The sequence below is a fragment of the Plectropomus leopardus genome, chromosome 17, assembly GCF_026936395.1.
Source record: "Plectropomus leopardus strain MGB_pleo_1.0 chromosome 17, ASM2693639v1, whole genome shotgun sequence".
Lineage (NCBI taxonomy): Eukaryota > Metazoa > Chordata > Actinopteri > Perciformes > Serranidae > Plectropomus > Plectropomus leopardus.
In genome coordinates this window covers 33,439,913-33,584,091 of record NC_142192.1, presented here as the reverse complement: position 1 = coordinate 33,584,091, position 144,179 = coordinate 33,439,913, and the positions used below count along the sequence as shown (strand labels likewise).

The 144,179-nt window shown below is 40.3% G+C and overlaps 3 protein-coding genes and 1 long non-coding RNA gene across 6 annotated transcripts; 3 read left to right on the top strand and 1 right to left on the bottom strand.

Moving 5' to 3' along the window:
- Positions 1 to 52,051: 52,051 nt before the first annotated feature.
- On the bottom strand, positions 52,052 to 66,073 carry LOC121964536 (uncharacterized). Of its 2 annotated transcripts, XM_088090812.1 has the most exons (4): positions 66,059 to 66,073; positions 54,964 to 57,439; positions 53,093 to 53,210; positions 52,052 to 53,014 (listed from the first exon to the last, which is right to left on the bottom strand). In XM_088090812.1, the coding sequence occupies exons 1-4, from the start codon at positions 66,071 to 66,073 to the stop codon at positions 52,774 to 52,776; spliced, it is 2,850 nt and encodes a 949-aa protein (XP_087946938.1). In that variant the 3' UTR covers positions 52,052 to 52,773. The 2 variants fall into 2 exon arrangements, with proteins under 2 accessions (XP_087946938.1, XP_087946937.1); XM_088090811.1 differs by lacking the exon at positions 66,059 to 66,073 and having other exon boundaries at positions 54,964 to 57,469.
- A 5,061-nt stretch (positions 66,074 to 71,134) lies between these two features.
- LOC121938051 (uncharacterized) lies at positions 71,135 to 123,288 on the top strand. 2 transcript variants are annotated; one of them, XR_015779568.1, is made up of 3 exons: positions 71,135 to 71,273; positions 75,794 to 76,201; positions 102,689 to 123,288. It is a non-coding gene; the product is annotated as an uncharacterized LOC121938051 (long non-coding RNA). The 2 variants fall into 2 exon arrangements; XR_015779569.1 differs by lacking the exon at positions 71,135 to 71,273 and adding an exon at positions 71,551 to 71,606.
- A 4,670-nt stretch (positions 123,289 to 127,958) lies between these two features.
- LOC121957576 (uncharacterized) lies at positions 127,959 to 139,168 on the top strand. Its single transcript, XM_042506211.2, has 4 exons — positions 127,959 to 131,937; positions 132,885 to 135,404; positions 137,716 to 137,833; positions 137,912 to 139,168. The coding sequence occupies exons 2-4, from the start codon at positions 132,935 to 132,937 to the stop codon at positions 138,162 to 138,164; spliced, it is 2,841 nt and encodes a 946-aa protein (XP_042362145.2). The 5' UTR covers positions 127,959 to 131,937; positions 132,885 to 132,934; the 3' UTR covers positions 138,165 to 139,168.
- Positions 139,169 to 140,573: 1,405 nt separating this feature from the next.
- Positions 140,574 to 144,032, top strand: LOC121957579 (uncharacterized). Its single transcript, XM_042506217.2, has 6 exons — positions 140,574 to 140,782; positions 141,487 to 141,629; positions 142,633 to 142,697; positions 143,489 to 143,653; positions 143,727 to 143,831; positions 143,930 to 144,032. Exons 1-6 carry the CDS (start codon positions 140,579 to 140,581, stop codon positions 143,968 to 143,970), a joined length of 723 nt encoding a protein of 240 aa, XP_042362151.2. The 5' UTR covers positions 140,574 to 140,578; the 3' UTR covers positions 143,971 to 144,032.
- Positions 144,033 to 144,179: the final 147 nt, after the last annotated feature.

Here is a 144,179-nt window from a genome sequence, read left to right as displayed (position 1 = left end):
GACCCAAACCTCCTCCTTCACGTTACTGCTCCTGATTCAGCTGTGTGATCATCCATGTGTGTTTCTATTATTGTGTCCACGCCGCCGATATCACTGAGGAGGAGGAGGAGGAGGAGGAGGATGTTGTGAGACAGTTGATCTCCTCGTTAATGCAGCAGAAATCTTTTGACTGTGTCTGGTATCAGCGTGTCGATCAGCGGTGATAATGAATGACCCTCCTCTCCGCCACGGCTGCATCGCCGCTAATTAACTGATTCTGATCAGACGCCATCTTGGATTTCTCCCTCTGTTCACTCATCAAGACAGTAACACGCAGGAGGAGGAGGAGGAGGAGGAGGAGGAGGAAGATAAGGAGGGAACAGAGGAGGAGAAGCAAGAGAATTAAGAGGAAACCAAAGAAGAGAGAATGGAAGAATGGAGGAAACAAGAAGAAGGCCCGGTCTGTCCTGGCTGATCTGGTCCTCGCTGATCCGGTCCTGGCCGATCCGGTCCGTCCTGGCTGATCTGGTCCGTCCTGAACCCTGGAAACAAAATACACCAAAACTGCACACTAAATTCAAAATGTAGAAGTTTTTTGTACATCTTGGGATGTTTCCAGTTTTCTTACGTCAGTGAAACGCTGAACACGTCCACATTCTCCTCCTCAGACTTTTTCCAACACATAAATGACGCGATAGCGAAGGATCCATTCTGTTTCTCGGAGCACCGCAGAGAACTACAGCGGTGCCTGCACCTCCTCCTTTTTGATATATTTTCATATATTTTTTGGACTCCACGGCTCCTTCTGCTGTTGCACTGGATGGTCGGACCTCGTTCAGAGCCGACAGGACACAAGACTCTGATGCAAATTTTAAAAATGCACTGCAGGAACTGAAAAATGCCAACGGCATCAACATGCCCAAAAAACTGGGAATTATTTTTAATGGCAGCTGCTGATTTTAATCAACTCATCATTCAGCTCCAAAGACGCAGCAGGATCAAGGACAAATTTTAATAAAAAAAAGACTAACAAACCTAACCTGTAATTAGAGACTCCCATCACATCATTTATTGAAGTGTAATGTTAACAAATGTTTTTTTTTTTTTAAAACCAACGATGTCAGGAATGATTTAAGGTTAATTTTACCAAACATTACAATGACTGAACTCCGCCTGCATCATCTGCTGTTTGGATTTTATCTGCTCCTTTTTTTCTCCATTTTTCAGATGTGCGTGTTTAACTGCGTTATTCAGCTTCTTTATCTAAATGCTGTTTGTCTTTCGTGTTCTTTTTTTGATTTTAGGATGCAGACTAACATCAGGCTACTGATGAACACCAGCTCCCAAACTAACTCGGATGATTTATTTGTTGGAATGTAGATTCATGTACATTGTAGCTCTGATAAATAAACTTTATTAATCACTTGCATGATTCAGGCGTGTTTATGTTTATTGTGTATTTATTTATTGTTTATGGCTTTAAGCATTAACTAAACGTTTGTAACATAACAAGGGGAGCAACAAAGAAAGAGGCAGCGAAGAGGAGGAAGCACAAACAAAAGAGTGTGTGTGAGCGAGAACGCGATGGGTGAGGAAGGAAAGGATGAAGAGGTGAAGAGGAGAAGATGAAAGGGGAGTGGAGATAAAGAGAGGAGGAAGAGGATTTAGAGAGGGGGGTGTAATCATGTGGTTACCTGAGAGACGGTAACCACGGCAGCCGAGCATCTGACCTCCAATCATCCTTCCTGGATATTTAATGTTTCATCTGTCTGTCAGTGTGTGTGTGTGTGCGCGCGTGTGTGCAAGCGTGTATGTGAGTGTGTGCATGTTGCATGTGTGTGTGTGTGTGTGTGTGTGTGTGTGTGTGTGTGTGTGTGTGTGTGTGTGTGTGTGTGCATGTGTGTGCGTGTGTGTGAGTGTGTGTGCGAGTGTGTGCATGTTGCATGTGTGTGCGTGCGTGTGTGTGTGTGTGTGTGTGTGTGTGCGTGTGAAGAAGTCTGGGAGGATTCAGCTGAATATTTCAACCAACAGCTTCTGTCAGTTAAACTCAGCAGGAAGAGACGTTACATTCATTCAGCAGACACTTTTTATTCACAGCGACGCACATCACACACACACACACACACACACACACACACACACAGACAGAATAGTTTAGGTTCAGTTGCTCAAGGACACTTTAACACTTCAGTATCGCTGCTGTAAGCAACATGTGACTGAATTTCACTACAAGTTTTTTTTTCTGTATTTTCATCTCATTTGCACATTTCATGCAAAAAACATGCTTTTATTTCATGCATGCTCAAACATATTTCCACTGAGGGACTGCTGTACAGGAGAAATGTGCACACGAGTGTGTGTGTGTGTGTGTGTGTGTGTGTGTGTGTGTGTGTGTGTGTGCGTGCACGCTCACAGCAGCTCCAGGAAATCTGACATACGTCACTGCCTCCATCAGCTGATAGTCCAAAGACCGTAGAGCTCAGAAACAGTTCCTCTCCGGACTGCAAGTGTCAGAATTTAGACCATTTCATTTTGAATAGTGTTGGACGTCCAGCTGTCTCTTTGCTGAAGACACTCATGTCCCCTGGACAAATCATGTGTCCGCTTGGCGTCCAATATTAACGTTAGCATCTGTAAAACTCCATTCTGATGCTGCACCAACACGTTCTCCTACCTAGAAGTCATAACTCCATTCATTCCTGTAAGTGGCGATATGGCGCTCCACGCCGCGTCCTTTCTATGTTGTCCTTAAAAAAGGGTAAATTTGTGGTTTTCCATCATTAGCTTCTCTGATGACCTCTGACCTGTTGACTCCAGGTCTGGATCTGCTCATTGAGGCGTTTCGTTGATGTAATTAAGTGAAATAGGATCAGATTTTATTCTGAAAATGTAGCGGATATTTGAATGTATCATTGTCTGACTTCCTGTCTTCTGCTCTGTGCTTAATTCGGCTCAACTGATGCGAACAGAAGCCTTAAACCTGATTTTAAATCATTTTAAATGAATTTAGTTTTTTTTATTTTTGTTTTTGCGCCTTGTCTGCACTTTGGTTGTTTTAATGGTGATTTTTATTTTACAGTTTTTAAAAATTGCTGAGTAATTTATTTTACCTTTATATCTTATCTCTTTTATTGTAAATCTGTATCTTTTATTGTGTTTTTATATGTTTTGCTCTGTAAAGCACTTTGAATGTCCTTGTATGAAATCTGAGAACGCAGCAATTTACTAAAAAATGTCAGTTAAATGTTAAACTGCAGCACACCAGCAGCAATGTTTTTTAATTTTCAGCCTGTGTCTGATACTGTGACATTTCCTGAAGATTTAATGAAACAGCTTTTACTCAGAAGAATCAATGAAACACGTGAAGGTGAAACATCATCAGGATCAGCATTCACACAGACAGTGTGAATGCTGCCTGTGTGTGTGTGTGTGTGTGTGTGTGTGTGTGTGTGTGTCCTCGCTGCAGATTAAAGACTCGAGGCTCATCTCTGCACACCTGAGCCTCATTCTGCAGATTTGGAGAGCAGCAGCTAATCAGACGTCTTTTATGAGAGCCGCGGTGGAAGAGTGTGAGGTGTGCTCACAAATGTGAATGCTGCTGATGAGTTTCCCCCCGAAGGAAACGACGGAAAAGAGTCTTCGTCTGCACCCTCATCAGCATCACGTGTCGCAGGATGAGGTCCGACTTTTGGGAAGAAATTCACAAAGAAAAGAAACTTCATTTTGTCCTCTGAGCGCACGTACACACTCTCAGACACACACACAGACACACAGACACACACACACACACACACACACACACAGAGACAATCGGAGAGGATAAAAAAGTCTGACCAGTTTTTAAAAATCTCTTAAAAAGGCGCAGTTGCAGGAATCAACAACCAAGGGACGAAATTGATTTCGGGAATTTTATTGATAAAGCAGATTTTTACCAATAAATCACCATAACTTTTAAAGAGGGTTCTCTGTAACGACCGTGGATACTCGTTTTTTTTCCTTTTTTTTTCAATGCTTTTAGGGGTTTTTTTTTCATCTGAAAAAAGTTGGTGTTACTTGATGAAATTTTTTTTGTGTTTTAAAGTTTTTGGTAATTTCATTTTAAAACATTGGTGATGTTTAAAGAAGACAAATTGATTTTTATTTTTGTTTTTTCAAACTTTTATCTTTCAACATTTTTGGTAACTTTTGAAGAAAACATTTCTAAAATGAGAAAAATGACACCATCAGAGCCAGAAACAGTAAAAACAGAAGTCATTGTTGAGTTTTCAAATTTCTGAAGGTCCGTGGACACGTCATGTTGTTATACAGGTTTTTTAAACAGGTTCGTGACTTTTCCGAAACTCTCAGCGTGCACTTAGTTTTCAAAAACCTGCTCTCGCTCATATTTCTCATCGCTGGATGCTTCCTGTGTTTAGTGTCGTGTCAGCGTTTGTGAAACGCTGCGACGATGGCGGACCCAGCGATGCAGCTGCTAAATAATCCAAATCCCAAACTGCATCTAACACGCTGAACACGGAGCAGGAGGGAAAGAAAATGAGCTTTTATTGATCGTCTGCAACAGGAAGTCAGTGAGGTGTGATGACGGAGACTTCCAGGTTTCTTTGTGTAAATAATAATAAAAGGAAACACAGAAAATAAGAAAAAATTAAATGCATTTAAAAGCAGAAGAAGGAAAGATAAATTCCTGTTATTGATGAGAAGGGAAACATTTATCATTAATCACGATGTGTGATTTATTTATTTATTTATTCTAAGAAAAACAACTTTTGGGGTCGTGAAAAAAGGACAGAAGGAAGAAAATGGTTATCAGATATTTCTCCGGACTAGTCTGTCTGATTCAGACCACATTCAGCTCCACGTGAACATTATGTTCTATAATTTCGTATTTTCAGTTTTTGCTTTTATTTTCATGTTTATTCTTCCGGCTGTTTGTTTATTTCTCTGCATCCAAACACCAAAACAAACTCTGGAAATAAACCTGATGCTGAATATAATTAAATCTCATCAGTCCTGATTCTGTCACTCTTCGTTTAAATCTGCTTCACAGGTAGAAACTACAAAGCTGAAGTTTTGAGGAAAAGCTGTCTTGACTGTGAACGCTGGTGCACACCTTCATTTTCTTTTGTAGACTGATGCAAAAAATTTCATTATCAAAGTAAAAGACAAAAAAGTTAATTGCATGTAAAAACTCGGTGTGCAGGAGTTCTCTCTTCTTTTGCGAAAGGGTAATAAGTGTCTAAAATGTTGCACGAGACACGAAGAAAAAAGAAGAGAAAATTCTTTCTTTCTTTGGATCCTCATTAAACTGCATCACAGCCACACATTCTCACATCGTGTCGCTCTGTCAGTGACCTTCTGCTGTTTACGCTCCGGGATGTGATAACACGGGACGCCATCCTGCTGCCTTTCAGTTGGACGCAGGGGTCGTTTTTGGCGTAACGCTCGTACGCTGAAAGCACTGACAGAGCAGACGTGAGAACGAGCTGCTGCATTCAAAGCACGCTCATACAAAAAAACACTAATAAACACAGCAAAACAGCTGATCTCGTCGGTTTAATTTGAATATGGAAAAGAAACATAAAAAAAGGCAGACACGAAAATTATAGTTCAATCACAGTTCCAGAAAGTTCACAGCAGACTTAATTTTTTAATCTTCATAAAAAAATTAAATATAAGAATAATCATCTGTAACATAACTCATTGTCTGACTGACCCTGGATTCTATATTATCCGTCCTGTTCTTTCACATATTTAATTCAAAGAAAACAGAGTGCTAAAAAACCTCGTTATCGACCGAGGATGGTTTCTACTTTCACCTGATTAATTCTTGCACCATTTCCAAAATATAAAAAAGCATTTAAAAACAAAATCTGTGTACTTTGAGTTCATGAGGAGCAAAGAATCATGTGATGTGAAACGTCTGTAGAAACCTGAGCTGCAGTTTCTCTCTAACACTGACAATGTTGCACAGAGACAAACTCAAGGTGAGACAGCTGATGCTGATGCTCTCAGAGGGAGAGCTGATTGACTGTTGATGACAAACACCTGAGAAAGAGTTTGTGTCTGCATGCTGCTGCTGCACGCTACACGCTGCAGCGGCTGCTGCGGTGGCGGCTGCTGCTGCTGCACACTGCTGTGGCTGCTGCACTCTGCTGCACACTGCTGTGGCTGCGGCTGCGGCTCTGGCTGCTGCACGCTGTTGCGCGCGACTGCTGCATGCTGCTGCGGCTGCTGCAGCTGCTGCACATTAAAAAGGGAGATACAACATCGTGCAATCCAAAAACTTGTTAAGTCGCGGTGCTGAACTGGTCTGACTCCTGATTGTTGAGCATGTGACGTGAAGGACGCTCTAATAACCAGATCTGAATGAGCAGAGCGTTCGGACTGAAGACGCATCTGTAGAAATAAAACCTGAATCAGATTTCAAACCAAATCCATGTGAGGTTTGGACCGGGCTTGTGGAAATCAGAATTGAATGTGATTATTTGCTGTTCAAATCAATCCAGATAAGACAAAACTCAGATTTGGGCTGTGAGTCTGAACAAAGCCTCTCCGCTTTGCTCGCAGCTGATTCGAATGACTCGTTACGAACCCCTGAAGCTGCTCGTTAGATTCAGCTGCTGCAGCAGCGAGAGATCTGAAACCTGCAGGACAGGGGGCATCCAGGAGGAGTTTGGGAAACTCTGTGAAGCAAAATAACGTATGAATTATGTTTCTGTGGTTTGTACAGAGCTCCAACATTCATCTCCTCTGCATTACGGTACACAGTAAAACAGTCCGTGGACGTTCTCACGGTGTTTTTGTGATTTGAGCCCCGAGCTCCTCTTCTTCTTCTTCTCCATGTCTGAAAATAATCTCCTTCTTCTGTGATCTCTCTGATGGCGTCTCTCCTCCCACCTTTACAAAACATACAGCAACACTTTTCTGCAGGAAACACTGAAAATATATCTGCTTTTCACTGGAGCCAGCTGAGGTGGTGAGGAGGAGGAGGAAGAGGAGGAGGAAGAGGAGCATCAGAGGAGTTCAGGAGGTTAAATACAGTTTTCTCACAAAACAAGAAGCAGCAGCAGCGTTCAAATCCTCCTCGAGAAAACACACACGTTATTTTATCAACATTTTCCTCTCTGTTTTCCTCCTCCTCCTCCTCCTCCTCCTCCTCCTCTCTCTGGGAGGTGCAAACCCTCCAGTAGCTCTTGTGCTAATCTCCGGCCGCCCCGTCGCCTCCTGACCTTGACTTTGAACATGAAATGGCTGAGAGGAGCGGATGGAGGTGAGCAGGAGGAAGGGAAACAGAGGGAGGGAAATAATTGACGGAGAAAAGCATCAATAATGAAAAAAGAGGAGAAAGTGATGAAGGAGAAAAGTCCAGGACTTTACATGAATAAAAGGGAGGGCTGAATAAAGGGAAGGAAGGGATGGACAGCAGGAGGAGAAGATCTGATGGAAGAAACACGCTCGCCACGCGAGAGGAAATGAAAAATTTAAAAAAGTGTGACGACATAAAACAGCCTGCAAAAAAAAGTAGAAATGATGGAATATTTCACAAAAAAACACCCAAAAGACACGTAAAAATAAACCGTAAGAGAGAGGGAAAGGTCATGATGTCAGTGACAGCATTCAAATGTTGCTTTGAAGCATTTCTGCATTCTCAGATTTTACGACATTTCAAGGATTTCAGCACATTTTTAGGATTTTAGGACATGTCTTGGATTTTAGGGTATTTGTTAGATTATAGGATATTTCTGGAATTTTAAGATATTTCTCGGATTTTGTGTTGTTTTTAGGATGAAACAACACAGATGTGATGGGTTATTCTGTGATTTGCTCGGTCTATTAATATTTTTTTAAGTTTCTTTGATTTAAACTCAGAAGTGCAGGAGTGATAAATATAAATATATGTTCATGAAAAGTGTATGAGAATAAAGACGATGAAAGATTATCACCTATAACATTTGAATAAAATGTGTGAAAAGAAAGAAAGTTAGATTCGACAGGATTTAATAGGATTCATATTCAATAAGACTTTTTACAAATCGACATAGAGAATAAATGTAGATACAGAAAGAAAGAAAGAAATATTAAAACCTGAAAAAGGGATGAAGGACACATGAAAGCGTGTCGGCATTAGAAAATAAAGAAACCAGAGAAAACTGACGTGCAGTAGAGAAATAAAAGCTGATGCAGAATTAATAAAATATAAAGATCACAAAGTGACAAAAGATTAAAAGGACTAAAGTAGCGTCGGGCGGATGGAGACGTTTGACCCGACGACATTCAGACAACAACAGATGAAAGACAAGAAGAGACTGAGAGGAGCTCTTCAAAGCGTCGAGGACTCCGCGTGGCTCCGCCAAGAACTCCGTTAATTAAAGACCTGCAGAGCTGCAGCCAATTATCTCTGACGGAGGCCGAGCGCTCGCAGGGAGGTCGACCCGCGGAGACTAACGGCTGATCTCAGCTCGGCTCCTCCAACACCTGAGATTCTCTAAAGGACGCTAATTTATCTGCTCTTTGTTTCTCAAAGACACGGTGACCGCCGGCAGGGAATCAGTCAGTCAGTATGTTACCTTTACCAGCGTTTCTTTCACTTAAACCTGAAGAAAAGAGAGACGAAGCTCTCCGCGGAGACGGATTCAAACATCAGAAGAGTGTTTGGTGAATTTAGACAAATTGTTATTTTGTCAGGAAGCTTTTTAAGGGAGAGTTCGGTCCAAAATCAAACCTGTGGAGCTCAAAGCACCAAAAAAAATACATTATTAAAACTCATCATCAATGTCTCTTTGCAGAAATCAAACCTCGTTACTCCAGATAATTCACACATCCTGTGAGCAGCCGCACAGGAACTATTTTCTTCTACCAAACCACACCCATTAACTGCATCACTGTGCAGGAGACACGTGCATCTGTTTGTTCTTGTTCTTCTGGCTTTTATTTATGTGTTCATTCAATAGTTTTACTGTTACGATGATAAATGTAGCAGCTGTGCAACATACGACACGTTACTGTTACTCTTCATTCACTGGGGATGCAGGACACAGAAAAGCATGTTGCACATGCACATTTGGTCCCGTATTAAGAACAAAAATTTGAAAATGAAAAATTGATTGACCACAATGGGGAAATTTTGCTTTGGTGTAACCACAGAACATACCATAAAGAAATACAGAAACATGTGCATTCATTATCGTACATCCAGTAAAAAACATGCATATGACAACATGTAGACTATGTAAACGCAGACGTGAATGAAACATTACGCATGTTGGACTTTAGGTTGGCATACAAGAAAACAAGGAGAGGAAGTGACTCTGCGGGCAGAAGAAGTAGTATTTCTTAAAGTATTTTTATACAAAACGTGCACGGGCAGTGGATGAATGAGTCTCGAACTACGGCAACTCTCAATGTACACGTGTAATTTGGACAACCCATCAAAGAGAAAAATGGATGCAGACAGACAGACAGACGGACGGACGGACAGACTGAGTTTTCTTCATTTGACAGAAGGATCTTGCTCTACATAAAAGCTGCATTGAAGTCCTGCAGGTTGCATGGCTGAGGTCAAAAAATCCCATCTGTGTCTGACTTAGAACCATATGAACGTGGATCAAATGTGATTTGAAAAGATCAGATTAGTCACACAGGAGCAAAAAAATAAGATTCAGGCCTCTCGGGCCCGTTTCAAACTGCTGCTATGAATTCTGTATTTGCACATTCATAATCGCAAATTTCACTCATTTATGAAGTCATGCAGCTCCCGCATTGCCGACAACATGGTCTTGCAAATATTCCAAAATAAAATGCCTTGTGTCAACAACTGATGGGATTCTGTCCACAGAGACGTTGTCAGAGGGCTTTTATTTTGAAAGGGAGGCAGGGAAGTTTGAGTAAAACATTCGTCTTTGTATTTCCTCATCTCTGTGACAGAGACTTTTACGCCGCAGTAAAAAAGGTGCTGAAGAGTCAAAATAATCATCAAAACACCATTTTCACTGTATTTCTGCTGACAAACGCTTAACACGGGTGCCGAAAACCCCCCAACATGTTTGGCCCCGATCACGCGCTGCTGACGCTGTGTGAAACGGGGTCGACATTTCTGATGTGTTGTCCAGACGAGCTTTAAAAATAATCAGTAAAACTTAAACTCAAGACGGGAATCTGCTTAATTTCAGCTGATTATACACCAAAGAAAACACACCAATTAGATTAAATTCACTTTCTGACAAAATATTCATTTAAATCCTCCGCGCTGGAGCTTCGAACAAAGTAAAGAAAATAAAAAAAGTCACTGAATATTTCTGAGACAGTTTGGAGGAAAACACTTTCACATCCTGCGACAAAACCTCTTTAACGAGCAATTAACAACATTAACATGTTTTAACCAGCCTGTTCTCCATCCACAACCAGCTGATTATAGTCTTCAACATGTCAGTCTCTCTCACACACACACACACACACACACACACACACAGACGCACACACACTTACAGCTGTTGATACTTAGACACACACACTTTGACATTTCCCACCTGTTTTTGTTTGGCAGCACAAAAAAGAGGAAATTAGTGATGATGACTGTGTGTGTGAGTGTGTGTGTGTGTGTGTGTGTGTGTGTATGTGCGCGTGTGTGTGTGTGTTGGAGAGGTTTCAGGTTTCTCTGCACTAACGAGCCGGCTGCAATTACACTTTTTTCCTGCCGTAATTAGCACTTTTCATCTTCCCCCTCTCCTTCCTTGTGTCCTTTTACGTCTCCTCTGCCATCAGATGTCCGTCCTTTGCTCCGTCCCTTCTGCTCTACAGCGTCCTCTGTGGACAGCCGAGGTACTGTGTAATCAAAGCGGACACTTTTGTTCATCACATCTTCTCTTTTCACTCCCTTTTGGTGCTGATGTGATTTTATAAGCGAGCAGTGTTTGAATGCTCTGTCAGTGGGTGTTTGGTGCGACTGTGTCCTCTGCTTTTAGTAAATGTTCTCAGTAAATAACCGGTTGTGAAAAGTAACCCACACTGACTGCTGTGCTCTCGTTATCGAAGCTTCTGTGTCTCTATTCGGCTTTTAATTCCAGGCAGAGTTCCCCGACTGCTGAACACCTCCCTTTCAGAGAGAGCCGGCGCAATGGAAGATAATTTATACGGCAAAGTGCTTTAAATAAAACATCAGAAGCATCGAGACCAAGTGCAAAAGACACACATTATAAAAGGACATTTATATACAGTCAAAAACATCATTAACCCTTTAATATCACACACACTCACGTCGCTCTGCGCTTTTCAAAACCAAGCCTTTAAAAAACAGTTTGCATTAGTTTCTTACTGTGTTAACACTTTAAACAACATCAGTCCTAATCATAAAGATCAAATATTCATGATCTTTCAGAATTTTAACCCTTTAAACGCCAGGTTTTTCTCATGATGCCACCATGTTTTTAGATGAAAAAAAGGTTATTTTCAATATAAAACACACTCAGTGTGTGAGTGTAGCTGCTGATAGTCTGGGATATGTCAGTGTGTGAGTGTAGCTGCTGACAGTCTGGGATATGTCAGTGTGTGAGTGTAGCTGCTGACAGTCTGGGATATGTCAGTGATCAGCAGCTACATTGACTGTGACAGGTCACCTAGTGGAAATAGCATGTATTTCCTCCATATGCCAAATATGGTCAAAATGACCTCATCAGGTGGAAAATAGTCAAAATGACAAATTCAGAGTCAAAAGCCCAGAATGACACCCAGAAATAATACAAGTCCTGTTTTTCTGCTCTGATGGCTGTGGGATCAAAAATGTCAGTTTGAATGGGTTTCAATGGAGCATTTTTGGACCTGAACAGTCTGAATGTAACTATTTAGTTTCCACAGTGTATTTTAGACTTATTGTAGGAGCTGAGCTGCAAATTCACTGATTACACTCAAATACACAATCTGGACTACATTTAGGACACATGCATCAACACACACACAGTTATCACAACAGGAAGAAGAAAAGTGCAAAATGCACCAAACAGTCCCTAAAGGGTTAAACAGCAGAAATGAAAACAAGACTGAAACGAGTATGAAATATGAGAATAGAAGTTACAGTTCAGAGCGAGAAATTGATAATGAGTTATATTAAAACATATCTTTTGTATCTCTGCACAGATTCTTCACACTTCATACTGTGATTTTTTGCACATTTCTGCACAAACTGTACAGCTCGCTCATAAAAAAAGCTGTTAGATTGTACATTTTTGTCAGAATATATATATTTACATATGTTTTTAAGTTTTTATTGGTAATTTTGTATTTATGCTTCTTCACTTTTGCAGTAATTTCTATGTTCATCTTTATGATTCTCTGTGCAAACCTGATTCTGATTCCTTTGATATCTGACGTGACATAAATAAGGCAAATTTTACATGACAGGACTTCATGCTTAATCTGAATATCTCCCCAAATCTGATCTCTGACGAGACTGTTCACGTTTGTTAAGGCGACTCATAACGAACACAGGTAAGACCCAACAATGCAAGCAGAAATCAATTTTTAATCAGGCAGAGGTTGGTACATGTTAAATCACTCCACTCTGGCAAAAAGTACAAAAATCCACCAGGTCAAGGCAAGCAGAAAAACATGAAGGTTGACTAAGAAAAAACAGGAGGAATAACAGGAATGCTGACACAAAGGAGCAGGAGAGGAGGAGAACACGCACACTAAATACTTTTGGGAAGTGGAGACAACGAGACGCAGGTGCAGCTCGTTGGGGCGGGGCAGGTAAACCCAGCGAGGAAAGGCAGCTTTATTTGTACAGCACATTTCATACAACTGAAAGGGCAACATGCAGGACCACAGTTTGTTTCTGTGGTTGTTTTCCAGACTGCAGCTGAGAGCGGGCTGTCGTCTGCATACAGGGATTTCTGACAGTCACTTTTTCATTTTCTGGTAATTGGTAACTTTTCGTTAACTTCTTGCTAAATTTTGGGTTGTTTCTTGTTAAGCTGCGTATTACCTTTCCATATTTACAGAAGAAAGCAAACCAATTGATTTTTTGATTGATTTCAAAAGGTTAAGGCATGTGGGCAACCTGTCCCCGTCACCGAAATATTACAGCAGCTTTCTGTCGTTTTAACAAGGCGGATTTCCGTCAAGATCAAAACTTGAGCAATATTTTGGAAATGTGGATAAAACCTAAAGTGGAGCTGACTGTGTTTCCATTTTGTGATGTTCTGCGACTTTTCCTCTGATAACATCCCAGTTACCATGGTGATGGATGTTCAAAACATCAGCTTCATTTCTATTGCAGCCACCTTTCTCAGAGTTATGTGATGCAATAACAGCTCTCGTAGCTGCTGCTGCATCATCACGTTTTTGCAATAAATGGGAGTTTTTGTTAAAATAAACTGACGTGTTTCCATTCAATTTTATGTTTGCAATTTCAGTTTGCACGATGCACAGTGAAGTATGAGGTGGAATAACTGTGACTATGTGGGATGGATTAGGGCCACATTTGGTCATGAACGTGTAGTGATCCGAGTGATTCTCTGCCTGCAGCATCTCTGTGAGAAAACACGGCGATGAGTCGGCCGGCTTTCACTCGTGTCTGTTTTTGAGAAAACACACAAATGAAGCTCCAGAGTTATGAAACATGAAATCAGGATGTTTACTTTGATGAGATTGTTCATGTGTATTTACAACAGATCCCCTTCTGTATCTTGTCTGAGCACGCAGGGTCATCGTGCAAATATCCCAAATATCCCAAATATAACGGAGGTCACACGGACAGTAGAGAGAAGGATGTGGGAACAGACAGAGGACAAGAAGAGAGTGATATTTAAGAAACAAAGATGGAGGAGGAGAGGAGAGAGATGATGGAATATTTTATTCAAAAAAAAGTCCAAAATTCTATTATAAAATATATAAGAAACCTTTACTGAAATTGAAATTTAAAAAAATGTTGTTAGCATATTTTAAAAATTAAATCAAACCCTTAAAGACAGAGAATGGCCAAAAGTCTGATTAACAAACATCCATCCTGTTTCCAGACTGAACTTTTTAAATATTGCTGCTTGATCAGCGATTTTGACGTCAGACGCCGACGTCAAAAGCCACCCTCTGTGGCAGTATGATACTCCAGCGGGGGGTGTCAGCTTGAAATGTTGCCGATAACGTCCAAATGTTGGTCTAAAAAAACAAATTTTACGCAGGAGCCCGCTGTCTGCCTCGTGTATGAATGTTGATCCAAACCAAGATGTTTTTTTCTCAACACGTTCTCATCCCAAGTCATAACATGTTGCCGCTTTGTGATGGACTTCTGCGTCTACATATTACGATCTGAGTATCCTTCTGTGTCTGCTGCTGACGTTAACGGATGAGCATAAATTTCCTGTGAACACAGAAGAAACTGACACAACGTCCCTGAACGTCAACAACAGGCGGGAGGACAGCTGGAGCACCGTACGCAGACGTAAACGTTTGATGAACTGGGATGAAAAAGTGCTGCTTTAGGGTTTTTTAATGATAACAAATCTGGGTTCAGGCTCGTCCATAGCACGCTGTAAAATCTGAAGTTGATCCTACAAAAAATAATCTTGGAAACCGATTGCCTTGAAAAAGTAAAGTAAATATAACTATTAATATTAATCCATGTTTACTTTATATTTGATTGTTAAATTTCCTTAAAATTTCGGCGTATTTACTTAATTTTGTGAAGCTTTTGCAACTTAAAAATGACAAAAGAAATGAGCTTGTTTTTTTCCAAGTGTTAGCCAACAAAGTTAATCTGAGTTAACTTTTGCCGATGATGATGACGGCTCTGTGAACTCTCTAAAACGTAGAAACATTGATTTAATTGAACAACTTCTTAGAATGAAGTACATATCACAACATTTTAAGTAAATGTTACAACTAGATATAAAGTAAACATAAATTATGACATATAATTAGTTTTTCAAGGAAATCATTTTGTTTTGTGTTTTTTTAAAGTAAAATCAACTTTTTCAGTTTTTACAGTTTATGTGCCGTTGCATTAAGATTTAATGTTTGAAAATGATCTGTAACAAACAAACATTTAACTGTTGATTCAATAACGTCATAACTTATTCTGCAATAGACCTGATGTGATGACTGAAAGCTTTGAAATCTGTGAATGCATCAACAGTAAATTTTGATATAAAAAACCAAACTGAGTGAAAACTGAACACGAGCAGGAACATAAAAACCAGCCGCAGAAACACAAAGAGAATCTGAAGAAACTCAGGCTTTAAAAACTTTATCAAACTGTCTGAGGACCCAAAACAAGCAACTGAAACCAACTTTTGCCAGGCTTTGTTGTTGTGTGTTGTTGAGACCAATGCGCACATACACACAAGCACACACACACACACACACACACACACACACACTACAGCACAACACAAAACCCAGCCAATATTCTGCTGTTCAGTGAATTCACAGAGACATGACAGCGTGTAGCTGGAGGTGTCAACATAATTACACAAGACCAGACACTTCACACACACACACAGACACACACACACACACACACACACACACACACACACACAGCTCAGTTTAATTACATCTCAACAGTTGGCACTGTTTGTCTCCTCCACAGCGTGCTGCTGGTTACACAAAACACACACACACACTTTCATTTCAGACAAAACAAAACGTCCTCACAAAATACACACACACACACACACACACACACACACACACACACACACACTGCCTCTCCTCTGATGTCCAGATATTAAACACTGTGCCCTGATTGGGCAGTTGAGCTGGTGACATCATCAGATCCTGTTTGAAGCTTCTTAAAAAAATGTTTCTTTAAAGTTTCCAAAAAAAAACCCCCAAATAATTAGTTCAAATATAAACCTCGTCCTCAGAGGACAAATGTTGAAATATTCTGCTGAAATCTCTTCAGTCACTGACGGTCTGTGGACTTGAGAGGATTGTTTGTTGAGATGCTGAAGTGTCAGTGAGCCTCTCAGTTCAGCCTGAAACTACAGAGCGCTCTGAAACATCTCTGTGAAAGTGGCCCCTGCTAACCTGTCTGGCAGGAAACGTCGGGATGTGCAGTGCACGCTGGGACGTCCAGCCACCAGGCCCCCTGACCCCGAAACTCTGAGGCCGGATGGGAAAACAGGCCCGATGTTTGCATCCAGCTGTTCGTCCTCTGCAGCTGCCGGAGGTCACCGATTGTTTCTGGAATAAGATCTAATAGAATCAAACATGATGCATTTGTTGTCTGTGGCCACGTTTGTTATTGTCTCTTTCTAATGACCGGTGTCACGTCGACACACCTGCAGACGCTAACAGCAGCTGCTCTACTGAACGATGTGCAGGTGATTTGAGTTCGTGGGAGGCAGGAGCGTGGTCTGAATCCTGAATGGTTCTGTCAAATTCACGTCCTCGTCCCAACGCGTCACATGGTGTCGCTCTGTCGTCCTTTTGCGTCAGCTGTTTATGCTCCAGGATTTCGTTACAGTGACGTCAACAAATGCACATGTCGGGATGACGCAGCACATGGCGACCAACACAGGCCGTCATGGTGATTCGGATTCAGCGACGAAGTCAAGTCAGTTTTATTTATAGAGCCCTTTTCACAAAACATGGTTTGCCTCAGACGGCTTTACGGTGTACGACATCCCTCTGCCCTTAGACCCTCACATCACCCAAGGACAAACTCCCGAAAAAGAACCCCTGTAACGGGGGGAAAAGTCGCAGATGGTTAGGTTTTAGGCGAATGGTAAGGAGTAGAAAGAGCCACACACGCCCACACAGGAAGTGAACCTGGGACGTCCACAGGACAGCTGTTTGTTTGTCTCGTTATCACGTGACGCTGTACTTCACCTCTCAAGTGACGCGTGCATTGCAGTGGACGTGCCCGTCGCCGTCCAGCAGTCCCACGACGCCTAATGACAACACCTCCGGTTCTGTTTGAGAGCGTTCTCGTGACGCCGTCGAGCCCGCTCTGGTTGGTCGCGGAGGGTGGCTTATGGCGTTACACTCGTACGCTGAAAGCACTGACAGAGCAGACGTATGTGGTGGGTTCAGAGTGACAGCTGGACAGTAAAGCTCCTCTTATTCCAACATTACCGGCGGTGTATCACGTTGCCACAGATGGAAGCTTTTGGTATCGGGATCTTGAGCCGAAAGGGCTGCAAATGTGGCGGTATTTTAGGAGTTTGGGACGAGAACACGCTGTACTGTCAGCAGTTTTGATCTCAGCTCAGGTGGATTTTCCTGCATGTCAGAGCTGATCACATAAACGAGAAGATTTCTGAAAGATTTCTGAGATTAAAGTTCTGAAAGTCAACAAACAGAACCTTTGATTTCTGATAACAAGAAGCTGTTTGTTTTCTCTTATTTCATTTAATCTAATAACCATTTGTTTGCCTCGATTTCTAAATCTGAACTAAAAATGACATAATCTCTGTTTCCTTCTGTTTCCGTGTGTGTTTCTCTCTCTCTGTTTACTCGCTCGCTCCTGACCCTGCGACCTTCGACCCTGCCGAATCCCCCCGATCCGGCTGCTGGAGGGTTTATATCTGCGGTTCTCAGGGAAGTGGATGTGAGTGTTGGCAGACGGCCACGACCTTCTTTCTCTTTAAGTTGTTGTTTGTTTGTTCTCAGAGGAGGAATTTATCTGTCGACACACTGAACTGACCTCAAAACACTGAGAAAAGTTTCCAAACCGACGGAAACCGGCTGGATTCTTTTATCAGCGACTGATACAAACACAACGTTTACTGTCATCTGTGCTTCAGCTGAATGAATGAATCTGAGTACAAATGAACTTTATGGAGGCTTTCTAAAATGTACAGACTTAAAAAAATAGTCCCCACCTTCCAAAATATTTTTCCAAAATTTTCCTCACTTAAAAAAATGGTCCAAAAAGTTCTATAAACAACCCCACTTTTCAAAATGTCCTTATCTTATAAAACGACGTCCAACACTTTCTCCAGATGTCTCCACTGTCTAAGAATGTCCTCACATCCCAAAAAAGTGTCAGAACTTTCTAACAGTGTCCAGACATGTTATTATCATTCCTTCCAGCCTCTGTCAAGCTGCTGAATTCATCCAATAATTCATAATTCATCTAACAATAGGGCAAAGTGCGACAAACACACTTCAGCACACGCACTTTAAATTCCAGACGAAGCTGCTGTCAGTGACTGTCATGTTAAGTGATTATGTTTTTGGTTTTGGTTTTTGCGCCCTGTCTTTTGTTGTTGCAATGCAGCAGTTAAGGTGAGGTGTGATGGGTTTGTATGTTACTGTGAAGAAAGCAGCACTGTATCCACGGCAAATTTCTCTTCTGTGACAAATAAACTGTAATATATATTCAATCAAGGTCAGAACAGAGTTGATGATAAGGGACAGCCCTGGCGGAGGTTAATACGAACTGTGTTTGATTTTACGCCGAGAATGTGGACACGGCTCTCACTTTGGTCATACAGGTACCAGATAGCTTAGCATAGTAGCATCAAACCATCTACCTATTAAACAACATACTCACTTCCAAATAATGTCCCGACATGCTCACCGAAAGTATCCCTACTTTCTAAAAATGTCTTTACTTTTCTATAATGTCCACATTTCCCGCCCGTTCTCTTTCAGGATTCATCATACTGCCATTTTTGCAGTGTTTTGGTGTAATATCCAACACCAAAAGCAACCTTTTGCGTCTGCATGAGACGCCGCTGGACGACATAAACTGAGAATATGGCTGGACAGAACCATTTTCTGCCATTAAACACTGCAGGATGGCCGGGCCGCACCAGATGGAACCTGTTGCGTCTATATGATACGCCGCAGCACGGCGTCAAGCTGAAACATCATATAAGGAGCACAACTGTTTCTGTTGGGCGGGAGGGACAGTAGACAGATCCAACAAATCTCAGACTTTCATGCTTCCGGTGTTTGCTCCTCGTCTGAATGTGATGTTTTTTCCTACACTTTACCGTGCGCCTCCTTCCCCTAACCCTGACCATTCATGCCAGCGTCTGTTTTCATCCTGTTACTGGCTGCCATGTGCTTTTGTTGCCTAAATATAACCACGTGCAGCGTTATCCCACCATGCATCTGTTGACATCACAGTCGCAGCATCCTGGATCGTCACCAGACACAGAAGGATACTTACAGCATAATATGTAGACGCAGAAGTCCACTGCAAAGCGGCAACATGTGATGACTTCGGAGGAGAACGTGTTGCACTTTCCTAAACAACCCTCGCTTACCAAATATATCGTTTTCTAAAACCTGTTCCCACATCACAAAATGTTTGAAAAATGATCTTTTCTAAAAGTGTCTTCACTTTTAAAACATTGTCTCTTTCAAGGTGCAAAACTAGGTCCTCACAAAGACAGAAGTACAAGAACAAACTCTGTGTGTGTGTGTGTGTGTGTGTGTGTGTGTGTGTGCGTGTGCGTGTCAGTGCGGGTTCTGGGAACCAGCCGATCTGGAGCTCCAGGGTCAGTCAGGGGCCTGTCAGCTGAGCTGTGCCCAGGGGAAGGAGCAGCTTGGTGGGATCAGAGAGGAGCGAGACCCCCTGACACCATCTGGAGCTGCGGTGTGTCTCCGTCTGTTTCTCAGTTATCATGAATAAAACACAGAACGGTCAGATAGTTTGCACTTTCAGCTCTAAATCAAAGCTGCCTTGCTTCAGGGCACTTCAGCTGCTGCTCACAGAAAAGTGAATTTATCAACATTTTCATAACCCCACACTGTCTGACCTCAGCGCTCCGCTGCGTCATGACCTTTGACTTCCTCTCTGCTGTGGGAAACAGGAAACAGAATTTCCTCAAAGGCACAAGAAGCGGAGAGAAACCTCGTCTTTCATACGGTTCAGATCAGTTTATTTCTTCCTGCGTTTTCTCTCTAATTTCTGTTCCTGCAGATCAGCTCGTGGCGTTCTCCGCGGGGAAACAACGCTGTGAAAAGAGAATTAAACAGGAGCGTTTCCCTGCAGGGATCAGCAGAGGTACACATGGTATTATTAGAATTTATTCAGTACAATATGTGAATTCACCCTCACACACACACACACACACACACACACAGTTTGTACAGTAGCTGTAATCCGCCTGCAGGCAGCGGGAGGAAAAGCCCGGGGAGAGCGGCGACCAGAGGCTCCAAACTAACAAAGTTTGATTCACATAGTCTGAGCTGCATTTACAGCTTAAATGTGACCTAAAAAAAGAAAAATGGAAGAAGTGCTTAAACAAAAGATGGAATTTTCTTCGTCTGTGCTGCTGAGCTGCTGCTGGTTTGTAGTTTTAGAGAATCTGCAGGTTGGAAGCGTCTCTCTGGTTTCTGACTGTGAATTTTGAAAAAAAAATGGTGTGAGACGCAGCAAAGACGGATCAAATCATGAAGTCATCAGACAAGAACGAGGGCTCACAGTATTGATCATATACCGACACAGGGCTGAAATCTGAGTTGTAGTTCCTTTATGTTACTCCCAGTTTGACAATAAATTTCTGCTAAATTTAGGCTTTTATGTATATTTTTTAAGTCTTGGTGGTGCTTTTGGTGGTTGGTGTCAGACGCTGCAAATCAGCTCACCAGTTTTTAAACTCTCAACCCGTTCTCATCCTAAATTGCGCTGCCTTTGCAGTGATTTTGGCGTAAGATGTTGACACCGAAAGCCACCTTTTCTGTCCATGTGGTGCACCACCGGACAGCCTCAGCTGATAACTCAGAAGTGTTCATGGTTTTATTAAACGCCGCCAGACGGCTAGATAGCACCTGCAGCAGCATGATACGCAGACTTTAAGAGTCAGTTGAGAACACAGACAGGCAGAACCAGTCATGTCTGCATGATACGCCGATGGACAGCATCAGAGTGAAATGCAGCTGGTGGACGGATCCAACAAACCCCGGACTTTCATGCAGGAGTCCAGTGTTCACTTCTGAATGTGAAGGGTTTTTTTTCTAAACTTTACCTAGCAGCATCCTGGAACGCCAGCAGCAGACGCAGAAGGACACCTAGAGCATAATATGCAGACGCGGAAGTCCACAGCAAAGCGGCAACATGTGACAACTTGGATGACAATGTGTTGAATGTGAGCTGCTGTCCTGGTCCTGCTGTGGATCGCTGCGATACACCGTTTAGAGGCAGCTGCTGGGTTTCAGGAGGAGACCGTGCAGCCGTCCGCTTGAGGTCTGAATGAGACTTTAAAGAGAGAGAGAAAAAAAAACTGTCCTAATTTTCTGACCATGTCTTCATTTTAACCCCTTAAAGATCTTTTTAATTAAATCCTGAGATTATATCCTCTCTTTAACCCTATAATTGCCCCCACTGCTGCCCAAACATGTCCTCACTTTAAACACGAAAATGTCATCTCTTTTACACTAAAATGTTGTCTTTCTACCCCAAAAGACGTCTCCACTTTCCGCCCTTAAATGTTCTCTCCTTAACCAAAAAATGTCCTCTTTCCAACTCAGAAAAGTCTCATTTTGTTCCAATGTCCTCATTTTATCCAGAGAAATGTCTTTCAGCCAAAAATGTCCACTTTTACATAAAAAATAGTCCTCACTTTTCTCCTAAAGTGACCCCCTTGTAGCCAAAAAATGTTCTCACTTTCCACCAAAAAAAGTCTCTTTCCACCCAAAAGCTGTCTTCATTTACTGCCAAACATTTGCTGTCTTTAACCTAAGAGAGTTAACCTAAGAGTCTTTCTAACCCACAGAAGTCCAGTATATTTTCTCTGTAACCCCCAAATTTTCAAAGATATCTCCTGCAAAATGTCCCCGCATTAACCCAAAATGTCCTCACTAAATATGAAGCTTGTGGAGACGGAGAGACAAATGCAGACGCGGAGAGGGTCTGAAGCAGATTAATGTTGATTATCTGGGCGTAATTTCGGGCGGATGATGTTTGGAGCTTGTTAAATGAAAAGTGGGTCACAGGCCGGAGCAGTTCGACACCTCCTGAACACATCCGAAAAATCTTCCTAGCAACTCAAAGTGTGCGACATTAGCATGTTTCCCTGCAGCACAGAGAGCCTGGAGGAGCTGATCTGAGAGCAGCCTCTAATGAAGCAGCCGTGCTCGGCATTAACATGCCGTTAACGTGTTTACGAGCTCCGCGTGAAGAACGGAGAACTTTTCCCGCTGATGTATTCCCGGCTGTGAAATCTGCCCGACGACAGTTGGTGCTGCACAAACAGAGCGCGGCGTACAGTAACGTCCCCCGCCCGGATCCAAATTCCTGTTTAGCATACAGCGCTGTTTGTCTTTGATCCTCGGTGCCCTGACCTGCTTTAGATCCTGGTGAAACCCCTCATTACAATATCAAAGTTAATCTGTTTTACCCCCAAACGCGTCTGCAGAGTTTGAGCTCCGCTGCAGCGACGCCTCCCAGAGGAGGAGCCAAACTACACAAAACAACAAGAGCAGAAGAGGAAGACGGGATCGGGCTCTGGAGTTTAACAGGAGAGATCTGAGGAGGGAGGTTCGATGAGTTCTCACCGTCTGACCGAGGAGGAGCAGGGCGACCTGCAGGGGTCAAAGGTCAAGAACTCGACGGTGACGTTTCAAAACTGAGATATGAACTCAAAAACAGAAATATAAGACGCTGAGCTGTAGAATATTTAAGAATTAGAGGGACAGTGCAAAACGGTGATGAGCAACTTCACAAGAAATGGGCCAAAAAAAGCGAGACATTTGTAAAAAAAATTAATAATTTAAAAAATTAAATAATTAAAAAATAATTGAATAATAATTGAAAAAACCCACAAAACCTCAAAGACCTCAAGACAAAAAAAATAAGACATGCTGATTTTACAGTTTTTTTGTAACATAATTTAAAATGTTTAATTGAGAGCGTTAAAAACATCTAGACTTTTTTTTAAAAATCTAATATTACCTTGCTAATTTTAAACAATTTGTGTGAAATCATACTATTTTCAGTTTGACAGACATTTAATTTAATCTTTTTTCCCACGCTTTTGAAAAACAAAATCTAACCAATTTTCTTTGATTCAGAGGTTTAAACATTTACTCAATACATATATATATATATATATATATATATATATATATATATATATATATATATATATATATATATATATATATATATATATATATATATATATATATATATATATATATATATATATATTCACAGACGGCCATGAGCAACTTAATAAGAAATGGCCCAAAAAATCTATAAATTAGTAAAAAGTTGAATTAGTAGAAAACTGCCTGATGATGGTGATGGAAAGCCAGGTATCGTCATTTTTTCTCTTTTCTTTTTCAAACTGCAGAATTTAAAGCAACTTCTTTGAATTCTCAGAAACATGCAGCTTCACAAAGGTGTTTTCTCTGAATTTGATGTTTTTTGTGCATTTTTTTGCACTGATCCTGCAAACTCCCCGCTGACTGATTTCATCCATTTCCGCGTGTGAAAGTAAAAGACTCTGATGGTCACGTTCGATCACTGTGAAAATAAATAAAAACCCAGAGGAGACGGGTCGACGCAGACGGAGAGAAGTGAAAGAGTTTCCTGAAACGAGCGAGCGGTTTTATTTAAACAGCAGTAATCTGAGGCTGAGCTCAGCTGAGCGAGCTGAGGGGGATTTTCACTCTCCGTTAGTTTGACTTCTGTCCTCAGCAGAACAAAGCAAACATCTGCATATCAAAGACGCTCCTGCCGACCTCGCTCTCTCATGGTCCAACTGTCCGTCCAACAGAACTCTGCAAACAACCAGCGTTCCCGACAGACTGTCCTCCGTCAGACTGTCCCCCGACAAACTGTCCCCGACAAACTGTCCCCGACAAACTGTCCCCCGACAAACTGTCCCTGACAAACTGTCCCTGACAGACTGTCCCCGACAAACTGTCCCCCGACAAACTGTCCCTGACAAAATGTCCACCAACAGACTGTCCACCGACAAACTGTCCCCCGACAAACTGTCCCCGACAAACTGTCCCCCGACAAACTGTCCCCGACAAAATGTCCACCAACAGACTGTCCACCGACAAACTGTCCCCCGACAAACTGTCCCCCGACAGACTGTCCCCCGACAAACTGTCCACCGACAAACTGTCCCCGACAAACTGTCCCCCGACAAACTGTCCCCGACAAACTGTCACCCGACAAACTGTCCCCGACAAAATGTCCACCGACAGACTGTCCACCGACAAACTGTCCCCGACAAACTGTCCCCCGACAAACTGTCCCCCGACAAACTGTCCCCCGACAAACCGTCCCCCACAAACTGTCACCCGACAAACTGTCCCCCGACAAAATGTCCCCCGTCAGTCTGTCCCCCGTCAGACTGTCCCCCGACAGACTGTCCCCCGTCAGTCTGTCCCCCGTCAGACTGTCCCCCGTCAGACTGTCCGCTCTGCGCTCTGTGTACTCTGGATCTTTAGATCAGGAAGAAAATCTAGACAAAAACTGACACAAACTTTTGTGCTTTTCAGAAAACAGACAGTTTATCTCTGTTTTTGTCTCTTTAATAGATGATGATTGAACTTCCTGTGGTGTGTTTTATTTCTGTGTGTGTGTGTGTGTGTGTGTGTGTGTGTGTTTTATGAGGTTAACTAACAGATTCGTCTCTGTGATGATTCATGTCAGGTGCAAAGAGGACAGCTGGCAGCTGATTGGCTGGCTTTACCTTTATCACACACACACACACACACACACACACACACACACACACACACAAACGAGGCAGCAGGTGAAGCTAAATGTGGTTTTAATGAAGAGAGCAGCTCTCCTGCAGCGTCCTCCTCCTCCTCCTCCTCCTCCTCCTCCTCCTCCGTCACATTAACGCTGTCAGACGTTAATGTTGGCGTTCGGCCTCGTTTCTTCAGCGCTGCTGCTTCCTCCTGCAGAGCGGCTGCAGCAGAGTTTCAAGAGTCGCAGCTCGGCCCCGAAAAACTTCCTGCTGCTCAACAAGGAAACAACATGAACATTTACGTGCACAAAATACTTAAAGTCCTCAATCTGAAAAAACATTCACACAAAACTGTTTACATGTCTGATGAAAAGAGAATATTTCACCAATATTCCTCCTTTAATTTTAACTGTTTATCGAAACGTGTACATCAGTGTATGAATGTAAACGTGTGTGAGAATTACAAAAAACCTGCAGCCGCTGCAGCTCGTCGTTTAAACTCTGAGCTGTAAATCACTCTGTACTCACTCTCACCTCTGCGGAAAACATCACGAGGAAACGCGTGAAGGAGAACCGATCAGCATTTAGGAAAAGACTGAATCTGCTATCAGGCCGCTGAACTACCAACACCGCTGAAATATGTGCTTTATTATTCTGTGGTGAAATAAATTCCTGCGTCATGTCCACGAATGTTTTATTTATTTCTTTGTTCAGTTTTTAGACATATTTACTCATATATATTTATTCATATTATTCGTTGTATTTTCATCTTGCTCGTGATTTCGTTCTGTTCTGCATCTCTGAGGTCTTTGCTGAATGATCATAAAATGAATCTTGACTCTTGAATCTTGCATCTTCTCCTCGGCTCTGTAGCGACGGCGGATGTCATTGATCTGTGATCAAACTACAATGTTCAAATGATGGAAAACAAATCTTTATTCTTTTGTCTTTTTATGCACCAAACTGTTTTTCCTCTTAATTGTATTTATCTGTTTTCTTTTAAAAACGTGATATTTAAAGCACGTTTTGACGCGGATCTTAAAAAATGAGCTTTAAATTAAGTTTACTGTAATTATTGTTGCTGATATTATCTTCGTTATTTCATCGTTTTTACTTTGTTTCATGCACGTTATATCGGCTGAATGAGGACAAACTCTTCAAAAATATCGCAGATTAGTCAATTAAAATCAAATTTCGGCTCACGCTGTTGATGTGTTGATGTTCTGGTGTCTCCTCTGCTACAGGAGATTATAAAGGAAGCACTGACGCTCATTTCCTAAATTTTAGGAGAATTCAAACAGCTCTTATCACGCTCAGAAACTTCCGGGTCTTTCAGAGCCTGCGGCCGGTTGATTTAGGACCTTCAGGCTCCTCGATGAGCATCGAGAAGCCAAAGTGAGCATATTAGTCATTATTATATCCTTCAAAATAAAGCCAAACCAAAAATTCTCCGAGCAGAATCTGAGAAGTGAACGCAGAGTCCAGAAAGTGTGTCACGAGGTTGTTTGAGATCCTTTTCGGAGGTTTTCGGGGCGTGAAAATACAGTTACATAAGACGCTTTGAAGACGTTCTCCACTCGGGGTTAATGATCGCTGATGGCTGCTTTCAGATCAGATTAAGATCCTTCAAAGGAATAATTTATGGTTTTATTTTCCTGGCAGGCAGACCGGAGGTCTTTATCGGCTGCTCCTGGATCTGAGGAGACGACTTCTTTGGCTTTTTGAAGGTTTTTTTAGGAGAAGAAGATGTTACAGTGCGAGGGCGTCATCTCATTTCAGCGATTCTATTGTTTCTGTTTCATCTCGAACACGCCGCTCATCCAACACGCTCTGAACAAAGACGCTGTCTTCTGTCTCCTGCTGACACAGTTTTAGGACATTTTCTTTAGAAAGAAAGTTTTTGTCCGACAATGAGGACAACCTTTATAAGAAATAGTTGGATATTTGCAGAAAGTGGGGACATTTCGTGGAAAGGTGCAGCAAAAAGAGGAATTGTCATGAAAATCTGGTAAAAATTTGATTTTTCAAATAAGCAGAGACATGTCCTCACATATAGGGAACAATTTCTGGACCGTGGGGACATTATTTGAGTGTGGGAACATTTTTGGACAGTGCGGACATCTTTGAAGAGTGGTGACATTTCCGGAGTGTTTGAACATTTTTTGAAAGTGTGGACATTTTCGGAAGGTAGGGACATTGTTTTGGAGGGTAAAGACATTTTTCAGATAGTGAGGACATGTTTGAAAGTCACATTTTTTGGAAAGTAATTGTTTCGGAAAGTAGCGGTATGTATCATTGGTGAAGACTTTTGTGAGAGACAGAACATTTTTGGAAAGTGAGAATATTTTAAGAGAATGTGGAATTTCGGAAAGATGGATTTTTTCTCAGAAAGACAGTAGAGACATTTTCTTAAAGTGAGGCAGTTTTTGGAAAGCAGGGAAATCCTTTTATGTAGCGTTTGAACATTTTGGAAATAGTGGACATTTTCAGTGCGCAGGAAAGTGAGTCATTATTGGAAAGCAGAGACTTTTTTCGTGTGGACGTTTTCATCGTGAGGACAATTTTGTAACGTGAGGGTATTTTACATCAAACACAAGATACTATTCGGAAAGCAACATTTTTAATCTTAATAATAATCTTTATTTTATTTAAGCATAAACTAGTTTCCAGATTAAAAGATTTGCAGAATAAAAAAAAGAATGATGAGAAGCTTCCTGGCAAACTGAACACCTGCAGGGGTTTATTTTTATCTCCCGTTTACCCAAAATCATCATATCTGGACGGATTTAAGTCAGAGAAGCAGAGCGCCGTTACAACACGCGGAGCATTTTCAGACGGCGCTCAGATACCAGCGCTGAATTTAAGGAGCGGATTTGTGGATGTTAGCAGGCCGGACTCCTCTGCGTCTGCACCGGTTCATAAATGTGATTGACCTTCAGCAGCGTCGATCTGAAATCCAATTCGAGCTCTGAAGACTTCATAAAGAATTGACGGATTCTGTTGAGCGAGACGGGAAACTGTTTCTGTTTCTCATTTCACACCATGAATAAAATATCGAGATCACAGAGGTTCAATATGAAAACGTTTTTACCCAATCTGCTGCTCCGCCCCATCTCTGTGTTTCTTTATGATATATGAGAGTGTGTGTGTGCGTGTGTGTGTGTGTGTGTGCATGTGTGTGTGTGTGTGTGTGTGTGTGTGTGCGTGTGTGTGTGTGTGTGTGTGTGTGTGTGTGTGTGTGTGTGTGTGTGTGTGTGTGTGTGTGTGTGTGTGTGTGTGTGTGTGTGTGTGTGCATGTGTGTGTGTGTGTGTGTGTGTGTGTGTGTGTGTGTGTGTGTGTGTGTGTGTGCATGTGTGTGTGTGTGTGTGTGTGTGTGCGTGTGTGTGTGTGTGTGTGTGTGTGTGTGTGTGTGTGTGTGTGTGTGTGTGTGTGTGTGTGTGTGTGTGTGTGTGTGCGTGCGTGCGTGCGTGTGTGTGCGCGCGCGTGTGCGTGTGTGAAGGGGGAGAAATGAAAACCGACAGAAGAGAATAAAGTTAAAGAGAAAAAGAGATTATTGAATTTAAGACGAGGATAAATAACACCTCAGAGTTTCACACACGAGTCGAAGTATTACTGCAGTACTGGAGAGGACAGTAGAGTCCCAATGTCCTCAAACACATGATAATAAAGTCTCGGTGTCCTCAAATGAGACAACGTTAAAGTCCTGATTACCGTGAAACGAGATAATAATAACGTTGCAACATTCTCAAACTAGAAGATAATGAAGTCCCATCGTCCTCAAATGAGACAATGAAGTTTCAGTGTCCTTAAACAAGACGATAGTAGAGTCTCAGTGTCCTCAAACATGATGCTAAAAATGTCTTAGTGTCCTCAAATTAGATAATAATTAAATCCCTATGTCCTCAAACAATAAAGTTTCAGTGTCCATAAATGAGGCAAAAAGAGTCTCAATGTCCTCAAACATGGTGCTAAAAAAGTCTGTGTTCTCAAATGAGACAACAATGAAGTCTCAATGTCCTCAACCGAGACAACAAAGTCCCAAGGTCCTCAAATGAGATAATAATAAAGTCCTAGTGTCCTTGAATGAGGTGCTAACAAAGTCCCAACGTCCTCCATGAGACAATGAAGTTTCAGTGTCCTTAAACGAGACGATAATAGAGTCCCAATGTCCACAAACACGATGATAAAAAAGTCTCTGTGTCCTCAAATGAGACAACAATAAAGTCCCAATGTCCTCAAATGAGATAATAATCATGTGCTAGTGTCTTTGAATGAGATGACAATAAAGTCCCAATGTCCTCAAAGGATGACAAAGTTTCAGTGTCCTCTAATGAGACAAAGGACATGGGGACATTCACTGCTGTTTGCACGTGAGGATAAAGTATCAGCAGACTTTGACGTCTCGATCTTCTCTGGTTTAGGACAAACAAACTGCTGTAACAACAGCGATCATCTCTGCGTTTTATTTGTGTCTGTTTTTATGAGTAACAACCTCTGAATGTCTCCGTGTCCTCGTCTCATATATTTCTAAATAAAAAAATAAAAATGTCAGCCTGTCAGCCTGTCAGTGTAAAATAATCATTTCCACAACAACACGGCGGCGGTGGGCGTCTCGGGGAAACTGCAGCCACGGCGAGATTGAGACGCAGGTTTGATATTTTCAGGTGTTTACTCGATGTGATGAAGTCGTGGGAGGAAAACGCTCGTCCTCGTCCCGATGTGAACCGGCAGAGAGAAGCGCGGCGAGCTCTAATCCCGCGCCATAATTGTGTTTGTTCAGACTGATAACTGGGAAACAACCTCTAACCTGCAATTTAATCACACAACGACGGCGAGGACGAGATGAAGATGGAGATAGTTACAGTGTGTGTGTGTGTGTGTGTGTGTGTGTGTGTGTGTTGTTATGACTGATTGAAATTTCCTGCAAACGAAACAGAGTGAAGTGAAAACATGTTAATTAAAATGCAGATGTAAGAACGTGTGAAGACGGAGAGCAAACGAGACAAAAACAAAAGACAAAAAGAAAACCGTCTCCCTGGCTTTTCTTTCATCTACAGCAGCATTCAACCGAAAATCAAAGAGGTCCAGTCACTAAAATCTCCTCCCAGCGAACCTCCGAGCCTCATAACGTCTACCAAATAAAATCAACAATTCAACAATTATTGTCAGTTTTCAACAGTTTTGGCGTACAGACACATTATGGCACGTGTGTGGAAAACCGATATCTGCCTTCACATAAATAAAGTCAGTCGCAGCTCAGCGAACTTAAGGCCTCAATCACAGTTTAAATCAAAAAAATAATGAAAATCCCTTTAAATAAAAAATATATGTTTCAGAAAAAGTGCAAACAGAGCCCCGAACACTCTTTTTTCACCTTCGTTTCTGCCTCCCTTCCTTTCCCAGCAAAACGAAATTAAGGCCGACGGTGAAATAACAAATATTGATTTTATATATTATTATTAATATTATTAATATCTCAAGAAAAAAGAAATAAAAAGAGCCACTGAAGTGAGAACCGTGTGGAGCCTCTTTGTCTTTAAATTATTTTTGACTTTCTTTACTTACAGCAGGTCAATTTTTCTCACGTCCCCGACAAGCTCTCCCGCGGTTCTGTGTCGCAAACGTCAACAATCGATCTGATTGGCTTGTTTGAGACGGTCCGGATAGGACGAAGGTTTGGTCCGGACCGGACCGAGGTCCGCCAGCTGGTGATGCCTGATCTACAGCGACGTCACACTCTACCCACAATTCAGTGCAAATTATGCGCCACTGTGTGACTTTAAGATCATCATCACATTTTCTTCACAGTCCACGAGAGGAATGTCCTTTTTGTCTTTTTCTCTGGTCTGTGTGAAATGCTGCAATAACACAACAATAAAGTCCAGCTGTCCTCTGACGGGACGATGATAAAGTCCCGATGTTCTCAAAATGGACAAAAAAGTCAAAATTTCCTCAAAACAGAAGAAAATTAAGTTGTAATGTCCTCAAACATCACAATAAAAAAGTCCCAGTGTCCTCAACTGGGATAATAAAGTCCCAGTGTCCTCAACCGGGATAATAAAGTCCTAGTGTCCTCAAATGAGACAATAATTAAGTCCCAGTATTCTCATATAAGATAATAAGGTCCAAATTTCCTCCGACAAGATGACAACAAAGACCTGATGTCCTCAAACAAGATGATAAAACAGTCCCAATGTCTTCAAATGAGACAATAATAAAGTCCCAATGTCCACAAATGCGATGATAAAGTCCTGATGTCCTCGAATGAAACCATAAACTCCAAATGTCTTTAAAAAAGACAGTAATAAGGTCCAAATGTCCTCAGATGAGATGATAATAAAGTCCCAATGTCCTCAAACAAGACAGTTAAGTCCTGACGTCCTCAATCGAGATGATAGCAAAATCACAACATCATTAAATGGGACAGTTAAGTCCCGGATCGTGGACAGCAGACGCAGAAAGACACCTAGAGCGTAATATGTAGACACTGATGTCCACTGACAAAGCGGCAACATGTGACGACTCGGGACGAGAACGTGCTGATTGTGCTCTACTGACCGCTTGATGGTACAAAAAAGTGTCCACGAACGAGGACAACAGGTCCACGTTAGGCAGAATGATGTATACGATGCATCGAACCCAAAATGTCCCCATATGAGGACGTGGCAGTAAGGAGGAACAAACACCGAGGGAACTTTGAGATACTTTAAATTACACTAAGTGGTCTAGTTTAGGGAACTTTTTCTGAAATGAAGTCCGTCTCTTGGTTCGTCCTCACTTTCCTTTCAGCTCTCGTACGTCTCCAAATCAACCTGTTGGGCGACTTCCCAAAAAATTCCAGCAGTTTCATCTTTTGCATAGGTCAAGACGTTTTACGGCCGACGGCCTCGTAAATCTGGTAAATGACAGAGCGGCGGATCCGATGACCCCATACATCACGGAAAGGTCAGCAGCATGACGGAGCGCAGGCCATCTGTCTTCCCCCCGAAACAGAAAATCCACAGCGGCGACACGACGGAGGAGCGTGAGTAATGAAAGAAACACCTGCAGACTGAAGGAGGCGCATTAGTATGGAGCAGGGAGGAGCAGAGACCTTTACAGAGGAGGTCCAGAGGAGGGACGAGGACCGAAGGTTGCTGAAGGTCTTTAGAGCTGCAAAGACTCGTACGTCTCTGCAAACTTCGCACAAACCGTAACATTTTAATATCGACAGAAACCAGCAGACAATCATTCCCCTGCATGCAGTAGATCACCGAATCTGGACCCCCCTGGGACCATTTCCTAATTCACAGTAAAAATAAAGTGATGGACTCTGTGAATCGTTTTTGTCCTTTTAGTCTCCATAAAGTGTCAGAGACAGAAAACAGCATCAAAACAGAGCTTACTGATCAAAACAGAGCCAGAGGAGGATCCCCCACACCCCCGACAGAGGACACAGCTGAAACACTGATGTCCTAAAATACTAGAAACACCCAAAATTCTTAGAAACACCCTAACATCCTCCAAATGTCCTGCAATTCTGGAAATGTCCTAAAATCCTACAAACATCCTAAAATCCTGAAAATGTCCAACAGTCCTTAAAACAGGACTGAAAATCAGATACGTGTCCTAAACTCAGAGAAACGTTGAGAGTTGAGTAGCTGAGTATTATTATTATTAGTAGTAGTACTAGTAGTAGCGGTAGTAGTGCTGCAGACACTGACAGTATTTTGTGGTATTTGTTGGAAATGTTGGACACTTTGAAGACATGAAGTATTAAAGCGTCATTATATGTAGTATTAGTAGTAGTATTAGTGTTAGTATTAGTATTAGTATTAGTGTTAGTGTTAGTAGTATTAGTAGTAGTAGTAGTAGTGGTGTCCCTGCTGCAGACTCTCTGCTCTGACAGTATTTTGTGGTATTTGTTGGAAATGTTGGACACTTTGAAGACACGAAGCTTTTATGAGGTTAAAGATCAAAAGCTCACATTTTGTCTGCAAACAGCTGAAGTCATTTTCTCACATTCTGACGTGCACGTTTATCCCCACGTCGCTTTAATTAGGTCTATAAAAGTATACGTTTCCCATCAGCCCGGGAGTCAGCTCAGATTTTCGGCGCCGGCGTCGTTCTCCATTCCCGTCACGACGCCGCTGTCACTTTTTTCCGCTCCTCACCTCATCGGCTCTGATTAGTCGCCGTGAACTTCCCTCTGATGTGAGCTGAAAGTTTGGGTCTGAAATGTGAGTCGACAGTTTGACTCCCGAGTCCTCCCACACCGACACGGCCGCGGTTTTGCATATTTCCCAGCGGCCTCGGCGTCACTGTGTCCATCGATTGGGTCCGGGTGGTGCTGCTGCTCGGCCCACCGCCGGCCCGAGGCGAACAGAGAGGGTAAGAGAAGAAGAACAATTTCATAGCAGAAGAAGAGTGACGTCCTGCTGGGCAAACGGCACAACCTTCACAGCATTTCTGATTTCACTGAGACGGAAGGAAAGGGACGCTCGGGTTTTATTTTCTCACATCTTCAGATTGTTTCCTTTATTTTAACATCGTTCTTTAAAAGGTAATAAAACCTCAGACGTCTAAATTATTAAGAGTCAGAGCAGCTTTTTTTAAACCAGATACAGACTCATCCTGCCTCAAACTTTGACCTTTAAATCAAATCTTTTAAATAAAATAAATGGAATGTAGTAAAGTAAGTTTGGCAATTTTAAAAGAAAATATTTGGGCAATATTTCTTCCTTAAAACTTTTGGCTATATATATATATATATATATATATATATATATATATATACTGTATATATATATGTATATTTCATTTTTTTTTCCTGATTTATTATTATAGAAAAACAATTTGGCTTTTTTTCCCCTTTAAATATTTCAGATGATTTTGCCTGTTTTAGAAGAAAACATTTTTGCAGTTTTTTTCTTTAATTTTTCTTGAGTATTTTTTTTTTTTAAGGCATTTTTATTTTCTTTACAATATTGAGGCAATTTCTAAAGAAAAGAAATCACTTTTTTTTTCAAAACGTTTTGGGAATTTTCTTTAAAAAATCACCAAAAATGACACCAGTAATGAACTGTAAAAGCAGAAATTATGATTGGATATTAAAATCTCCAGTTGTCCTTAAACAAATCATGTGTTATTATATAGGTTTGTGAAACCAAATTCCAGGACTTTTCCAGGATTTCCATGACTGCATGAACCTGGTGTTTAAAATGCAGAAGAAGGTAATGAAGCGAGCTCTGATATCTGCACCGTCAGACGGTAAAACCTGAAGCAGAGCCGGCGTGTTCACACCTTCCCACACACGACGCTGAAAAAAAGCAGCACGAGGAGGTTCATAATCTAAACTGGGAAACAATCTCGTCCTTCAACATTATTACTGCGGCGAGCCGAGAGTTCAAACAGAAATATTACATAAATCATTTATGAGCTGTTAGAGAGCGAGGCCCGAGTCCCCGTGTGTGTTTGTAATAAGCTCCAGTTGCCCTTCAAGCTATATTGTTTCTGTCTCTCCACAAACAAAGAGGAGAAATGTGTATTCAGCGTGCATGTGCAGGACGGAGCCTGTGGGAGCTGCTGCCACCCGGAGAGACGAGCGGATGAAGGGATGAAAACGGAGAGAAGTGTTACTTTACAGACACTGGAGCTGCTTAAGTCTGTCTGCAGAGTCCTCGGAGGATTATTCAGACCAACACGGACTCTGCTGCTGCTGCAAAAAGCCGCTGTTGTGTTCCACATTTACATCTCTGCACTTACAGAAATCTGCCTGAAGACGTATAGATGCTGCTGCGCTACCGCGGCTTCTATCACGCTGTATCTTCTTCTGTTATTATTATAAATTTAAGGTTGCTGATAAGGGCAAAGAAAAGCTCAAACTTTTCCATCAGGACAAACATGCTGCGAATACAAAAACACATAAAAGAACAGAAACATGCTGCAAATGAGGAACCGTGAAAACAATGTCCAACAAATGATAAGTATAAAAATGTGACCCCAAAAATAAGACAACAGAGAAACGCTGCACCTTCAAAACGGCCTGCAGCGAGCTGCAGGGCGCGAGCGGCAGCAGACCCAGAGAAACCGTGGCTCGCCAATTTTTACGCCAAATAAACAGTGAAAATGGAGTTTAGTTGTTCACATTGACTCTATAACTCTTGACTGCAGTTTAAAAGTCTCTCTCTCTGTCACAGAGATAAAAAAACATACTTCCCTGCTTCTGTTTCAAAATAAAAGCCCTCTGACAACGTCTCTGTGGACAGAGTCCCATCAGTTACTGACATTTTATTTTGAAATATTCGCAGCACCGTGTTGTCGGTGGTGCAGGAGACTTCATGAACTTAATGAATGAGAAGAATTTGTGCTCATGAATGTGGAAACAAAGGACTCATAGCAGCAGCAACGCTGCAACAACGCAGCAACAACGCAGCAACAATGCTGCAACGCTGCAACAACGCAGCAGCAACGCTGCAACAACGCTGCAACAATGCTGCAACAACGCAGCAGCAACGCAGCAGCAACGCGGCAGCAACGCTGCAACAACGCTGTACATGTGAACACCACGAGTGTGAAACACGCTGCCGCTCGGCTGCTGTGTGAAACGATCCTCACAGCTCGATTTTTGACTCGGCAGAGAAGAGAGTTTATTTTGAAGCTTTGGAGTAAAAAGGCGACAAAAGTTATTCTTTTTATTTTTGGCCTCAGGATCTGTTTCTCTTTTGATAAACACGGGTTTATAGTTTTGTGTCGAATCAACGCTAACAAACGTAACGTTTTTTTTTCACACCATGTGCCATGATATCACGTAACATGTAGACGTGGAGCTTCACTGACAAGGCGGCAACATGAGACGACTAAAAGCCTGTAGCTTGTGTGGATTTAACCACGGCCGTGGATAATTCATGGACAACTTCTGCATATTTATTAGGGGAACTGGATATTTCCTGGACAGATGCAAGACTGGATCAGCTGATGGCTGATGACTCTTTGATGTCTGTAGCTTGTTTTAATTTGTACATGGATAACTGGATAATTCCTGGAGAACTGCAGCTTCTGACCATTTTTTAAGGGTGCAGGATAATTCCTGAAACACAGCAGCCAGTTTACACAGCACAGCAACAACAAACTGACTGAGTGTTATCACAAGACTGAAGACTCACACCCCAGAGAGGTACGCCGCTGGTCACGTGACCATCGCTCGTTGTGCACGTACATGCACTGCAGGCCTCCCACAGTGACACACACACACACACACTGTAATCAGTTCATCCATCCTCTCTTACTGATTTCCTTGTGTTGTCTTCATTCTTCTTTTCCCTCTCCAGGCTGGAGGACACAGCCAATGAGAGGCATTTATTCTTCCTGTGTGTGTGTGTGTGTGTGTGTGTGTGTGTGTGTGTGTGTGATGTGATGTATGGATACACATCATTTGTCTCCTCCAGAGTCTACGGGGAGTTTTTCTGTTCTCGAGGGGACGCTGTCGGCCCGTGAAGTCAGACAAACATACATCAAGATCACACACACACCGAACACACACAGACGCACACACACACACACACACACACACACACACACACACACACACACACACACACACAGACAGACGCACACACACCTGCTCTCCCCTGTTGTAGATGTCTTACATCAGACTCTCAGCGTCGACCTCTGCAGGCGGAGAAAATAGCTACAGTCTGTCTCGTCCAATCAAACTGCCTCCATCTGACCTCACTGACACATCATTGGTTAATAATTTTGATGTCTGTGTTAAGCCCCGCCCCCATTAACCTGCTGTAAATACGTCATGACGTATTGACTTTAAATACCGCCTCAGTTATTTTAGCATAAAAGATACATTTAAAGATCGTCTGATCAGTGGAGAAAGTATTCAGACCTTAACTGCAGTAAAAGTACTCACATAACACTGTGAAAATACTTTCACTTCACTAAAAGTCTCTAAGTATTATCAGTAAAAGATTTACTGCTCATCTACAGGCAGGTTTCCATCCAGATAAGGCAGATTTTGACCAAATTTTAGGGAAAATCTGCAACAAAAAAAAGGGTCTGTGAGAAATGCTGCAATAACATCATAAAAATGTCCTAATATCCTCAAGCGGGACAGTAATAAGGTTCCAGTGTCCTAAAACAAGACAATAACAAAGTCCCAGTGTCCTCAAAGGAAACCAGTACAAAGTCCATGTCCCAAACAGGACGATAAAGTCCCAATGTCCTCAAACGAGATGACAATAAAGTTTTAATGTCTCACATGAGAAAATAAAGTCCAATGTCCTCAAATGAGACGATAATAAAGTTTTAATGTCTGAGATAATAAAGTCCTAATGTCCTCAAAGGGTTCTTCGTGCTTCATGTGCATCAACAGTTTTTATGATTTGTTATATTTTATATTTATTAATATTTCTTTTCTCTTTGTCACGTTTATATAAGTCGTCCTTTACGCCAAAAAACCTTCATATGTTTTGAGATTTTTACGTTTTCTGTGTTTCTGTGTTTCTGTTCATAAAGCGGATGAAAACGGACGTCTGTCTCTGCTGATGCGTTCAAGGACGCTCTGAAGTTTGACTGTCGGCTGCTGAACGTCGACATTCAGAAACACGTTTGTGTGTTTTTGTGTTTTCTGTCACATAAAAAGTGAACGCAGTCGCTGTTTTCACTTTGATAACTCAAACTTCACACAGAATATCTACGTGTTTCTGTGTGTGTGTGTGTGTGTGTGTGTGTGTGTGTGTGTGCACGTGAACACACCTGCGCTGACGGTCGACTGTATGAAGCGTTTATTTGTGTCTTTTGATGTTTGCGCTTTTAGGATGAAAATCAAACGATTTAAAACAGCAAGACAAGAAAATGAGTTGTTGGGAATTTTTTTTGGAAAATATAATTATAATATTTAAGTGTTTAAAATCATGTCATGGAAATATGTAAATGAATTTGTGAATTTAAACTTTTCTCTGTTCTCTGTTTTGTTCTTGGGTTTTTTAAAAATCTTTTTTGTTTACATTTTTTGGTCATTTTTCTTTTTTAAAACAAAAACAAAAGCTAATTTTGAGTAATTTCTCGTGCTTCAAACAAATTAAAAATAAAAACAGATGCTCGCAGACGGCTGCAGTTTGTCTTCATGCAAACTTTGCGTCTCGTCCTCAAACACGGAGCAGCTTGCAGCGATAACTGTGCTGTTCTCAGATCTGTGGGGAGAAAAAAGCCCAAAAATCAGCCTGGTGTGAAAATGTCTTCAGGAAGCTCCGACTGAGAGGATTTTCACATTAAAACGTCACTGTGTTTAACTTGGGTGGACATGACGATGAGCTCCAGCTCTCAGATCGACATGACACGAAACGTGTGTGTTTGTCTCAGAGTGAATGCAGAACACAGAAGAAGAAGAAGAGGAAGATAAAATCCTGCCGCCGGAAAATTTGTGTTTCTATCAATAATTCACCAACCAAAAAAAAAAAAAAAAGGTTTTTGTGTCGTTTCCAAAATTCATGATCAGAGTTTCTCCACTAGAAAAGCTTTTAGAGGCTAAAAGTCAGAACGCTGCTGCAACAGCTTCGACCACGGCCTTATTTTAAACACACACACACACACACACACACACACACACAGTAACACACACACACACACACACACACAATAACACACACACACACACACACACACACAAACACACACACACACACACACAGTAACACACACACACACACACACACACACACAGTAACACACACACACACACACACACACACACACACACACACACACACACACACACACACACACACACACACACACACTGTTACAGCTGTAGTTTCAGTGGTCTAACAGCCCTGCAGCAGATTGACTCAGTGCTGGAGAAGCTGCTCTTAAACAGCAGCACCCTGCAAACTAACACACACACACACACACACACACACACACACACACAGACACACGCACACACACACACACACACACACACTCCACCCACCTTGAGAGCAGATTAAATTGATCGCCCTCCGGGAACAAAACATGAGTCACCGTTATTCATGAGAGCTCCTGCGATCAGTGTGTGTGCCTGTGTGTGTGTGCGTGCGTGCGTACGTGCGTGTGTTTGTGTGTGTGTTCACCTTTCTTCATCACATTTACTTTAAAACAGTAAAAACCCGACAAACCTGAACTCAACATTAAAATAATGTTTGTCACAAATAAACCATAAAACTTGTGCTCACAGTGATTTTTTTTGCCTTTTTTTTCTGTTCAGTCGTGCGAGGCGTCCCTGTTGCTAGGCAACAGGACATACAGTATCTTTTATTTACTTTTTACTTACAGTGCAAATAATGAGCACTTTATGTAATTAATTATTGGTCAAATTAACAATCGATTTATCTGTATTAAAAAACAAAAAAACTGCTTATTTCAGAGAATACCTGATGTTTTTTTTCTGTAGTCAGAGCTCATCAGCTGACTGATTACATGTCACGTTTGATTAATTCTTAACCACCGATTAATCGATTGTCGATTAATAGTTGTCATCAACGTCATTAAACACAAATGTAAAACAAATCTGCACCTTTAATGTAACAGTCCCACAAATGTAATACATTTCCCACAAACCGAATAGCAGTTGTCTTCTACAAATGTAAAACAAAATGTCCTGCAAACGTCCAGAAAAGACATCTATATCGTCCAGAAAAGACTTATGTATCAGTTAATGGGGATCCAAATAAAATCAAAATGCTCATCCAACACTGCGACTTCTTATTTCTGTAACATTTCGCGGCTGTAACCAAACCAAACTCGAACAAAGCAGCGTCCAGCTGCAGCCTGCTCGCTCGTCAGACTCCTGAAGAGTCAACAACTGACGCTGACATCGACCAAAACTGTCCCGCGTCCTTTTACAAAGATACGTTTCTGAGCTCAGTCTGCAGCCTCCGAAATCAGACACACCAAACATCCACAGGCGCTGATTTTACTGTGTTGCGTAATTTAGACAAAAGAAATCATAAAAATATCAAATTGTCCAACTTCTACAAATTCAAAAGAGTTTTAGTCAGTAATTATCGCATTAATTTGACTTTTTGCTAACATCGAGTAAACGCAGTAAGTGTAATCGACTTTTTCGGGAGAGAAACCTGTGAGTAAACACTGCATCAGCTGGAGCTTCACAACGCTGAATTTGTAGTTTCAGCCAGTTCATAAGTTTGTCCTAAAATGGACTTAAAATTAACACACACATGCAGCGAGACAAGAAAAACACATTCAGCTCCACAAACACTAAACACGATAAATTCAGCTGCGTGATCTGTAACATACAGCAGTACGAGGCATCTGGATACAACAATAATGAATACTCTGCTGTAATACTTCAGTATTTGTAGAAGTGGTTGCTGAAACTGTGGTCTGCAGGTCCTGACTTTGCAGATCCGCTCGTCTCGGTGTGAGCGCTGTCATGAAACGGACTCCCGCTCTGGTCGAGGTGACCGCCGCAGGGTTTGGCAGCGAAAGCAGCGGTCGGCGCCAGTCATCTGCAGCCATTTCTAAAACTCAATATGTTTTATTTGCTGGTGTCTTTCTGGGAGTCCGGCAGGAGTGTGTGGGAGAGCTGCTGTCAGAGCTGTTTGTCTCGGCCGGCTGAAGAGGAAACAGCAGCAGGAGAGGCCGGACGCGCCGAGGACGGCGTTTACACGAGTTCAGATGAAGTTTGATTCTGCAGATTCGTGATCTCCTGAAGGTCAGAAGTCTGTAAATATTCAGGTTTAATCTTTTTATTTCTGCTGAGCTCAAAGGAAAACACGTCGCACCTCAGTGAAGACGAGACAAACGGATTCACGAGGAGTTCAGACGGGTCTCGGTACGAGAGACAAACATCCGTCTGACGTCTCTGTCTGCAGGAACACCGTCCTCATTAAACGTGATCATATCAGATTACTGATTTTAAATGTCACCTCGTCTCTTTCACGCCATGAAAATATGAAACTGACTCCATTTATCATTTTAAAGTCTGTTTTTTTTGATCAAACTTTTATTTACTCTTATTTCATTTCAAGAAACTGTACTCACAGCATTAGTTCAGATCTATAAAAGTGATTTTTTCCCACTTCAGCTTCTCATTATGAAGTAAATATTGGCTGCAATGTGAACCGCCAGTGGCGTATAAAATAACAACAACAACAATAATAATAATTATTATTATACCAATAATAATAATAATAATAATAATAATAATAATAATAATAATAATGATAATAATAGTAATAATAATAATAATAATAATAATAATAATAATAATAATAATAATGATAATAATAATAATAATAATATAATAATATTAATAATAATAATAATAATAATAATAATAATAATAATAATGATAATAATAGTAATAATACTAATAATAATATTAATAATAATAATAATAATAATAATAATAATAATAATAATAATAATAATAATAATAATATTAATAATAATAATGATAATAATAATAATAATAATAGAGAGGGAAAAAATATAAGTTTATGTAAATAAATGAATAAATAAATAAACAGTTGTTGGGGGTCTTGAGCTCAGGCAAAGGTCAGTTGGGCTCGGCTCGCCAGTTCTCCTATTTTCACTCATTTCATTTGCCTTTTTTTTTTTTCACTCTTTAACACCTTAACTACGATATTTTTTACTCTGTCCTCAGATGCTCATATATCCTACATCTCCCATAATGCATCCTGAGAGCATCTGTTTTCACTGGCCCTCTCCGACCTCCTCACGCCTCCAGCTTGTTCATTTGTTCGCACTCAGACTTCGTTATGTTTCTCTCCAAACTTTTGCACGTTCAGCAGCCGAGACAGAAAACAGGAAGCCACTTTTCACCATAATTATCGAGTTTTATTCCCTGAGGGAAAAACGAAACATCCAGCCAGCAGTTTGTGAATGTTAGTCTGGTTTATAATCCCGTCTGCAGTAACTGAGACATCCAAAAACCCAAAAAACAGCTCGGTGTTACAGTCGGACAAAAGACAGAAAACTAAAAATATACAGTTTGTTTCTGCTGACAGGAAGTCACAAATCTGCCTCAGTATCTCTCTTCATCCCTCCATCTTTCTCTTGTTGTTACACTTTCTGTAAACTGGTCGTTGTAATTTGACTCATCTTCTCTCTTTACGCTTGTAAGAGGCGATATTTCGGGTGATTGTAAAAAGCCATATTTGTCCAAACTCCAATGGAAACACTTTTTTGTCTTTTCACGCCTACGTGGCCTTGGATTGAAATAATGACGGCTAGTGCGGCGGCTGCGAGAGAAATAAAGCTGCTGCTGTTTGAACATCCGTCGCCATGGTTACTGCGACGTTATCACCAGAGGAGAAGTCACATGACATCACTCGGAGGAAACACCGTCAGCTCCACGATGACTTTTATCCACATTTTGAAAATATCGCTGAAGTTTTGCACAAATCTGTGATGGAAATCCTGAATAAACAAAGAGTCAGTTAAACTGTAAAAACGGTTGTTTCATATAAAAAATATCGCTTTACCCTCGCAGTATGTTCATTTTTTGGAGACTTTGGACCCGGGACGTTATTGAGGTTTTAAAGACACGACAGAAATAAAACCATTAGGTCGAAATCCTTCACATATATTTTCTTTATCTCAGCTCCAAACTGTTCAGATAACACGAGTGATTCATGTTTGCAATTAAGCACATTTAACAATGAAAGTGTCGTTCGCTTTTTTGGGATAAAGTTACGTTTGTGGAACAAAATATTCTAAAATAAAGACTTTGGTGGCAGACATCCAGGAAAAACTGAAATGGTTATTATTTTGAACTGATATATCTGATATATATATATAAATACATACTTACATACTGATATCAAATACCAGCCCGTTCTCACCTCGCCGCCTTCTGTATCTAACCTGAACGCAGCTGAACGGCGTCAGATGGCGTTGGTATCATACGCCGGCGGACAGTCGGACGGCACCGGGCGTGTCCACATGCAACACGTGAGGGCGGCGTCACTTTCCAACGCTGCCAGACAGGACGGGTCACGTGGGCGTGATCCGCCGAGGGGCAGCGTCCAGTCACAACATAAAATAAGGAACACGAGAGACTTTGTGTGACAGTCTGGAGTTCACTTCCTGTGTGGATGTGAGGGTTTTTTCGACCTCATCATGTGACTTTGTTACCTAAATCTAACAATCGCGACGCGTCGTGAGGAGATGCAGAAGGTCGTCGACTGAGCGACGCCGCGTGACGAGTCGGGAAGAGAACGTTTTGTTTTCTGTCAGTTTGTGTTTTAATTTTGGGGTAAAATGCGTCATTTATCATCAGTAATTATCATTAATGAAGAACCAGAGCTGCAAATCTGTTAGAAACGTCATTTCATCACATTTTCTTCTTCTTCTTTTTGACGCCGGAACACCTCAGAGAGATTTCTGCTTATTATGTACGTTAACGTTTAACATAAAGTTGAGTCTCTCGGGGAAAGACGGAGCCGATCTGAGAGCACAGGAAGCTGACGGAGAGATTTTAAAACGTCAAAGACAGAGTGTGAGTGCGCTGTCCTCTGTCCCCTCAGGCGCAGACTGCTCCAGGCTCCTGCTTCATCCTCCAGAGTCCTCCACTTTTTATTTAACACACCGCTCGCGGAAGGAACTGAATTTTAATGAGTTTAAATACCACGGACAACATTTTATTCTGCAGAGAAACATGATTTTCATCTGACGGTTTTAAAGCTGGCACAAAAAATCTGACGTGTGGGACGTCCTGAAAACTGAACCTGATTTCAGGTCATTTTAGGTATTTTTATTTGGCTCTTTAAACGATCAGTTCAGTGGACGCGGTTTTAAAGCTGTTTGACAAGATATCTGCGCAGGTTTCGATGCTGTAGTTGTTTATGTTTGGCTCCTCAGGAATATTTTGCCGATCACGCAGGTAAATAAAAACTGGAAAGGAGCTTCTGAGGAGAAATGCATCAGTTAGAGTTTCTAAGTACTGATTTTATTTTGGGAGGAAATGACCATAAATCATCATCGTGCGTCGTCGCTGTGTGTGTTTCATTTAGTGCTGTGGCTGTGATGCACACAATTAGGTCTACTGTTTAATGAGACCCTGAACTTTGACCCCTGCACCCACATATCTGTTACCATGGAGACAGAGAAAAACGGAGGAGGTCGACCCCGCGAGCACTGCTGTTGTTACTTCACAGAGATAAACTTTTATGAATAATTAATTTTTCATGTTTGTTGTTATTTTGTTTACTTAACCCTTTAGTACCTGCTTAAACACCAGATTTCTTTTGCTGTGTTCACGACTTTAAACATTTGAAACTCGAAGGGAAAACACACCGAGCAACTCGACAAGAAACGTCCCGCAAATAGCAAAAAAACCACAAGAAAAACAAAAAACAAAACCAGAGAGAGAAAAGATAATAATAATAAAAAACATAAAAATGTCCAGAAAACTATAACAACAACAATATTAATAATAATATTATTATTATTAATATTATAATAATCAAAGTGATGATGATGAGTATGATGATTATTATTATTAACTCTTTAATTTATATGTTTATTAATATTCTGTGTTGCTTCTTTTTTTCATTTTTTCTTTAACCTTTTTTTATTTTTCATTTTTTCTTTAACCTTTTTTTATTTTTTATTTTTTGCCCAATTTCAGGTAATTTTCTTGTAACTTGTATCTCCTTCCTGCTTTTAAAGAAATTAAGACACTTTTGTCTCCATTGCTGCTTTTCAAAAACATCATCAGTCACTTGAATTCGCCGTCAGCGCTTCGTGTCAGCTGTCAGTCAAAACCTGACCGCAGTCTGCATGTGACAGGCTGCGTACTGGGCCAAACTACATCTTTTTTTGCCACATTATAGTCTGGTAGTGTGTGTGCACTCCTCCTCCTCCTCCTCCTCCTCCTCCTCCTCACCTGCACTCAATCTGTTGATGAGGAGCCGGCAGTATTTAAGGAGTGCAGGAGCCAGATGTTGGAGCTGTTTGTTCAGAGTTTTGCTGAGTTTTTGTTCATCTGCAAACAAGTTAAAATTCTCTAAAATCTGAAAACAGCGAACCAATAATAAACCTGCACAGTGCTGACGGAGAGAAAGTCGTTCCTTCACTCCTGAAATCTCTCGCTCCGGTTGAACCGTGCGAAGCAGCTTTGTATTGAAAAGTGCTGGAAAAATAAAGTTTTATTTTTATAATTGAGATGGAATCTGTATTTGGGGATATTTTCGTCCTTTATTTTCATAATATCAAGTTTGTTGTTGTTGAAGAGGAGTTAAACATGGAAGGTCATTAATCCTTTAAAATCTAAAAATATTGACTTGATTTCTTTTGAAAACACGCAAAGAAGACAGCGAGCAATTTTAATAAAAAAGACCAAAAAATCAGCTCAAAACATGGTACAAAAAAAAGAAAAAAGTTACAAGAAAATTTCCTAAAAAAAAATTACACATAACTATTTACAATTAACATGCATATTTCTATAACCCAATATTAAATGTGTAATTTTATTAATCCCAAATATCTTTTTTTAAAAATATACATTATTTTCAGACCTTTTTTGGTGCAATATGAGGGACATTTCATACAATGTTACTGATTGCCTTTTTCCCATGTTTTTTGTTTGTTTTTGTTTGTTTTGGGCTTTTTTATTTAAAGAAATTTTGTTTTAAAGATTTTTAAAGTTGCGTGACGCCGATCACGGTTTCTGACGGCTAAAACCGAACCATTTGTTCCTCAGCTGAGCACGAACGTGCTCAGGAGATTTTAGGGTCAAATGAGACGGAGAATTTGTTGAAGTGAAGATGGCGCTGGCGGAAACACCCGTGGTTCATCTTCTGAGGAGATGTGGCCAAAAGTGTGTGGACAGGGGTCTGTCTTGCTGTGGAGCAAAGTGTTGGACAGTCACAGTGTTTTTATCTTTAACTTTCTTCTTTTGTTCTTCTGTGAGGAAAATTCGAAGGTTTCCAGAGTAAACTCTTGTTTTTCAGTCTCTCCGTCTTCTCTTTACTTTAAAACCGTCGTTCAGTTCGGGTCTTCTCTCTTTGTTTCTCTGTGTTGGTGAACTCTCCCCGCGGCCTCCTCTGTCCGTCCTGACGGCTGCAGTCAAACCGGAGCAGAATCAAAGGCAGGAGCTGGATGAATAAGAGATGAAAGGAGGAGAGGAGGAGGAGGAGGAGGAGGAGGAGGTGAAGTGATGAAACGTCAGACGGTCAGTTCATTAAAACGGGGAGGCAGATGACAGGGTGAGGGGACGACGGGGAGACTTATTCATCTCCTCAGAAACTCAATTGGCAGTTTCTGATCCGAGAAATCAGCTGAAAACGTGCAGAGAAAACGTCCGTGTTTGATATTTTTTGCAGGAAAATGTTTGTGTGCTCACAAAGTGCACCCCAACGGCAAGAAAATGACTTTATACTTCAAAAAAAAAACGCAATGGTTTGGGTCAAATATGAACATTTGTTAATGTGACAGATTAAAACAGGCTGTTTGTACGAATATCTACGGAAAGTACCACATTTCTCACGTTACTTGTGTAATGATGAAGGCCGTAATCACATAATAACGTGACAAATGGGCTATAAACAAAATGCCGCTTAAAGACACAGGTTGGGTTGTGGTAAAAAAACTCAGGACTTTCACCCCTGAGACTGAACAAGTAGTCAGCAGGTGGTCATCTGCGTGACGGTCAATCGCGAAATGATTAAAACTCAAAAATCACCATTAAAAAAGAGCAAAAATGCACAATATTCAGAGGACAGGAGCAGATGGAAACTAGACTTCATTCATGTTTTATTTTTCGGTTGATTTCGGAGCTACAAAACACTTTAGACTCTGTTAGATATCAATTTTCTGTCTCTTTCAGTGTCTCCGTCTCAGACTGAATTCAATTTAACCTGCAGTATATTTGTCCACGCGGGCACATCCACCCTGCTGCCCTTAATCCCTCTTTACTGTCCTCTAAACACACACGCACACACACGTCTCAGTGTCTCACACACACGTCTCAGTGTCACACACACGCACACACGTCTCAGTGTCACACACACACACACACACACACACGTCTCAGTGTCACACACACACGTCTCAGTGTCTCACACGCACACACGTCTCTGTGTCACACACACACACACACACACACACACGTCTCAGTGTCACACACACACACACACGTCTCAGTGTCACACACACACACACACACACACGTCTCAGTGTCACACACACACACACACACAGACAGAGACGGTGTGATTTCTGTATTTCCTGCGTGTTATCGGCTCTGGTTGAGGAGCTCGCTGCAGCCTCCTCACCCCGTCAGCAGTCTGCCCTCCGTCTGCTGACACCAATAAAATCATCTCACACACACTGAGACTCTGTCAGTGTGCACGCACACACACCAGTGTGCACACACACTCTTTATCAGCGCGAGCTGCTGCTGCTGCTGCAGGTCAGAGGACATTTATTACCAACACATCAGCTGTTCTCCTTCTCAGGGCGCCAAAAACAGCCGCTTGGTTGGCGGTCGTCGTGTCTGCGGAGCATAAAGGAAACTTTAGCACCTGCATCCAAAAACAATATGAAACCCAAAAACCAGAATAAATCCCGGCACTGTGCATTTCTGCACAATATTTTTTATAATATATATATTTTTTTTTTTTTACAATAAATCAGTTAATTAATACATTTAAAAAATAATTAGACAATAGGGGATGAGAGACTCATGGTGCTGCCACACAATAATCACTTCATGGCTTCATTTCAAAAACATGGGAAGAAGATGACGAAGAACTTCATCAGAAATTGCTCAAAAATTCACATGAAAATACACCAACAAACAAAACAAAGCAAGAAAATGACCTTTAACCCTTTGAAACCTGAGCAAACTGGCATGATTTCTTTTACAGAAATGGGAGGAAGGCAAGGCAGCTGAAGACGAAATGACCCAAAAATGAGCAAATAATACGTTTAAAAAAAGAACTAAATAAGTATATATGTGTGAAACAGTCAAAAAAAAGTTAAGGTTTTACCTAAACAAGGAAATTACATGGGGAACATCGCTGAAAAAACTAAAATAATTTTGCAAAATGATTTTAAATACATAATCATCATGATTTTAGTTACAGTTTTCTCAAAGTTTTTTTTAAAAAAAGCATTTAAGTCTCTTATTTCTTGGACTTTTTAGAACATTTCTTGCCAAGTCGCTGATTACTTTTTACCCATAATTTCGAAAGAAATCAAACCATTTTGCTCAGGGTTTAAAAATGTAAAAAGCTTAAAAGTCCTAGAAATTAATGTATTTTTCAGGTGACATAACTTTAAATGAATAATTACAAGCATTTCTTTTTGGATAATATCTAATAATCTCAGCTTATTTTCAGGAATATTTCTGTCATCGTTTATTTTTTTAATTAATTTCATCTCGTCATGTTGCTTTTTATCGTTTTCAAACCAGTTTTCTTAGATTTTAGAGGTTTAAATGCTTGAGGAAGGCGTCTGTGGTCCATCCAGGTGTTAGAGAGTTAAAGTAATAACGTGGACTGTTTAAAGCCGAGTTTCCTCGTCGCCGCAGAGTTCAGTGTGACGGCAGCGAGCTGTTTTTCTGCGTTCAGTGAAGCAGCCGCGGTGAGTTCACTGTGCGAGCACTAATGGAGGTCAGACGAGGTGTAATGGCAGCAGATTGCTCTCCACGTCTCCGTTTTTCTTTCCCTTCCAGTCGATGACTTTTAATGTCTCTGGCCTCCAAACGCCGGGCTGTTATCTGATGACTGGTTGCCTGGGTAACCGTGTCATTTCGGACCATTAAAGTTTGGAGATGGAGTTTCTGTTTTTTTTTCTGTTAATAAAATGCGTCTCTGTGGGTTTGTGTTAATGTTGTTCCAGTTTTACGGCTCTGCTTCTACTTTATGAGCTTAATTTAGTCTTTAATTTCCTTTTTTATGTTTTCATCTCCTTTAGTGCAAAATGTTTTTTAGTTTTTATCGACTGCAATTTAAGAAAAGTGCAAAAGACAGAAAAACACTGGGAAAGTGTTGAGTTTTTGTATGATGTCGTCAAGAGGCCAGAGGGTCAAATTTTATGGAAAAGTATCGATAAAGGTTCATTTTTACAAATAATATTTCAAATATACCATATTTTATCTTTTTAGAGGCCTCTGAACGCAATAGTTTATCCAAGTTTTAAAGGGTTAAAAAGTGCTAAAAATAGATAAATATTTTTGATAAAATTTTAATCTAACTTATAAATACAGTTTTCTGGACATTTTCACCGATTTTATCTTTTTCTCTGATGTTTTGGAAAGAATATTTTAGAGGTTTGAAAGGTTGTGAAATACTTCTGAACGCAGCACAAGAAAAGCTTTATTGATCCAGGTTTCTCAGGGGTTAAAAATATAAGTACATATATATAACTCCTTAAACTTAAAGCACTTTTTACATTTTAACTCTGACAACATGGAGCTGACTGTTGAGTCACCACATCCCAGTAACCATGGCGATGGATGCTGAAAACATCAGCAGCTTTATTTCTATTGCAGCCACCGCACTGGCCGCCATTATTTCCAAAATCCTCCAAAACACCTGCACCTGTGCACCATGCACACAAAATGTTGCTGTTTATTCTCATCTAAAAACATTGTGGCATCATGATAAAAAAAAATGGCATTTAAAGGGTAATAATTCTGAAAATTAATGAATATTTGAAATGTATAATTAGGTTTGATGTTAGTTTCAAAATAAACTCAGTGAAAGTAGAAAATCATATGAATAAATGGTATTTTTTAAAGCAGAATTTTAAAAAAGCGCATTTTGTGCACAGAGCAATGTGTGTGTGTGTGTGTGTGTGTGTGTGTGTGTGTGTGTGTGTGTGAGTGACATTAAAGTGGGCCCTAAAGGGTTAATTATGTTCTTTTTGGTAAAAACTTAAATATGAGTAACTCACATGCTAAATGATGTCATCAGAAAGCTTCAGATTTAATCTGGAAATAATAATATTCATATAGTGACTCAGCCATAAGCTTTGAAAGGAAACATGAGCAGCCAGAGTTCAAACAGTTAATGAACAGTAATTATGCTAATGATGCTAATCTAAAAATTACATTTACTGTAACACAAGGATCGAATTAACTTCTTTTTTTTATAAAGCGCCATAAAAAGCAGGTAAATGGAGCGTGTGTTAGTCACAGTGTTATCAGCTCCGGAGGAAATGATGAACATCGAGAAGCTGCAGGGTGAAACACACAATTCACTGCAACATTTGTTATGATGCAGAAATTAATAAAAGCTTTGAAGAAACATTAATGAGCTGAAAAAGGTTGAAAAAATGGAAGAGAAGACGAGGAAGAGACCTGATAAAGCATCTTTCATTGAGACTGGAGTTTGATTAATTAAACCGCTCACTAATGATGCACGAGGAACACAAACACACACACACACACACACGCGCGGTCCGATCGATACAGGCATATTAAGGAACTATCGACTGAGGAAATTAAAGGTTTAATTAATCAGCGAGCGGCTGTTTCGGGGTCTCCGATCGACCCTGAACCAGATTTATGTCCCTGATCAATAACACAAAGTGGAGCTGCTGTTAAACGTACAGACGCTTTATGTTGCCATCAGTAACACACAGACGCTGTCTGCAGCCCAGTAATCACAGATACACTCGAACACACTGACACACTCTCTGCTTACATTACGTGTAGTCCAAAAAGTAATGTACCGCACGTCAGGGAGGGGAGGAGCTAAACACACAGCCGCTTTAACCCTTTGGTGCATTTTAGTCTCTTTTCCTCCGTCATGTTGTGATAACTGTGTGTGTGTTGATGCATGTGTCCTAAATGTAGTCCAGATTGTGTATTTGAGTGTAATCAGTGAATTTGCAGCTCAGCTCCTACAATAAGTCTAAAATACACTGTGGAAACTAAATAGTTACATTCAGACTGTTCAGGTCCAAAAATGCTCCATTGAAACCCATTCAAACTGACATTTTTGATCCCACAGCCATCAGAGCAGAAAAACAGGACTTGTATTATTTCTGGGTGTCATTCTGGGCTTTTGACTCTGAATTTGTCATTTTGACTATTTTCCACCTGATGAGGTCATTTTGACCATATTTGGCATATGGAGGAAATACATGCTATTTCCACTAGGTGACCTGTCACAGTCAATGTAGCTGCTGATCACTGACATATCCCAGACTGTCGGCAGCTACACTCACACACTGACATATCCCAGACTGTCAGCAGCTACACTCACACACTGACATATCCCAGACTGTCGGCAGCTACACTCACACACTGACATATCCCAGACTGTCAGCAGTTACACTCACACACTGACATATCCCAGACTGTCAGCAGCACAAAGAAAAAAATAAATTGTGTTTTTCTCATCTAAAAATATAGTGGCATCATGACAAAAACCTGACATTTAAAGGGTTAAAATTCTGAAACTGTGTTTTTTGTTTTTGTAACTTGACACTGCGTAAAAAAATATGAATGTATAAAAATCAGTGTTGCTGCAAATCATTGACACATCCCAGACTGTGATCATCAAAAAAACAAAAAAAATCTACCTGGCATGCCATTATCTGAAAACATAGTAAGCATGACAAAAACCTGCCATTTCAAGGGTTAAAATTCTGACAGTTAATGAACATTTGATATTTATGAGTAGGACTGACGTTGGTTAAATTGCAAGTAGAAAATCATATTAATGTATAATGTTTTTTCGGGTGGGTGATGTGGGGATTCGGGCAGGTAAAGCTGTGTGTCTGAAGGTGGCGCTAGAGGAAATGTCAGAGACAAACCAACATTTTCTGACATTTACATCCACTTAATGTCAATATCATCACATATACACACTGAATATGAATACTAATACACAGTGGAGTTAGTGCGCGCACGCACACACACACACACACACACACACACACACACACACACACTGCACATTCAAAAACAGTATTTTTTGTATCAATAATTAACCGAGACATGAAAGAATTAGTCTGCATAAACCATTAAATCTGCACGCTGCAGAGTCTGAGACGAGCGGCTGAAATAAATCTGAAAACATGAAATCTAATAAAAATGAAGCTCAGAGAAAAAGTCACTTAATAAAATGAAATATTGATGTTTAAATGTGAAATCTATAATAACGCTCTGTAATTTTTCTTCATCGCTGAACTTTAATTTCTTTTCTTGTTCTCTCGTTTTACCACACACACACACACACACACAGTACTCAGTAGTATGTGTGTAATCAGTAATAGAGATTAACGAGGTATTAAAGGCCAACAGGAGACACTGCAGAACAAAAATGTTGAAGAATAAAGTTTTTTTTGGTGTTTTAGATGTTAAAGATTATAAAAGTTTATTAAAGCAGTAACTTCAACAATCTACAGGCAGCTACAACAGAACTAACTCTGTTCACTGAAACATTTTTTACTTTACTTTCTCTCTTTTTCTGATGAGAAATTGTAGAAATTGAATGTGTGGGTATATGTTTATATTTAGATTTACAAAGTACAAGGTAGATTTATTTGTTTATTTTTAAAAAATTATGTAGTTTAAAAACATGAAATTAAAATTTGTCCCTACATCCTGCTGCATCTTTTGGTGCTGAAGACTTCATGAGTCTCACAGTTTGGGGAGAGAAGCTGCTCCAGAGTCTGAGAGTCTGATTTCAGTTTCATTTGAAAAAGCAAAATTAAAAAATGTAATGAGTAACTTGGCAAGAAACGTGCCGTAAACTACAAGAAAAAAAATACATAAATAAAAAAATTCTGTTCATAATAATTATATATTTAAAATTATTTTACCAAATGGTTTTATTTCTAAATTAAATTAAGTTTTTTGTTTTCAACATTCCCTCTTTGTTATTTTTGTTGTTTGCTGGTTTTGATTATTTTTGCTCATTTTCAGGCATTTTTTTTTATTATTATTTAATATTATTATTTATTATTATTTTAAAACAATTAATACTTTTAATTATTTAAATATTATTGTATTTATTTATTTTATTTTTTGTATTTTTGGAGTCATTTCCTAAGTTGCTCATTGCATTATTCCCATGTTTTGTAAGAAATCAAGTACATTTTCCCAGGTTTCAAAGGGTTAAAGTGATCTGTGGAGTCCCTGAGGGTGAGCCGTCAGTGACCTCACAGGTCCAGCGATGTCCTCAGCGTCCTGCTGGTCCAGTGATGTCCTCATTGTCCTGCTGGTCCAGTCAGCAGGTTGGCGGTCTCGGTGAGATCGTCCCCCGTCTCCAGAGCTCTCCGTACGTTCTGCCAGAAGACTCCCGGGTGTCCGCCGGCCTGCGACCAGCTCAGGTAGGTGCGTCTCTTCACCAGCTTCCTCATGCGGTAGTACGGAGACAGCTGGTGGGCCGGGATGTCCTCCAGGAACAGCAGGATCAACACGTCCTTCTGCTCGTCAAACAGACGGAAACTGCAAAGACACGGACGGGACAGACCGTGAGGACCAATCAGAGGGCGGAGCCGGCCCGACGGAAGTGAGCGCCCTCACCTGGCCATCTGGATCTCTCTGGAGCACCACTCGCTCTGCAGGTAGCGGCGCGTGATCACACAGATGGTCTTCCTGCTGCCATAGATGGCGTCTGTGATGTTCTCTATGATGGGTTTACCTGTGGAGACACACCTGTGACATCATCACCTGTGACATCATCGCCTGTGACATCATCGCCTGTGACATCGTCACCTCTGATGTCATCACCTGCCGATCGCTCCTTTTTTTAAAACGAAATAAATGTAAATATTTTTTAAAAAACTGAGCAAACCGGTTTGATTTGTTACAAAAACATCGAGAGAAGGCAGTGAGCGACTTCATGAGACATGGCCCAAAAATTAACCAAAAATTATAGTTTACAGTTACAGTTTAAGTTACAAGAGAACTATTTTCAAAATAAGAAAAAAAGAAAAAAAAGTGAAATTAAAAAAAAAAAAAAGAAAATAACCCAACAAAAGTGCTGAAAAAAGAAAAAAGAAAAAAAAACATTTTAAACACTTAAATTCCCCCCTTTAAAATATATATATATATATTTTCAGGTAAAAGACCCGAAAAAAAAATCCCAGTGTCAATCACTTTATTTTTATTGTCAATTAGATAAACCCGACGCCCTGTCAGGGGCCAGATCTGGCCGGTGGACCGTAAGATGAGCATCACTGCAATAGACCATTTAAACCTGAATTAGCTACAACTGTGTGTTTTTGTAGCTGTGATCTTGATGTATTTGTAGTTTATATTTAATGAATTTATTTTGTGAAGCTACTTTTGATTTCATTGCTTCATTGTCTGAACAGTCAAGACGGATGTTGTTGTTTGTCTGTTGTCTCTTCATCTTCCTCTTATCTTCTTCCTGTTAAAGATGTGGTTAAATGCAGATGTGGTTAAATGCAGATGTGGTTAAATGCAGATGTGGTTAAATGCACAGCACAGATGTGGTTAAATGCAGATTATATTTATCTGAATGCTCCGGGAGGTTTCACATCCTTTTTCCAGCTCTCAGCGTCTGTGTGTCTGTGTGATTCGAGCTCGGGCTTCATCAAACTCGCTTCATTGGTTCGGATGTGTTTTAAGGCCGGTGTTAGACGATCTGCAAAGTGCCGCTCAGGTTAAAAAGCTGCTCTCATACATATCCGAGTCAGTATCAGCCTTAAAAAATCAATCTGAGCTGACGGTTTGTAGAAGCTGCAGTGAACTCTGCCTGAACCTGCTGAAAGGAGATAACCCGTCCGTGGATTACATTAATTACATTTTGTCTGTCGTTGTTTTCATGCCTCATTTTAGTTTGAGTGTGTTTACACCCTGAAATACATTAAAAATGCATCTTGTAACTGATATTCCTCCAGAAATGTCAGTCATGTATATTTACTTTTCCTGACAGAACGTCTTTGTCTTTTTAGCAGAAATTTTAAAAGAACATATTGAAAACAGATCAATATCTACAATGCTTCAGAAAAGGGTAAAATCAAAGCATTTTGAAGTTGAAGTCCTCATTGTGCAGTATAATTTACTATCTTGCTGAAGACTGTTGTCAATCTACGTTTTGCACATTTCTTCTACTTTATTGGGCTACATAAGTGATAATCTTGCTGATCTTACTAAAAAAAATATGTTTATACCTATGCAATGCTTTCTGCAATAATAGTAACAGTAATTCTTCTTATTATAATTGTGAACCTCTACTTAATGCATTTACAAAGTGCTTTTATTTTTTGCCTGGACGCGGGATTTGGCCTTTGGCATCACGCTGTGGCGCTGAACACACTGAGAGCGGTGCTATTTGATGATTTTGGAGTGGGAATTTAAGTGTTTGAGTCACATCTTAAGCTGTAGAAGTGTTGGCAGTGATAAAAAAGGGATATACCTATATTTACCTGGTTGGAAGTCGCGGTGGTGCAGACAGAGTCTCCAGCCCTGCTCGTCCTCCAGCACCGGAAGCATCTCTCTGCAGACCCAGGCCTCGTCGTGAACGTTGTAGGAGATGAAGGCGTCGTACAGGTGAGGAGCTCCTTTCTTCCTCTTCCTGCTGTCGTAGAGGAAGGCCAGGAAGAGGTGGTAGGCGTAGGCGAGATGCCACCTCAGAAAGTGGTAGATGAAGGAGGTGAGGAGAGTCAGCAGAGTCAGACAAAAGCTAGAAATGAAGCAGAGGAAGCTAACGTCCATCCAGCAGGACTGGACGTCAAAGTCCAGCAACTTGTTCCCTTGTTCAGCCACAGGAAACGAACACGCATACTGGTAGGCGTTAACAACCTGCGTTTGGTTGTTGTTCTTCACCCACTGGATGAAACCGGTGTTAGAGCAGTCACAGGTGAAAGGGTTATTGTCCAGGTCGAGATATGTGAGTGCGGGGAGAGACTTGAAGACCGTCGCATTGATCACTGTAATCTCATTGTCACTCAGTTTCAAAAATCTGAGTGCAGACAGGTTGACCTGGGACAGAAAGTCCAAAGATTTGAGCTTCGTCTCAGAGAGATCGAGAACGTGCAGGTTCGAGATCGGCTGAAACAGTTCAGGGTACAAAACAGACAAATCAGTTTGCGTGATGGTTAGATTCTTGAGCTGGGGATTGAACTGAAACGTGTCCAGATCTGGCGAAGAAATGTAGGCGTTCTCAGCGGTGAAGTCCTCCAAGTGTTTCATGGCCTGGAGAACTTCTGACGGTATGTCGAAGGGGAAGCCAAAGTGGTCACCCCTGCATATCATCGTGAAAACTTTCAAATATTTCAGATTGAAGAAAGACTTATTGAAGCTTGTGTTAGGACTTTTAAAACTGCCGTCAACGAAAAAGTAGACCGTAAGATTTTCTAACTGCCTCAATCCTCTGAACTTATTCTCAAACTCGAGTGGAAGAGACACACGAAGAGTTCTTAGGCTGGTAAGTCCGTCGAAAGCTTTATGTTTCACCCTGCTGATGTGAGTCGACACCAAATCCAGATATTTTAAGGACTCTAAACCCTGAAAATCCCCCTTTTTAAGAAAAGGAACAAAGTTGTTTTTTAAATACAAGAACTCGAGCTTCTGCAGGCTCGTTTTGAAGACACCTCCGAGCATCCACAGCAGGTTGTCACTCATATCCAAAACCTTTAGGTCACTGAGATGCACGAAGACACACCTGTCCAGTTTGGCAATGCGGTTGTCATTTAGGTAAAGTTTCGTGAGGCGCGTTGAGTTTCTGAAATCCTTGCAGCTCAACTCAGAGATGAGATTGCTGCCAAGATTTAGGATCTCGAGGAGGGAGAGACTCCGAATGTCATCTGGCACTTTGTTGAGGAAGTTGGCTGCTACGGTCAGATTCTTCAGTTGCTTCATCAGTCGTATCGAGCCGTTAGACAGCTCCTGCATGTAAGTATGGGACAAATCAAGCTCACCGAGCTGAGAGCAAGCTACAAGTTTTGCACTTAGATTGGCAGCGTGGTTATAATACAGCTCCAGCGTCCTTAGTGTCGGTATTTTGCAGACCGTCTCCAAGAGACCCTTTTGGATCCACTCCTCCACGTAATTAAATCTAAGATGCGTCAGTGAGTCGAGACTCTGTAGGATTATCCGGATGTCTTCAAAAGCAATTGTAGGTTCATTGAAATAAAGTCGAGTTATGCTTTTCATTAAAGTCTTGTCCGGTACGTCCAATCTCATGCCAGCATCTCGGTCACACCAAGAAAAGTCTATCGTCTCCAGGTGAGGAAAGATCCGTGTCGTGATGCTGAACTTTTCAAATTTATTGGAAGAAACATCCAACGTCTTCAGGCTGGAGGACCCGTTCAGCAGCAGATCTTTGGTCTGAAAGGAGGGGAACAGGTTTTGCCCGATGCTCAGTGTCTGCAGGCGCGGCAGCTGCAGGATAGGCTGAATGTCGGAGACTTGGCGGAGTTTATTCTCGTGGAGCAACACGGTCTGTAAACTGGACAGAGACTGAAAGGCTGAAGTATGAATGAACTGAATTTCATTTCTGTCGAGGTCGAGAAAAGTGAGGCTGGACAGCCCCTGGAAGACGTGAGCCGTCAGGTTGGTGAGCTTGTTATCGCTAATGTAGAGGCGCGTTAGAGCAACCAAATGCATGAAAGATCCATCGTCCACTTGAGCGATCGCATTTGATTGCAGGTACAAAATCCTCAGCTTTGACATGTTGCCTAAATCTTCCCTGTTAACCTGCTGAAGCGCATTGTAAGAGAGTTTAACTATGACGGCATCTCTGGGGACGTCATCAGGGATCGCAACAAGCTGATGGTATGAGCAATCCAAAACAACCTCAGCGGAGGCGTCCACCGAATAACCGATGGAGCAGTTTTTCAGAGAAAAAGCCAGCGAGGAGTCGAGACAAAGCAGGAGACACTGAAGTAAAACCACAAGTGTCTGTTTCAGGTGCAAAGACAAACCTCCCATGGCGAAGTTTAAGGCGTTTTTTTGGTTACTGCGGTGTGGAGATTTGTAGCTGTTACTGTCGTTCACATCTGTAGAGGACAACACGTCACACAACTTTAATTTATCCTGCAAATTATCACACCCATAAAAAAACAAAAACGCCTTTACTTTATGGCTGGGGGTTGGGATGCACGACAGCAACACGCAGGTTTCCATCACAGATTTGTTCAGAACAGAACAAAAGGACCTAAAATGTGCTGGAAAAGTCTCTACTTTTCTCACAGTTTTTGGAACATTTCTTGCCAGACTGGTCATTTCTTTTTTCCCCCATGTTTTCGAAATAAATTAAACCAAATTTTCTCAGTCATCAAAGGCTCAAAAAGTTTGTAAAAGGCATCTCAAACAGTCTTAATCACAGCACTGCAGCTGCTGATTTTTATTTGGCTGATCTGTTTTGTGATAACGGGCTCTATGAATAAAACTGACTTGACCTTCCTGTGAGTTCGACAAAGAAACAAGACTTATTTACACCTCCTTCCTTCTATCAGAGCTTTTCGCGCAATTAATCACAATTAATCCAAAACACATTCTTCAGAATATTAATTTTTCATCAAAAGTAAAGCAAAAGATTCACAACCGTTAAAAAATTAAGCAAATTCTGCAAATAATAGCTCCAACACTGTCCTTAGTTTCATACAGCCCACAACAATGTCTTTAATTTTATTTTTTATTTTGTCTGAAACCCAAACGTATGAGTACGATTGTCTAGATTAAAGTGCATTCTAGAAAATCAAACAAAGCAGACATTAATTCATGTTTATTAGCACATTTTTCACAAAATTCTGTTTTAACGCACAAACAGCTGCAGAAACATCACAGAGAAACAGATACTCACAACTTCTTCAGAGCGTCTCGTCTGAATGGCGACCTCGTGATACTCGTTATATTTCCACGAAGGCGCCAGAGTTGGTGAGCCAAACGTTAATACTCACGTCTGATTGAGGTAATTTCCTCAAAAACCCGACGACGAGCATCTGTCACAAGATAAGGGAAGATATTTGTGAAGAGCTGCAGCAGCTGAACTGCGAGCTCAAGCCAAATGATCAAAGTGTGAAAAAATTACTATTAGTCAGATTTAACCCTTTGAATCCTGAGCAAAGTGGCCTGAAGAAGAAATTGCCTAAAAAAGAGCAAGAAATTACTCAAATATATGAGAAAAATCTGGAAAAAAAAAAAAAAAGAAAAAAAGGCAAATATATAAGTATATTTCTTTCTTGGGATTTGTGGACCTTTTCATACCACGTTGGTCACTTTTTTCTGTGTGTTTGAAAGAAATCTCAAAGGTTTAAATAACTGTGAAAGGTGTCTGAAAGCAGCACAAGAGTGATGCCACTGCAGGCTTCAAAGGGTTAAAACCTGACAGGAAGTAGATAGTAAGTGCAGATAAGTGCAAACATGGACTAAAAGCAGAACTGAATGTTCAGTGATTATTAGAAGAAGTTACAGCAAACACTTTTCAAAATCAAGCTTTAAAAATCTATAAAGTAACATGATTTTCTGCTTTCACTGAGATATTTTTTAACCAACATCAGTCCTAATCACGAATATTATATCAAATCCATCCATCCATCCATTTTCTTCCGCTTATCCGGGGTCAGGTTATATCAAATATTCATTCATTTTCAGAATTTTAACCCTTTAAATGCCAGATTTTTGTCATGATGCCACTATGTTTTTAGATGAAATGAATGATGTTGAGTCTCCTCCTCAGTGTGTGAGTGTAGCTGCTGACAGTCTGGGATATGTCAGTGTGTGAGTGTAGCTGCTGACAGTCTGGGATATGTCAGTGTGTGAGTGTAGCTGCTGACAGTCTGGGATATGTCAGTGTGTGAGTGTAGCTGCTGACAGTCTGGGATATGTCAGTGATCAGCAGCTACATTGACTGTGACAGGTCACCTAGTGGAAATAGCATGTATTTCCTCCATATGCCAAATATGGTCAAAATGACCTCATCAGGTGGAAAATAGTCAAAATGACAAATTCAGAGTCAAAAGCCCAGAATGACACCCAGAAATAATACAAGTCCTGTTTTTCTGCTCTGATGGCTGTGGGATCAAAAATGTCAGTTTGAATGGGTTTCAATGGAGCATTTTTGGACCTGAACAGTCTGAATGTAACTATTTAGTTTCCACAGTGTATTTTAGACTTATTGTAGGAGCTGAGCTGCAAATTCACTGATTACACTCAAATACACAATCTGGACTACATTTAGGACACATGCATCAACACACACACAGTTATCACAACAGGAAGGATGAAAAACATGCACCAAACAGTCCCTAAAGGGTTAATATGTATAAATATGTGGGCCGATGGTGACGACTAAATCTCATTTCTGTGGAGCTGAAATCTGGTGTAGTTTGTCCTTGGTGTTATTTCTCCGTCTGAGCGCGGCCACAGCTGGCAGGTGATAATTACAACTTCCTGTCAGCCTTTCTTCTTCTTCTTCTGTCTCCGTTATTAAAGTGGGACTTGATAATTAGCCTTCAGTCCTCCCCCAGCTTTCATCTCTCCTGTCGTGTCGGTGTCAGCGAAGCTTCCTCTTCTAAGTTTGGACTTGCAAATGAGGCTTCCTGTCATGGTCACCCACAGGGGGCTTCTGGGTAACGCAGTTCAAAGAGACGAGGAGGTGACAGGCGTTGGAGCCGTCCGGACGATTTTGGAAACAAAACTCTCTTTAAACAAAGCTCTTTAAAAATAATACACTTTGATATTTGAAATCATGTTGCATAAAATGTATAATAAAATCCAAAAAATATTTTTTTTGTTTTTTAAAACTTTTTCTGTGTTTTCAGGTAATTTTCAAACTTTTTTTCTAATTTTTTGCAAATTTTTGGGCCCTGTGTTGTAAATTTGCTTGTTGCCTTTTCCCCATATCCTCGGGTTTCAAAGGGTTAACACTGATGGTGTTAATGCGGTCCGTGCGTGCTCAGCGGCTGTACTCTGCACAGACGTTTTAGTCTTTTCATGTTTTTCGGTTCCTCCTCGACTCTGCTGAAGTGTCCTTCCTCTCTGTTCATTAGTCCATTAACGAGGAGCGGAGTCACCTTCACATTTACATACGGCTCATACATTTTACATTTCAGACCTCGGAGGAGTCTCACCTGAGATTAAAGCTCAGCTTCACTCGCAGCGTCCCTCGCTGCAGCGCGACGTCTGCCTCCCTCTCACACTGTCGGGGTTACAGGTTCGAATCCCGCCGGGAGCGACGGAGCCGCAAATATGTGCAGTTAAGAGTTTACGGAGAGTTTAGATCCTCCTGAGAGAAACAGAGCAGGCGGACTGAGTATCTGACTTTAACCCCTTCAGCAAAACACGAAATCTCCAGATGATGAGCGTCAACACAAACATCGCCGACACAAAAACCCGTCGGATAAAAACATCAGCAGAATAACTTTTCTACCGAAAACGAACCTGCGCTCAAACATCAGATCAATCCCAAATCTCTTTTCTGTTTGATGGAAACGAAAACATCTGCATGAAACTGTTGAGATTCTTTTCGTTGAGCTGCAGCTGCAGAGGGCGAACGATATTCACTCCGTCATTTAGCAAATATTCGACCTTCTCGGCCGACACGTGCTCGTCGCGACTCGTCACGTGCTGCCACGTGACGCTCTTTGGAGCGATGCAACCACACGCCGTCCGTACACGTTTCATGCACACAGAAATAACAGTTGCACTTGTTTCTGCTGGCTGTGTTCTGAGTTTTATGAGGATCTTCTCTGTCATGGTTAAATTTTAAAACAGAGACACGTCACTGCACGCCAGCTTTTATACCTCATTAATTTTGTTTACTTTTCTTCATGATATTTAAATTTTATTTTATAAAAAGCTTTTCTTCTGCTTGTATTGTTTACTTAGGTGAAACTTTTTAAGGGATTTTGTCCTCCTGAACAATCTTTTTTTAACTGTTGTTTTACTTTACAAAAATAAATAAATATGAAGTAGCTTTTCAAAGTTACAGTTTTTAAACATATTTTTAATGTATTACATATCAGCAGAGTAATCCAGCCGGTCGGCTCGTCCAAATATGAAAATCTTCGTCTTATTTTCATTTAGACTGAGAAAGTTTAAATTCAGTATACAAACAGTTAACTTTTTTGTTTTTTTTACATAAACAGATCTGGACATCATCGGCTGAACAATGAAACGGGACGTTACGTCTGTTAAAAACAGGAAGAGATGGGCGACATTCGGGCAGAGAGCTGACTGAAGAGATGAAAAAATGATGAAAACTATAAATTTAACTTGACTGGTTTGCATACAGTCTCTTTGTGGTAAATTTAGTTTTGTTTCAAAGTTTCCGAAACATTAAAATCTTCAGAAACAATCCGAATGTGATAAATCCTGGTGAAAAACAGCATCGTTTAGGTGCAGGTTTGGTCACACAGGTCACATAGAGACATGCCGCTGTGGTCAAAAGCTCCGGAGCAGGAGAGTAAGGGGACCTCGAGCGGACGTCCTTTCATCAGTTTTTATTTCGGGCGGTTTCCTCTCTAATCAAATCACTTGCAGAGTGTTTTCACAGATCCTGAAGCTGTAAAATTAACGCTGTGTGAATAAAGTGGGAACTTGTTGTCACTGCGATCGCACTGCTCAGATCTGCGTTGAGCATCCTTGAACTTCCTCCACCCGCTCGCTTGTTGTCATGCTTTGAAAAGAATAAGATAAACGCTCGAGATACATAATTCAAAGAGTCTGGAGGTCTTTCATGCTGCCGCAGTTTTTCTTTGGTCTGAAATGCGTCTGAGTGGATCCTCACTGAGCTCTTCACTGCGTCACCAACACTTCTCTCAGACGCTGAGTGCTGCTCAGAGACGGACAAAGACGATTTTAAAAAGGCCTTCAAACCTCGGCGAGCAACTTTTCACCGACACTAAATGCTCCTGGAAGAGAGCAGAGACGCTCTGATTGTTTCCAACAGAAGCGAAACACGGACCTGTCGGCCATCAGCTGAGCCGCTGACGGCGACGTCACGCGTTTGTTCATGTTTTGATGACCTCGGCTCAATATTTCAAACATTTAGGTCGAATCCACACTCATAAACGCATTTTTCCTCCTCAGGTCACAAAAAACTCCCGTCCACACCAACAGTATAAAACAAATGTCTGTCCTCGCCAAAACGCAAACGCAGGCAGCTGCTTCTCAAACGGGGATACGTACGTACATTTTTTAATTTGTTCCTCTGATTTACAGACGAAATTTGACTTTTCTTCCCGTCTGTCCCTCCTGGAAAAGGGATTTTTCTCTCTTTTCCAGCTCGAGGGACAAATCATAAACAGGTTTTCTGTCGTCTGTGCCGATGCACATTTGTGAATAAGTACATTTGGGGCAGTTTGCAGAGTTTGTAATTCAACATTATTTAAAATTAATCAAGTGGACTGAATGTGGATTGCGTTTGATCGTCTCTCTGCTGCAGTTTAAATGAGTTTTATTTAAAAAGTGAAGCCAACAGATGATTTATGAAACAACATGATGATTCTGTCCTTTTTCTCATCTTAATTTCTAATAAAAAGATAAAACCAGAGTACACTGTGTGTTTGCTGCCTCTTAATCTCCTCTCTGTCTCTGTAACCCGACAGCTAAAGTCACAGATGAATTTTGGAAAAGCCCAAAGTTGGCTTTATTAACCGGCGCTGCAGCAATATGGCAGAATACGCGGAAGAATGGAGGGATTACTGGCGATTAAGAAGCCAGAGTCGAGTTCCTTTTTCTCGTAATCCACCGGCGGGCCGCGACTCCATCGCTTCGCTCGCCTCGACAAAAGCCTCTGAAATCCTGCATTCAAATATCGGCAGCCTCCTGCTCCTGCGTCTCCTCCTCCCCGCAGCCTCCAAACCGCTTAACAGGAAGTGAACGGAGGAGAAACTGGGACATCTGAACACAAGGCCTCGTATCCGTCCTCTCATCTGCCCCCCCGTTTTCTATTCACACTTCAGATTAAATGTAGATGAAATATTAATGTTTTCTGGCGGAGATAAATCTGGAGCAGCAGGTTGGATGTTATCGGCCGCGTCGGAGGTCCGCCGTCAAAAGCTTCTGTCCGTCTCCGCGCTGCTGAAAAGCAGCCGTCAGAAAGGAAAAAGATTCATTTTGGAAAAAACCCTCGCTCTCATTTTCATGGTTTTTGTCCGTCACTCGTGTCCGTCAGAAACCGCAGCTGTATCATTTCTGAGTTACTTATTATTCTCCATCGCCGCTTTCTAATGAAAGATGAAATCACGCTCCGACTCCTCGCTGCAGCCGTCCTGAAACTTTTTACATCTCAGAAAATATTCAGCTCTCCAAACACAACGAGCCACCTTTAAATACGACCCCAACTCCCCAAAAAGTTTGAACGCCGTGTCAATAAAAACAGAAGCTTTCTGCCTTCATTTGCACATCGGGCCTCATGCAAGAAACTACACAGTATATATGAACATCTTTCCTTATTTTTGCTCGTATCCTCACGTTATTTCGTCAGACGCCATCGATTTATTCAACGATGCGTTCTCCTCATGACATTTTGGGTATTTTGGTGTAATCTCTCCAGTCTTGTTCACGTGTCAGAATCTTAGTTCATTTTACTTTCTCTGATAAATGAAAAGAAAACAGAAGAGAAATTTAGGAAACGTTGCTGCGTGAGGAACAATGTCCCACTTTTTTGGAATTGGAGTCAAAATCGAAGTTGAGAAGAAACTTTTGGAGTTGAACTTCTTTGTGAATTATCCCCAAACAGAGTCGGAGCGTGTTCAGATATTTAGGCTCCTCCAGCTGCAGCACGCTGACAGATTCAGACACTTTGAGCAGTAACTCTGCTCACTGAGGACAAACTCCTCCTCTGCAGACAGTAATCTTAATCTGAGACACCTCAGACAAAAAGGAAAGCATGAAATATGAACTGATTTTTAGCACCTGATATAAAAAACAGAGCTCTCCGTCCTGTTTCCGTCTCTGTGCTGAATAAATGTAAATGAACTGTGTTTGACCTCCGTCATCTTTCACTCTGTGCAAACATCGCCCGCCCACGGAGGAAAATTAAACTCTCCTCCTGCTGCTGCTTTATCTCGTCTCTGTTTGCATTAGGCTGATTGTCTCTGCAGCTCTCTGACGGACGAGACGGACGAGACAGAAGAGACGGAAGAGACGGACGAGACAGAAGAGACGGAAGAGACGGACGAGACAGAAGAGACGGAAGAGACGGACGAGACAGAAGAGACAGAAGAGACAGACGAGACGGTGACGCTCAGAGGGAAACAGTTGACGCAGATCGAAGGGCGAAACTAAAGAAATGTTTTATTTGGTGTCAGATTTTAAATGTTTTCGGCATCAGTTATTTTTCTTTTCTAGATGTTTGAAGTATTTTTTGGGTGCAAAGATATTTAAGTTTTGCAGTAGTGAGCTCACTTCCTGTAGTTTTACTCCTTTTACCCCCCCCTGCTGGTTGGGAGGTCTCACACTTTTGGAACAGCAGCATTAATCCTGTGAATGTGAAAAAGCAGACCACAGAGGGTTAACCCTTTGAAACCTGAACAAATGGAAAGTGACGGAAAAAAATGGCCCAAACAAGTCACGTGACTCGAATCTGCACCTCTGTTATTTGGGACTTTAATAATTTCGCTTAAAATGTTTATATTTGTGTTTAACTTGTTTTTACATTTAATGCAGAAAATCATGAACAAACAAGTGAATACTTTTGATATGATGGTTTCAGTGCGTGTGTGTGTGTGTGTGTGTGTGTGTGTGTGTGTGCGTGCGTGTGTGTGTGTGTGTGTGTGTGTGCGTCTTTTTAATTGAATAGATTGCTAAGAGACCATCTTGCAGCTCAGAACAATCAACACCGGGCCGGCTTTTATGACTCAATCAGCGCACACACACACACACACACACACACACACACACACACACACACAGATGTTGTGTTGTCATCAGCAGCTTTGTTTGCAGTAAACTGAGCCGCTCGTGTACATTAACATACTAAATGTGGCGTATTAAACAGCGTGTGAACGTTCAGCAGAGGAAAACAAACAGTGAAAAAAGATCAATAAACAGTCGTCGTCACATTCAGATTTTTTTCCTGTGATCGTGATGAAAAATAATGTCTGTTAACTGCAGATACTTTGACAGATGGATCTGTCTTTTTTTTTTCTTTTGATATGATGTCGTGCTGTTGGAAGGCAGAAAACCAGAAGCAAAAACTACAAATGCTGCAAAATGATGAGGACTAGCATTTATTTATTTATTTTATTTTATTCAGCCGGTCTAATTCATCAAATTAAAAAAATTCAAAGGCCACTTTAAGTTCTTAAAATAACAGCACGTAAAGAGAAGTACATTTTAAACAGAGTAAAAACAAAAAGCCTCGTTGAGAAACGGCGTCAGACGTGAATCAGAAACCTCGTCTTCGGTGTGGAGCAGCGGAGTCGTTCGTGTGCTTCGTGACGCTCCACACGCGTGTAACTGGAGACAGCTGTGGACTGCAGGCAGGTCAGTCTAGCAGCACGCTTTTGAAGCCGCGCTGTTGAAACACGTGCACAGTGCGTCTCACTAGGTGCTGCGGCAACATGATACGCCGCTGGACGACATCCGGTTAAAATGCTGCCGGTAACGCCGTAATATTTAGAGCACGAGGGATCCAACAAACCCCGGACTTTTATGCGTGAGTCTGGCATTCTCTACCCATCTAAATGTTTTGGGATTTTTTACACCTTACCATGTGCCCCGCCCCTAACCATCCGTGCACCATGTGCATGTGTCGACATCACGGTCGCAGCATCCTGAAGCATCAACAGCAGACGCAGAAGGATACCCAGAGCGTGATATGTAGACGCAGAAGTCCACCGACAAAGCGGCAACACGTGACGAGTTAGGATGAGAACGTGTTGGAAATCAGCTTTTGGGACAACTTGACGGCTCTGGTGGACATTTCTTCAGTCAGCGGCCAAAAACACGCCGACATCATCACTGACATCATCATCTGGAGACAAATTCAACTGTGAGTTTTAATTTATTTTGATATTTAACTTCATTTTCCAAGCATATATTGTATTTTATGCGTACATCTGTGGCCACAACAATAAGACTTTATTATAACCACACGCTCACACACACACAGACACACACACTCACACACACACACACACACACACACAGCGTCCCAGCAGTTCAGGCTCAGTGTAATATAAGAGGACTCTGTGTTATTGTTGTGGGGACGATGAGATTATTTACTGCTGATATCAGTCAGCTCCCCGAAGAAAAACAGCTTTATTACATTCAGAGTTCATTAAAGCTGCAGCACACGCACACACACACACACACACACACACACACACACACTGAGGCAGTTTAAACTCAGCAGGTCATCAGATGTTGCCGCTGATAACAAACACCATGTTTTCATGTTTCTTTGCATTTTCGGTGAGAAAACAGAGAAAGGAGCAAATTATATAAACAGAAACTCTGAACTGAGCTTAGAGAGAAACAGTGCGAAAATTACAGAAAAAAAACTCAAGAAATACAAAACATTGAGGATATATTTTCAGATTAAAAGCATGAAAGTGTCTCTGAAATGCAAGATGAGGTCTTAAACTATTACATTTTATTTTATTATTATATATTTTTTATTTATATGATTGTTTCATTTTTGCTGTCTTTTGTCATTTCTGAAGTCTTTGCATTATTGGAAAAACATTTTTTCACTTTGTAAAATTTAACCCTTTGAAGCCTGGATCGAAATCAGATCACATTGTTTTCTTTCTTTTTAAAACTTTGGAGAAAAAAGAATGAGCAACTTATTAAGAACTGTTCCACAAATGGCCAGAAATTTGGAAAAATATAAAAAAAGATTTGGATAATAATAATAATAATAATAATAATAATAATAATAATAATAATATAATAAAGAAAAATGTTTTATAGTTGTCATATTTTTTTACAGAACAATTTTTACTTTTTTTAAGGTAATTAATTTTTTTGTTTTTTTATAGTTTTAACTTTTTTGTCTTTGTATTTTGTTTTGGGTTTTTTTGGCTAATTTGGTGTAATTTCTTCTAAAGCTGCTCATTGCATTTTCCCATGTTTCTGAAACAAATCAAGCTAATTTGTTCAAGTTTTAAAGGGTTAATTAGTCGTGACGGCTCAAATCCTGCAACATCTCTCCTCTGTCTGAAACATAAAGTCGATTTATTCTGCACCAACTTAAAAAAACCCCCTCTACAGTCAGTATGTTAGTTTGAATTTTAGGATAATTCCAAAACTCTCATAAACATATAAAATAATAGTTTTATTGCACATTTCAAACAGAGCAACGAGAGTAAAGTTCGTTCTTCTTCAGGCTGCAAAGACTCAAATTTTCAGTTTCTGATTAAATCCTCCGACAGAAAATAAATCCAAAAACTCCTGGTTTTTATACCGTCCAATAACAGACAGAATCTTCTTATTTTTCACTGCGCTTCATATTAAAGACCATAAATTCACAGCCTCTCAGATTTATGATTTTAATATTTTTCTGGAAAAGCAAGTTATTTAGATCAAATCCAACTCATCTTTTTACTCGCAGGTCAAAACACCCAAAACTTTACGATGGATGGGGATCTTTGTCATGTGAGCTCAGACGAGCTTATTAGTAATAAAGACGTCTTAGCAAGGACGTGGAGGGGACGGTGGACAGTGGACGGTGGACAGTGGACAGTGGACGGTGGGTCATCAAGGCGAGACGCCTGCAAAGCTGCAGCTAAGACAAACAACAGAACCGGTTTTGTTTTAGTGAGTCATTGTTGCAGCTTTTCAGCCTCTTATCACATTTTTTTGGGACCCATAGCTGTGTTAGCCATCCTTTATTCTGGGGTCTTTTTTCCAGCAGCTTTTCAGCCCCTAAACTTTTTTATTTTTATTTTTTATTTTTTGGAAGGGACCTGTGGCTGTTTCCAGCAGATTTTCAGCCTTAAAAATATTTTTTTTATTTGTTTCTTTGTAGGGATCCACAGATTTTTTTACAGCAGCTTTCCATTTTAATTAATGTTTTAAAAAGGAGAGAGAGAATTGTTACAATAAAAAAAAAAAAAAAAATAGGGAAAATGTTTAATTATAGAATTATAAATTCAAAATTACAAAATTTAAAAAAAAAATATATATATATATATATTGCATTTTTCTCAGTTCATTTCCTTGTTTCTTTTGTATTTTACTGTCCCTTATTTGTGCTAATTTTCAGGCTTTTATTTATTTATTATTATATATTTTATTTCTGTTTTTTGTCCAAACCCACAGTCAGCAGTTTGACTGCAAAACATGATTTGTGATGGAATGCAACTTTTTCTTCTAATTTAATTTGCAAAACTAAATAAAATGAATAAATACATGAATTAATAAATAAATAGATACATAAATGAATAAAAGTTCATGGCATATTTCACATCCACCTGTGTCTTCGTATTTCCATAAAAACTCACACTGCCTCTTTAATCTCTTTGTTTGTTTGTTTGTTTGTTTGTTTGTTTGTTTGGTCTTGGCTCTGAGATTGCATCTCCCTGTTTATTCATGCGTTTTCCTCTCACTGGGATGCAGATCTGTGACGCAGCTGCGAGCCTCCTCCTGTCCCTGCAGCAACATGCAGCTTTTGAATGTGTTCGTTTATTTTTCACTAAAACAAAAGCAGCCGGCGAGCCGCGGGACACTCAGGGGACATTCAAGGGACAACAGAGGACACGAGAGAACAAAGAGACACATTACAAACACCCACTGATCGTCCAGACGAACAGCAGCAGGGCCGTATATGTATTTACATCTCAGCACGGCGGAGGAAGTGAAGTTATTATTTGAGTTTTTTCAGCACAGAGAAAACAAACTGTTAAATTATTAAAGAAACAAACTGCTGCAGCTCATCTCCAGTCACAGTCACACTTTCAGGTTTTAATTTCAGCTTTTGCAAAGTTTATTTTTAATATGTGAAGTCAAATTCCACCTCTGAACTTAGAAATATGCTGCTACAGATGACAGAAGAAATACTGATATCATGTCAATACACTTATGATAGTATTCTGTAAAAAATCCATCCTCGCTTTGTCTCCCTCTCCCCAAAATAGACAAAACAAACAAAAGACAAAGTTGAAGATGAATTTGACTAATGGAAATTGTTTTTATTATTTTTATTTTTTGTGGATGTTGTGATTAAGTCATGATTGTGAAATATTTCGTTCTTGTTAATCGTGCATAGAGTCTGATGGCGTGTCAGTCCCAGCTGAAATAATTCATTTTTGGCCACAAGAGGACAGAAAAACATCATTTTCTCAGATACTCAATTCAATTACAAACCCCCCCCCAAAAAACACAATAATAATAATAATAATAATAATAATAATAATAATAATAATAATAATAATAATAACAACAACAATAACAATGATAATAATAATAATAATAATATACAATTTCTTGATATATAGGGACAACATTTCTCAGATACTCAGATGTTTTCAGAAACAATAAAATCTGGGCACTTATTTGTGAAAAATTTAGCTAAAAATTCTGCAGGTCATCCTGTACTGTAAAAAAAAGCCTCTCTGCATCTCTTTCTCTCTGCGTCTGCATCTCTGCATCTCTGCATCTCTGCATCTCTGCATCTCTGCATCTGTGCCTCTTTGCATCTCTGCCTCTTATCCAACAAGGACCATCAAGACGGAAAAACATCCTCCAGCATCGCAGCAACACAGTGAAGAAAACATGAAAACATTCATTTTTTATTTCATATCAAGAGATTCCAGAAGTTCACATGCACAGTAAAAATACACAGATGTTTACACCATACAGTGTTGATTTGGCCTTTTAGGATAAAGTCCATCAAATGTACTAAAAAATAAATACACACACACACACACACACACATATATATATATGTTCTTTTTAAACTTCTCATAATTCATTATTGTTAAATAATATCAATATGATTTTTTTCACCACTTCTGAAATATTTTAAAGTGCTTTAGTGGTAAATATCTACAATAAATTCGTGGAACAAATACTGGTTCTGTTAAAACTGTTAATTTAATGTCATATTGAACTAATGCTGCCATCTGCTGGTCGCCGGTACAAAGTGCTCTTTCTGTTTGTTTTTCCTCAAAGATGTTATCAACATCCTGATGTTTATGTTAAAACATCCTCTCCAATACCAATATTTTTATTTCAAATAAATAAATAAATAAATAAATAAACAAAGTCTGTGTTTTGGGGGAAGGAGAAATCTGGTCACCCCAAACTAGACCCCAGTTCTCTTCCTCTCTCTCTTTTTTTTGTGGCATTTTGTAACATTCAGATCATGCCGAATTAAATATTATCAGCTCTTGTCTGCGGTTCACCCCTTCATGTACAGACGAAATATTAGTGAAGTACTTTGATACTGACGAAAACTTAAAAACATGAAGATTTCACAGCAGGTTCTGCACTTATACAGAGCGTCTTTTTCCTATAACTCCCAAGCGGATATATGAGCATTTATATCAGATGATACACGCTTTAAAGTACATGTTGTGATTGTTTTTGTAACATTTGTTGAATTGACTGTTTACCTGTTTGTTTGAAAACATGAAACATGTCAACAGATGGCGTCATAAGCTCGGCTATATCGGCGCGCTGTTTTCTCGCGATATTACAGCTCAGTTCACGGCGGTTTAAAGAGTGGCTGCAGACTGTTGAGTTTAACCACTTCACTAAAAGTATCTGAGTTTAACGCCAGATTATGATGATGGAGATGATATGTTGGCGTCTTTAGTCATAAACATGAATGTCACAGGTAAGAGCACCATAGTTACACGTTTATTGTCACAAAATGTCGTTTAAATGCTTGTAAACATTGAGGGAAAATGTTTGAGTTTCAGTCATTTGATGATTTGAGTTGAGGCTGGGCCTCTAAGAAGCTCACGAGTGCTTTCTCGTTAAAAACCTAGAAATACAGTTTTAAATCACTTAAAAAATTTAAATCTCCACTTTGAGTCCTTTTTTAAAGTTAGTTTGGAGGCGGCTTGTTTTTCGCCGTACTTCAGGCTCATTACTGCCCCCTGAGGCGGGAGCTCAAAATGCACCCGGCGGCAAAACTCTGAAACAAACTTCGACAAGCGACACAAAGGTGGGATTTATTCTTCATCAGAAGTGTTTTAATTCGTTTTTTTTCGGCTTTACCGGAGAAAAGACTTTAAGGATGAAAAAAAGCTGCTTGATTTGGCGATTGTTTGTCTTTTTATACGTTTAAAAAACAGCAAACAACATTTTCCCCAAACCTTTCAATAGAACCTTCCGGGACCTTCGTCTCAGCAAAGCTAGAGGCCATAGCGGTTAGCGCCCGCGGTCAAAATTGGCCATTTTCTGGGGCTGATAGAAACAAATTCAAGTGGTTAACATACCTTATTAGCGCTAACGATTATCATTAGCACTTCGCGGTCTAACATGAACAAATGCTAGTGTTTAGCATCCTTAATCAACGGGAGCAATCAGCATTAGCGCTTTGCCGGATGGTTTAAACAGTGTCAGCTAGCATACGAAATTAGCGCTAGCTATTAGCATTAGCGGTCTGCGCAAACTTAAACAAACGCTCGTGTTTAACGCACTGAATAACGCTGGCGATTAGCATTAGCGTTTTACAGGCTGATATTAACAAACGCAAACGATTTGCGCACGTAATAAGCGCAAATGATTAGCAAAATGTGTTAGCGATTAGCATAGTAATTAGCATTAGCGATTAGCATTAGCAAGTCACACGGTAATTAAAGTTTTAAAGTTTATCTCGAATGGTCAGTTCTGCTCACAAAAAATGCAATTTTCAAAATTAAGCTTTAAAAAATATCACCCATTAATTAATTCTACTTTCATTGAATTATTTTTTAACCAAGATCAGTCCTAATCAGAAGTATCAAATATTCATTAATTTTCAGAATTTTAACCCTTTAAATGCCAGTTTTTTGTCATGATACCACAGTTTTTAAATGCAAATGTATATTATTGATTTCAAGAAAATACACATTTTGCAACATTGCAACAATATACATGTTTTAGTCTTACATGTAAGTGCAAACATAACAGTTTGCCTTCAAATATTCAGTAAAAAATAGACTTTTAAAAAATGTTTATGGCAGCAGTTTTACTGTCCATCATGCTTGTTGCTGCAGATAAACTTTTGGATCTTTTAGATAAACTTTTCGGACTTTAAGATCTTAGTGTGTTTGGCTGCGTTAACCTCAGTTTTTATCATCAACACCATCTCCAAATCTAACGACCTGTTTCTGAATCCGGCTACATTCATGAGCGTCACACCACTCTGTGTTATCTGCATACCTGTAGTTACTGCACACACTCCAGAGGAGGTGATAATTACTGCACACTCACTCACACACACTTACTCACACTCACACACACTCACTCACACACGCGCACACACACACACACACACACACACACACACTCACACACTGTTTCTGATCTCTTGTTGCAGCTGCTGTGAAGATGCCTCCATCACACACCACAGCAGGAATTAACATTAACATCCTGTAATAACCTCCTCGGCAGAGCACAGCTGTCTGTCACTGCAGCTGTGACACGCAAACACACACACACACACACACACACACACACACACACACTGTTAGACTTGTGTGTGTGTGTGTGTTTGTTTGGATTAATTTTAGGTTTGCTGTGATTACAGTCACATGCCTCCTCCTCTCATTATAGAGAAAAAACAAAAGTCAGAACAGAAGAAATGCAGCAGCGAAACTCAGCTGTCTTTGTTTGGGGGCCACTTTTGCAAAATGACAGGGGGCCAGGGGCCAGTCGCAGCAGCCCCATACATGTTTCTGGGGTTTTGGTACATTTCTAGGATTTCAGGATATTTCTCAGATTTGAGAATTTCTCTGATTTTAAAGGACATTTCTCAGGTTTGAGAACGCTTCTTACATTTTGGGACATTTCCAGGATTTTTGGATGTTCAGGATTTTAGATTGCTTTTACACTTTTGGACGTTTCTCAGATTTTAGGGTGTTTCTGGGATTTTAGAAAGACGTTACATTTAAAGACATTCCTATGATTTTAGGACATCAGTGTCCCAGCTGTTTCCTCTGTTGGGGGTGTGGGGGATCCTCCTCTTTTTTGGATCAACAAGCTCTATTTTGATGTTGTTTTATGTCTCTGACACCTTATGGAGACTAAAAGGACAAAAACTATTCCCAGTGTCAGTCACTTTATTTTTACTGTGAATTAGAAAATGTTTGGGGGCCACCCGGCACCTTATAGAGGGGCAGATTTGGTTGATATTGTTTTACCTCAGAAATATCTGAAATGTTTGATGAGTCACAGTGGAAGATGTTCGAGGGTATTTAGAGTCTCCATGAGAGAGTTTGTCCAGCAGAGAGCGCTGACGGGTCGATCTGTACGCTGTAAAATGTCCCGAACACCACAGATCAGACTCATCTTTGTCTAACACGCTAATGTCAAAGCAAAAGTCTGCAGACTCAAAGCAACACTGACTGTATCTTCTACTGTGTGTGTGTGTGTGTGTGTGTGTGTATGTGTGTGTGTCAGTGTGATCATCTCTTCCTCCCGCTGATACAAATACTAACTAGAGCACCTAATGTGGATTAATCCCCCCAAAAGTCACTGCTTCCTGCTGTTTGTTTGATAAAAAACTACAGTGAGCAGCTGTTTGAGGGAATTATTGAGACTTTTTAAAAACACAAAACTACATCAGTGATTAGCAATGAACCAATTTAAAAAATCTGAAATAATGTTCTTTTAATTGTCATTGTTATTATTATTATCAATAATAAGAGTAATAATTACCCTTAGGGCATGTTTGGTGCATTTCATGAGCTTTTCATTTTTAATTTTTTGTAAGATCGTGTTTTTTTTTGTTTTATCTTTGGAATTTCCAGCTCAGCTGCTACAATAAACTAAAGAAAATAAGTTATTAAATTCATACTGTAAGTGCAAAAAATGCACCATTGAAACCCATTCAAACTGCAAATATTAAACATGAAACTACATCAGTGATTAGGGATGCACCAATAATAAATTCTGGACTAATAATAATAATAATAATATCTTTATTTTTAAAGTGCTTTTCAAAACAAGTTACAAAGTGCTTTGCATACAATTAAAAAGACAAACACATAGTTAATAATAATAAAACAGCTGTCAAGTTAACAAAAAAGTAAGTCTAAAACATTGAGTTTTAATTTAATTTTAAACAGTTTAAAAAAAAGTTTAACACTACAGTTTGTTCACAAAACACACATTTGATTGAGGACACGCTGAAGTGAAAACCTGTGATCGCTGAGACTCACTACATGAAAAAACTGTCAACATCACTCATATATTTGTGTTTAAAAAGATTTATAGTCTGAACCAAAAGGGTTTAGAGCTGAGAGCCACAAACAGGGCAGGAGCAACAGGTAAGTCTTTAACCCTTTGAAAACTGAGCAAATATCATGTAGTTTTTTCAGAAAAAAACATGGAAAAAAGGCAATAAGTAACCGAAGAAGAAATCACACAGAAATAAGTAAGAAAATTGTCTGAAATTGGCACAAAGAAGAAAAGAAACAAAAGAACGTCAGGAAACATCAAAGTGATAAAATAAAATAATACATAAAGATTTTTTAAAAACACCTGTTAATTTTAATATAATTTAAATGATCATAGTTTTGTTTTCTTTGTATTTTTCTAGTTGCAGTAATTAATAATTCTCTCTTTTAAAGCTAATTTTTTAGATCATTTCCTCTACAACTTTCAGGTTTTTTTTTTTTTTTAGCAATTTCATGACATTTCATGCCAAGCTGCTGATTTCTTTTTTTTCCTGTTTTTGACAGAAATCGAACCAATGTTCTCACGCTTCAAAGGGTTAAATGCTTGTGAAAGGCGTCTGAATGCAGGACAAAAAAATTAAAAAATTAACAATACCAAGTACCCATTTAAATAGAAATACCATTTCCCACAAAGCATTGTGTGTGTGTGTGTGTGTGTGTGTGTGTGTGTGTGTGTATATGTGTTTAAATATTATATATATATATGTATGATTCAAGCACGTCAACTTAAAACTGTCTGAGGTGTTAAAAGACATGAAACACTTGTTAGCCCATGAAATGGCACACACACACTCACTCACACACACACACACACACACTCTCAAACACATACTCATTCTCACACACACACACACACACACACACACACACACACACACACACTGACTCAGTCGCTGAGGATCCAGCTGATGTGTTCTTTAGTAAACTTCCATGTAAACAAACTGGGCTTCTCTCCGTCCCTCCATAGGTCTCCCCACGTCTCCATCATCACCTCCGTCTCCCAATGAGCTCCGGTCCATCGCTATAGCAACTGGTTGCCACGGGCGACGAGACACAGCCAGCACCAGCCAGCATCCTCCTCACAGTTGTTGTCGAAGGCAGAGAGGAGAGAGAAGGCGCGGCGCGAGCAGAGCAGCAGAGGAAGACGCGTTTTTTTCTCTCTCGCCAAAATAAAACCCAACTGATAAAATAAAAAAACATCCAATCGGGCGGCCGGATTCTGCCGTTTCTGCTGCCGAGAGGAAACGAGAGGATGGTGACAACTTGTTCTCCCAGGAAAGTGTTGCTTCAGCGCTCGGCTGTGTTGGAGTGCAGGCAGTGACCCCACCGCCGCCACCGCCAACGAGACCGCCGCCGCCGCCGCCACTGCTGCAGGGTGAGCCCCAACTTCCCTTTTAATTTCAGTTATTGTATTTTACCTGAATCATTGTCTGTCACGTCCTGTGGGTCCTGGCGGTGAGGGTTCAGGGTGGTGCAGGGGGGTGAGCCGTGTCGTAGACCTCTGTGTGTGTGTGATGGGCGTGTGATGGCGTCTCCAGCCGGTAAACACGCAGAAACTGTGATGCTTTTTTTGTTGTTTACTCTCTTTAGGTACCTGAGAAACGTTGTCATGACATCTTAAATATTTTAGTGTCAGGAGGTGCAGTTTATGTGCTACAGCTGGAAGTATATGTTGAGTTTTAAAAACTGATAATCAACTATTTTTCAGAGTTATCATCATTAAAAATAAAAACCTAACATACAGATCTGTTCTGATGATCTAAACAGCTCTGAGAGCTTCATGTGGACCAGTGGTCCAGACGTCAGAACCACCAGAGGAAACCACCCTAAAATATTCTAAAGAGACACAAAATGACCAGAAAGAAATGCAGAGCAGCTACAAAGTGAAGTTAACTACCCACAAATCGACAAAACAACCGCTAATAGACACAAAACAGGCACAATGATTCAGATTGACCACAAAGACGCTCACAAACAAACACAAAAAGAACAAAACCACCAAAAAAAGGGAAAATGACAACAAAAAGACCACAATGAAACACAAGATTTTTGAAACAGAACACAAAATAACCACAGAGACAAAAAAAGCCAACAAATGCATAAAATGACCACAGAGAGACACAAAATAACAAAATCAGATACAAAAACAACCAAAGAGACTTAAAACAACCACAAAGACAATAAACTGGCAAAAATACAACAAAAAAACCCATAAGATTAATAAAAATTAGATCCAAAATTAATAGACACTCAAAAAGACAACAAATGGGCAAAAGAAACGCAAAATGAATGATACACATCACAACTATAGAACAGCACATAACCACCACAAAGAGATTCAAAACTACAACAAGACACAAAATTAGACTCAAAACAACCACAAAGGAAACCAAAGCGACCACAAAAGACACAAAATAACCAAAAAGAGATTCAAACTGTTCATGAAGAGACTCAAAACACAACAGACTGGAAAACAATCACAAACCCCGCACAAATCGACAAGATGCAAAATGACGTCAAAGAGACGTCACAGAGATTCAAAAGGACTGCAAAGATACAAAATGTGATCCAAAATGACCAGAAAGACATACAAAATGACCAAAGAGAAGAACAATGAATTGTGGGAATAGATCACGAAGAAAAACAAAAAGACTGAAATAAGATTTAAAAAGACCACAAAGAGACACAAAATGAACAAAAGGAGAGTAAAAAGACAACAAATTGGCAGAAAGACCACAAAGAAAAACAAAAAAGACAACAAATGGGCGGAAGGCCCCCAAAGAGACACAAAACATGATTCAAGACTCACAACATAATCAAACAATGCACAGAATGAGACTCAGAACAACCAAAAAGAGACGCAAAATGTCCACAAGGACCCGCAAAGCGTCTCAAACGGAGATGTAACAAATGAAGATTTGTGGTTTATTTCGGGAGTTTTGAGCTGGCACTGTTGCCGTGCCTGTGAAGTCACTTTGCTCACTGACAGGTAGAATCGAGATCTGAGGTGTTGATTAGTGAGCGTCAGAGGTGACGCAGTTTTATGGACGTTCGGATTCTGTTGAGGTTTAGACGGAGCCAGGCTAGCAGTTTCCCCCTGCTGCCAGTCTTTATGCTAAGCTAAGCTAACCAGGTCCGAACTGATGTCCGTCCTCTCGTCTCACTGCTGGAGGGAAAGTGTGAATATTCGCCAAAATGCTGTGACTGTTCCTTTAAAGCCACGGAGATGAATCAGCATGTTGAGGTTCGGACTTCAGACGTTCTCCACCTCTCTGTCTTAAACGGACCTGATCCAGGATCCAAAATCTGATGTTTTCGGTGTCGAGATGTCAAAAAGACAAACTTCCGACCATCAGATGAAGAGCATTTACAGGAGCGACTGTAAACGGAGGAGTGCCGCTGTGACGCTAAATCTGTCGACACGTTTCATCCAAAATAAGCCGCGGGGCGGACTGCACACGCTCAGTAACGCAGCAGAGACTCAGACAGAAGAAAGAGGAGCTGTCAGAGTATTTTTATCCACACGGACCGTTTTTAACTTCATTTATATTTAGATTTGTGATCAGCTGATGTGATTTAACACCTCTGTGATGAGACACAGTGGTGTTAAATCCATTTAACGGAGACAGAGACAGACTGATCCAGAGACGTACGGAAAAAAAACTATCATTACAAGCTATTCTGTTAATTATTTACTTTATTAAATTAACTGTATTTAACTGAAAATTACTCGAGGCAACATGATGTAATTATTCCTGCAGCAGAGTACAGTGAACAGTACTTTTATTCGAGTACTCAGGGTTCGTACGAGGTGCTTGAGGTTCGTTTGTTGCACAGAAATTTAGGCGTTTTTATTTTTCCACATTACTGCCAGTATTTGTGTGACTTTGACTTGTAGCCAAGTATTTCTACACTGTGGTATTGTTTTATAAACTGGGGTAAAAGGTCTGAGTACTTCTTCCACCATTGATAGTGACTCAAATAGCATCACACAAACAAAAAATTCATTTCAGACGATAAATAAAACCAAAAACATGCATTACATTTTGGACAATTATCTCTGCATATATTATATTTGTTCTACTGTGAACTTTTGAATATTAACATTAATATTTTTGCACATCCTGCACAGAACTGTCCAGCTTTCCATGTTCTGAAACACATCCTTTATGCCATCGTACTTTTGTTAACTTTGCGAGCGCTTCGCTTTTTTTTAAATGTATTTTTTCCTCTTCATATGTTTATTGCGTGCTTATCTTTGCACCAAAAACAGAGCAAGTTCCTTGCAAGTGAAAACTAACTTGGCAATAAATCTTCTTCTGATACAGCAGGATCGCAGTAGACGTGATAAAGTGGAGGTAATCCACATGAAGACGGTAAACGGAAAAATGCACAGACTCGTATTTTATTTTTGCTGAAACTTCAGAAAATCGTCAAAAAGTTTGTGCAACGTTTGAATGTAAATGGAGGCGATGAAACAGCAGACTGGACGACAGATTGAATCAGCTCTGGAGCCAAAAAAAAAAAAATTCAACACCAGATAATTATAGCCCTCTCAAAATAGAGGAAAAAATACAACAGAAGTGTGAGGGAGAGAGAGATGGATGGAGGGATGAGGAGAGGAGAGGCGGCGACAGACTAACACTTCCTCGTATCAGTTAGACAGATTTCATCAGCGGAGATGTGACACAGAAAGTAATTACAGCGGTGAAATAAAGAGAGATGAAGTGTGGAGAGAGAAAATGGAAGAAACGTTTCACCTGGAAATATCTGCACAAGCGTTACACAAAATACCTGATTTAAGGAAAAAGCTAATAAAGATGCCCTGTAACACTTTCCTGTTCCCAAATAATATTTATGTTACACTGTAATCTGGTTCTACATTAATTTACCATAGGGCTGCACCTAACGAATATTTTTTTCTATTAAATCTATCTATTAAATTTTTTAATTGAACTAGCTATTATTTTTTTATTACTCGATTAATATAACAACGAATTCACCGATAACATTTTATTACACACATTTATACACTGCAGGGCATTACCCCCCCCCCCCAAAAAAAAATAGCCCAGTCTTAACTGGTAATCTAAATTTTTACAATCTGATATGAAGTCTCTCCAAAATAAAGCTAATGCAAGAGCTTGTTCCACTCAAGTAAAAGCAACGTAGTGTAATCTGCATTTAGCAATACAACAGCAAAAACATAAAACTATGTCAAATTAAGGTTACTTAACAAAACAGTTCCTCTTTGTTTCAGTAAAAACCTCAAATCTAGCAGCACAACAAAACATCTGACAGTAAAATTACTGCAGTTTGAATAACACTCAAACTTTTCTCTAACAGAAATAATTATAACTCGTCCGTTCTTTCTGCATCACAACAGTCCAGCCTGAACTGCCTTAAGGCGCACCGCTGCCTGCTGATGTGACTGCTGTGTTTTCATATTTATAAGCTCATATTCCTCATTTATGAAGATATACAAGCTCCTGCACAGCTGACAACCACATCCTGTAAATGTTTCAAAATAAAATGCATTGCGTCAGCAGCTGATGACGTTCTCTCCACAGAGACACAATCAGGGGGCTTTTGTTTTGAAAGGGAAGCAAGGAGGTCAAGGTAAAACAAACATCTTAGTGTTTCCTCATCTCTGTGACAGAGACTTTAAACTGCAGTATAAAGCGGTACAGAGTCAACAAATGCGAGCGTCACGCGTAAAAAAACGGCGAGCCACCGTTTCTGTAGATGTTCTGCAGCTGACACGCGGCTCAGACGCGCCGGACAGGCGCTGCTCAGGCGGGCAGCGTGCACGCTCTCACCTGATACACCAGCGGCGAAACGAAAACAGCACGCCCGGCGCTGCTCACGCTCTCATGACGCGCGCTGTGTGACACGGTGCGACCGTGGATCTGTTATAAGGGTGCAACGCGTTCACGCACGTTACGTGAATCAACGTATTTAAATAATCGCCCCAGCCCTAATTACCTTAATGTGGCTCTACATTAAATTATTATAACGCGGTACTACATTTACAATTTTGGTAAAAAAAAAAACTTGTTAGAACTTCTGCAGATGATAAACGGTCATTTATTCTTAACCTTAAACACACGATACAGGACAATGTTATGTTTTTCAGAGTCGCCTAATGAAGCAAAAAGACGCTAAAATCAACTATATAACCACAGACTATAAAATAATTCACGTGTGCTGCGTTCATGTGATGTCAGAAGGTCGTAGTTTGCGAGTTTGAAAGTCGTTCTTCCGACTCGTGTTCATGAGCTTTGAGGTCGTAAGATTGATCGCGTTTTATTGATCAGAGCATTTAAAGAAGAGGCTGATAGTTGTTTCCAGTTTATTTATATTTTTACGTATTTAGTTTTTTATTAATTACATTTTTTAAATATTCTTATATTTAATCTAAGTCACTCTACATGGATAGCAGTTAACATTAACATCATATTAAACTTTACATGTGATCAGTAATTGATATTTGATCCGTGAATTCATAAACGTTTCTTCCTCGTCTGGCTGCTTTATCGTTCAAAGTTTGCTCGTTTGCTGCAGCTAATTGATGCAGATACTAAAATGTGACACTACTGAAAGTTATAGCAACTAGAAACGAAACCAAATATATCTTTTTTTTTTTTTTTACTGTCAATTTTTATATTCGTCATTGATTTTTTTTTAATATTATTATTTTTTGTATAGTGTTAAATACTCACAGTCATACCGTTCTGCACACAAAATGTGCTTTTTAAACTCAGGCTATAAAATATATTACACATTAATATGATTTTCTACTTTCTTGAGTTCATTTTTCCCAACATCTGATTTGATCATAGAATTTTAACCCTTTTAAGTGCAGTTTTTTTTGGTCACGATGCCACTATGTTTTTTTAGATGTAAAAACAAAACTATGTCAGTGATTAGCAGTAAAACAAAAAAATGCACAATCTTGCCAAAATTGATGCCATGTGCGTGAACATAGCCACAGTTATCAAAAAAGGAATAATGAAAAGTTTGTAAAACGCACCACACAGCCCCTAAGGGTTAATCATTGTTAATTTTAGGTTTAACAGCTGATCACATGGATGTAGAAACACGTGTTTCTGTCCATAAATCTGCTGAGAAACCACAGACAAAAAGTTGCTCGTTGTAGCTGCAGAAGTTTCCTGAGAATCATCCCGTTTTGTCAGTTTTCGTCAGCATGGCGGTAATCAGGCGACGGTCGTCTGACTTCAAACAGGAAGTCGTCAGAAATCATTCGGCTCGCTTTAATGGAGACGATGTAAACAAATCCGGAGAGAGCGAACGTCTCGCGCTGCAGCCATGTTTGCAGAGACTGTTATCAGAGGACTCTGTCTCCTGTTTGTGACACGGCTGGACGTCACAGCTCACCAGCGCCGCCGTTTCTTCTTCACTGGTGCTTTAACTGGTTCTCTAATGAAAACGCCGTGAGCAGAAAAACGTCTTTAAAAAAGTCCAGAGCTTGAGTTTAATCTCCGTCTCCCCGCGCTGTGGTCAGCCATCGACCGGCCGTCGGCGTCCAGCGGTCTTACCTGCTGAGATGACTTATTGACAAGCTGTCAGCCATCGCCGTGGCAACAATCACTTTCCATCGTTAGGAGCACATACAGTGTTTGTGTTGTTGTCGGTGGGGTTCGGCCCAGATCGATGCGTTCACTGTCGGGACACAATGTTCAATCACACGTAATGAACCTGATTTACATTTAAACTGAAAACACAAAAGAGCACCAGAGGGAACACTTTGAGCCGCGTGTTCGAGTCCGACGAGCACAAATCAGCGTACACGCACCGTCCACTCCACTACGTCTCAGGTAAACCGCGTCATTATCGTCAAACTCCTGTATGATTTATTAACTCAGTGCATTTCCCTTTTAAATCTTAAAAAAACCCAAAGTCACTGTTTCCAGCTTCTTAAATGTGAATATTTTCAGTTTTTTAGTCTCCTGTGATATTAAACTTTGGGGCTGGTTGTTGAACTTGTCATCTTGGTGGCATCAGTTTTATTATTTTCTGACATTTTGTCGACTTAATGATAGATAATAATAATGTTTTAAGTTACGACGTTACGTACTACGTCACAGTCTGGAGGAGTTGGGCTGGTTTCTGGTTTGGCTGAACTGGCTTCTGTTGTTATGTCACATTCAGGTGATTAAATCCAGCTCGTTGTGCATTAGTACCAAGCAGGGCTCGGCGATACGGCCTAAAAATACAATCTCTGATTGTTTTCACACCAAACTCATCCCTCTCTTCCCTCTTAAAAACAAACTACACATAAAAAAATATACTCAAAGCAAGTTTTGCTCTGATTTTAGCAATAAAAATGATCAAAAATGTTAGTTTGAATGGGTTTCAATGGAGCATTTTTGGACCTGAACAGTCTGAATGTAACTATTTAGTTTCCACAGTGTATTTTAGACTTATTGTAGGAGCTGAGCTGCAAATTCACTGATTACACTCAAATACACAATCTGGACTACATTTAGGACACATGCATCAACACACACACAGTTATCACAACAGGAAGAAGAAAAGAGACTAAAATGAGACAAACAGACCCTGAGGAGTTAATACAGTAACTGTTTTATATCTGTGGTGTAGTTACTCACAGTGTGTTCAATGTCTAATGAATAAATAAGAAATAATAATAAAAGTCATCCTGCAGACAGTTTCTCTGTTTGTGCATCACAGACCTTAAAGCTGCTCTGCAGAGCCTTTAAACTCACGATGCTGCAAATAAATGTTTCATAGTTTAATTAGAGCAAATTAAACTCACAGCTAAACTGTATATTTGTAATATACAGATATATACGGTATATACTGTATAAGTACACTTCAAGTTCTCCTCTGTGGTCTGTTTCACTCTCACCTTTATTTTCTCCTCCTCCGCAGACTCTTAAAAGTCTAAAAATAAACTGCAGCTGTAATCTTATTTTTAATTTCCTTCAGATGGAACAGGAAGTGACCTTTTCTTCTTCTTCTTCTTCTTCTGTTAATGTGCGGCCGCAGCGCTCGATACACACAAAGCCAAAAATACAAACGTTACAATCAAGCTTTTTACTAAATGAAAACAGAAGTTTATCTGTTTGTGTTTCGGTAAGGCAGACAGGAGGACGATTACACACACACACACACACACACACACACACACACACACACACTCTCACACACACACACTCTCACACACTCACATGCAGTAATGGTTATTGATCTGCAGTCGTCTCTTCTGATCTCTGGCTGTAATTGATCAGTGCTGCTGTCAGTCTGAGTCACCGGGCGCCGGCTGGACGCCAACACACACACCCACACACACACACACCCACACACACACACACACTCTCTCACACTCACAGAAGATACACAATGAATAATTTTTGACAGTAACAAGGGGGTAATGGCAGTCAATAGTTATGTAACCTGATGATGATGATGATGATGATGATGATGATGATGATGATGGAGATGATGGAGCATCATTTCATTACACGCACACGCACACACACAGCTCCACCCTCTCTGCAGGGCGGTGGATGAGTGGCGCTGAGCTACAGTCTGTTTGACAGATGACGTGTGTGTGTGTGTGTGTGTGTGTGTGTGTGTGTGTGTGTGTGTGTGTGTGTGTGTGCGCGCGCGTGCGTGTGTGCATGTGTGCGTGTGTGCATGTGTGCGTGTGTCTCAGCGTGTGTGTGAGTGTGCTCTGAACCTTTAATATGTCAGCAGAGTGTTCAGTAGTATCACGTGTACTTGTACTGCGGTCTGACTCAGAAAACTAAAACAGACAATTAATGTTGCAAATTTAATTCCCTTGTGAAATCTCCGTGATTATTCGTGCTATTATCAGTGTGAAAGGTCACCAGAGTTTGCAAATATTTACCTCACAGCTCCTGGTGATGATGATTTTGTTGGTGATTTTGTTTCTTTGCCCATTTTTATAGAAAACTTCAAATTTTTGGCGGCCATGTTTTCTTTTAGGAATTCTGTGATTTTTTTTTTCCCCCTTTCTTTTTTTTAGATTTATTGAGAATTTTTATAGAAAGACATGGGTTTTTTTTTCAAAATCACCCAAAAAAATTATTCCATTAATTGCAGCCAAAACCTGTTAAAACTTGTTTAAACATATTAAAATTATTGTTATTTGATTTTTATATTTCAGACAATCTTGCACACATCATGTGGGATATTAAAATGATGTTTGAACAGAGATTAAATCATTTATGTTTAAAAACAGATGTGCAAGTGAGGCAAGATTTTAAAAAAAGATGTAACATTTAGTCCATAAAATGTGTGGGGACCTCGTAAATGAGAATTATATTATATAATAATAATATTCATTTTTATTAGCTATGAAAACAGTTAAGTACGAAACAGTAAGGACAAAAACCAGAATATTTAGTGCATGTGAACGTGGTCAGTGTGATTACAGTGTATCATACAGTTAAGAATACGGACAAAAAAGCCGAACCTGGATAACATATAATATAGAACATATATTTAAAAAGTGTGTGGATTTATTTATTCATATAAAAACAGCTACAGCAACGATAAAATGTGTGAACGGTAATGCAGTTGTACTCAAATATATACAGGCTGCTTTATATTCCTGAGGTCGGTAGATATGACAGTATTTTCAATATTTATATTTCTATACGTTAAACATAGTGAGTATTTAAAAGACAAAATATTAAATTTACAGGTACACTGGATGTTTACTGTTACAGGATTAATACACATTTAATCCAGTCACTTCTGTTCAGACTCTTCTGACACCACACTCTTTCTCTGCACTCAACGCTTCAGTCACACACACACACACACACACACACACACACACACACACACCTCGATAGCGTTTAGCGCTCGTTTGTCAGAAACAGACGGCGACAAATCCGACTTTTCCCGACGGAGAGAAACAAAGTTAACGTGTCGACTCTGCTGACAAACCAGAGCAGCTTTCAGACACACACTTGACTAATCCACAGAGCTGTGATCACACACACACACACACACACACAGTGCAGTGTGTGGGATATGCTAATTAGCCTATGACTTCATCAGGTGACTTGTAGTGAAGCAACGAGCAGAGAAATACTACAGAAATACTCAGTGTGAGCGTACAGGTGTGAAAATGTGTGTGTGTGTGTGTGTGTGTGTGTGTGTGTGTGTGTGTGTGTGTGTGTGTGTTTGCACATACTGTGGTGCGTGTCAGGCGTCACAGGAGTTAAAGGAGGTTTTGAAATGGAGTAATTTCATTGCTTTTTTTCTCTTATTTCTGTTGGATTACTTGCTCCTTTTAAAACACACCAAACTGTATTTTTAGTGATTATAATTAAATTACTAGAAGAATTTATCTGCGTAGCATCTCGCTCTGGTACAGCTCCCCTCTCCATTCAGCCTCACAGCCAAAATGCTTCCATACCCAGATGCCAAATATGGTTAAAAAAATAAATAAATAAATAAAAAAAGACCTAGTCAGAAAAATAGTGGAAAATAGTCAAAATGACAAATTCAGAGTCAAAAGCCCAGAATGACACCCAGAAATAATACAAGTCCTGTTTTTCTGCTCTGATGGCTGTGGGATCAAAAATGTCAGTTTGAATGGGTTTCAATGGAGCATTTTTGGACCTGAACAGTCTGAATGTAACTATTTAGTTTCCACAGTGTATTTTAGACTTATTGTAGGAGCTGAGCTGCAAATTCACTGATTACACTCAGATACACAATCTGGACTACATTTAGGACACATGCATCAACACACACACAGTTATCAAAAGAAAAATGAAAAGCACCCAAAATATGCCACCTATCTATATTTAGTCTGGCTTTGTGTAATGTTGTACTTTATGGTTTTTACTCATTTGGTTTTTTAAGATCCATTTTTGCTTATTTGATATGTTGTTCTTGTTTTTGTTTTTTTTCGGTAAAGTACTTTGAATTGCATTTGATTTCAGTGAAAGGTGCTATATAAGTAAAATCTGATTGACTGATGTCTCCTCAGTGATTGACAGCCCTAATTTTTATCAAATGAAGTTTATCATGGTAATTATTAATTTATGGCCCAGCCTGAGGTAATAATACTTTAAAGTCTGTGTAAAGTGAATTCAGAGATTTGTTTCAAAACACATTATAAATGTTGGAAACTGATTGTTGAAAACATGTTACGCAGACACTTTACTACACAGTACTGAAATTTCTGAGTTAGGCAGTTGACTTTTTTCACCATTTTGCTGTTTTAATATTTTTTGGGCGGGCCTTGAAACCATAGCTCGATGGAGCTATACTCAGCATAAGCCCGCCCCCGACAATGTAACGGTATAAAAACAAGAAGCATCGTTAGCGTAGTCCCGCGATTGGGCGTGGCCTCCGCTCCTCCAGCGGACACGCCCCCAGCATTTCAGATCAGAGAATACTCTGCATTTTTTTATGATTTTGAGAGCTTCTTTTACATACTTTGTGATTTTTTGGGTCATTCAAATTTGGACAGGTGTTTAATTAACACATCTTTCTGTGATGTGACAAACTCAGAACACATTTTAATGACCACTTTACACAGACTTTAAAGGACGTGAGTATTTGTACCGAAGTGAATGAGAGAGCTGAAGCGAGAATATGTGGAGATTCTGCGACACAGTAGGAGGTTTACCTTCTATCATACAGCAGCGTCTACACACACTGCTGCGCTGTGTGTGTGTGTGTGTGTGTGTGTGTGTGTGTGTGTGTGTGTGTGTGTGTGTGTGTGTGTGTCTGATGTTCACGTAGTTGTCTTGTTTCAGCCTGCAGCAGGCACAGTGAGGGTTGTTGTCATTCACAGCTGTAACATCAGTCACACACACACACACACACACACACACACGCACAGATAAGGATGTATATAAATATGTTCAAATACATGTGTATTTGTGTGTGAACTGTGGTGAACAACAAACACACTTCAATGCACACTAAACACACACTGGATATAAAAATATGTATATACATCCTCCTGTGTGTTTTTGGCAGAACAAACACAAACACACACACACACACACACACACACACACACACACACACACACACAGATCCAGGAACAGCCTGAATCCTGTTTTATAACTGCAGAAACTCACCCAGGACTCTGACTCTCTGTCTCAATACGACTGTAGTGTTTCTGACATTATGGACTTTATTCTGAAAATATCACTCTTGTGCAGAATGCTTTTTTTTATTGCATGAAACAGAGATTTGACTCTGTGTCTCAGTTTTGCAGTTATATTCTGTGGAAAAAAAACATTTTAAGGCAGGGCATCTTTATTTCAACATGTCTTCATTCCACAGTCAAACTCAGAGGGCATAAAAAGAAAAGAAAGCATCAAAAGCAGAATTAATTCAAATTAAGATTGTAAAAATTACATCGATTAATTTTAAAAAACAAAGGACCAGAACAGTTGCAGTGCAAAAATAAGCTTAGAAGCAACAAAGGAAATAAAAATGCAGCAGAGTAACCGATCAGTCAGAAGGCTCTGCAGGATTTTTGGCTGAGATTTGAAACAGAGATGCATTTGAGATCATCAGGGAGCTGATACGTTAAATTTACTGGGTTTCATGGCTTGTTTCATGTGCAAAGTATAAAATGACTTAATCGAGTATAATTTGTCTTGTCGTTATTATAAGCCACCGGCGGTTTGTTTTTCCCTCTGTCTCCTGCAGCTCTCGTCCTCTCACAGACACACACACAGAGCAGGGCTTTTGCAGAGCTCCAGTCTGTGGCTGTTTAGTCACATTTTGTGACCATGAGATAAACTGATCCTCTCTTTCATTTTTTTTGCTCATTGAATTTCTGGGAATGTTTAGGTCCCCAGATTTTGCTGCAGAGTGAGCGCTCTTTACTTATACGCTGCTCTTTGACTTGGTGCAGACGTGCTGACAGCACAGAGGAGAGACCTTCTGCTTAGTCGGGTTGAATTTACAGCTCACAGCAACTTAAAACAACAGTCTCTTTTGTTTGATATCCACTTAAGTACAAAGTAGCAGAAGTAGTAGTACAACAACACTATTTGAATTAAGAGAAACTAGAAAAAGTGAAAGATGTAAAAAAAAAAAAAAAAGTAGATAAAGGACACGAGACTGCAGGAGCGACTCTGGCAGGCTGCTGCCCAGGACGGCGCCAGAAGAACTGCTTCTGATTAACAGTCCAGCTCCATTGAGACCATGGCGGGACAAATCAGACTACGGTGGCCCGCCGTAGTCTGATTTATTCACGTTAAACACCGTGGTGTTCAGGACAGCCCCAGTGGAGACTTTCCAGTGTCAACAGCAGCATCCTGCGTGTCATTTTGAATGAATTTTACTCACGCTGCATCGGCGATGTCCTGATGTACCTGTGCTCTGCCTCGTATCACCTGAGCTGTGTACATCCTGTAAAGATGCAGGTGAATAGATTGTGATTTTTTTTTTTAAAAAAGGTGCAGGTAGGGGTTAATAGGCCGGTCCAAAGGACAAATATCATGGCCGAATATTGTTCCCAGTCCAGCCGCACCCTGTGTTTATACAGCAGGAGTGACTGATGAGACTGTTGTCTCTCTGTGTTTTTAGGTTACCTTGGTTACACAAAAGATGTGAATTAATGTGAGCAAATCATGATGTGATTCCATCTGTTTTTAGTTACACAAAACAGTTAGGGGTGTGTGTGTGTGTGTGTGTGTGTGTGTGTGTGATGAGCAGTAAATTGATTGCATGAATGAATAAAACGCCGTCATCTCTCTGCTGTCAAATCCAAACTGGAGACTCTGTGGAAAACTACATCATCTCCTAATTGAATTCTGTCTTGCGTGAAGGCAGGACACACACACACACGCGCACACACACACACGCACACACACACACACACACACACACTCGCTCTCTCCCACCGTGTGAGAACATCAGAGCAGTAAATTGACGGCATGAATAATCCAGAGTTTGATTGATTGTTCTCCGTCCTGCTGAATTAAGTCTCAGTTTAACAGAATGACGACAGTTTGTTTAAAGAAATATGTTTTTAAAAAGGTAAAACTAAGCTGAGTGACTTGTATTTCTTGTATTGTATACAATCCCTTTTTTTGTACCTTCAATGCTCATTTATTCTCCCTTTACGTGCAGAGACAGATGCGTCCGTTTAAAACATTGTTAAGGTCACTGTACTGGAGTCATGTCATGTGACTTTAGTCTCCACCCACTGCGTAGTGTGGTATGAGTACTTTTACTTCAGTAAAGGATCTGAATACTTCTTCCAACAGATGCATGTTTTCGGTGACATCATGAAGGTAAAACCCGAACAGTGCGTGTCGTCTGTCGTTAGTTTAGTCGTCCGTGCACACTCACAGTCTGGTGTGTGAAGCTGTACTCACACACTGTACCTGCGGCGTGTTTCTGTCATGAATAATCCAGGTGTGTTTAGCGTTTGTCCTCCAGCTGTCAGACTCCTCACACATCTGCAGTTGTATCAGAGACTCGCTGCTCTGCTCGAGGGAACTTAAGCAGGAAACACTCATGTTCAAAGTATTCGGAAAAGGGTTCGATTTTCAGTGTCCAAACCAAACATGTCGGTGACGGTCTGACGTCGTCCTCTTCTAAAAGTCGAATTAAAGCTGACCCCAGATCTGTTTGAGGCCTCGAGCGGAGCCCCCGCTGCTGCCGCAGCCTCCGACTGCTCCTGGATTTTACTTGTTTTCACACAACCAGTTTTTATCTGTATTTGTGGGTAGAAACGCCAGAGGAAATAATTAATAATTGAATCAAATATCTGTCAGGAATAACAATAAGCTGCTCTGCTGTTAAATTAATCAAAAAGCTCAGAAAGTTGGACATATTTTGGATATTTGAGATTCAGGAAACACAGCGGCTTTTGTTTGGACTGAAATAATGGAAACGGATAATTTATGATAAACTGCATCTTAACTGTGAATACTTAAATAAAATAAGTACCTGTGCTACAAGATTTTATAATTATCCTCAGACGTGCGCACATGCATCCTGAAATATAAGCTCGTGTTCAGCTGCATCACTCAGCAGACAGAGATGATTGTTGGAGGCGTCATCCATCAAATGTATTGATAACAAGATGAGATGTGTCGGCTTCAGGTGATTGATCAATCATAACGCAGAAATTTATCACAGCAACACATGCACTGTTGGAAGAAAAGTAAATGTTTACTGATGATCGGAAACTGAGTCAGAGTGAGTTACTGATCTCCCAAATCTGCATGATATTCAGAAATGTTGACCTTTTTAATCGTGTCTTTTTAAATAACTCTAAGCAGTAGCTTTTGGGGCTAAAAATAGAGCCAATGCTAAAGTGCCATATCCTGCAGTTCCTCTAATGTCCACTTGAGGTTGGCTCCAAGAGCGAGTCAGTCCCCATACACGCCCATGTTAAAATTTCCAACTTTACAGCAGCGATAAACATGTTTACAGGCTGGTACAAGAAACTGTTTTGGCGCTATGAAACCAAAAAGTGTCATAAAATCATAGAAATGTCCTAAAATCCAAGAAATGTCCTAAATCCTCAAAACATCCTAAAATTCTATAAAGAAATCTCCTAAAATGCAAGAAACATTTTAAAATCAGAGACATGTCCTAATATCCAAGAAACATCTTTGAATCAGAGAAAGTCCTAAAATTTGAGAAACCTAAAATCCTAGAAATGTCCTAAAATCAGGGAAATGTGCTAAAAGCCGAGAAATGCCCTACATGGGTTAATGTCACCTCTGCTGATGGCTGACAGCAGGGAGGATATCGGCCGATGAATCGTAGCGTCCCTGATAAAAACAACCAGTCCAACACGTTGCATCAGCATATTTGTGTTAACTGTTCCTTTAAGACGACACATGAGGACGCAGGAGACAAAATTAAACTGAGCGAGCAATAAAAACGAACCCAGCTGGAGACGACGATTAGTGAGCTGAAATAAAATCTAACAACATCAATTAAAGCCGACAACACAACACAAACAGCCGTTCATCATCTTTACCGTCGTCTTTATCATCTCGTTACAACCTGGACCCGAACGCCTCTCTGTCTGACACACACGCTCGTGTTCTTAGTTTTTAGGAAAGTTTGGAACAAACTAAATATTTTAAACCAGCACCAAGCGTCTGTCTTTAAACCTCAGCTTCTCTCGCTGGGATTTTTACCCACAACCTCTGACAGCATCGATGCCCTGCTCCGTTACCTGAGTCAGACCAGACCTGCACGCACACACACACACACACACACTCGCGCACACACACACTCTCTCTCAGTGAGGCTGTTTAGCCTGAAGCAGTATCGAAGCCCTTGAAGGCCGGTTTTGGTTTCAGGATCAGAAACGAGCTGCTGTTTGCATGTGAATCAGCTGCTGCGGCTGCAGAGACTCCACTTCCTGTTTCTGCTGCAACATCAGCCCACGACATGCACACTGCATATTATACTGCATATTATACTGCATATTAGACTGCATATTATACTGCATATTAGACTGCATATTAGACTGCATATTAGACTGCATATTATACTGCATATTAGACTGCATATTATACTGCATATTATACTGCATATTAGACTGCATATTATACTGCATATTAGACTGCATATTATACTGCATATTAGACTGCATATTATACTGCATATTATACTGCATATTAGACTGCATATTAGACTGCATATTATACTGCATATTAGACTGCATATTAGACTGCATATAATACTGCATATTATACTGCATATTATACTGCATACTATACTGCATGTTATACTGCATGTTATACTGCATATTATACTGCATGTTATACTGCATGTCATACTGCATGTCATACTGCATATAATACTGCATATAATACTGCATATTATACTGCATATAATACTGCATGTTATACTGCATGTTATAGTGCATGTTATACTGCATGTTATACTGCATATTATACTGCATATTAGACTGCATATTAGACTGCATATTATACTGCATGTTATACTGCATATTAGACTGCATATTAGACTGCATATTAGACTGCATATAATACTGCATACTATACTGCATGTTATACTGCATATTATACTGCATGTTATACTGCATATTACACTGCATATTATACTGCATATTATACTGCATATTATACTGCATATTATACTGCATATTATACTGCATATTATACTGCATATTAGACTGCATATTATACTGCATATTAGACTGCATATTAGACTGCATATTAGACTGCATATTATACTGCATATTATACTGCATATTAGACTGCATATTATACTGCATATTATACTGCATATTAGACTGCATATTATACTGCATATTAGACTGCATATAATACTGCATATTAGACTGCATATAATACTGCATATTATACTGCATATTATACTGCATACTATACTGCATGTTATACTGCATGTTATACTGCATATTATACTGCATATTATACTGCATGTTATACTGCATGTTATACTGCATATAATACTGCATATTATACTGCATGTTAGACTGCATATTATACTGCATATTAGACTGCATATTAGACTGCATGTTATACTGCATATTAGACTGCATATAATACTGCATATAATACTGCATATTAGACTGCATATTATACTGCATACTATACTGCATGTTATACTGCATGTTATACTGCATATTATACTGCATGTTATACTGCATATAATACTGCATATAATACTGCATATTATACTGCATATAATACTGCATATTATACTGCATGTTATACTGCATGTTATACTGCATGTTATACTGCATATTATACTGCATATTAGACTGCATATTATACTGCATGTTATACTGCATATTATACTGCATATTAGACTGCATATAATACTGCATATAATACTGCATATTAGACTGCATATTATACTGCATACTATACTGCATGTTATACTGCATGTTATACTGCATATTATACTGCATGTTATACTGCATATAATACTGCATATTATACTGCATATTATACTGCATATTATACTGCATATTATACTGCATGTTATACTGCATATTATACTGCATATTATACTGCATATAATACTGCGTATTATACTGCATATGATATCATGTATTATACTGCATATCATATCATGATTATATCATGATTATACTGCATATTATACTGCATATAATACTGCGTATTATACTGCATATCATACTGCATATAATACTGCATATTATACTGCATGTTATACTGCATATTATACTTCATATTATACTTCATAGTATACATCATATTATACTTCATGTTATACTTCATATTATACTTCACAATATACATCATGTTATACATCATACTATACTTCATAGTATACATCATATTATACTTCATATTATACATCACACTATATCACATTATACTTCATATTATACTTCATAGTATACATCACATTATGCATCACATTATACTTCATATTATACATCACAATATACATCATATTATACTGCATATTATACATCACACTATACTTCATATTATACATCACATCATACTTCAACTAAAGTGTATATATATATATATATATATATATATATATAATTTTGTGTGTGTCTTTAATTACAGAGCAATTTTTTAAAAAATCCCAGTTTTCGTGATGTAAAGCTCGTCACGTTTGGATGAAAACATCGGTGTTACAGATGCGTGTGAACGCCGCAGTGACTGTGGAGGAGGACTCGCTCGGTTCAGGGTCGCTCTGCCGAATTATCGATGAACGCGTTTCCAGCAGCTGCGAGTCCTTCAGCTGACGCCGCGTTTTTATTGGCAATAAAAACAATCAATATCAAATAAGTCCTTATCCGCTCGGACCGTCTGAGCAGCTCACATCACTGCTGAGTGAAGTTCTCCCTCACAGGTCTGCAATTTATTTACGAATTTAACCCCTTTAAACCTGGACTGACATCAGTTTTCTTGTGCTAGGTTTAGCTTTTAAAGAAAGCTAGAGTAAAATGGCCATTTAAATGTATTTATAATGATCATAATTATGTGTCTGAAATGAGAGAATTTAGAATTATTTTTTTAGCACTATTGAAAGTTTCCTTATTTTTCTGAATTATTTTTGCTAATTTTAGATTATTTTGTTGTTCTTGTTTTTCAACTTTTTGCTGATTTTTAGATAATTTGCTCATATTTTTTGATCATTTCCTTGTACTTTTTAATTAATTTTTTTTAATTAATTTTTTTAATTTTTTTCTTTTTTTTTTTTACTAATGTGCTGGGTTTTTTGCATCATTTCTTTAGTTGCTCATTGCTTTCTTGTCATGTTTTTGAACGAAATCAAGCCAGTTTGCTTGATTTGATTTTGCTTGAGGGTTTAACTCTAATTCACCAATTTATTTTTACTTTGTTTTCGAAAAACCAAAATCAGTTTCACTTTAAAAATATGAAGAACCTTTGAGGCAGCGATGCAGGTTTTTATTCAGACTTCAGACGCAGAAATGGTTAAAGTCATAAAGCAGATTCAGTCTGAGATCAGAGGACATGATGTAAATCTTAAACGGACTCTGGCAGACGCGCTGCGTTTGATCCTCATTTCCAAACACCAGCTGAGCTGCAAATTACTAAAAAGAGACAAAACGTGTCGAATCTTTTTGATGCTTTTACTCCAAACACTGAAATGAAAGACAAATGTTTTACTTTGCTCTGTTTGATACCTCCGACACGTCAGAAATACGAAATATTATATATAAAAACCCAAACCTTAAAAATGTGAGCTCTGCAGCTCTCTCTCTCCCACACAGATTGACATCCTCCTCTCTCGCCCACTCACTCCTCCGCTCTCGCTGCGCGCCGACACGTTTTTCAGCAGGACTCTTCACTCAGTCTTGTGTTTCCACCTCCGGCAGCAGCAAACGTCTTACGCAACCATCGACAGGCGTGTTGTTCATGTCGGGGTTCGCCGCAGCAACATGTTCTCACTCACAACCTGCCAAACCCGGCAGCTTCGTCAGCGGCGCCGTGCTGCGCCGCCGGCGTCAGGTCCGGACCCTCAGAGACGAGCGTGTGCCGCGCGTACATGTGTGGTCTGTTTTACACTCTAAAGTCTGACAGGTTTACCTAAAAACACCGAGGAAACCGATGCAAGTAAATTAATCTTAGTTCATGTTTACTTTACATCTAATCTTTACGTTTACTTAAGATTTACATCTTTATTTAACCCCTTAGTGACCGTTTGTCTCATTTTAGTCTCTTGTCTTCTTCCTGTTGTGATAACTGTGTGTGTGTTGATGCATGTGTCCTAAATGTAGTCCAGATTGTGTATTTGAGTGTAATCAGTGAATTTGCAGCTCAGCTCCTACAATAAGTCTAAAATACACTGTGGAAACTAAATAGTTACATTCAGACTGTTCAGGTCCAAAAATGCTCCATTGAAACCCATTCAAACTGACATTTTTGATCCCACAGCCATCAGAGCAGAAAAACAGGACTTGTATTATTTCTGGGTGTCATTCTGAGCTTTTGACTCTGAATTTGTCATTTTGACTATTTTCCACCTGATGAGGTCATTTTGACCATATTTGGCACATTGATTAGTGCATTTTGCGTGCAGAGCGGCATGATTGTGAGTATTCGACACTGCACAAGATATATAAATGTATAAAATTCATTTTTGCTGTTAATCATTGACATATTCTAGTCTGTGATAATAATAATTTTTAAAAAAATCTACTTAGCATGTTGTATATTTAAAATAATTCAATTTCTCTCTTTTTAAAGGTGCAGTAAAAATAAAGTTATTATTATTATTATTATTATTATTATTATTATTATTATTATTACTACTATGGTTTTCACAATGTAAAGACTTTTCCATGTTCTTGTCTAAATGAGGCCCAAGGAGCAAGGTCAGCGCCCCCTGGGGGTGTTAGCGGCGCTGCACGCTTTTACTGCCATATATCGTACATCCCTTGAAACTTCAGGAAGGTACGAAAAATCAGATCCCGCCCGAACTTAAGTCAGTGTCGCATTTATTTTAGTCTGGATGGACGATAATGATCACGCCGGAGCGCTTGTTGGAGCGGCATGATGTCGCCGTTGTTTGGTTTTGTGTAAAAAAAACAAAGGAGGCATAAAGAAGAGACTTTGCAGCGACGCGTCAAATCGCCATTTTTGTCCGAAAATAACCAGACCGTCACCAGAGCTGTTACATCATAAGACTGCTCTCTGTGTTTCTCTATAGAGGGAAGGAAAAAACAACAAATGAAAATACAATATACATCACTTGTCAACGCCCTCTCACACACACACACACACACACACACACACACACACACACACACACACACACACACACACACACACACACACACACAGCTCATCTAATCCCCGTTTCCTGTTTCAACCTGTTGCCGTCTGTCTGAGAAAAACAACTGTCACTGCTGCTGCAAGAACAGTCTGTCTGTGGGCGGTGAACTGACCCAGCACAACACCGTGTGTGTGTGAGTGTGTGTGTGTGTTTCCTGCCCACACACACATTTTTAAGACTGAAAATTCGGTCCATGTTGAAGTGAGGGATGGAGAGCTGGCGTAGAGCAGCAAAGTGATGGGAGTCAATACGATGCTGTGCTGACAATCAGCTGTGTGTGTGTGTGTGTGTGTGTGTGTGTGTGTGTGTGTGTGTGTGTGTGTGCGCGCACGTGTGTGCAGATGAAGAATTGTTGGTTTTCAGTAATTAATCTTCTTAATGAACTGATGAATGTCACTGAAATGTCTTAAATATGACGTGTGTGTGTGTGTGGGTGTGTGTGTGTGGGTGTGTATGCGCGTGTGTGTGCGTGTTGGCACCGCAGTGACCACAGTGCGTGCTGCGGTTGCCACGGTTACTGAGGTCTGTCTCTGTCTCTCAGCCTGGCGTCTGATAAGACTATATGGATGTTAGCAGTCGTCACCTGATAAAATTGCTCCATTAATCAACCGTGATGTTTTTGGTTTTTTTCATCTCACTGTCCAGATTTTTAAAAAGATAAATAATTAATTAAAAAACTGCCAATCAGAGTCGGCGTCAGAACGAACGAGACGGCAGTGAACGTGTCATCAGTTCCTGTTACGTCCAGCGGAGGCAGCTGTGATCAAACTGATTATGTTGAAGTAAAAATCAATAACGTCTCCCTTTGACCACAAACATTACACAGCTGATCTGGAGCTTTTGACCAGATTACATGGTATTCATCAGCGAACCAGAATAAATGTTGGCACTGTATGCCGCTCGCGCTGAGCTCTCATTATTATCACCAGGGGCAGATGTAATGTTTTGGGGGCCCGGGGCCACAAGCACATGAGCTTATTTTCAGCCTTTCTCTAACTGTGAATGTCGGCAGGCTGTTGGCAGCTATAGGAGAAGTAGGCCGACTCAAAAGTTTTTAATTCCTGAGTAAAATGATTAACAGCACAGAAGTTTGACAGAAGCTGAAGTCAGAGTCCTGCAGTCAGGAGAGGTCGGCCTATTATCAGCACAATGTGCTTCAATTTACCTGAAGTTTGTTTCAGATGGAGCTTTTCATTTTTATATAATGCTGGAAAGTTCAATAAATAATAATAAATCATATGTTTATTACACTCCAACACACCATGGTCACATGACACTGTAAATGTCCTTTATTTCTTAGATAGTAACATTAGATAATTTAATAACATATTGACTGCCAAGTGAACGATGAGGGCAAAAAACAAAAAGAAAAAGCAAGAAACAAAATAGTTGTTCATCCATCGTATTCGAGGTAAAATGTTCAATTAATCGTGATACTGATGTGAGGTCATCGTTCAGCCCTACCATCTAGTGACGTCATCACTAAAGCATGACTAAAAGTGACCGTAGATATTAACCAGCGCTTTAGTAACAAAATTAAAGAATTCTTTATACGCGAAACATTTTCCTCAATGTTGAGGACATTTCATTAAATTCAAAGCAATAAAAACAAAGCCAGTTCTGTTAAAAACATGTTCTCGTTTTTCCACCAAATAAAAGAAAAGTATCAATAGTGGTATCGATTAAGACGCGTTTAGGAGTCTCATTAATGGTATCAATATTAAAAAAATGAACAATCCCCATCACTACTCATACAGGCTGCAGGGCGAGCCATGAAGAGTTAACTGTAAAATCAGCGGGCTGACCGTTTAATATCGAGACGCTCTCTAGGTTTTTATTGGAGATGAAGAAGAAGCGCTGAGCGACGGCGCTCTGACCTCCGCTGAGTTTAAGAACTTTTGGAGAACTTTTCACATTTCTTTTGATTTTCCGGAGATGGTTCTTCAAAGGCTCCGGCCGCTTCGCCGTGATGACTTCTCATAGTGAGAGTGACGCCTCCGAGGTCAGCGTGGTATTTTCTATCAAATCTAATTACTTTTTTTCGGCTTTTCACGCACGTCGAGGCAGCAGCAGGAGCCAGAGGGACTGTGGGACTTTAGTTCTTGCATTATAAAAGCAGAACGTACCCCGGTGTGTGTGCAGGTGTGTGTGTTTTCTCCACAACGATGAATCAGCTCAAAATGGCCTTGAATTAATCTGTAAATTACAAAACATCAGTTTTAAGGGATTAATTTATCTCCAGGCCAGACAGAAATGTACAAGCTGCATTTTTAAAGGTTTTTTTTCTGCAGCAGAAGTTCTGGAGCTGAAGCTGAACAGAATAAAAATGTAGAAGAAGAAGAAGAGCGGCGGTGAAATATTAAAGAGCGAGGGAGGAGAGAGTTTAACTGTGCAGACTCAGCGAAATCCTCGGCGGCCGCCCTGCAGTCGGCTGCGTGAGCTTGTTAAAACTGATCAGTCTGACCCAAAGTCTAAAGCTTTAGGACACATTATATGTGTTTGTGGTTCAGTGTTCGTATTTGAACACTTGAAAATCTTATGAATGTATAGTATATTCTGAAGCTTGATCTTAAAAAGAAGAAGCGTATTTTGTGCACAGAGCGATGTGAGTGTGTGTAATATTATTAAAGTCGTAAGGGTTAACGTTGGGGATTTTGATTGTCACGGTTACATAGAAACTAATGTTGACGGCTGGCTAAGACAGGAAACTAACAGCAGCGAATGATCTCAAACTCTCACAATGCATCTGAATTGGGGGGCAACAAATAAAAAACGTTTGTGAAAAGTGAGTTTTCACTGCATTTTTCACCAAGTTTCACTTTAATCATCTTTGAGAGAACACAGAGACACGCGGGTGAAAAAACAACCAGACAGCATTTCAAACCGGTCGAGTTTGGCTTTAATCTCCATGTGGGAAGCAAATGAAGAGCTTCTTTCTTTTTTTCCTTCCAGCGCGATCTGTTGGAAACAAAATGACGCCCACAGACTGCTGGCGTTACAACAACAGTGAAGTTAGAAAGAATGTGAAGACGTTAACTTCTGAAGGACAGAGATGTCTCCAAAAAACTACACTGCAGAGACAAACCTTTAGTCAACGGTGACATGTCTCTGTGGTTTGGGTCAGATTTTCACAGTATTTCTGATGGATATTTTGAGGACTTTAGCACCGAAATTTGGCAAAAATACAAACAAAATATCTAAAAAAAGAAAAAACTGCCTGCCAGATTGAAATGTCCTCATCAGAGTCCCAGCAGCTCCTTTTCTGAACATAAAGTCCGTATTACCCGGTTCAATGCGAACCAGTCCGCATGAAATAAATCAGGTCGCACTTTTAAAATTTCATAAATGTCTCAGCGAATCAGCTGTAGCGCCGTAAAATCAAGAGCAATCAACAACGTAAACAGGAAGTCACTGCAACATTGCTTCCTGTTTTAGAGGCTCAACCAAGACCACCTGACGCACGGACCTCTGTTAGCACGTGCAGGAAGTCCTCCATCTTCTCTGTGCTTTTATTTATCGTGAAGTAACACACAGATTCAAATGTATAAAGGTTTTAAAGTTTTAAAAGTTGATAAAGGCTGTATATATTTTAAATTGCAAACTTTGCAAGTAAATAGATGTTAAATCAAGAAGTTGTTGGATTTCAAAAGTTTGTAATTGAATTTTAAAAGTTAGTCCATATAAAGCTACGTGATTCTTCGCTCATTCAAATGTTTGCAATGTTTCGATCAAATTAAGTTATAAGCTTTTTTTATTATAAACAATATCAATAGAAGATTTCTTACTTGAAAACCCTGAATGTGTATTTTTTAAGACAGAAAAGAAACCAATAAAATGGTTTATCCAGATGACAACAGGATTCAGACAAGTGATGGGATGTACAGGAACATTGACACAAGTGACCACAAAATCAAAGGAAAATGACAAAATAAGCACAGTCTCATAAAGTCTGCCGTATCAGCTGACAGGATGCTCCGCATCTGAAGCGCTTCACAGACACTCCCGGTGGGATATAGAGCAAATTAGTGGCGCCTAGCTGCAGGGATAACCCCTCGATTCCACCGTCAGCATGTCGACAGTAGTGATTTTAGTGGCACTTTGTTGTGCTGTAGCCTGCAGTCCAACCACAACGAAGGAGATCAAAGAATTTTGGCCGTTTTTTAGTCAAAAAACAGGTTCAGCTTGATAAGTTTACAGATCAGTAAAAATGAATCCAGTTAAACATGGATAGAAGATTTGTGACTTTTTTGTGATTTAGTTAAAAACATATTGATTTTATTAATTATTATCCAGATGAATAATGAATAATTTGATTATTTACGAAATAGATAGGCAGAAGTTTAGTCGTGTTTTTGTTAAAAATACAGTGCTGTTGTTAATTGTGATCTAACAGTGGCTGTTATCAGGAGCATTAATTCTCCTGCTGGACGGAGAAGCAGCAGATACTGTTGATGTAACGTTTTAGTCGAGTTAAATGTGATCCCAGCTCCATGCAAGGCCTTTTATTTTGAAAACTGATCGAATGCATCCATCCATCCATCCATCCATTTTCTTCCGCTTATCCAGGGTCGGGTCGCGGGGGCAGCAGCCTAAGCAGGGAAACCCAGACTTCCCTCTCCCCGGCCACTTCGTCCAGCTCTTCCCGGGGGACCCCGAGGCGTTCCCAGGCCAGCTGTGAGACGTAGTCTCTCCAGCATGTCCTGGGTCTTCCCCGGGGCCTCCTACCGGTGGGACGTGCCCTGAACACCTCACCAGGGAGGCGTCCTGGAGGCATCCTAATTAAATGCCCGAGCCACCTCATCTGGCTCTTCTCAACGTGGAGGAGCAGCGGCTCTACTCCGAGCTCCTCCCGGATGACCGAGATTCTCACCCTATCTCTAAGGGAGAGCCCAGCCACCCTACGGAGGAAACTTATTTCGGCCGCTTGTACCCGCGAACTTGTTCTTTTGGTCACTACCCAAAGCTCGTGACCATAGGTGAGGGTAGGAACGAAGATCGACCGGTAAATCGAGAGCTTTGGAAACGGAAACGAGTTCGACTTACTGCCGGCAATGCGGACCAAGCTCCGGCACCGGTCATACAGGGAACGGACAGCCCGTATCAGGGAGTCCGAAACCCCATATTCCCGGAGAACCCCCCACAGGGCTCCCCGAAGTGATCGAATGCAATGCTGTTTAATTCCTGCCGGGTACGATCTGCTCCATGCATCTTGACGCGGTTGCTGTCTGTGTTGCTTCTGGGACGTTGCTGAGACGTTCTGAGGCGCGCCCGGTGGAATAACAAGCATTTACTTGAACGTCCACGCTCAGCTCCGGAGGCAGTGCCGCGGCCGTAATGTGTTACTGACGGACCCGGTGGAATTAAGGGGTTAGATTTGGGGTTGTGCCTCTTGGTTGACTTGTTTTTCATGGTCATGTAGCTCCAATTTCCAAATATTTGTGTCTTTCTGCTGCAGAGACAGACCCCTTTTATTCTCTCTTTCCAGCTGTGAAAAATGTCTTTAATTTCTGACATTTAAGTCTCTAAATGCGGTTTGTTTTCTCCGCAGGCGTCTCCCCTCAAACACTGACAGCCTTCTACAACGATGTTTTCCTGCGTATACTCTCTCATCGGACCGAAGAACCACCTTCAAACCACCGTCTAAACCGGACCCCCCCAACATGGCCGACGACCTCTACAGCAGCACCTTCTCTGCCTCTGAATCGGACTTCTCCTCCTCCTCCTCCTCTTCCTCCTCAGCCGCGGCCGCCTTCCTCACGCTCGAGCAGAGGGCGGCCTTCGTCTTCGTCCTCATCCTCTTCATATTCCTGGGCCTGCTGATCGTCCGCTGCTTCCGGATCCTCCTGGACCCGTACCGGAGCATGCCATCCTCCACCTGGACGGACTACATGGAGAAGGACACCTTCGACTACCGGATTTCCTGACAGGCAGCCTGAGAGGCAGCAACCCTGACCATCAACAGGTTCAGCTGAGGCGACGATCACACTGAGAGAGTGAGGCAGAGACACGAGTGCACGTTTCCCCTCCAAACCAGGTTACTATGGTGATAAACAGGCGAGAGACCAGACCGGCAGACAGCCGGGCAGGGAATCAGTCCCATGTGACAACCTGAAATTATAGACTTTTTTTTTATATTTCAGCCTGTTTAGCAGAAAAAGGTTGAGAATCGAGCCACTCAAATCTGAAAATTCTTTGATACCAAAAACTACCGTTTTATTTAGCGGCCACATAAAAATCATGAGACACGTTAGCCTCAAACTCGACTCGGCTTTAACACTGCTGACTTTTCACTGGACGGCAGCATTTCTGCTGTAAATGACTTGATATCTTAGAAACTGCTATGAAAAAAATGCAGTTTACGAATTTATCATTTTTTGGATCAATCTTACAGCAGCCAAACATGTCGCTGCGATCAACAAAAACACTGGAAAATCAAAAACTCACACATGGAAAGGCAAAAACTTCCAGCCTCATGGTTCAGCCACATGTGCATGAAATTCAGTTTGGCAAATATTCGCCTGTCGGGGTGTCAGGACACACACAGGACTCCAGGGTACCCGCAGGGCCTTAAAAGTCTTTAAAAGCCTTAAATTTTAAAGTCTTAAATTTTGTTTACAGTGATTTTACAAAAGTTCAATTTTATAATGTCTAATGTTCTAAGATTACAGACACACCTCACAAAGCTATATAAATCAGATCTGAAAGTGAGTGTTATTAAAATGTCTTAAGTTCAATTATTTGGTAAATAATTATTTCTAGGAATAAAAATTGACAAAGATGTTGCATTATATCCTTTAGACATTTGCCAGAATGGCCTTGAAGTTGGCATTAAATTATATTCTGGGTGGTATGATAAAGGTCTTTAAAAAGTCTTAAATTTAATTTGAGAACCCTTGGGGGTACCCTGGATATTTATTTATTTATTTATTTATTTTTGGTCACGTGTGACTGCACCCTTACTCTAAATTTAGGGCTGTGCAAAAAGTCGAGGCTCGCTTCAACGTTCTTCGGCCTCCTGAAAGAGCCTAATAACTGAGATATTATTAAAAATAAAAACAATATATAAATAAAAGGTTAATTATTCCGGGTTTAACACCAGAGGCCGTGGCTTAAACTCTGTTGCTGTGGTTTGATTAAAAAAAACGAAACAACTTTTTGGGTAAAATATCCAAAAATGGACACAGTCAGCATCAACAAAACAAGATGCATCCAACATTTAATATTTTAAAATAATTACACAACCAACTGTCATTGATTGGTAGTTAGCAGTAAAGTTAGCCTGATAAATCTTAAAATGACTCGATTTGGACTCAAAAAACAAAGACTAGGTCTCGGACTTGACTCAGAACTTGTTAAGACTTACCTCAATGTCCCACCTCACCTGTAAACAGCTCACAAAAATGAATTATTACTATTATACGGTTCTCCAGAAAGGAGGGCACAACCTGCCTGGGGAATTATTTTAGGGGGAAAAGCGCCTCGTGGTTTTTTTTCTGCTTCCTGTCTGATTGTCGCTTCAGTCTGCCTGGCAGGCAAACATCTGGGCAAAAAAACACAGCATCTATATAAACATTTTAAATGAAGGTATTTAAACACAATTACTCGTCACGAAAGAGCAGATAGTCGCTTCATTTAAGTGATTTTAAGCAGCGTTTACACACAGATCACAAACGGGGACATCATGTCGAACAAACTGCAGATAAATTTAAGTCGTACGAGCTTCTCTGTAAGTACGGTGTGTTTTCAGTTAATGAACAACCGTCAACAAACTAAAGCATGTGACAAATTGAAGAAACAAAAAACAATAAGTGAAATTTTAGGACAAATCTGAAGTGTCTGAGGACACGGAGGTGACCTTCCTGCCTGTAGCTGTGATTTTTGCCCGGATGGTGAAGCTTGTAGAAATCCCTCCACTCTGCAGCTCTGACGGCAGCACTGCAGGATTCAGCAGCACTGCAGGATTCAGCAGCACTGCAGGATTCAGAAGCAGCACTGCAGGATTCAGAAGCAGCGCTGCATGATTCGACAGCAGCGCTGCAGGATTCAGCAGCACTGCAGGATTCGGCAGCAGCGCTGCAGGATTCGGCAGCAGCACTGCAGGATTCAGCAGCGCTGCAGGATTCAGCAGCAGCGCTGCAGGATTCGGCAGCGCTGCAGGATTCAGCAGCAATGCAGTGAGAGCGTCAAGTCAATACGAAGCCGAGGAGGGATCTCTATGATTTCTGCACGTCCATCAAACTGCCTGCCAGGCGGCGTGTTGGGGTTGCTGTCTCTCACGAGAGGAAAACTTTTTTTTTTAAATTTTTTTTAAATTTATTTTTTTACTTTATGTTCTGGAAAAATGGACGAGTTAAACTTTTATTATCAGACTTTGAGAACTTATTCAGAGAAGTTGTGATGAAAACAGGTGAAGAATGAGGTGTTATTCTGAGCGAGGAGGAGGAGGAGGAGGAGGGAGCCCAGGAGAGTTGAATGCAGGAACAGAGGAGCGAACAAGGCTGTGTTGAATCGCTCTGACTGCAGAGACGAGACGAGTCGGTTTGCAGTGACTCTCCGTCGTCCTGCCATCCCAGCCGTTGCTTAGTAACTGGTGTTTCCAGTGTCAGCTGATGTCTGAAACGCCGGGCGTCTCACCACGCAGCCGACCGGCAGCTCTGTGGCACGTCTGCAGCCGGCTCGCCTCGGCTCTGAGGACGAGAAGACAAACGACCACTGAGAGCACGACGACGTGAATCTTTTCTTCCAAATCTACCAGTTTGGCACAAAAACCCGACCATCGGCCGGATGTTTTTGTCGTTTTTCTAAAAATGTAGAGAGCCTGCCACAGGTGGGTCACCAACTCGCTGCGTGCTGTTCATCCAGCCGTCATTCACATCTGCAGAATTTTAAATTCTAGTGCAGAAAGTCTCCAGAGATGAGTCTGAATTTGGGAAAATGTTTTTCGCAAAAAGTTCCACCTGTGCGGCACGAACACGACCTCCTGCTGAAACCTGACATGAATATAAACATGTCATATCTGTATCCAGAGGCGTCATCAGACCTGGGCGTCCCGAAATTCAGCCCAGTTTGTGTGTGTGTGTGTGTGTGTGTGTGTGTGTGTGTGTGTGTGTGTGTGTGTGTGTGTGTGTGTGTGTGTGTGTGTGTGTTTATGTGTGTACAGATATTTTTCTTTGAGTGACTCAGGAACGGTGCATCAAGCATTTAGCAAATCCAATAATAAATTCTGGTTTTCCATATTTTGGCAGTGATAAAGGGTGTCATATTGGCGATTTTTATTTTGGCAGGCCAGCAAGAAAAAAAATTATTATTTTTCAAATCACAAAAAAATTTAAACGAAAAATATTAACAAATGTTTAAATAAAAAGATTGCTAAAATTTTAGAATAATAGAAAAATTGCCATACACAAAGTTGGCGATAAAACAATTGCAAAACCATTTAAAGTTGTATGCTCCGTTCCAAATTAAATTAAAAAAAAAAAAGACATATGTCCCTCCCCAGTGCTTTAAGAATTATTTGACATGCTTCCACCTTTTTGCATCACCTCCTCCCCTCTCATAAATAACAAACCGTCCCTCTATTCAGTACTAATTTTGCTAACAACCACTTATACTTTTTACATAAAAATTCTGAATTTTTTACTTTGGCAGGTGTGGGGGTTTGGAAGGCATATATTCTTCTAAAAATCATTAAAAAAAAAAATCATTTTTTTCTTACAATCACTACTAATTCCCTCCAAACACAGGCAGACACGTGGCTTTCTACTGCTTTATTTGAAGCTTCTCTCAAACTAAACACACAGTATAAATGAGGAAATATGGAGACCACGTTAGATTAACATAAATAAAAGCATCCACAGCATATACAATATCATTTTGCCAAAGTAAAATAAAAATGCTGCAAGAAAGGGAATACTCCTCAGAGGGCTCCTTATGACTGTCACCAGCAATTAAAGCCTGTGACCAAAATTTGGAAGGGCCCATTAAAGTGTCCGTACTTGCTGCTTGTCTTACACTTGCAAGAGCAGCCATAGCAAAAAAGCACTATTATTTGTCAAACTAAAATAAAGGTAATTGCAACAAATAAAATCTGAATTACCACAGTCTCAGAAAGATTGAAATTATACATGTTGTGTACACAACATTTTATTATTTTTTAACAATTATACTTCTCGACGAAACATTTCCCGTTATAAACCATCTAACATGGAGTTTCAGGCAAAACGTTGAATACTTTAGTCGGCCTTAAGCAGAGTAACAAGCATCTGTACATGTCTTTGGAGGAACGCCGTTTTCGTTGTGTTTTTCCCTTTCTATCAAAGGTTGTGTCTTCGCTTCCTCACCCTACCATCTGACCCCGGATAGACTTCTGTCATTTGGTCAGTCTCCATTCGTTTCTCGTCACCAGGTCAGCCTGTCGAAGGACAATGTTGACTTTTGACCTTTGAGTTCCTTCTGTTTTGTGCCACTTTTGTCTTGTTTGTAAGTTCAAAAGATATTCTTTCCTCCAGTGAGTCCAAAACTCGTTGGCCATACTCGTCGCCTCTTTGTAAGATAAAGATCTGTTCTCACAAAGTGTCCAGGTGAAGGCAGAATGATTGTCAACTTCATTGCAAGGATGCAGATCAGAGTTCAGCAGCGAGTGGTCTGCTGTTGATGATGGCCAATACCTCGTACAGAAATGTCCTCAGAGAGACACTGTCAAGCCTTTGTGCTGACTGGTGGAGAAAGCAAAAAAACACTTCTTATGGTTTTGAATTTGCCTCTCAGACACTACCCATGTGACTTGCTGCTGCAGAATTCATCAGAAATTCACACTTGAGCCTTCACTTTTTCTTGATCCATGCCTTACGTGAGCTCTGCAAACTCTCTCCGTGCTCTTCGGTCACATCTCAGGTGACGAACATTCCCTCTTTTGGCAATGAACGCTTGTAAACCATCGATAAATGCGTCATTTGTCATGTCATCAATCATCTTAATGTGTATGGCCCTTGAACCCAGACAGGTAAGTAAGAGTCCATATCTTTTGAGACATTACCTTCCTTCCATAACACATAAAGTTCATTCATTTGTTCCAGAGTCAGAGTCCGCATAAAAAAAGACAACAGATACATACACAAACACAGCATGAAATCATGGTATAAAAATAAGTAAATCAATACATATCTATGTCTTACAAAGACCCAACTGCATCAGTGTCTCCACTGCTGGGATTGCTGAGGTGTAGTGCTGTACCTTATGTTGGATAAAACTGGTAATTCATTCTCAGATTCAGGAGATTGATTTGTACTTTTTGTACCACACAGTTGGTAGTATAAAGTGGCGTACAGTCTGCTCTGAAGAAAATATATCTTCACTTCATTTTCGAGAATATTTGCCTGAGCATACGTCATCTGGCAGTGCCTCTGAATATGGTCATCATCATCAACATCTGTCACTTGTGCTGTTATAAAAATTTCCAGGATATTTTACCCTTTTACATACATCAAGATTGGGAATTTTAGACTTTTGTCCTCTTTGGATCTACAGATCATGAAAAGTCTTTTATTATAATTGTATTTGATATCATGTTCCACATCATAAACAGAACAAATAGTAACTCCAATTGGGGCTGAGACACAACTGCCCCATTTTACTTGCATAGTCTGGTGGGCATACCCAGAAGTCTCACAATATATTTGTGAACCGTCTTATGATTCATTTTAAAAAACAATTTTGCATGGTTCACACGATCATAAACTTAAGAAGCATCAATGAAACACTTCCTTTGTTCTTCAGTGGGTCCTTTGTACTTTATGCAGTTGACTCATTTAAAAATGTGCAATGAGTCAACGGCTTCATCCCAGGATCCACTATCCATTAGCTTGAAGTTCGTCTATCGTCAGTCCATGTCCTTGATGAAGAACTTTCTCGTGAAGATGCTTAATAAGCAAATCCGTTATGCGGCTGTTCTTTGGGAGTATTGCCGGATGCTTCACATGTGGGTGTAACGTGGCTTCTTTTAGGTATCCTTCCACTGTTAGGATACCTTCCTCATCCAAGAATGGACCTAATGTGCACAGATTTGGTCTCGGCAACTACTTTCTTAAGTTTTAAGCTCCTTTTCTCATCTGAAAATGCTGCTTCTTGTACCAGCTTGATGATTGCAAGTTTTGCTTCTTTGCTTTCTTCTAGGCTTGTACACTCATTGGTTCTTTGATTTACACCTTTGTACTCTTTGACTTGTCGTTTCAACTTTGACAACTGTTTTTACTGCCCTCGAACAATCAGATAATTTCTGTAGGCGATCCAGTAATGATCTCTGTTCCTTTGCCTTAGTGTCACACACTAAGGCAAAGAGAAATTCAGGGTTGTCTTCTTGAATTTCTGTAACCTCTCAGTCAGTTAGTTCCTGCTGCCAAAACAACTTTATCCTGGTCCTGTGAACCAGTCCTCAAACAGGTTTACAGGACCAGTTGTTCCACCATCAAACCTTGAGAGGCATAGTTTACCAGATTGTCATCAGAGGCAACATAAGCCCGTTGTTCTGTCTTTGCACTTGACTTGAATTCTTTGTATGCACTTGGCTACAAAGACTTAAAAACCTGCTGGCGCTGTTGTTTATGTTGCAGAGAACGACTGTGCAATCCGTCCAAAACAACTCTTGCAGATCTTGGATTTCTAGTTCTTTTCAGAGCATGTCGCTACTTCGAGCTGCGACAACTGCTGCAGAGAGTTCAGGCCTTAGTATAGTTGTGACCTTGGTTGGTGAAACTCTTGACTTTCCCATTACCAGACACAACGGGAATTTGTCAGACGTGTTAATGACTCACATTAGGGGTGTGTATCATCTGAAAAGGCTTCTTCTTGTACAAGCTTGATTATTGCAGGTTCTGCTTCTTTCCTTTCTTCTAGGCTTGTATACTCGTTGGTTCTTTGCTTTAAACTTTTGTACTCTTTGACTTGTTTAAATTTGGCAACTGCTTTTACTGCCCTCGAACAATCAAATAATTTTTGTAGGTGATGATCTCTCTTCCTTTGCCTTAGTGTAATATGACATGCTTTTCCACTATTGCTGTGCCTCTCTCTGTATGCGGTTGGCTTGAAACCTTGAAAGACTTGAAACCTTCAGTACTGTGCCATGCTGTACTCAAACTGCAACCGTTGGAAGTTGATGGATGAGGGAGCACAGAGCAAAACCGCTCCACCCAAACGCAGTCTTTCCCGCTGTCCGCCTGTCTTTCCTCGATGTCTGCCAGTCTTTCCTGTCTGCTACCTGCCCTCTCACAGTAGTCACTGGTTCTCCAGAATTGTCACTGTGTTGTACAGGTGATGTTGGACCTGCTCGGCATTTCTGCCTGCCGCACCTCCTCCAGTGAATGGGAAATGGGCTGTACTTGTACAGCACTTTTTCCAGTCTTTTGACCACTCAAAGCGCTTTCACACAACAGGTCACATTCACCCATTCAAACACACATTCACACACTGGTGGCTGAGGCTAACGTACGAGGTGCCACCTGCTACTCAGTAACCATTCACACTCACGCACGCTCCGATGACGCAGAATCCGGAGCAATTCAGGGTTCAGTGTCTTGCCCAAGGATACTTCGACATGTTGCCGCCCCAGTGCATGTCAGGTCAGCTGCAGGGTCGTCAGCGTCACTGATGTTTCACCTCCTTCACAGTACATTTCCCGGTGGGGGGGCAGTGGCTACATGGGGACGTCACCCCGCCACCCCCTGCAGCTGCCCTCACTGGAGCGTTAAACCCCAAGAACTGTCCCTCCTCCATGGCCAAGATGAGTAGCTTTCTCTCTCCGCCTCCTCTGCCAGCTTTTTGAGGCCTTCTGCAGCCTTGTTTCTTTTGTTCCATTTGCAAATCCAGAGTTGTAATTTTGGCAATGGTATTTTGGGTGGCCCGGGGGTTTGGAAGGCATTATTTTCTTTAAAAGTCACCAAAAATCTTAAAATGTTAAAAAAAAAAAAAAATTTAAATTAATTTTCCAATTACTAAAAATTTAAAAAGAAAAAAAATGACAAAAATGTTTAAAGAAAAAAAATCCAAATCCATTGAAGTTGTAAGCCCCTCCCCACAGCCAAAATAATAATGATGTCCCTCCCCAGTGCTTAAAGAAAAATTTGACATGCCGCCCCCTTTTTGCACCACCCCATACCCCCTCATAAATAACAGTCCCTAATAATGATAAAAAGCCCTACATCTAATAATCTAGCTATACATGACTAAAGAATAGCGACTACCTGTCCTACTTTAACTCCACCCAGGCTCTGCTCTTTTTGTCCACTTTTATTTTAGACATTATCCCAAATTTTTACACTAAAGAAATGAGAACCGGACAAAACGCCATTGCTTTCCAGGATATTCCAGGCCTTGCTTTTCACACCGTCCTCATTTTTCAAAAATGCTGTCTTTTGTATGTTCCACGACCCGCTTTCCATCCCAAAAAGGTCCTCACTTTATAAATACTTTCTCACTTTTCAAAAATGTCCTTTATGTTCAAATTTTCCCAATTCCCATTTTTTATTATTTTAAACAATGTCCACTCTTTAAATAGAAAAACCAACCCTTTACTCTCTAAAAATGCAGTCTCTTCCCAAAACTGTCCCCAATTGCAAATAATTGACAATTTGACTGAATGTTCAAAAAAAAAAAGAAAAAAAGAAAAATAGTTTGAACTCTAAATTGTAGATGTTGTCCTCTTCAGGATGGGACCTCGAGATCAGCTAATAAGTATCAGTCATAATTCTGTGGCTCCGTCTTGTAGAGAAAATCAGATTTTGAGGCCTTAATTATGTCAGCATTTATGTTACATCAGTTATCCAGCCTTGCTTCAACTCTTTAAAACTGAGCAAATTGACTTGATTTCTTGCAACAACATCGGAAGAAGGAAATAAGAAAATTACCTAAATATTTGTAAAAATAAATAAATAAATAATAACAATCAAAGAACAATAATAATAATAATAATAATAATAATAATAATAATAATAAAAACATAAATTATGGAAAATGTACCTCACCTTTTTTCTTTATTTCCCTGGACAATTTTCCCCTATAGCTTTTTTAGATTCTAAATCTACTTAATTCTTGCAAAGTTGCTCATTCCTTTTTTTTTCCTTATGTTTTTGAAAGAAATCCAAAAATTTGCTCTGAGTTCAAAGATGAAACTACTGAAAAACGTCTGAAAAGGAATGTTGCTCCAGAGATTTTATGGAAACTTAATTGACACAGAAGATAACAACTAAATGTGCTTTTTAAGAAGCCTCAGAGCAGAACTGATGTTTTCTGTTGTATTGTTTCTTCCACCAGCGGCGGCGGCGGAGGGCCCTCAGGCGACCTGCAGAAACGCTCGCTGTAATGGGCTTCCTCGTGGTCGGAGGTCTCCTGTCAAACCTCCTCACAGGGAGCTGAAAATCCCCCCGAGCCGAGAAATCGGTTTGAAGTCGCTGAAAAGAATCAGAGGGAAATGAAAGGCCGCTCTCCTCTGGGCTCCGTTCTGCGGGGAGGGAGGCTGAACGCTGAAAACACAGCACGCTTCACTTCCTGTTTGGATCCAGACGCTGGAAACAGAAGAGGAGGAGGGGGGGCGACATCAAATGATAAGATGCTATCCTTCATTTTCTGGATTTTTTTTTTTTGGCTGAAGATGTTCATGGTCTCGAAGAATTCTCAAATTTCCCTCCGCATTATCATCCTGTGACCGCTCCGGAGTGTCCTCGTGGCCCCGCCGAGGGGCCGAGCTCTCAGATTGAACGCCGCCGTCGGCCCCCTCCTCCCTGCAGCGTGGCAGAAAACGCTCCTCCTCCTTCTCGCTAAGACCAAATCTTCACCACGCTCAGTGAATCTTTAACAGTATTGGAGGCTCTCTGGAGGGGTCCTCTCTGCGGGGAGGGTGACCGAACCTCCGCCTGAAGGAAAGAAATGTCGACGGAAACAGAAAACGGATGATTTCTCGTCTTTATTTCTCCTCCTGAAGCAGAGGGAGACCGTTGTCCTCTCCTCGATGAAGCCTCTGCTGATTGAACGCAGCAGGATCTGAAATCTCAGCCACTGCAACGGATGGATTTTTTTTTTTTTTTTTTTTTTGGTTTAAACGTTTTTTTCTTTTTGGAGGAACTTATAAAAAGATTTGGGGCCCTCTTAGATCCCACGCGCGGCCTCCCAGACATCACAGATGGAATATTAAAAAAAAGGCCCTGCAGGACTTCTTCAGCGCACGACTGAGGATCACTGAAGAGTTTCATTTCCACAATGATACAGATCCGTTTAAAAAACGAAAATACCCAGCCCATCACGGTTCTCTGCGGTTCAATGCCTGTAATTGTCCTGAGTTTTATTTTCATGGTCTTTTATCGTTTCGTAAGTGTTTTTGTCAGTTGTCGAGCCGCCTGCTGAGCTTCAGAGAGCGTTATGATTTCTGTTAATGCCGGAAAATTCTCTCATTTAGGATCTCTGCAGTGAAAAGAGAAGATTTATATATTTATTTTTTGTTATTTTATCTACAAACTTCATGAAACATGCCCATAGATGTTTTAGTGTTTTGGAGCAAAACACATCAAAACTTTGACAAAATTTCAAGCTTTTTTTCCCTTAATTTGTATCTTAAAGATTTGCCAAAATGGATCTAATTCCATATTTCCCTAAAATCTCTAGACCTCTTATCCAAATCTGGTGAAATACAACCTCCTTAGTCAAAATTTCCCCAAAAAGCCACTTAACGCACCTTTTACAATATTGGACAAAGCGTTTTGTCCAGATTTGAATTGAAAACATTCAAAAGTTTTGCCTCTTTTATTCAAGTTTTTAAAAATTGCTCAAGAAGCAGCTGTCTGTTTGTTTTTTTAATTCAAATTTGAACACACAGTTTAGCCCCAATTTGTCCAAATATGGATAATGAAAAGAGCCAGTTTTTATTCATACTAATTTTAACATTAGGGGGTTGAACTTTTACCAAAATAAAGATTTAAGATTAGATTGTCCCCAAAGACTTTTTTGTCCACCTAGTCTTTCCCCAAATCGGTATACATTTCCGAATTTTTGAGCCAAAGTTCAGCCTTTTATTTTGGTCCAGATTTTGATAAGAAAAAACTGTTTTGTTGTTGTTGTTTTTTTCTAAAATTTGCTGACCATCTGTCCCATGTTATCTCCACCCAGGCTCCGCTGCATTCGTCCACATTTAGAAAAAAACATTATCCCAAATTTTGACGTATTGCAGAAATCACCACAGCTGATTGGCTCCTGTCACATTTGTGTTTTTATGGATTTTCTTGCTCTTCAGTCGTCCTCAGTTTGTCTGAGGTGAACTGAAGCGTCCGTTAAACTGAGAATGTAAAGACCACACACACACACACACACACACACACACACACACACACACACACAGACAGAGAGAGATGCTTGTACTTCTATACTTGTGAGGTCCATTATTGATATAAACAACACTAAAGGAATAAGGACCGGACAAAACACCATCACTTTCCAAAAATGCTTCACATTTTTCAAAAATGTCTAATGTAAAGAAAAATTCCCACTTTCCATTCCAAATTTGCCCGCTGTTTCTAAATTTTTTTTTAGCACATTTTATGTCTTTTATGTTTGAATTATCCCTATTTCCCAAAACTGTGTTCATTAATGAGAGCGAATGTTCTCAATTCCAAATATTTGTAAACTTACAGGAATGGCCCAGTTGTTCTCACTTTCCAAAAAAAGACAAAACATTTACTGTCAAAAATATTTTCTTTATCCAAATGGATTTTCACTTTTGAAAAAAATCTTCTTACTTTTGAAAAATTGGGAAATTTTGAAAGTCTTTATGCAGAATTCAAATTTTCAAGATTTTCTTGAATGTCATCACTTTTCAATAATTTCTGTACTTCACAAAAATGTAAGTCAAATTTATTTTCTCTTTTGAAAAATATTCTCACTTTCCAAACATTTATGTTTACATACATACATTTTTAACAGAAATGTCCTAATTTTACAAAATCCTTTACATTCCCCAAAATCGTCTATTTTTTTCCAAAACCTTCCCTAAAATATCTTCACTTTTGAAAATGTTTTCAAATGTTGAAAAGTTTTAAAAACAAAAATCTGAAAATGTCCTCACTTTTCAAATCTCGTTACTTTATAGAAATGTTATTCAAATTTCTTTTCATTTTTTGAAAATATTCCTACCCTTTAACCATTTACAAACCTTGCAGAAATGCACCCACTTTTTAAAAACTCACATTTCCACAACTTCCACAATGTAAATCTGTAACTCGCAAAAATAGAAGTACAAACTCACACTTTTCTGTTTGTTCCCCTCAGCAGCGAGGACACACGGTGATATAAAATATAAAAGTGTAACCACACCCACAGCACTGCCTTTGTATTCACGTGCACGTCTTGTTAGAGCGCACATACACACATACACTGCAAAATGAAACATAATGCGTCAGTGGACACACTTCCTGTCTTCGCGCACACACACTCCCAGCAGCTCACTGCCGAACCAATCCCTCCAACCGTCTTCACGTCCTCTCTCCACCCGTCCATCTCTTCACCTTTTTCATGTCACCTTTATTCGCTTTATCTCCCCTCATGTTCCCTTATCCCAGAGGCTCCTCTCCCCCCAATCTGTCTGCTTTAAATTTCATTTACCTTCAGTGGCCAGACAGGCGAAATACATTTGTGTTTCCGAAGCATATGGAGTAGAAAAATACTCGATAATGGAAGAAAAGAGCAATAAAGAGTAAAGACGTGGCACTTTGTCTTATCTCTTCAGCTCTCCTCTCGCTGAAAGAGCTAAAACTCTCATTACTCTGCTGTCATGCTGCAGGAGCGGAGAGAAATCAGTGTAGAGGCTTTTATTTAAGGTGTAGGACAGGTGTGTGTATCCAGTGCTGCACTGTGGGGACAAAAAAAGGTTTATACACCTACATTACGGGGACACAGACTCGATTCTACGCCACCTTGTGGGGACCGGCCTCCCATTTCAGACCAACAGTGTTATTTAAGTGTTTTCTTTAGCGCTGTAATTTGGTTTTAAACACACCTGAATTTTGTGGACACAGATTGGTTTCTACACCACTTTGTAGGGACAGCTGAGACAGTTAACCCTTTCAAATCTGAGCAAAATCTGACCCAAAATGTTGGGAGATATCAGTTTGCAACTTAAGAAGAAATGGTTGAGACACCTACATTGTGGGGACACACACCTGTTTGTACGTCACGTTGTGGGGACTCACCCTCCCATTTCACACAAATGGAGCCAGTCAAGCTCTTTTTTTTATGTATATGTTACTTTTAGGGTGATTTAGCGATTATTGCAGTATGGGAACAAACTGACCTGTTTCTTCACCAACATTGCAGGAACTCCCCTCCCAATTCAGGTTAAATTTCAGAGCTAAAACTCATATTATCTGCTGTCAGTCGCCACAGAAAGGAAAGAAATCTGTGTAGATTTTTTAGTATAAAGTGTAAGTCAAGTTGTTTAAGTTGCACTCTAGACAGGTGTGTATACGTACACTGTGGGGACAAAAAAGGTTTACACACTGCACTGTGGGGACACAAACCTGCTCTTCACCCACATTTTGGGGACCCACCTTCTAGTTGGAAAAGCTAAAGGCAGAGAAAAGGCTTGCAGCAGCACAGCATTTAAATTTTGGCCATTTCAGTCACAAATATTCATCTCTCTTATCCGGTCGGTTGTATGTTGGCTTCACATCTTCATCAACAGGTGTAGATACGTTCATGTGAGCTTTAACGGCTCCATTAGTCTTGAATCTTAATGAGTTTGCCGCGGTGTGTTAATGGAGCTTGTTTCCCAGGATGACAGTGATGGGTTTAATTATTACCTGCTTAAAAAGCACACAGGGAAAGATGGAAACAAGACGGAGAGAGATGAGCCGAATGTGAGGGAGAAAAAAAACTGCTGGCTGAATCCGAGAGAACATAATTTTCCAATTTGTCGCCGTCTGTGTCTCTTTCTCTTTTTAAATCCGTGAGACGACAGAGACGGAAAGACGGCTAGAAAATTTAGCGAAATCCATCAAGATAAACATGAGAGAGCGGCGAGGAGAAAAGAGAAAGCGAGACATCAATTAAGCCTCCGCAGCTAAACACAGCAGGCAGAGCCGCAGGCCAACATCATCCGACAGAAACATCAAAAAGACCTCATAAAGAGACAGCAAGCCGTTTTCATTCATCCAGACGAACCTGAGAGGAAAATATACAGTTTATAGACAAAGAAACAGAACCGTGTCTCGGTGATCGTGAGCTGGCAGAGAGGAAAGAATCAGACTACAAGTACAAGAAACATGAGCCTGATGATCCTTAAATCAAATGTTGATCCGTCTCAGTGCTTTTGTTCCCCTGTAGCTCGGTAATAATAAACATATTTTGGGTCCGGGCAACTTCCTCAGCTGCAAACACAAGACAGTAGTTCTGATGGCGGCGCTACAACGACCGTCTAAATTTCAAATGTTTAGAATTCATAACAAGTCATTCGTACGTGCTGCAGCTTTGCAACTTACACCAAAATGTAGACCCAAACTTTGGTACACTTTACCAAATCATCTTTGTTTTTATCTAAAACTGTAAAACTAATTAAACATATCTCCTCCCACATTTTTTGCTAAATTGACACCAAACTTGCTGTAGGGCGTCTTCAGACTGTCTGACACAAACCATCTACACAGATTTTTGATTTATCAAAAATTGAGCCTACGGTGCAACAAAATGTTTGACTATAAACATAAATTCTTGCTTAATAAATCTTCAAGGTTCATGAAAATTAAACAAAATCTTGTCATGGTAGATTAAGTGTGTAACATGTCAGAACTGTATCTGAAAAACTGAATTTTTAATAGTTTTTAATAGTTATTGAAGTCTGTGGGAGAATGGCATCTTTAAACATCAGTTTTTCTCTTATGGAGAAAATCAATCTTTGTAAAAATGAATAATCAGCCTCTCTGTGCTGTCTAGATGAAGTATGAAATTCACAGAATTTGGTCTTGATAAGTGAATTTCTGGCAGCAGTTTGATATCTGCCTTTCCATGCACAGACAGCTGATATCCTGCCCCCTGCTGGTCGGCTCACAGTGTGAAGCGCCTCTGGTTTCTCTCTTGGAGCTCACTGGGGTGGTGACTTGGTTTTTTTGGTGTCTGAGATTCACAGTTCAGGTTTTAATTCGGAGTTGTTCGTCATCTTCTAATTCGTCTGCTGCTAAAAATGCCCGACATCGACCCACTGCTGCGCAGCATTTATAATTCATTTAATTTCAGCTTAACCATCCAACTTGGGCTGGTAACTAAAGCTGAGTAGAGCTAAACAATTAGTCAATTAAAATGAAATTATAATTAATGAATGTTCTTAATAATTTTTTTAGGTCATTGACATAAATTTTATATATATATACGATTTTCTTAAAAAACAACTTCACCCTACCTGTGATCTCAAACACATTTCAAAACACAAAGTCGGGCTTATCTACTCCAATCTTTCACAGTTTTGTGGAAATAAATCAGAATTACATTAATCAGTCTAATTTAATCTCAGATTTGCGGAAAGACGCTCACGTTAAATTCAGAACGTTTCGGAGAGCAAACAGACTCTTAAAGCGGAGCAGCTTGTTGTTGTCGTTGGGAGACGAAGCGTCGGCTCGTTTCTGATTCAGGTTTCAGCAGAAGTTTGTGTGTTTGTGCATCTGAGCCTTCGTCTGATCCCTTTAATTCTGCTGTCTGCCTTTCAGCCATCTGCATCCTGCTCTTCCTCCTCTTCCTCGCCTGTCCGCCTCCCTCTGCTTACTCATCCCCTTGATCGCTTTACGTCTCCTCTTCATCATCCTGTCTTCCTCCCACACCTTCATCCCCTCCTCCTCTTAAAGTTCACTTCAGCCTCCCTCCTCTTCCTCCTCTTCCTCTTCCTCCTTGCCTTACACTAAGCCTGTTTACATAGGATTAGGAAGTCCAGCAGCTCCGTCGCTGCTGTTTTTTACCCTTTAAGGGAGTTGGGACTTTTCTGTTTTCTGGTGTTTTCTTGTGTTTGTTCGTGTTAAATTTCGGGAACTTTGCCTTCGAGCTGCTGGTTTACCCAAACTGTTTGTTTTTCTTCACACTGCACTTGAAGGGAAAATCCACCCTGAGTCATGGATATAGTGCTGAACCGGGTACAGGGTTAGGAGCCTGAGGGGCCAGGGGCCCCAAGGAGTCCTGAAGAAATTTGTTTTTACCAAAAAATGTTGGATATGAATTATTGGTCTCGTTAGGACTGGATGTTCGAGGCTTCAGCCCCCAGTGTTTTGTTTAAAAAATAAGAGTGGGACTAGAGACTGTTCTTTATTTTTTAGAGGAAGGGGTAGGCTGTTTTGTTTTTCCTCCTTTTTCCTCCCAAAACGAAACTGCATGAAGCGTTCGTGTCACATGATGTTTCCAGGACCATCCAGAATAAGAAAATCCAGTGATAATTTCTGTTTTTACACTTTCTGGCTGTAATGAGTTGTATAATTTTGGCGTTGTTTTATTTTGGTGGGCCTGCAGGTTTGGAAGGCAAGTTTTCTTTAAAAATTACCAAAAATTTTAAAAGAAAACACTTTTTAAAGAAACAAACGGGCAAACTTTTCCTAAGAAAAAGAAAACATGCCTTTCAAGAATTTAAAAAACAAAATTTTAATCACCACAAGTTTAAAAGATAAAAATCATCAAATTTTTAAAGGAAAAAAATATTATTATTTTTTTTAAATCACCAAAAATTTTGAAAAGAAAAAGAAATCAAAACATTTGAAAGAAAAACACGCTGGAACAGCCAAAATGTGATGCAGTGATGTGAATGTTTAGCCATCAGGAGGATAAAATGTTGATCTTTTTTTTGCGTGTGTCGAACGGGTGGATTTCTCCTTCAAGTACTTCCTGTTGAATCTGTGTCTGCCCTGAAACTGTGAAGTCTCTCGTTTGAAATGCTTTTTTTAATGAGCACCTGTTTTTTATGGTCTGATCTGTGTCGTGGCTTTAAAAAGTGTCACAGAAACAAACAACCACCACTGTAAATTTCAGCTTTTTCGGGGTTTCGTATGAATCGAGCGTCCTTCTCTCTCTGCTGTGTTTTTTTTATTTTCTGGTGACGACGGTCAAAGTGAAAACACACAAAGTAAAAAAAAAAAAAAAATAGGTGGCGGGAAACACCATCTGTGATGTTTTCTTAGTCTTTGCACACAGAATTCAAGTAAGCGCTTTATGAACTTTTTTATTTTTGTTAGCTTTTTTGGGGAGATCTGCACTCAAAAAAAACCCAAAACTTTAAACACTTACGAGGAAGAAAATGCACGTTAGATGAAATTCAAACACCACTGAAGTCAAAATGTTGAAACCTTTTAATTTGAAAACATGCTGATTAACATAGATAGATAGATTATTTTTTTCTCCAAGTTCCCATTCCTTTGGTCATGGAAAACCTGGAAAAGTCATGGAATTCCACAACAACATTTTACAGGCCTGGAATATTCCTTGAATTTAATAAAATATAATTTAAGTTCTGGAAAAGTCGTGGAATTTTGCTAAATGAAAATACTCGCTGTGAGTTCAAAAATATTTTAAAAAATGAAATTATTAATTATTAAAATAAAACATGTTTTAATTGAAATTGAGAAAAAATCCATTCAAGGTTAAATTGTGTCAGTTTTAAAAAAAAATAAAATAAATGTGTGCTATTTATACACTCAAGAAATTCAATTTAGAATTAGCTTTTTAAAAATTAAAGTTTTGCATTTATTACCAGCATAGAATGCATAATTTTTCAAAATAAAATGTTTCAGTGCTGCAGTTCTGGTTTCAGTGCACATGATTTTCAGAGTAAAACATGTCAGTGTTGAGTTAAAAGTTTCAAAATGTAGAATCTGGAATTCTAAAACATAATTTAAAAAATAAATTAAATAAGTAAAATTAAACTGAGACCATTTTTGTTTTAGAATTCACACCCAGCTGTTTTTTACAGTGTAGATGATGTGCAGATTTCCCTGCTTTTTTTACAGTGTAGATGACTGGCAGATTTACTTGCTTTATTTCTTTATTTTTTATAGTGTCGATGACATGCAGATTAATTTGCTTTATTAATTTTATTCATTTTTTACAGTGTAGATGACGTGCAGATTGATTTGCTTAATTTTATTTCTTATTTTTTTACGGTGTAGATGACGTGAAGGTTGTGTGTATTCGTGTGTGATCAGAGCTCCTCTATATTTTCTAAGTGGTTGAAAGGTGTCGTGTCCAAACTGAAGCGTAGATTTCTCTTCCTGCCTTCTGTCTGAGCTCTTTTATGAGTCCGCGCTCTTGTTTTGTAACGAAATAAAACTTCCTCCTGGACCAAACCTGATTTTGGTAATTTTCTTTTTTCAGGGCATGAAAAAAAAAACCAAAAAAACATCATAATCTTTTTCTTTTCCTTCCCGTTATCTTCTGTCTGCCAACACTGGATAAATGCTGAGTTTTGGTTTGAAATGAAAATCGGGATGATGTCGAAACCCAAAGCGAACATCAGCCTCCTACGCCGGATATTCTTCAAATAAAATAATTCAAAATAAAGTATGTCGTCAAAAACCATCAATATAAGTCAGTAAAAGATTATCAGACTCTAGAAAACCGTCGTACTGTAGCTCGTCAAAAAACGTAAAAAAAATCTACATCATTTCAATTTCTTTCGTTTTTTTAGTTGCCTGTCTACATCGCTGGTTGTGTTGCTAGTTGCCTGTCGGTGATTTTAGTTTCCTTCTGTGTTGCTGGTTGTGTTGCTGGTTGCCCATCTGTGTTTTACGCTGTCTATTTTCTTCTCTTTTTTTTTCAATCAGTTGCCCATCTTTGTTTTTGGTTTCCTGGGTAGTCTGTGGTTGCTTTTCTGTTTTTAGTTGCCTGTTCATGTTGCTGGTTGTGTTGCTAGTTGCCCATCTTTGTTTTTAGTTGCCACCTTGTTTGTTTGTTTGTTTGTTTGTTTGTTTTTAATTGTCTGCCTGCATTGCTGGTTGTGTTGCTGGTTGCCTGTCCATGTTTTTAGCTGTCTGTTTTCTGTGGTTGTAAATGTTTTTAGTTGTCCATGTTTGGTTTTGGTTGCCCATCTGTGTTACTGGTTGCCCGTCTGTGTCTGTGTGTAGAGGTCGTCCTGTTTATTTCCAGCCTGTCCTCAGGGGCTCGCAGGAAGACGAGGACATCAAAATGTCCACGTCCTCTAAAACCGATATTCCGTTCCTCGTGATGAGTGAAAGCAGCTGAAGTGTTTGATGGAGAGATTTGACTTTGAAAAGTTTTTTAACACGTTTTCGTCCCCGGGCGTCACGTGTTGCCACATTGCCTGTGGACTTCTGCGTCCACATGTTACGCCTCAGGTGTCCTTCTGCGTCTGCCGTTGACGTTCCAGGATGCTTCAACTGTGACGTCAACACAAACTCACGGTGGGATGACGCCGCGCGATTAAAAACGGCGCTATTTCGCCAATTCAGATTGAGAACGTGTTTTATTTGGGCTGATTCGTGAATATTTTCTTCTGCTGCGGTTTCCTCGTCCTAAACTTTCCCTCCGTGACCTTGAACATTGTTCTTAGTTGCCGGAGGGCGAAGACGGAAGTTTAATTCAGAAAACGTTGAAGTGTTGCTGCAGGAAGATTTCAGTTTTCAGTTCAGACAAACGAAACATCACAAACACGTTTCATGACTCAGAAACATTCGGTCCCTTTTCTTCTTCTCTCCACATTTTTCACTTCGATATCTGCCGCGTGCGTCTGTCGGAGAACAAAACGCTGCTGAAATCCACATTCAGGGACGACTGTTTTTGTTCTGGTGATTCTGTGTCACTCAAACGTTATTTTAGTAGCAGCTTGTTGTGTTTTGTGGCTCCGCCCATCAGCCATCTGTCAGCCTTCATATATGATGACTCACACACTCACACACTCACACACACACACACACACACACACACACACACACACTCACACACACACACACACACACACACACACACACACACACACACACACACACACACACACACACACACACACACACACACACACACTCACACACACACACACACACACACTCACACACACACACACACACACACACACACACACACACACACACACACACACACACACACACTCACACACACACACACACACTCACACACACACACACACACACACACACACACACACACACACACACACACACACACACACACACACACTCACACACACACACACACACTCACACTCACACACACACACACACACACACACACACACACACACACTCACACTCACACACACACACACACACACACACACACTCACACACACACACTCACATACACACACACTCACACACACACACTCACACACACATGCAGATTATGGAAATAGCAGCTAGTATTAGATTTCCGTATGACTGTCCACACGGAGACGACGTGAAGCGGCTTAATGTCCAAACGTCTCCTTCCTGATCCGCCTCTTCAAAGGTTCATTCTGCTGTTTCAACTTCACACAAGTTTGGAGAGAAAATGAAACCGAGATCAACTCAAAGCAGCTGTCGAAATTTAGGAAAAACACCTTGTGGTTTCAAGCAGTGGTGAGAGAAGTATTAAGATCTTTTACTTCAGTAAAAATACTACTACAACATGGTGAAAATACACTGGTGCAAGTAGCAGTCCTGCATTGAAAATGTTAATAAAAGTTAATGAAAAAGTTTTATTAGGAGCATGTATTTATTTAAAGTAATAGTACCCAATGCAGAAAAACATTTTAAAAAATAACGTACCCCCCAAAAAACTCTCAAAATTATTACAAAAATACACTTCCACTTTGTGGTTGTTTTGTAGTTCTTTGTGAGTACTGTGCGTCTTCTGTCAGTAGTTTTGCGTTTGTGCTCAGTATCAATCTCATTTTGGTCATTTTACATCTCGTTGTAGCTATTTTGCGAATCTTTGTGGTCTTTTTCCATCTGTTTGTCGCCGTTTTAAGTCTCTTTGAGGTCATTTTGTGTCTCCTTTTGGTAGTTTTAAGGCTGTTGTGCTTTGTTTGAATCTGTTCGTGGTCATTTTTAATACCTGTGTGTTTGTTTTGCACCTCTTTGTTCCTAATTTGCACCTCTTGTGATCATTTTGTGTCTGTGTTGTTTTGCATCTCTTTTGGTGCGTTTTGAGTCTCATTGGGGTTGTTTTGTGTGTCTTTAGGTTGTTTTCTGCGTCTGTTGTGTTTTTGCATCTCCTGGCCCTCTGTGTCTCTGTGGTCTTTTGGGGGACACTGCATATCTCCTTCTGGTCATTTTGAGTCTCACGGGGGGTTAGGGTTAGGGTTAGGGTTAGGGTTTGTTTTCAGCCTCTGTGTGGTCGTTTTGCACGTCTTCTTCATTATTGTGCAGTGAGACATGTATCTGTTCCTGTTTAAATCTGCACACATTTTGATGCTAAATCTTTCAGTTTCTTTTCACCAAAAACTGCTGAAACCCTAAAACCATCAGAGACCATTCGAACATATCGAAGTGTCCCTTCACAGATGCGATCGTAAATCAAACGTCGTGGCAGCAGATTCTAAACTTTCCGCCCTGATCTGTTTCCAGCTGTAACGACGAGGACGGACGCGGTTGTCCGCTGTGTGCCGTCTTCACGGATTCACGGCGGACGTTGTGTGGATAACGTAAATGTGCTGTAACTGGAGTGTGTTTTATATTTGAGCAGAGTGATACCTGAGGGATCGTCCCGCATTCATTACAGATGTTTGATCAATTAATCAGCAGCTGAGGGAGCGAAGCCCCCGCAGAGCTCGTGTGTCATGAATCAGTGAACGCTTCCACGCAGCGCTGCCATCATTTGTGGCTACATGACGTATTGATCAGCCGCCTCATCAATAAATGAAAAGAGCTTCAGGGCCTTCGGAGCGCCGTGATGAAACAGAGAGTCTATTAAAGACAAAAATCCTCCTCTGATCCTCCACACCGTCTGATCTCTGATCACTTCGGCTGTTTGAAGATCACGAATCTGAATATGATTACCCGTTAACTTTATCATTATGGCCGTTATTTTATCATCGTCATCGTCACCATTGACGAGATCTTGAATCTATTTTTGGGTCTTTCCTTCTGTGGTTGTTTTGAGTCAGAACCATTTGTGTCTTTTGGGGTTTTGTTTTTTTGTCGCCATTTTATGTCTCTTTGGGGCCGTTTTGCATCTCTTTAAGTTTGTTTTGCGTCTTAAAGGAGTAATTTTGTCACTTTTTGGGGTTATTTTCATGTCTTATCTGCTTTTTGGTTTGCGTATCTTTGGGGTTGTTTTTGGTCTCAGGGTTTTTTGCATCTTTTTTGGTTACTTTTGTGTCTCTTTGGGGTCATTTTGTGTCTTTTTGGAGTTGTTTCGTGTCTTTTTGGGGTTGTTTCGTGTCTTTTTTGGGGTCGTTTCGTGTCTTGTTGCAGTTGTTTTGTGATTTTGTGTGGTGGTTTAACATTTTTGTAGTTGGGTCACATGTCTCTGAGGTTATTTTGTGGGGTCTTCAGAGGTCCATTTTGTGTCTCCTGTCGTTTTGAGTCTGTTTTTTGGGGGGTGGGGATCATGTTGCGTTTCTGTTATCGTTTTGCTTCTCTGTTGTGTTGAGTCTTTTTGTTGTAACGATTCTTCTGTTGGTGGTCATTTTGCATCCCTCTGGTCCTGCGTGTCCCTCCCTGTGTATCATGAACATTCACCCTTATTTTAATGGAAATTGCACCGATGAATATTGATAAATCTGGAGATGTTGCAGTGTTTGGAAGATGGACATGGTCATCTTTTGGCCCCGCCTCCAGCAGAGCAGAAACATGAGAGAAAAAGCAGTGAATTATGGGAAGTATTGCCATGATTGGAGCACAGTTAACTCTCTGACCTCCGTCTCTCCGTCCTCCGAGGTCCTGATCAGAAACCTTCTCAGGGTTTCATCTCCTTCATTAAAATGCTCTGCCCTCAGGCGGCTGCGTCGCTTCACCAGCCTCGTGCATTTACACAGGTGTTAGATAAGGTAAGCCTGACACACACACACACACACACACACACTTTAATCAAGGTAAAGCAGGACGCGTCAGCACGGACCCTCAGCAGGGTTTGAAACGAGAGTCATCGCTCTCAGATGTTTGAATATTATATTTGAACTGTTCTGTCCTGTTATCACAGTTCAGCTCATTCAGAGACTTTCACCACCTGTGAAAACCTCAAACCTACAGAAAACCTCAAACCTACAGAAAACCTCAAACCTACAGAAAACCTCAAACCTACAGAAAACCTCAAACCTACAGAAAACCGCAAACCTACAGAAAACCTCAAACCTACAGAAAACCTCAAACCTACAGAAAACCTCAAACCTACAGAAAACCGCAAACCTACAGAAAACCTCAAATCTACAGAAAACCGCAAACCTACAGAAAACCTCAAATCTACAGAAAACCGCAAACCTACAGAAAACCTCAAATCTACAGAAAACCTCAAACCTACAGAAAACCTCAAACCTACAGAAAACCTCAAATCTACAGATGTGCTGATGACGAATATTTGTCGTAAACGGAGGGATGATTTTCTGTATGTTTTGCTAAATAAACTCTTTGAAAACTCTCGGTTCAGCCTGAAAATGAAAAGTCACAAAGCTGAAAACAGAGACAGGTGAGAGCAGCACAGCCGGGCACCTAAAAAACATAGACATACATTTTGTTTTAACCGGTTTTGTGGTCATTTCACGTGTTTTTTTTTATTTTGGCTGTTTTGAGTTTTTTATGTAATTTGTGGTTGTTTTTTGATGTCTTTGTGGTCATTTTGTGTTTTTTTTTATGGTGGTTTCACGTCTCTGTGGTTTTGTTTCTCTTTGTGGTTGTTTTGCATCACCTTCGTGTTCTTGTTCTTTGTGTCCTTTTTGTGTCTTTTTATGGTTGTTTTGTTACTTTGTGGGAGTTTTTTTGCATTTTCTTTAAGTTTCGTTTCTATTTGTGGTTGCTCTGCATCACTGTGGTTGTTTGCATCTCTTTGGAGCTTTTTTGAGACATTTTTCGCCTTGTGTGGTTATCTTTTATCTCCTTTAGGCTGTTTTGTGTCCCTTTGACCCTCTTTTTTGTAATCATGTGACCAGTGTGCTGACGGGAGTAAAAAAGGAAGCCGTCCATGGTCGTCTGTATGGACGCAGGTTCGGTCGGTGGATGGCTCACAAAACAGAAGACGTCTTCAGGGGACCGTCGTTCTGATCCATGAACTTTGACTGAACTTGAGTCATTTACGGTACGTCGTCACCATGTTTCTTTTCCTAAATGTAACCACACAAACTTTATTTGTGTCTATACATTAAGGGGATTACGTCATCTGTGCACGAGGACGCACTGTGATTAAATGTGGGATTCCACAGGGATGTGTACTCGGGCCACTTTTGTTCTGTGTGTAAATGATTCAACTTAGTTTAAAATATTCAACATGAATAATTGCCGCTATGATGACACCCAAATTTGTCTTCATGAAACACTTGAAGAAACTAGAATCTGCTGCTCAAACGTCATTTTAAAGCTCAGACGAAGAACTGCAATAATTGTGGTTGTTTTGGTTCAGTTGTTTAATAGACCAGCTGTCACAGATGTTTCTATGGATTTATTGATGCGTAAACACACTGTTATTTTCATGTTCTTTTATTTTTAATTAAACTCCATTAAATTCAGTTTAATTCCTCATCAGCACAGTAAGCAGACTTTTGTTAATGTTCTCGTTAATGTTTCTCCCTCAGCGATGATAATAAAACCACCGCCCAAACTTCCTCCTCTTTGTAAAACACTTTATTTATTATTTAATATTTAGTGCGAGAGGATTTTTTTTTCTTCCCCGTCTGTGTGATGCTTTTAAGACCTCAGCTGCTGTATTATCCCACATGAGGATTTAAAGGTTTAACTCTTTCACAGTGGATTGGTTTAATTAGGATTTGGAGGAGAAGGGACTGAATAGGAAAATAAGATGGAGAGAGTGAGGGGAGGTTTATTTTCCTGCAGGTTTTCTCGGCCGTGTGCTGAATATTGTCATTATATTGAATTTAATGCCCATGAAAAATAGAAGATTATTATTGCACTTCATTTCTCACCCTGCATTTAAACCACCGAGGGGAAATAATCCTGTAATCTTAAACCTTAAAACTGAAGGTGGAGGATTAACAACTGGAGTCCAAGGTTCATTTTTGCTGCTTTCAGACTTTGCTCAGTTGAAGCAGCATGTACGGTTTCCTTTTTTTTCCAGCACAAACTCAGCTATAATTTAACAAAAACTGCAAAGAACAAAAAATATAGGAAAACTCGGACGCCTCTAAAAATGGACAAATCTTGAGTGATAATCCCTCAAAATATTATTGTAGATGAGTTCAAGGTTCCAACAAATGTAATGTTTATCCATACAAATAAAGATTTACAGTAAATTAATGGCTTAAGATTAAGTGGCTGTATTATTTTGACAGTAATTTATTATGAAATATTACACAATATATCCTGTACAACTCATAGACATAATTAACAGTGCAGCAAAAATATGCAAGAAAAATACTAAAAAACAGTCGACTACATTTCTCATTTTGCCTTTTTCATTGAAACTATGTTTGTCAGTGATACTCCACTTTTGGCCTGAGGGCCAAATCTGGCCCCCGATTTTCTAAATGTACTAATTTCTTGCATTTTGTGAAACATTTCTTACCAAGTTGCTCTTTGCTTCTTTTTCCGTGTTTTTGAAAGAAATTGCACTAATTTACTCAAGAATCAAAGGTTTAAATACATGTGAGAGGCATCTGAACGCAGCACAAGAAAACCGATGTTTCCAGGTTTCAAAGGGTTAATCATATTACTGTTTAATTAATTCGGTTTTAAAGTCTTATAATATTTCAATATGTAAATTACAAAGTAAGAAAGCAGAATTATTCACTCGTAGTTAATTGTTTGAAGGCCAGTTTAAGTGTTAATTTCATTTTACGAATTTTAAAACTTAATTGATTATGATAGAACAACGTAAAAGTTATTATTCGTGTGTTTTTACAGTGTGTGTGTCTGCTCATCAGGATGTTTCCCTGCAGGATCGAGCCCCGAGCTCTCGCTGCCCTGAAGGGTTACTGTGAGTCTGGTGAAAAAACTTAAAACTCTTTATTTTTCAGATGCTGTTATTATGACAAATAATGGACCATGAAAATTATATATACAGCATATACATACATAATTTTGTGCTTTAACTTTCTTATACATGACTTTCTTTCATAATTATGGGTATTTTCTGTACACACAGTACATTCACATCAAATCACACTGCGCCTCACAATGGAGAGTTGTGAGTGAAGATGTACACGGCTGCATTATTAAAAGACATTGATTACTTAAGTAGTTACAAGATGAATAAATTGCATCTGCAAAAAAATTTAAAAAACAACAAAAAAAAACAAAACACCTCAGTTCACCTCAACAGTTAATGATTTATGTGGTATTGTTGTAGGTGAGAGAAATATGTTCGGTGTGACTCCAATATGTAACAAACATAAACATTTCCATCCGTGCATGAAAAAAAAAAAAAAGAAAAGTTGGTTTTATTGATTTTTCTCTGAATATTTACACACACAGAAACGAAATACTGTTCTCACCAGCTTCTTTCAGTGCATTTATGAGACACTTCTGTGCATTTTGCAGTTTGCAGGACATTTGTTGACAAGTTGCTCATTGACTTTTTTCCATGTTTTTGAGTGAATTTGCACAAATTCTGAGTTTGAAGCTTTAAATACTTGAGTAGGTGAAAGGCGTCTGAAAGAAGCTCAGCAGAAATGACGATGCTGCAGGTTTCTAAGGGTTAATGTAAAATCTGAGTCTGCAAAGACAAACCCAAAGGCGAGTTCAGGTCTGTATCCATCTGATTAAATCAAACTGTGGCTCCCTCTGGTGTTCAGGAGCTCACACTACACACAGAAGTGACTCGTGGACTGATGTGGAGATCGTGTGAAAGGGTGAAAAACTCTAGGAGCGCTGAAAACCAGATCCTGAGGTGATCCGTCCAAACTAGTTTTCATTAAAGGACAGAGATGGCAATGCTAACAAAGTACATCAAACATTGGAAATTGGTATTAAATATTAATAATGAGAATAAGAATAACTTTTTTTTTTTATAGCACCTTCATAAACAGAGTTTACAAAGGCTTTAGACAAACAAAGTAATGCAGAAATGAGAAACACAGACGGCAATACAACAGTGAAACCCCAAACAGTCCTTGGAATACAAGTGAGAGGAAACTTAGGTAGAGTTAGGATAAAATTAAAACCATATTTATATGTAAATTGACATATGAAATGTCAATGGAAAATAATGCAAAGAGAAAAGAGCAAAAACAGAAACAGAACCACAAATGAAAGGAAATAAAATCAACAAAACATGAATTTAAAAGGTAAAATAGATTAAGAAAAGAAAAAAAAAATAAGTGCATTTCCATTAACCCTCAAATTGTGTGAATAAAAATATACCTGAAACATGTTAATTTAAAAAAAAGAAACAGTTATCACAGTAGAAACCCTTTTTTTTAAGGTCACATGATGCCATGTGCCTGTCGGTAGAAACTGGCTCCCTTGGGCATGATGCAGTCCTGATGGTGGCGCTACAGCGACCGTCTGCATTTCAAATGTGTAAAACTTCATAACAAATTATTTGTATGTGCTGCAGCTTTGCAACTTTCACCAAAGTTTAGGCCGAATTGGGAAGAAATGTTTGTACACTTCACTGTGGTACAAATTCAGAGGTCCGTCAATCTTTTTTTATCGAAACCTGAAAAAACGAATTAAACCGATGTCCTCTCACATTTTCACCTCAGCGGACACCAAACTTGTCTTTTTGATTGATCCAAAATTGAGCGCATCAAAATGTTTGACTGTAAATGCTGCTGTAAAGAAAAACATGCAAATTCTTGCTAAATAAATCTTAGATTCTTCTACTTCAGATTCTCGAAACACCGTGATCGCCTTTTCCTAATTCCTCATGAATTCTCCTTCACATCTCTCCTCGACCTCGTGGCCTTTTCTCTGGAGTTTAAGGAAAAGTGTTTTGGGAAGGAGATTATTTGAACTTTTCGACCACAGCCCTGGTTTCTCTCAGCACGAGAAAGAAAGCGTGACTTCTTTTCGGTGTTGAGGTTGTGAGTTAGAGCCTCATGTGATGCAAAATGCACATTTTAATGCAGAGTTTTTTACCGTCTTCTGATTCGACTGCTGCTAAAAACGTCCGGCCCAGACCCACTGCTGCACAGCAACTATAATTTCTTTTTTTAGATGAAAAAACCAAAGTGTTGCATGTAAAGTTTTGTTCAGTATAATATGAATACACTTTTTTTAGGGGTTTAAAATTAAAGCGTGACAACCAAACCCGGTTTAACCTGCTGCACTCAAGAACAAATTCGCAGCTGTTTCTGACAGCCTCAGTGGTGGAAACGTATGTGGATATTTTAAAACATGTACTTTATGTGAACTGCACCTCGATGAAATTAACACCCTGATGAAGTGCGTCCACAAGCCTGTTCCTGTTTCACGGTCTCGGTCTGTGTCTGTGGTCACGTTACGTGTTTTTACCACCCTCTCACCTCCTCAACGCTTTTCAGTGAGGTCACACGGGAGGAAACCGAAAATCACCCAGTCTGGGGTCAAACGCGTCGCTGGCTGCAGAAACTCTGGAGAGTAAACTGATGCGTAAACGTGTCGGCTGAACATCACTTTGAATACTTCAGTGAAATTCATTTCATGTTTTCTCTCCGCTGTCAGGACTGAGCTCACCGCCAAGAACCGACCGGACCGCGAGGTGAGACGTGGCCTTTTTTTATCTACTCATGAAACTTCACTTAGCATATTTATTTAAGGGCCGTGTTTAAGTTAATAAATAAATAATAATAATAATTAAAAAAGCAGAGGTACTTCAGTATTTGATGCTCCTTTCTCCTTTTCACCCACTCAGAAGTAAATATTGTACTTTTTACTGCAATACATTTATTTCCCTTTCACCCCCTTCCTCTTGCATCCTCTGGTCATTTTAAGTTTCTTTGTTTTCATTTTGCATCTTCTTTTGGTCATTTTAATGCCTGTGTGTTTTTGTGTCTCTTTGTGGTCATTTTGAGTCTCTTAGTGGCTATTTTGCATCTCTTCTCGTCATTTTATGTCTCTTTTAGGTAATTTTGTGTCCATTGTGTTCGGTTTGAATCTGTTTGTGGTTGTTTTGCATCTCTTTGTGGTCATTTTTGCCTCTTAGTAGTCCCTTAGTGTCTCCTTTTGGCAATTTTGTGTCTGTGCTCAGTTTGAGTGTCTTTGTGGTCATTTTGCATCATTTCACCACCCGTCCAGCCTGCCTCCTAAAGATTCTCTCGCTCTTTATATTTCGGCAGTCGCCGGTGACATTACGAAATGATGTTTTCTGATGCAAATCAAATCATACTGCAGAAAACCTGTGCATCCGTGTCTAACGCCGACATCCCTGATAAAGTGGGGATATTTGACGAGTTGTTTTGCGCTGCCTCTAAAACGTACTGACAAACTGCTTGTTTTTGACGAGATGGGAGTGAGAGGGAACTGTGGGTGACACATCGCATTTCGGATATCTCCATCTTCAATTACAACTCTGGAGGCCAACATGGGTGGTTCTTCAGGCTCGGTTGTCCGTAGTAACGGTCAAGCATCACGAGAGGGATGCAGCCTCACAGGGAAACTAGCATGACTGGATGTGCGATAATAAACAGATTTGTCTTCGCCTCACAGGAACACAAAGAAGCAGACGTACTTCGACAGGGCTGATCCTGAAGATCACCATGCTGCGTCGCACCTGTCTCCTCCTCTCACTTCTGTCTGTCCTGCTTCATCCTAACACCTCAGCGGCTTACTCGCTGAAAAACTGCACTGTCGAATACTCCGAGCATGCTTCAGGTGATGTTATCTCGTGCACTGATCGTAAACTCGCTGCCGTTCCTGACGACATTCCTAAAAATGCGATATCTCTAGACCTCGCCACCAATCAAATTCACAAGGTCAACAAAACAGATCTGAGCGGTTTATCGAAACTTGTCAACCTAAACATGAAATTAAATTCAGTATCACTCATTGATGACGGAGCTTTTGCAGACTTGGCGGAGTTAACAGACCTTAATATAGATAATAATCGGCTCACAAATCTGACTGACAACATGTTTCAAGGACTGTCCAAATTAACGCGTCTGTCTCTCAACAAAAACCAAATCACATCCGTCTCCCCGCTGGCCTTTCAGCCCCTCGTCAGCTTACAGAAAGTAGAACTGCGTTTAAACAACTTAAATCAAATTACTGATATTGGGCCTATTTTACAGCTGCCATACCTGGATGAACTGAACGCAGGACAAAACATGTTCACGTCTTTTGACTCAGACGACCTGCCTTTCAACAAATCAAACCTCAGGACTCTTATATTTGACTTAAATGACCTTAGGAAGTTCAGCATTACAAGAGATGTCTTTCCTCATCTTCACTATATCGATTTGTCAAACTGCAGCCCCGGCTTTGAGTGGGACGTACCCGACCGGAGCTTTCCAAAGAACCTGACCACTATGATTTTAAGTGGACCTGAAATAAGTTTTGAAACGTACAGAATAATGTTTCAGAGTGCAGAGTCTGTGGAGTGGCTCTGGCTGAGCCACATCACAAAACTGCTTGATAGAGGTTTGATTGACGTTGCCTGCCAGATTCCTGCTTTAACATATCTTGATTTGACTTTTAACAATATTAACATTTTAAACGACACGCTGCTTCATGCTTGCTCCAAACTCAAGAAGCTGTCTTTAGTTAATACTGTCATGAGCGACATGTCTGAGAATTCACTCAGATCTCTGAATCAGCTCGTGGAACTGAAATTACACTACAACTTCCTCACCAGAGTGCCTTTTGCCATCAGGGGCCTCTCCAGACTTGTAGTCCTGTATCTGAACTCGAATGATATCGGAGAATTAGGTTGTTCTGACTTTCTGAATTTGACGAGCTTAATAGAACTTTTTCTTAATAAAAATCGTATTTCAACCCTCAGAGGATGCGTTTTCCAAGACTTGAAGAATTTAGGGGCACTCTTTGTTCAGGGAAACCCGATTATTCATGTGTATGATGCCTTCGTAAGTTTGCAGAACCTCTGCGTTTTGAACATGAACAGGCATGAATTCAGGGTGGTAAGTAAAAGAGACTTTGGGACTCTGCCTTCCCTCCGGGTTTTGAAATTTGAGTCAGTGTCAGATTGCCAAGTAAATAGTGGGGCTTTTGAGGGACTTAATCATCTCCAAAGCCTTGACTTGTCAACTAACTCACTCAAAAAGGACATGTTCAGAGGACTGCCGCTCTTAAAAAGCCTCACACTATTACTCCCAAATTCTGAGAAGAGCTTGAGTCATCAGGCCAATGAGGAGCCACCTTTCTTAGATGTGCCCTCTTTGAGGACACTTATAATCGAAAACAACAATAAATGGGCCATGACTGTCTCACCTGACCTGCTCAGGGGTCTGACATATTTGGACATCTTTTCATCAGAGAGATTCTTCAGCGAGACACCACACCTCGACACATTTACATACACTCCTCGCCTGACAAGTCTTGTTATACTGAGCAGCAATATCTCAGATCTTAAACCCGAGTTGTTTCAGCCAATCCCAAACCTGAGGTTTCTCGACCTTTCCAAAAACAAGCTCAGATCTTTGGATTTTCTAGCCCAAGGGAACCTCTCTGCGCTCACATGGTTGAGATTGAGAGACAATGACTTGACAGTAATCAATGCGACGGTCTTCCAGTCTCTTCCTGCACTAACATACCTGGACCTGGCCGGTAACCCTTTCACCTGTGACTGCTCTAACACCGGCTTTATCCAGTGGGTGAAGAACAACAGCCAAACACAGGTTGTTAACGCCTACCAGTACGACTGCTTCTTTCCTCCGAGTAAACAGGGAAGCAAGTTGCTGGACTTTGACGTCCAGTCCTGCTGGATGGACGTTAGCTTCCTCTGCTTCATTTCTAGCTTTTGTCTGACTCTGCTGACTCTCCTCACCTCCTTCATCTACCACTTTCTGAGGTGGCATCTCGCCTACGCCTACCACCTCTTCCTGGCCTTCCTCTACGACAGCAGGAAGAGGAAGAAAGGAGCTCCTCACCTGTACGACGCCTTCATCTCCTACAACGTTCACGACGAGGCCTGGGTCTGCAGAGAGATGCTTCCGGTGCTGGAGGACGAGCAGGGCTGGAGACTCTGTCTGCACCACCGCGACTTCCAACCAGGTGAGTACTGACTGTCGTCGTCTCTTTCTGAATCTCTGTGCATGGTGCAGGAGTGCTGCACAGTATGAATGTGCATGCATGACTACATTACGTGCCTGGTAGTGGGCAGTACAGCTGCAAGCCACGGACTACTGTTCAAGAACATTGTTAATCCGTAACTGCATCTTTTAACATTTTATTAAGGTCTACGCTTGGTTATATTTTATCTCTGCTTCTGTCTTTTGCTGTTTCTTGTTGCTATTGCTGTTCTGCTTGTCTGCATGTTATGCTTAGTTGTGAGAAGGGCTGAGCGCGAAAACAATAATGATATAAATTTCAATATAACTTTTCCTCTATTGAAATATGAGACGTAGTCGATAGAGTGTCGATAGAACACAGTCTAGCCATGTTTTGACAGACAACACGAACAGCCAATGATAATAAAAAACGCAGAGAACCAAATGCAGAGAAGGACTTTGACTGTAGAACAGCTGAGTGTTTGACAGCCACAGCATTTCATCATGGCGGATCAAACAGCTGATGGTCCGACAGCAGCGCAGTGAGACAGACAAACAGCGCGCAGCTTCTCCTCACAGCACCAAAGTGTCTGAAACAGACACATCTGCAGAGGTGAGAGTGACTTCTTTAGACTCTACAGACGACTTTGTGTTAGTTTCAGCTTTAATCAGACTTTCGATTAATTATTTAGAAACACCAGGACGCATCGCTCCGTGTCTCATCCGGCCGCTCGCGCTGAGCTCTCATTATTATTACCAGGGGCAGATGTAATGTTTTGGGGGTCCGGGGCCACAAGCACATGAGCTTATTTTCAGCCTTTCTCTAACTGTGAATGTCGGCAGGCTGTTGGCAGCTATAGGAGAAGTAGGCCGACTCAAAAGTTTTTAATTCCATGGCTATTGTAATAAAATGCTGTAACTCCTTTCATGCTACATGCATTTCTGTTTTGGCTAAAATACTATATATTGCTGCACGCTGTGTGCTTGGCTGTTTGTGAGCCTTCAGCTGTTCTTGCGGACTCACCTTTCTCACATCTTTCTCCATCTGGAGGCTTTTGTGTAGCTGCAGTCACATTTCATGGCTGAAGCCTTCAAATAATCACACACCACAAACACTGCTGCCCAGCAAAAGAGGGATGTGAAACCTGCATAGCAGCAATATGTCTTTAAAAATAAACCATCGCTTGGTATTCAGCTCTGAAAAGAAGTCATTGGGGAAGTATGAGAAAGAGGAAGAGAGGAGGAAAGAGGGTTAAAAGCTAACAGAAAGATAAAAAGCTTAACCTGGTTGAAGTTTGGTGAGTGTTTTGGAATAAAGATTGAGGGAGAGAGAGAGGTGAACAGGGTTTCCTGATGCTGCCTTCAGGTGCTCCCCGGAAATATCAAATTTACGAGTTGGGAGCACAAAAACGACCCTCCAAAGTCGTAATAACAAGAGGAAGATTAGAAAATGTCGATGATGTTGTAACATTTGCGTGACTTTTCAGGGCAGCAGTAGTATGGAAACAGTGTCAACAACTGACAGTATAAATTCTGTAATTTGTCTGAGTTTTTTTTTGCACATTTGTAAAGAAAAGACAGTAAAAGAAAACTACTAAGTTTTAACACTGTGCAGAAGAGGTTGAGAAGCCAAAAATGGTTTAAGGAGTTACCTCCCCCATTAAATAACTATAATCTTTCATAAAAAGAGAAAGGATAATGACAAAGATTGCATAATTGATCAAAATTTTAAGACCAAGCAGTAATAAAAAGTTGGAAAAAAAGCACAAATGGCGAAAAGAGTGAAATAGATTTCAAATTAGTCTTTGCAAAGAAGTTTTCAGGAGTTTTAAAAAGAATATTGATAATGTTGAGAGTCAGCTGATAAAGCGGTGATGAGAACAAGTGTGTGTGTGTGTGTGTGTGTGTGTGTGTGTGTGTTCGTTCACTGAATTATTTGTTAATGCTTTACAGAAAACCTTTTAATGTAATGTTCAAAGACCATTTTAAGGATGTTAATCATTTCAAATAATGTTCCTGTAAGGTTAAATGCTGACTAAGATGTAACGTTTGAACTGCGACAGATCAGAGGATGTTCTTTTATAAAACGTTCTCACAATGTTACATGAGAACAAAGGAGGAACACTTTTTAAGCAACATTCAGAAAATGTTATTGAAGACTGAGACCCTTTTTTAAAAGATGAAAATGTAATCTAATCTCATATGTTAACGATCATACATACATACGAACATAAAGAAAACTTGCCACTGAAACATTCAGCAGTTGCATTGTACCGTTCTCAGAGCGTTTTTAGAACCAGATGTTTTCTCCACAGGTAAACCCATCATAGAGAACATCACAGACGCCATCTATGGCAGCAGGAAGACCATCTGTGTGATCACACGCCGCTACCTGCAGAGCGAGTGGTGCTCCAGAGAGATCCAGATGGCCAGGTGAGGGCGCTCACATCCGTCGGGCCGGCTCCGCCCTCTGATTGGTCCTCACGGTCTGTCCCGTTCGTGTCTTTGCAGTTTCCGTCTGTTTGACGAGCAGAAGGACGTGTTGATCCTGCTGTTCCTGGAGGACATCCCGGCCCACCAGCTGTCTCCGTACTACCGCATGAGGAAGCTGGTGAAGAGACGCACCTACCTGAGCTGGTCGCAGGCCGGCGGACACCCGGGAGTCTTCTGGCAGAACGTACGGAGAGCTCTGGAGACGGGGGACGATCTCACCGAGACCGCCAACCTGCTGACTCCCAGACTGGCTCCAGACTGCACAACATAAAGTGTTCCTCGTTGCATAATTTACGCAACATAAAGACAAAATCAGAGTGACGTCGCACAACCGGCACAAAAGTCACTTCTGCTGGTTGTAGTTGTGGCATGGGAAGCTGTGTACGCGACACGCTTGGCGTTTAAGTGGTTAAGTCGTGAGAGTGCTGCAGCTTGTCGGGGCTTGTTGTGAAGAAAAAATGCGGAAAAAAAGTTCTCTCTTTAATTTCCAAAAAACATGATAGTGAGTGCAGACGTGCAGAAAAAATCCCGCTCTTACAAAACACGTTAACCTTCAGCACGCAGGATGTTCCGGGAAAACACAGGACGTCATCATCAGGATTCACTGCCAAACCATCGGCATCTTCCAAAGAGGAGCATTTCTGAAGTTTCCTTGTTTTTGTGATCGACCAACGTTTCTCAGAATATAGAAGAAAACAACGAACGCTCAGATGCCCCATTCGGCACGCCATCTTCTTATACCAAAAATGTGATCATCAGGGCGCAAAGGTTAATCAAAGCACATCATAACAACGTCAGCATGGACGCTACCGTCCAGCCCGTTATCACTCCGCACTCGTCAAATACGTCCGCTCTGTCAGTGCTTTCTGCGTACGAGCGTGCTGCCGAAGGCCACCTGGAGTTAGGCTGGATGTTGGTGTCAGATGAGAAAGCACCCGCACAGAACAGGCGGCGTTGTCATTATACGCCGGCGGACGGACGAACGACACCTGGTGCGTCCACATGCGACGCACTTGAGCGGCGTCACTTGAGGACGCAGCCGGACAGAACCAATCGCATCGCCATGAAACGCAGAACTATCAAATCTAGGTACATGGAGGAAGAGTTCACTTTAAAACCATAAAACATTTGACAAAAAATATATATTTAATATGTGAACTAATTAAACTGTTGTTTCTTACTGTTGACCGAACATTGACTTTTGCCGCCATGTTTATACATTTATGACGTCAAGTCAGCAGCTCATGTAATAAAATAATGTTGTTGTTAATGTCAGTGTACTCGCCTGGCATGCTTTATTTTTTAACATTTGCTCGATGCAGATACTAAAATGTGTAACTACCAAAAATATATCAACAAGTAACAAAATTACAAAATGAAATGTTTTTTTAACATCAGTTGTTGATACTGTTTCCATGCTTCCCACCATTTCTGCTGCCTGACTCTTATGTCTATAAAAAGAGTCGCTTGCTAAAAAAAAAAAAACAACAGGATGTTATTACGCCGTGTTCAGCGCGATTATGCTTCACGTATCCCAACAGTGGTTTTCATTAGTCAAGATTTTCTTGCTGAACAAAAAAAATTGTCTACCACAAAGTGTATTTTCTGCAGTAATCCAAAATCCCATTGGCTCTGTGACGAGGTAACCAAGGCGACGGTAATCTTTTGACACCTGAGCACTCTGACTTTATTTCTTTCAAAAACATCTGAAGAAGGTAATAAGTAATTAAAGAAGAAATGACCCCAAAAATCAGCGAGAAATTAGTGAAAACTACAGGAAAATAACCTGATAATTATTATTTTTTGTTATTTATTTATTTTTAATAAGCAACACAAAATTTAAATATTCAATTATGATAATTATAATTTCAGTTTTTCCCCAGCTTTTTTTCCTTTTTTTCCCACAACATTTTTCCCAAACTTTTTAAAAATCATTTTCTAAATCTACTACTAAGTTGCAATTTGTGCAACATTTCCTTCTTGTTCGTTGCTGTTTCACCGTGTTTGTGAAAGAAACCGCATCCGTTTCCTCGGGGTTCAAAGGCGTCTGAAAGCAGCGAGAGGAAAGTTATGTCGCTCCAGATTTCAAAGGGTTAACTTAAAAACATTATCCCTGGGGCACATCTGCTGACCTCTTTACTTCTGTCAGTCAAGATGCTGAAACTGTTGAATGACTTTTACGCGGTAAATCTGACGCTGCGTAACGAAGAGCACCACACTTGATTAAGTCCAGAGTGGCTGCTGGTCCACATTTTTGTCTTCATTTTGTCCGTTTTTGTGCGTTAAATGTCACATTCCTGCACTGTGGCTCATGACGTGAACACAGCATTGTAGTCCCAGATAATCATGGAGCTTCGGATATTACAACAGAACGGCAGGCAGAGGTCGGGCCGTGTCCTAGTTTAAACTGAGGTTGGCCTGTTTACTCAGTGTGTTTGAGTCAGTGACCAAAGAGCAGATCAACAAATCAGCGAGTGAGTGATCGATGCACAAACCCAACAGTGTGAGGAAATCTTACAAAGACAGCAAACCCTGAAATCATCTCTCAGTCTGCACAAAGGAATTCTGCACTTGCGTAACTCTGGAAAAAAAATGGAAAAACGTTTTAATGTACGTAACAGAAAACCGCAGGAGCATATGACGCTGCGGCCGGCTGCTTCTATAAAAGCTGACTGACTCGCTCTGATGCTGAGTTGGTCATCGTTGCTTTCGTGCAGCTATCACCTGTTTTCTTCTGGTTTTATCCTGAAACTGATCAGCTGTAGCATCATGAATCTGTGGCTCAGCAGTTGTTTACTGGTAGTGCTGCTGTTTCTGAGCTCCTCGGCTCTGACGCCTGAGGAGTGCCGACCCGTGCTCGCACCTTTGTCTCTGGACGAGCCCTCCGTGGTAAGCCCTCACCCGACTCCTGCCTGCGTCTTTGGCAGCAGTCCCAGCTAGCAGTTTTTGGTTCTAAAAATGTTCTTAGAATGCAACAATGCAATGTTTTAATAATGTTTGCAGTTGCAAGTTTTTCTTTTTTAGTTCTCAATCTGTTAAAAATGTGTTTTTTTAGATAGCACACTAGAATAAATTTTAATGAAAAAATGTTGTGTAATCTCAGTCCTCAATAACATGTTCTATACGTTGCTTTGAAAACGTTCTCCCTTTGTTCTCATTTAACATTATGGGAACGTTTTATAAAAGAACACTATCTGATCTATCACCTCTCAACATCATCAGAACATCCTCACAACCTCCTCGTGTTGCAGTTCAAACGTATTTGTCAACCTTAAGGGAACATTATCTGAAATGATAAACATCCGTAAAACCAGCTAAACCATCAAAGACCAGCAAGAACTGGACCATCCAAAACCATCTTTGACCAGATAAAACAACTAAAAACAGGCAGCGAAAGGTTTTTCTTCGTCTGTGCCTCTAAGTTCAAGTCAGAGCTAAACAAACATCACATGCACGTACATTTGCCCGAGTCACAAAAAAGTGACATGAAAGAAGAGTTATATTAATTAAAGAAAATCGTGATACAAAAGTAAGTGAGGATGACAAAGACGCTTGTGTCTGCCGTCACTAACTGACGTCACGTTTGTGTGCAGATACACGGCAGGTGGAACTTCCTCCTGGGTTACACCGACTATCCTGTCTTCAGCGAGATTCTGCAGCTAACCGAGAGCTCCTGGATCAACGTCGCCTCGTCATCCGGCGCCAAAGACATGGTTATGTCTCAGGAGAACAGGATGTGAGCTGATATCAGTGCAAATACACAAGATAATAACAACCTCTGTGAATGATGTTTTTAAGAGAAAAAACACATTTAAGACTTTTAAAGACTGCTCAGGATTTTAACTTGGGTCTGTTTTCCTCTTTTTCTTCTCCGTCTATATGCTGCTCCTGGTTCACTTTTTTCCTAATCATGACGTTCATCGCTATGCAGATGATACTCCGTTTTATCACTCAAACATCTGGAATCCACTTCAGTCTAATGAATTAAATGAGTTAACTGGATCCTTTTTTACCACAAAACACAATACTTTGGGTATTTTATTGTAAAACTTAGGGGCGTATGTAGGATTTGAGGACAGTGGGGGCTCAGGCCCGACCTCTGTGGGGGGATCCTCCTTTTTTGATGAACAAGCTCTGTTTTCATGTATTTTTAAGCACTCGGGCACTTAATTAGCCTGATGAACTGTTTTTTAAGTTATAAATTGAGATGTTGAAATATAAGTAGTTGTTAGTAATTGGTTCTGAGTAGACACAGAATAAGTTACAACTGCCATCAGTAAACATTTATTGACTAAAGTCGGAAAAATGGTCTGTATTTTCATTAAAAGTGGAGGAATCAGTCAAGTATAAGTTTGGACAGATTATTAGATTTTGGGTTGTTAAACACTGTTAAGGACGGTTTGTTATTTATTGGAAGGTAGGGAGTAGTGCAGATAGGGAGGCATGTCAAATACTTATTTAAGTACAGGGGAGGGACTCAGGGTTTTTTTTATTATTATTATTTAGGCTCAATAGAAGAACTGCCTTCCAAACCTGTGGACCCTAGAGGTCTGGAAGGCTTTTTTCTTTAAAAATAACTAAAAATGACACCATTTATCAAAGGCAGAAACTGTGAAAATGGATATGAGCTTTGGATTTTGGAACAAATCTTAACTTTTTAATTAAACATGGATGAGAAGGTGAAAAATAGCTCAATCAGAAGATGAACTCATCTCTTCCTCTGTTTGTTTTTTTCCCAGAAACGGATCATGCACGGCCTCAACAAGCAGCCTAACTATAGACGGCAACACTCTAACAGCGTCAGGTGAGCCATCCGATCTGACGCTTTTCTGTTCAAAGTTTTAAGAATAAGCCCTTTGACAAAAAGCAGCTGTTTTTTAAAATACATTAATTCCAACATGGAGTCTTACGAGTATTTTTATTTGTTGCTCTGGGGACGGTGATGTCTTTGGTTCCACCACGTTCAAACACGATTGGTCGATACAACAAACAGAAACCAGAAACCTTCCAGCGTTTGACGTCGCGCTCAAACTAGATTTTTCTGTTCACAATATTTTTCAGTTGTGTTTTAACGTGTTTTTACAGAGTTTGTAGTTGTGACGTTTAATCTGTGCGACCTCCATGTAGCTGGTTTATAGCCAAACAGCGTTTTGCTTCTGGGGATTTTATTTACACTTCAAAACACACAAGTGCTGTTTATCTGTGAAGATTATGCTGAACAAAACGTGAAAGTATCATAAAGAGCTTATTTTTGGCGACAATCAAAAATCCCATTCAGGAATCCCATAAGCTTTTTGATGAGGGAACCAGTGCGATCCTCGACCTTCAGCGCTCCAGACTGATCATTTTAAAGCTCTATATGCAGAATTTCTTTTAAAGAGACCAGAAAAATAAGTCATTAGAGAGATATTATATAGACGCGAAGGAAATTAAAAAATCAAAAGGTTTTGTCTTTAAACAACTCATTGTAAAGATACATTACAAAGCCACACTTTAAAAAGTCATTCGTTGAAGATCTCATTCATCTCCTCTGGAAATAAACTCTTAAAATAAAAAAATCCAAAATGCTTCTCTCCTTCTTTTTCTTCGGCTCAGTCGCCAACTTTACCTCGGTGTTCCACCTGCTGCCGACCTGCGACAGCTGCTTGGTCATGAGCATCAACACCAGCGGCAAAGCCTTCGACAAGTTTCTGGAGAAGTTGAAATTCCACAGCAACAACACGGAGGACGTGGTCCACGCTCGGTCTCTCTATTTGATGAGTAAGAAGGAACCATTCAGAGAGAAAATGACTTTTTGTAGAGGAAACGTGCTCATTTTTGTTTTGGTTTCCAGGCAGAGAGTCGACCCTGAAGGATTCGGACCTGGAACATTTCAAGCAGCAGGCGAGCTGCCTCGGCTTCACCGGAGAACTAAACTTCCACTACGACCCCAAGAACGGTGCTCCGCCTCTTAACCCGCTGATTAATCAGTGAAATCGAGATATGCGATGTCACGTCAAACAAAACTGATTTCTTTTTCTGTCTTTCTCGCTGCAGATTTCTGCGCTGAAGGCGAAGGTGTCAAGCTGTTCCCCTGAAGAACATCCCTCATATATATTTAACACAAAAAACAAAAACAAAATGAGGTCCAAGCATGAAACATGTGGTCGTTTGTTTTTTTATTTCAGAATCTAATAAAATCGTGTGTGCCCCCCCCAATGGTCAAAAGCAAGACTGTGAAATTAATTAAAAAACTAAAAACCTGCAACTGCAGAAACGCTGGCATAAGTAAGGAAGCACCACAGGC

What these genes read in the sequence shown, in the direction of transcription:
- LOC121964536 (XM_088090811.1), bottom strand. Translation starts at nt 57,469, where the DNA reads ATGGGAGGTTTGTCTTTGCACCTGAAACAGACACTTGTGGTTTTACTT. An exon ending in CCACCGCGACTTCCAACCAG is followed by an intron (nt 53,211 to 54,963) that starts GTAAATATAGGT and finishes GTGTCTCCACAG; the next exon opens with GTAAACCCATCATAGAGAAC. An exon ending in AGAGAGATCCAGATGGCCAG is followed by an intron (nt 53,015 to 53,092) that starts GTGAGGGCGCTC and finishes GTGTCTTTGCAG; the next exon opens with TTTCCGTCTGTTTGACGAGC.
- LOC121957576 (XM_042506211.2), top strand. Translation starts at nt 132,935, where the DNA reads ATGCTGCGTCGCACCTGTCTCCTCCTCTCACTTCTGTCTGTCCTGCTT. An exon ending in CCACCGCGACTTCCAACCAG is followed by an intron (nt 135,405 to 137,715) that starts GTGAGTACTGAC and finishes TTTTCTCCACAG; the next exon opens with GTAAACCCATCATAGAGAAC. An exon ending in AGAGAGATCCAGATGGCCAG is followed by an intron (nt 137,834 to 137,911) that starts GTGAGGGCGCTC and finishes GTGTCTTTGCAG; the next exon opens with TTTCCGTCTGTTTGACGAGC.
- LOC121957579 (XM_042506217.2), top strand. Translation starts at nt 140,579, where the DNA reads ATGCTGAGTTGGTCATCGTTGCTTTCGTGCAGCTATCACCTGTTTTCT. An exon ending in ATGTCTCAGGAGAACAGGAT is followed by an intron (nt 141,630 to 142,632) that starts GTGAGCTGATAT and finishes TTTTTTTCCCAG; the next exon opens with AAACGGATCATGCACGGCCT. An exon ending in CCACTACGACCCCAAGAACG is followed by an intron (nt 143,832 to 143,929) that starts GTGCTCCGCCTC and finishes TTCTCGCTGCAG; the next exon opens with ATTTCTGCGCTGAAGGCGAA.